Source organism: Glycine soja, chromosome 10 (assembly GCF_004193775.1).
Source record: "Glycine soja cultivar W05 chromosome 10, ASM419377v2, whole genome shotgun sequence".
NCBI lineage: Eukaryota > Viridiplantae > Streptophyta > Magnoliopsida > Fabales > Fabaceae > Glycine > Glycine soja.
In genome coordinates, this window is record NC_041011.1 from 36,874,877 (window position 1) to 37,019,055 (window position 144,179).

The 144,179-nt window shown below is 36.6% G+C and overlaps 5 protein-coding genes and 1 pseudogene across 7 annotated transcripts; 4 read left to right on the plus strand and 2 right to left on the minus strand.

The window, feature by feature from the left end:
- Positions 1–11,351: 11,351 nt before the first annotated feature.
- Positions 11,352–12,098, minus strand: LOC114371716. Its single transcript, XM_028329072.1, has one exon. The coding sequence runs from the start codon at positions 12,096–12,098 to the stop codon at positions 11,352–11,354; it is 747 nt and encodes a 248-aa protein (XP_028184873.1).
- A 5,839-nt stretch (positions 12,099–17,937) lies between these two features.
- Positions 17,938–46,852, plus strand: LOC114371099. Of its 3 annotated transcripts, XM_028328512.1 has the most exons (19): positions 17,942–18,378; positions 20,097–20,155; positions 20,369–20,450; positions 20,633–20,700; positions 21,051–21,120; positions 30,383–30,464; positions 30,725–30,789; positions 31,233–32,282; positions 32,436–32,498; positions 32,578–32,624; positions 33,551–33,596; positions 33,707–33,786; positions 34,588–34,701; positions 37,585–37,666; positions 37,901–38,026; positions 38,796–38,876; positions 44,002–44,127; positions 45,135–45,339; positions 46,490–46,852. In XM_028328512.1, exons 1-18 carry the CDS (start codon positions 18,094–18,096, stop codon positions 45,198–45,200), a joined length of 2,592 nt encoding a protein of 863 aa, XP_028184313.1. In that variant the 5' UTR covers positions 17,942–18,093; the 3' UTR covers positions 45,201–45,339; positions 46,490–46,852. The 3 variants fall into 3 exon arrangements, with proteins under 3 accessions (XP_028184314.1, XP_028184315.1, XP_028184313.1); XM_028328513.1 differs by lacking the exons at positions 44,002–44,127; positions 45,135–45,339; positions 46,490–46,852 and adding an exon at positions 40,200–41,102 and having other exon boundaries at positions 17,938–18,378; XM_028328514.1 differs by lacking the exons at positions 33,551–33,596; positions 33,707–33,786 and having other exon boundaries at positions 17,940–18,378.
- A 4,424-nt stretch (positions 46,853–51,276) lies between these two features.
- Positions 51,277–52,898, plus strand: LOC114370341 (annotated as a pseudogene).
- Positions 52,899–69,303: 16,405 nt separating this feature from the next.
- Positions 69,304–70,916, minus strand: LOC114371717. The gene is made up of 7 exons (XM_028329073.1): positions 70,874–70,916; positions 70,707–70,797; positions 70,531–70,607; positions 70,150–70,237; positions 69,958–70,078; positions 69,688–69,885; positions 69,304–69,468 (listed from the first exon to the last, which is right to left on the minus strand). Exons 1-7 carry the CDS (start codon positions 70,914–70,916, stop codon positions 69,304–69,306), a joined length of 783 nt encoding a protein of 260 aa, XP_028184874.1.
- Positions 70,917–124,507: 53,591 nt separating this feature from the next.
- LOC114371718 (cation/H(+) antiporter 15-like) lies at positions 124,508–128,159 on the plus strand. Its single transcript, XM_028329074.1, has 3 exons — positions 124,508–124,753; positions 125,841–126,845; positions 126,927–128,159. Exons 1-3 carry the CDS (start codon positions 124,508–124,510, stop codon positions 128,157–128,159), a joined length of 2,484 nt encoding a protein of 827 aa, XP_028184875.1.
- A 3,647-nt stretch (positions 128,160–131,806) lies between these two features.
- Positions 131,807–133,323, plus strand: LOC114371720. The gene is made up of 2 exons (XM_028329075.1): positions 131,807–131,857; positions 132,721–133,323. Exons 1-2 carry the CDS (start codon positions 131,807–131,809, stop codon positions 133,321–133,323), a joined length of 654 nt encoding a protein of 217 aa, XP_028184876.1.
- The last annotated feature ends 10,856 nt before the right edge of the window (positions 133,324–144,179 follow it).

Here is a 144,179-nt window from a genome sequence, read left to right on the forward strand (position 1 = left end):
TCCTCTACGCAACAGTCCTTTGTCATTGACTGCCATAGTCTCTTTCATAAATTACTGAAAGGTGAAAGCAACATAAACATCAAAAGTGATACATATGACTGAAGGCAATTGTACATGAGTTGAAGGTTTGTGTTAACAACAATAAATATGAGTTGCTTCCAACCTTTAACACTCATTGAAGGTTTCATTTTTTTAACAACTATGTATATGATCAGTCATATCCCTAAGAAAATCACAAAAAAAAAATCAATTTTTTTTATCACAAATCCGTCAAATTGCTCAAACTGAAACTTTTCCTTCTAATGGAATTGTGAATGTGCAAGGCCTCTATAGTATTTGAAAGAGGAACACGATTGGGTGGAGGAGAGAAATCTCATGAGTAGCCTATAATTGCATATGTTATATAAAGGTTTTAATGATGCCAAAGATTGAAGCAATTCAAAGTTTACCACAAGTTCAAGTCAAGATCAAGAGATCAAGAGAAAAGATTCATGTTAGTCCATTATTTATTAAAAGAATCTCTTAATGGTTGAAAAGGTTTGGCCTTAAATGTGGAAGCAAAGCTTCATGATGAATCAACATTGATTCAAAGGTGTTTTGATGATAACAATGATGACAACAAAAGATGATGACAAAAAGCTCAAGAGAATCAAAGAACATCCATCTCAAGAAAATCTAGAACAAGTCAAAGAGTTCAATAATCAAGAAGAATTCAAGACTCAAGAAGAAAGCCTACAAACAAGAATCAAGATTCAAGATCTCAAGAATCAAGATCAAGATTCAAGATTCAAGACTCAAGATTCAAGAATAAAGAAAAGACTCAATCAAGATAAGTATTAAAAAGTTTTTCAAAACTTTGAATAGCACATGAGTTTTTGACAAAACCTTTACCAAAAAGTTTTTACTCTCTGGTAATCGATTACCATATTGTTGTAATCGATTACCAGTAGCAAAATGAGTTTGAAAATGTTTTCAAACTGAATTTACAACGTTCCAAATATTTTCAAAAGACTGTAATCGATTACAATGTTTTGGTAATCGATTACCAATGCCCTTGAACGTTGAAATTCAAATTTAAATGTGAAGAGTCACATTGTTTCATTCAAAAGCTTTGTGTAATCGATTACACATATTTGGTAATCGATTACCAGTGTTTGTTTCTGAAAAATCTAAAGATGCAACTCTTCAAAAAGGTTTTGACTCTTTCAAATGGGTTTTAAGTTTTTCTAAAAGATATAACTCTTATGAATGGCTTTCTTGATCAGACATGAAGAGTCTATAAAAACAAGGCTTTGTTTAACATTTTGTAATTAATTTATTCCAAGTCTTTCTAACAATCTCTTACATTCCTTTACAAGCCCTGAATCTCTTTGAACTTCTTCTTCTTCTTTGTACCAAAAGTTTTCTGAAGTTTTCTGGTTTTTCCAAACCTTGAAAACTTGTGTTATTCATCCTTTTCATTCTCTTCTCCCTTTGCCAAAAAGAATTCACCAAGGACTAACCGCCTGAATTCTTTTTGTGTCTCTCTTCTCTCTTTTCCAAAAGAAGGAAGGACTAACCGCCTGAATTCTTTTGTGTCTCCCTTCTCCCTTGTCAAAGAATTCAAAACGACACAGTCTGGGAATTCTTTTAATTCTTCCCATTCCCTAATACAAAAGCGTTCAAAGGTTTAACCGCCTGAGAATTCTTTTGTATCCCCATTCACAAAGTATCAAAGGTGTAAAAGCCTGAGATCTTTGTCTTAACACATTGGAGGGTACATCCTTTGTGGCACAAGTAGAGGGTACATCTACTTGGGTTTGACTGAGAACAAGAGAGGGTACATCTCTTGTGGATCAGTTCTAGTGGAGGGTACATCCACTAGGTTCAAAGAGAACAAGGAAGGGTACATCCCTTGTGGATCTTTGCTTTTAAAAGGTTTTTTACAAGGTTGAAAGAAATCTCAAGGACCGCAGGTTGCTTGAGGACTAGAGGTAGGCACAGGTTTGTGCTGAACCAGTATAAAAATCCTTGTGTGTTTGTTTCCTTCTTCCCTACTCTTTTATTTTCCGCTGTGCTTTTAATTTACGCTTTTACTTTTTGTTAAGTTTCTCTTCTACTCCTCTTTCTCTTAACAATTTAGTAAAAGCCTTAAAAGAGTAATTTTTAATTAGTAAAGGTTTAGGAATAATTAATTCAACCCCCTTTCTTAATTATTCTGAGGCCACTCGATCCAACATTAAAAAATAGCTTAAATCTCAAAATCTTTTATAAAAAGTTTTACGTGTTTTACACTTTTTGAAAAATAATATATTTCTCTGGTAATCGATTAGCAGAAGCCAAAATTGATTTTACAAGCTGTTTCAGAAAGTTTGAATTTAAATTTTAAAGTTGTAATCAATTGGTCAAACAAATCTTCAGAAAATCTTCAAAGTTTTTCAGAACCTTATTGTCTTATCCTCTCAAAAACAAATCATTGGTCAAGCACTTGTAAATCAATTAAAGATTCTTCTAAGAATTTCATCTTGTATCTTCTTCTCTAAAAGAGAGAAAAACATTTGTACTTTCTTTAATTGAGATCACGAGATCACGAGACTGTTTGTCTCTTGAATTGTGAGTTTCCTGAACACAAGGGAAAGGGATCCCTCAGGTGTTCAAAAGTTGTAAAAAAGATTTTTATAAAGTTAGTGAAAATCTCAAGTGGATTGCTTGAGGAGTGGACGCAGACATATAAAGTGATCGAACCAGTATAAACTGAGTTTGCAAATTCTCTCTTCCCTTATCTCATTTACATTGGTGCAATTTAATTTTGTCTTCTGCATTTAAAGAGCATCTATTAAATTGTTCATTGCTTCTTCTTCTGCACATTAAGTTTGCATATATCATTTAAAGGGAGAATTAAAATTTGTTAGGGGGAAATTTTGAAACTTAATTCACCCCCTTCTTAAGTTATTGAGGCCACTTGTTTAACAAGTGATATCAGAGCTTAATTCTTATATAAAGTTTAGAAACTTTAAGAATAGTTATGACCTCTTCAAACTTTCTATTTCCCGAAGGGAACTCTATTAATAGGTCTCCTATACTCAATGGTGTGGGTTATCATTACTGAAAAACGCGTATGCAAATCTTCATAGAGGCTATAGATTTAAACATCTGGAAAGCCATTGAAATTGGTCCTTACATCCCTGCCATGGTAGCAGGAAATGCAACTATAGAAAAATCCAAGGAACAATGGGATGAAGAAGAAAGGAAAATGGTACAATATAACTTAAAGGCCAATAATATAATTAAATCTGCATTAGGCATGGATGAATATTTTAGAGTATCAAACTCCAAGAATGCAAAAGAAATGTGGGGCAGATTACAAGTAACCCATGAAGGAACAATTGATGTAAAGAGATCTAGAATAAATATCCTAACCCATGAATATGAATTGTTTAGAATGAATCAAAATAAAACCATACAGTATATGCAAAAGAGATTCACACATATAGTAAATCATCTTGCATCATTAGGAAAGGTATTTCCTAATGAAGATCTTATTAACAAAGTTTTGAGATGTTTAAGTAAGGAATGTCAACCAAAGGTAACTGCAATTACAGAATCAAGAGATTTTGCTAACATGTCTCTTGCAACTCTTTTTGGAAAGCTTCAGGAACACGAAATAGAACTCATGAGACTAAATCAACATGAAGAAAATGACAAGAAAAGAAAGGAAAAATCTGAGAGGAAAACCTTCAATGATAAGAAAGCAAAGAAAGCTTACATCACTTGGGAAGATAACGATATGGATTCATTTGGAGACTCAAAAAATGAAGTCGTGAATCTAAGTCTCATGGCCAGAAATTATGAAAGCGAAGAAGAGGTAACATCTTCTAACAATAACTTATCTATTTCCTTTGATAAACTTCAAGATGCTTCATTGATTTACATAAAAGAATCAGTCAAACTTGCAAAACTAGTTTCATTTTCTAAGATAACTATTTCAAACTTAGAAAAGGAAGTTTTGAAATGAAATGAAGAATTAGAAAATCTTAAAACCAATTGACACAAATCAATATTCTACCATAAAAGTAATACAAGATAGTAAGGAAGCATCTAACTCATGTAAATGTTGTAGCAAGTTTATAGAAGAAATCAAGGATTTGAAAAATTCTCTTGCCAAATTTACTATTGGCAAAAATAATTTAGATATTATACTAGGAAAGCAAAGATGTGTGTTTAATAAGGTTGGATCAGGATATAGACCTGACAAACAAGAAAAATTATATAAAAATTTCTTTGCATCAACTCAAAAGAATAGTTCTCCTTTCTTAACATGTTTTTACTGTGGAAAGAAAGGACATAGTGCATCTACATGCTATTTTAGGAAAAATAGTAATAATATTAAAATGATATGGTTTCCAAAAGGATCTTTTATCAAAACTAACATTCAAGGACCCAAGAAAGTTTGAGTACCTAAGTCATAAACATGATTATATAAGATTCTTTGAAGAAAAGTTGGTACATTGATAGCGGATGCTCTAAACACATGACGAGAGATGCATCAAAGTTTACTCATATTTCTTCCAAGAATAGTGGACATGTGACTTATGGCGACAATAATAAAGGTAAAATTCTTGGAATTGAAAAAATAGATACGAATCCATCTACCTCCATTGAAAATATTATACTTGTTGATGGTCTTAAGCATAGTCTACTAAGTGTTAGTCAATTATGTGATAAAGGTTATCTAGTATCATTTGACTCTCATAATTGTGTTATTAAAAATAAACATGATGGAAATATAAAACATATAGACTATAGAACAAATAATGTATACATGATAAATTTAGATAAAACATCAAATCATGATCAATGTTTTCTTAGTAAAGATGATAATTCTTGGTTATGGCATAGAAGAATTGCCCATATAAACATGGAACATTTAAATAAACTAATTTCTAAGGATTTAGTAATTGGTTTACCAAAACTTAAATTTGAAAAAGATAGACTATTTGATGCTTGTCAAAAAGGAAAACAAGTAAAAGTTTCCTTCAAATCAAAGAATATTGTTTCTACAACTCAACCCTTACAACTTTGACATATGAATCTTTTTGGCCCCTCTAGAACTATGAGTTTTGGAGGAAACTACTATGCTCTTGTTATAGTTGATGATTACTCAAGATTCACATGGACATTACTTCTCACTCCTAAAAGAGATGCATTCATGCTTTCAAGAAACTTGCTAAAATATTCAAAATAAGAAAAATCTCAAAATAGCATCTATTAGGAGTGATCGCGGAGGAGAATTTGAAAATAAGGATTTTGAATCATTTTGTGATGAAAATGGCATTGAACACAATTTTTCTGCACCTAGAATCCTTCAACAAAATGGAGTAAGTGACAACACTTTGCTAAATGATACAATCCTTCTTAAATATTTATGGGTTGAAGCCATAAATACTGCACGCTATATAATGAATAGAGCTTTAATTAGACCAATCTTGAAGAAAACTCCATATGAATTGTATAACAAAAGAAAACCGTACATTTCTCATCTTCACGTGTTTAGATGTAAGTGTTTTATGCTAAATAATGACAAAGACAACTTAGGTAAGTTTGATGCAAAATCTGATGAAGGTATATTCCTTGAATAGTAAAACATTTAGAATTTACAACAAAATAATTATGATCATTGAAGAATCTATCCATGTTGCCTTTGATGAAACTAATCCTATAAGGCCAAGAAAGGAAACTTTTGATGATATTCCATATTCTTTAGAAGGTATGCATATTCATGGTGATGGTCACAAAGGCAAAGGAAAAGGAAATGATGAAGGCTTTCAAATTGACGAAACAAAAACAAGTACAGATCTCCCAAGAGAGTGAAGAACTTCAAGATGCCATCATCTTGATAACATCATCGGTGACATATCTAAAGGGGTAACAACTAGACACTCTCTAAAATATGCTTGCAATAATATGACTTTTGTTTCTTTAATTGAACCTATACATTTAAAAGAAGTCATAATTGATGAACACTGGATTATTGCTATGCAAGAAGAGTTAAATCAATTTGAAAGAAATAAAGTTTGGGAATTAGTTGACAAACCCAATAATCATCCAGTTATAGGAACTAAATGGGTATTCAAAAACAAATTGGATGAACATGGAATAGTAATTAGAAATAAGGCTAGACTAGTGGCCAAAGGATATAATCAAGAAGAAGGAATAGATTATGAGGAAACCTATGCTCCAGTAGCCAAATTAGAAGCCATTAGAATGTTATTAGCTTTTGCATCCATTATGGACTTTAAACTCTATCAAATGGATGTTAAAAGTGCCTTTTTAAATGGTTTCATCCAAGAAGAAATATATATGGATCAACCTCATGGCTTTGAAAACTCCAAAAAGCCCAATCATGTCTTTAAATTTAAAAGGCTCAATATGGTTTAAAACAAGCCCCTAGGGCTTGATATGAACGTCTGAGCAATTTTTTTTTAGAAAATGACTTTTCAAGAGGAAAGGTTGATATCACCCTTTTTATTAAAATAAAATTGAATGATATTCTCTTAGTACAAATATATGTTGATGATATCATTTTTTATTCAACTAATGATTCTTTTTGCAAAGAATTCTCTCAAGATATGAAAAATGAATTTGAAATGTCAATGATGGGTGAGTTACATTTTTTCCTTGGACTACAAATAAAGCAAACAAAGAATGGAATATTTATCAGTCAGTCAAAATAATGCAAAGACCTAATTAACATGTTTAGGATGGAAAATGTTAAACACATGGCCACTCCTATGAGTACTGCTTGCTATCTGGATAAAGATGAAACCGTTCAGTTAATAGACATAAAGAAATATAGAGGTATGATCGGATCTCTTCTTTATTTATCTGCAAGTAAACCTAATATAATGTTTAGTGTTTGTATGTGTGCAAGATTTCAAGCAAATCCCAAAGAATCTCACCTTAGTACAGTTAAAAGAATCATGAGATACTTATTAGGCACTACAAATCTAGGATTATGGTATCTAAGAATTCCTCTTATAATCTAATAGGATACTCTGATTCTGATTTTGCCGAGTGCAAAACTGATAGAAAGAGCACTAGTGAAACTTGTCATTTTATTGGCTCTACTCTAGTATCATGGAATAGTAAAAAATAGAATAGTGTTGTGTTATCCACTGCTGAGGCAGAATATATTTCTGCTGGAAGTTGTTGTGCATAAATACTTTAGATGAAACAATGACTTTCTGACTATGGATTAATACTTGATCATATTCCCATTCGATGTGATAACACGAGTGCAATAAATCTATCTAAAAATCCTATTATGCACTCGAGAACCAAATATATTGAAATTAAACATCATTTCTTGAGAGATCATATTCAAAAAGGGGATTGTGTACTAGAATTTATTGACACAAAGAATTAGTTAGCTGATATCTTTACAAAACCTCTTCCCAAAGAAACTTTCTTTGCTATTAGAAGAGAAATAAGACTCTTATACATAAATAACTTAGATACATAGCCATTTTGTTTGTCTATTTTTGATTGTTTATAATTGTCTTTTGATTGTTTTTTATGATTGTGTTTGATAGTTATGATGATTGTTAACTTTTGATTATTTTTAATGATTGTTTACGATTATGTTTTGATTATTTTTTATCATTGTTTTTTATTGAGTTTGATTGTCTTTGATGATTCTGTTTGATAGTTATGATGATTGTTGATTATTTTTTATGATTTTTTTGATTTTTTATAATGATTGTATATTTTGATTATTTATATTGAATGTGTATTTTTGTGGGTGAAAAATAATTAATTTTAATGATTATTTCACTTGAAAATCCATGTTTTAGGGTCTGGTAATCGATTACCACTCTCTGCAATCGATTGGTAATCAATTACCATAGAACAAAGCCCCTGTAATCGATTACAATAGGCTATAATCGATTACCTGAGGGTTTCTAACAGTTACAGGATAAGCATGTAATTGATTACCATGAGCTCTAATTGATTACAACTCGTCTCTGTCTATAAAAGTTTCACTTTTCTCTCTCCTTGCGTAGAACCCTTCTTCATCCTTCTCCTTGATAACATCCTCCATACCCACATCTTTAAATCTCCATATCTTTTTCATTTCTTGTCCAAATCACTTCAAAAAAAGTGCAAATTTCATCTTTTTCAATTCTCTAAAAACCCCACTGAACAGAATCTATAGAAACAATCTCAAATGGCAAAACCATCAAAGAAGAGAAAGGGCTCAACTTCCACAACCACCATTGCAGGACAACGCCGCCATGACACATCCAGTGACCCACCAGCACCACCTAATCCTTCTCTTTCTTCTCCACGATCCTTAACTCTACTTTCTTCTAATGAACAACGTCAAAGGTACTATTCCATATTCTCAAATCCTGTTATTCTTGATTCTAAATATCTAGACATAGAATTCTTTGAAGGGGAAAACTTTGATTGTTATCAGGTTTTTCAAAATTTTGAGTTACTTGCTTTTATGTCTCTTAAATATCTTGAATTAGTTCGAGTCTTTTATAATAATCTACAAATTAGGGTAGTGTCATTTTCTCTGAGGTGCATAAAATACCAATTGTAGTTGATCAATCTCTATTTTATTCATTGACAAAACTGAGTAGTCAGGGTGTTCCTTTTGAGGGAACTTTGGTTGATGATTGGAAGCATATCTATTCAACTCATGATGCCCGTAAAATGATCTATAATGAACATGCTGATATGACCGATAGATTGCTCGCTGGATCATTCACCTTTGAATGTCGTATCATGCATTATATTTTGTGTTGTGTTTTGCTTTCTCGTTCCACAAATCTTGCTCACGCCTCTGAGGAAGATTTAATTATGCTCTAGGCTCTTCAAATCGATCGCCAAATTGACTGGGCCTATCTTGTCAGGTATCGTATGCATAAGGCATTACGGGCCAATGCACCTCTTCCTTATCCTTGTCTTGTCACTCTTTTTCTTTAGCATTTTAATGTTCATTTAGAGGATGAACCATTTGTTAAAGTCAAATGCTCTTTTGCTATTGGTGCTGGTGATGTTGCCTCCTTTGGATAGCGAAAGGATTTGGATGGCCAATGGGTGCGTAAACAAGACCTTCCACCTCCGATTCCTAATGAATGCACACCTTCCCCACCACCACAACGAGATTCCTCATCTTCCTTACTAAATGATGTTCTCACTGAACTTAGGGATCTTCGTGATTTCGTCAGTGATCGTTTCGATGCTATGGACTCATGTATCACACACCTTGAAGACGACATGAGTTTCATTCGTCGCTGCTTTGATCCTCTTGCGGATCCGTAGCAGATTCTTTTTCATCCTACTTTTATCTAGTATTATAAGTCGTTAATTTTTTGGACATTTCACTATTTCTATTTTGTGATTGCTTTGGATATTTAGCACTTGGTTACTTTGTGTTTGCTTTGGATATTTTAGCACTTGGTTATTTTGTGTTTGCTTTGGATGTTTAGCACTTGGTTATTTTGTGATTGCTTTGGATATTATGGCTTAGTCGTTTTGTGCATGCTTTAGTTTGGTATTATCGAATTTTTGATGTTGCCAAAGGGGGAGAGATGTAAGCAATAACGGGTAGTATATCTTTTCTGACAAACATATTAGGCAATAAATTGCAAACTTAAGGGGGGGTAAGAGGGAGTGCTCGTCTCATAAATAGAATATTTTTTTAACCATGCTTTCAGATAGTTGTTATCATCAAAAATGGGGAGAATGTAATTGCATATGATGTATAAAAGTTTTGATGATACCAACGAGTGAAGCAATTCAAAGTTTACTACAAGTTCAAGTCAAGATCAAGAGATCAAGAGAAAAGATTCATGTTAGTCCATTATTTGTTAAAAGAATCTCTTAATGGTTGAAAAGGTTTGGCCTTAAAAAATAGCTTAATTCTCAAAATCTTTTATAAAAGGTTTTAAGTGTTTTACACTTTTTGAAAAATAATATATTTCTCTGGTAATCGATTACCAGAGGCTGTAATTGATTACCAAAAGCCAAAATTGATTTTACAAGTTTGAATTTAAATTTTAAAGTTGTAATCAATTACTACCTTGGTGAAATCGATTACCAGTAATGAAATTTTTGAAATTCAAACTAAAAAGTCATGGCTCCTCATTAAATAACTCTGTAATCGATTACCAGTGATCTGTAATCGATTACCAGTGAGTAAATTTCAAAAATAATTCTGAAAAGTCACATCCCTTCACGAGTTTTTGAAAAGCCACTAAAGGCCTATATATATGTGACTTGTGTTCGAAAATCTTCAGAGTTTTTCAGAACCTTATTGTCTTATCCTCTAAAAAACAAATCATTGGTCAAACACTTGTAAATTAATTAAGGATTCTTCTAAGAATTTCATCTTGTATCTTCTTCTCTAAAAGAGAGAAAAACATTTGTACTTTCTTTAAAGACTTATTGAGATCAAGAGGCTGTTTGTCTCTTGAATTGTGAGTTTCCTGAACATAAGGGAAAGGGATCCCTCTGGTGTTCAAAATTTGTAAGAAAGATTTTTACAAAGTTAGTGAAAATCTCAAGTGGATTGCTTAAGGACTGGATGCAGACATATGAAGTGGTTGAACCAGTATAAACTGAGTTTGCAAATTCTCTCTTCCCTTATCTCATTTACATTATTGCAAATTAATTTTGTCTTGCGCATTTAAAGAGCATCGATTAAATTTTTCGTTGCTTCTTCTTTTGCATATTAAGTCTGCATATATCATTTAAAGGGATAATTAAAATTTGTTAGGGGAAAATTTTGAAATTTAATTCACCCCCCTCTTAAGTTATTGAGGCCACTTGTTTAACACAGACAACAATGGAAAAAGTTTAAAATTATGCCATGTTTGAGTGAGAATTTAAATTGCTTGCGACATCACTATCATCATCGTTGTGTAAGTGTGCAACTCCGACAATATCCAAAAGCCACTAGTAGGGATACGACTGTCGTCAAAGTTGAAGACACACATTATTCTCATTCTACACTCCAAAGGTTTTGATCTCGGTGGGGTCCTTTAAGGTTTTGATCTTGGCAAGGAAGTCAATGGTGGAAGATGCATTTGCCATAAATGATCCCATAGGTTAAGGTGGTGGTGGTTGCAAAACCAAGGCTATTGATGATGAGAATCACGAAGAGGAAGAGAGGAGAGTAAATTTTTTTTTTGCTCAGCAAAAATATATATGATATATTAATATGGAGTACCAGTGGTACTAAAATTACAATATATTTGGGGCCAGCTGGTTCCTATGTTTACTGATAGGACCCAAGCCAACACCACAACACCCAGCTATGTAACACCCTACTACAAAAATCCATCCCCCTTACTCCTAGGCTAGGTACAGAAACCTAATGTTAGATTAGTAGCCCATTGGTTAAAATGTACTGTAAAGTCTTTGTCGTTGGACTTGAGCCAGGACCAAAGTAGTAGTAAGGCATCATCCATGACTTTGCTACTATTGAAACATTGGTTTTGGAAGACTGTTTTATTCCTTTGTTGCCAAATTGTCCATGTTACTGCAACCCACCAACACTTCCACCTTGTAGACTTTGTGTTACCAACAAGCTGATGCCCATGCTGCAAAAAGTGAGCCCTTGGATTTTGTGGAAGTGCAGTCACTACTCCGATCCAAGATAATGACTCCCACCATAGAGGTAGGGTCTTACTGCAGTTAAAGAACAAGTGGGCAGCATCCTCCTCATGATTGCAACAGAAAGGGCACATGGTGTCGCTCAGCACCACTTGTCTCTTGCTGAGATTCAGCTTCGTTGGTAAACAATCCTTGATTAGCCGCCATGCGAACACAGCTGCTTTTGGTGGAATTTTTAGCTTCCATAGATCCTTAAAAGCAGCCTCCTGATTTGTCCCCGTTAATTCTCCCCATAGCATTATGTAGGCGCTTTTTGATGAGAATTTTCCTCCTGGGTCAGGTTTCCACCACCAGGAATCAGTTCTGTGTGGAAGGATTTCCTTCTGAGCTATCTTCCCAATAAAGTCATCCGCCATTGCGATCTCACTATCGAACAAAGGTCTCCTCCAATTAAGCTGCCAATCCCAAACTGCACCTGAATTGCTTCCCATCTGCATAATAGTCTACTTCTGCTGAGATGAGATCTGGTATAACCTTGGGTACTTTAACATTAATGGTAGGTCATTGTCAACCCAACGATCCTCCCAGAACCGGCACTTGTCACCACATCCCAGCCTCCATTCAGTTTCCCTCTTGAGTGCACTATTTTCTTACAGGTTGTGAATTTTGATTATGTCCTTCCACCATAAAGAGTCATGTCCACCTGTTTTCCCTTCTTCCAAAGATCTCCAGCCACCATATTTGGATTCTAATAACTTGGCCCATGGTTCATCAGGCTGCTGGAACAGATCCCACCTCCATTTTCCTAACAAAGCTGTATTGAAGGTCTTGATATCTTTAATGCCAAGCCCTCCTTTGTCCTTAGGTAAGCACACCGTTTTCCATTTAACCCAAGCTATCTTTCGTTGCTCTAGTCTGCCGCCCCATAGGAACCTCCGTTGAATGGTGACTAATTTCTCAGCCACTTTGGAGGGTAACCTGAAAAAAGAGAGAAAATATATAGGAATAGAAGTCAGGATTGCATTAATGAGTGTCACTCTCCCCCCCAAAGGATATGTGTTTTTGCTTCCATCTAGCTAATTTTCTCTCACATTTCCTAACTATGGGATCCCAGACCTCACTACGCCTCGGGTTTGCCCCAATGGGGATACCCAAATACATGAAAGGCATGAATAACAATTTGCAATTAAGGTAAGCAGCCGCCTCCTGCTACCAAAGCTCCGATTTCCCAATAGCTCCAAAACAGCTTTTGGCAAAATTACTTTAGACCTGAAACAAGCTCGAAACTTCTCAACAAGGCCTTAATTGTCTTCACATTCAGCATTGTGGCTTCACCAAAGAGTATGGTGTCATCAGCGTATTGCAAGATGTTGATTGGCTCAATCTTTTTTCCCACCATAAAGCTCGAAAACAATCTCTTGTCCACTTCTTCCCTCATCAAACCCGTAAGGCCTTCCGCGACTATATTGAAAAGTAACGGGGCTAAGGGGTCCCCTTGTCTAAGGCCCCTCTGAGGGGTGAATTCATTAGTTGGACTGCCATTGACCAATATAGACACCGAGGCTGTCCGAAGGCAGCCCTCAATCCATCCGATCCACTTGGCACAAAAGCCCAATCTTCGCATCATATATGATAGGAAATCCCAGGACACCGAATCATATGCTCTTTCAAAATCAGCTTTGAACACCAGACAAGGCTTATGACACCTCTTGGCTTCCTCCACTGATTCATTAGCTATTAGTACACTGTGCAACAATTGTCTTCCTCCAATGAAAGCGGACTGTCTAACATCTATGATTTCTGACATCACCTTCTTCAGCCTGTTTGCTAGGACCTTAGCCAAGATCTTATAAATACAGCCAATTAGTGAAATGGGTCTGTATTCATTAAGACTTTGTGGATCTTTCACCTTAGGGATTAGAGCAATGAAGGATGCGTTGCTGCCCTTAGGGAAGATCCCATTTGCATGGAACTCGTCAAGGAAGCGGCTGATATCGGGCTTAAGGAGTTTCCAAAACTGTTTGATAAATTTGAAATTTAATCCATCCGGTCCTGGACTTTTCTCGCTTCCCCATTCCCATACAGCTGCCCTTATCTCGTCCTCCTCAAAAACACTGACCAACATCTGATTGTACTGTTGTCCGATAGTCTGAAATCTGACGCCATTAAGGTTTGGTCTGATCTGCTCAGGTTCAATGAACCTATGCATGAAAAAGCTGCAAACTTCTTCTTTCACTCTTGTCGGATCATCTACCCACGAGCCCTCAATGAGTACTCCGTTGACTGCATTGCTTGTGCGATTAGACTTCATCAGCAGATGGAAATAGCGCGAATTGCAGTCCCCTTCTCTAATCCATCTCACTCTCGCCTTTTGTCTCAATAGTGACTCGTGAGACTGGGCTGCTGCCCATAATGCTTCCTGTAGCTTTCTGCGGGTCAACAACTCTTGGGAGGATAGCTGTCTAGTGGTACTTGCATCTTCCATCCTGTTTAACTCAGCCTCGATCCTTTGTACCTTCTTATATGTATCACCGAATTGCTCTTGGTTCCAACGTTTCAGCCTCTCCTTGAGTTTTTTTATTTTTTCTTTAAGGGCATAGCCACCCCATCCTCTTGGTTGCGTATTCGTCTAACAATCAATGACTACCTTCTCAAAAGACTTATCTTTCATCCAGCAATCGAGGACCCTAAAAGGTTTTGGCCCCCAATATCTTGGACCTAAGTAAGATAGGACAATGGTCAGAGAAATTTCTATCTAAGATGAATTGGGTACAGCCGGACCATCTATCGAGCCATTCATGGGAAACAAGGAACCTGTCTAATTTACTCTTGGCAATCCCGTTTGGTTTGAACCATGTGAATTTTCTCCCCACGCTTGGAATCTCTACTACTTCTAGATCAACTATCCAATCATTGAATTCATTGATGGAGTTGTCCTCCCCTCCCCTGTGGGAGACACCCACTCTTTCAGATGGATGTCTTATGTTGTTAAAATCACCAAGAAAACACCATAAGCCAGCAGGGCCTAGACTCTTCAACTGCCTGATTGACTCCCAAAGCACACGCTTACTCTGAATGTCACATGGAGCGTATATATTAACAATTAGAACCCTCTGATTTTCCTAAATCCATACTCCTTCTAACAAGATGAAACCTCTTTCATTTATCCTCTGTTCCACCTTGAAAAATTGTTCGTTCCACATGCATAGCAGTCCTCCGGCAGTGTTTATTGCAGGCTGTGATTCCCAACTGACTTCTATATCACCCCACAAAGCTTGGCACATTGTCTTATCAATCTGTTCCTTCTTTGTTTCCTGTAAGCATAGTAGATCCACTTGATTTTTCTTGACCAACCTCCTAACTGCAGCCCATTTCACCCCCCTTCCCAAACCTCTTACATTATAGGAGACTATATTCATGGATGAATATTTAAAGTTCCCATTGCTTCTGCCTCCTTGCGGTCTCTGTCCTCCATTTCCTCTATTTTCTTGATGATTTTATCCGGATCTGCTACTGCTGTGACCCCTAGAGCCTTTGCCATTTCCCATTGAGATGTTGCCTCCTCAACATGCACTGTGGTGGTGTCGTTTTTGGAGCATGTAGGATCTGTTATCACTTCCCCTATTGAGTTCTGATGATTAGCTAGCATATTGGCCGCACCCATATTGTCTTCCTTACCTTCTTCCTGGGCTACCTGCTTTCTACACCCTCTTTTTCTCGAATACACCCTCCATACACTTCCGCTGGCAGCAGTGTGAGTAAATGGGCTTTCGCAAAATATTTTTGGTGAGGTTGGGGGGGTGTGGGTAGAAATACCTTCAGCAATGCTAGGCCCGGTTGTACCAACAACAATATCATGTGCCTCTAAATTACTAAGCCCACATATACCAGCAGAAATATCACGTGCAACTGTGATTGGCACAAAAGACCCATTAGCATTATTTAAATCTACTTCCATTTGACCGTTTGCAGCATCCTCAGAGATCTCTCCCTCTTCTCTGTCCAGCCGCCCTGCTGTTGTGGGTGACATACCTCTGCACCCCTGTTCTTTCCAATTTGGTGCTGCATGCAGGCGATGATCACCAAAATGGGCTTCCAACAGTGTCGTAGACTCCACCCCTGCGCTGTGCATATTTCCTTTTCTATCTTCTAGCCTCGTGCATGCTTCCTCTATGGGGAAATGTGCCCCTTGACCGCGGGTAATACCCGATGGGTTTAGGTGGTGTCGAGAACCATTGGACAAAGTCGCGGCGGGCTGGGAGGCGACGTCGCCGGTGCGACGGGGTTTGGGGCCGTTTAGCGTAGTCTCCCCGTGCTGGGTGTCAACGTCGGCGGAGTGGTAGTCTTTTGCGGGACTGAGCTTGGAGCGGGGTTCGTGCTGGTCGTCCTCACCGTCACCGGTGTGGCGGACAGCGAAGCGGGTAGGCGGGGGGTGGGTGTCGCTAGTTGCGTGCGACATTTCAGCAACATCACTATCATCCGAGTCAATCTCCTTAGACGACCCGATGACATTCCTCCTTTGGTGGAAGCGCTGTCCAGCATCATTCTGGCTTTCTTCAACTATAGTTACGTTGTGCGTTTCTTGTTGGACATGCACTGTGAAGGTGTGGTGGATTAGAGGTATCCATGGAGTCCTGATGAGGACTCTGGCTCTGTCAAGTCTTCGAAGCTCTTCGACGTCGTCGTCCACTTCAATCAGGTCCCCTACTGCCGCCACAATTTTTCGAATATGCCTGATATCCCAAGCCTCTAAAGGGATGCCCCAACATTGCACCCATATCAGTCTGTTTCGCGGCCTCAATGTCGGGCTCCACCTCTCTACCGAGTAAAACAGGGACGTACCATGTCTGTTTTCTTCAAGAATGAGCTCTTCCGCTTTAGCGTCCGAGAGACCCAGTAGTAATATCATATCATCCCCTATGTATTTTGGCACCACATTCGATCCAATCTCCCAAGGCAGCTCTTCCTCAATTCTTTTAAAGAACCGTGGTTCCTTTAAGCGTCCCACCCATGCGTCTGTGTACCAGTGCCTCACCCCCTCCGGTATCTCAAGTTAGACTAATGAGTATGATCTGTCAGCTCTGAGATTTGTGTTCTGCATATTCCTCCATTGACCTGCTGCCTTAATGGTGGATGTCACCGCTTTTGCATATGTCATGGGGTTTGCCCTGTACTGCTGTGACACTTGTCCAGGTGCGTTGCTTCCATTAATATCCTCACCCGCTAGGGTTCTTTGTATAATGTTGTGCCCAACGTGCCTCTCCTTTCCTCTCCCATATTTTGGGGCGTTGACATACATTTTGAGGCCACCAAGAATGATGTTGTCAAGGTTTCTCTCTAATCGGCGTTCATCTTGCACTCCCTTGAATCTAACAAAGCCGTAGCGCCTACCAGCTTTATTCTTGTTTTTGGAGATGAAGACCTCCCTTACCTCCCCCCATTGTTTGAAATGAATCCATAACTCCTTCTCTGTTGTTTGTTCGGGGAACCTTGTGAAGTAGAAGGTGGTGATGTCGTTCCTGTCCCTCCAGTTTGCATTTTGGTGTTTGTGTAGCTGTCCACGCCTAGTATCATCGTAACGTTGTCTGGGATCCACTCTCATTCGCACATCTTCTCTCTGTCGGCTTTCACTCTGGTTACGGTGGTCCACTCCCCCTCCCCCTGGCTCTCTCTCTCTCTCTCACCAACTTTCATATCTCATGGAAGAGATTATTATAAGAGAGGAGAGTAAATGGACAATGTTACTTGGTGGAGGGTGGAAAGAGAAAGAGTTAGGGAGAAAAACAATCCATTGAGCAATTGAATGGATCAAATGAATCCAACCATCAATAAAATTTGTCTACCGTAAATCATTTAAGAGATTATCCACCATAACCTTAGTCCTACTTTAATTATAAGAGTTGAAATTTTCATATGAGCAATCAATTGTTTTTTGAAAAACCATTTTGAACTCAGAACAAATATTTATTCCAAACATATTTTTTATAGTATATTTTTTTAATCAATTATAATACACTTTTTAAAAACATAATAAATAATTTAGTTAAAAATTTTAAATTAAAAATTATTATTTTTATTATTGTAAAATATAATCCATTCATTTGTTTTCATTAATCTAAATAAATAGATTAATAAAAATGTACTTACTTTTAATATTCTAATTTGTAAGTAACATATTTTTCTATGCTATTTTTTAAAATTCTTTTCTTTATTACCCATCTTGATTCAAACGTGTCACCGTCCATTGACAGAAACGTTGACTATTGACATGTTTTCCAGAACCAACCAGCGACAGCGTTGCCCGAACTGAACAATAACACACTTCTCTCCTCGTGGCCGTACATGAAAAACCCACTATTTATCCTCACATTCATTTACCCCTTCTCTTCTTCAAAATTACACAACTTGCCACTACCTTTCCTTTACTTCTTCTCCTTCTTCCTATTTTTCTATATCTTTCGTCTCGTTCGTGTAATGTAACCTTCAATGGCTTCTCTTCAATTCCGTTACGTTCTCTCTCTTCTTTCGCCCTCGCTGATTCCGCTTCCACCAAGATTTTCTCGCACTTTCCCGCCCCGTTTTCCGGGAAAATTGCGCGCTTTCTCTCTTGCGCGGAGGAGGCGAGTTCTCTCAATCCGCTGCTGCTCCTCCAAAACCGGTTCGCAGCTTCAGCGAGTTCCTGTTCCCGAAGACGATGACCGGCATCCGTTTGATATCAACCTCGCGGTGATTCTCGCGGGTTTCGCGTTCGAAGCGTACACTACTCCCCCTGTATGTGTTCCTTTTTTGCTGTTTTCGTTCGAGAAAATGGAAGAAAATAAAAAACTTTCGGCGAACAGGGAAGCTGTTTGGACTGAAAAGTTTATAATTGAAGTGCTAGAAGAGTTTCTTTTATCCTTTTTTTTGCTGATTCTTTGGTCGCTGAAAATGAAATTACAAGAAGAGTTTCTTTTATCCTTTTTCTTCTGATTCTTTTGTTGCTGAAATTGCTTGATGAGTTTCTTTTATCCTTTTTTTTCCTTCTGATTCTTTAGTAGCGGAAATTGATAGAAGAGTTTCTTTTATCCTTCTTTTCTTCGGATTCTTTAGTCGCTCAAATTGCTAGAAGAGTTTCTTTTATCCCTTTTTGCTGATTCGTTAGTCGCTGAAATTGTATGGATAGATCATTTTATGATGATTGATCGTTTTTATAGTGATTTTTTTTTTTTTGCTGAAGATCGTTTTATAATGATTGATTGTTTTACTATCATTATAATTATTATAAAGTTTTAAGATTTAAGGACTAATTTAATAGTACTGCCGTTTCTATTTATATGACCCACATTAGAAGGAGTTTTTTTTTTTTTTATCAGCAAAAGTTATATATATATATATATATATATATATATATATATATATATATATATGGGGAAAGTACCAGAGGTACTAAAAGTAATAGACAGATATGATTATAACTCTAATTAAATAAGGGAGAGTTTGTATTGACAAATATTTAGAAAGAAGAGTATTGATGACAATGATATTTTTGAAAATAATTATAAATTTATGATAAATTTATTTTTATAAACTAAATTAATAATTTTTTTAATCCTGATAAAATTGAGTCTTATAAATAAGGACGTGGTATTGATTTTTATTTTTTGCTGATAATTTCTTTATCATTGTAAAGTTATATATCAATGGAATTATATGTTTTTCTTAGATCTCTTGCTGCTTCTTTTAGTATCAAACTAGTCCGTAGACCCTAAAATTATAATGATTAATCATTTTATTCCGTGGATTTTAGAGAAAGAAATTTTAGTCCTTGAAATTGACAATTATTCCTAGGTTTGTTAATTTGATTACAGTACTACAGTAATTTTAATAACTGACAATCATTTGAGACCCTAACTTCGGTGTGCGTTTTGGTTCATGGTTTTGTTGCTTCTCAATTAATTTGATCTCTAATTGTCAGACATGAGGAAAATCTGGACATGTTAAAATCTCACATGGAATGAAGATAGTATCGAGATAAACTATATAAGTGGGGAGTAATCCTCACCTTATAAGCCGATTTTGTAGGGTTAAGCTAAGCTTATGAAAAATCCACTTTCTGACATGGCATCAGAGCTTATCCTAAATGGATCCCTATAGTTGTCAGGCTCTATATAGGTAGCCTTGTGGTGGAAAATAAGCTAATCTATAAATTATTAGTAAGTTAAAAAAATATGGTTTAATTTGAGAGGTTGAAATGAAAAATGAAAAAGAAAAATAAGTATGCTGCTATTTTTTCCATAACTTGTCTGTGTTTGCTTAGAAACATGCAATGAAACAGGGGTATGTGACGGGAACTTATATTTTTGTTGCTTTTCTTCATGATATTGTGAGTAGAATGGAAAAAATTTGATCATAATGTTACAAACTTACACTGGACATAATTTTTTTTTTTTATGATGAATTCAAACTCATTTTAATCCTCTTCTTTTCCTTCCCTTTATAACATTTTGCAGGAAAACATGGGCAGGCATGAAGTTGATGCTGGTGGTTGCAAGACAGTTTACCTTTCTGAGTAAGTGTCAATTGCTTTTCATGATTGCACTTAGAGCTGTTCTTTCTGCCGTCAGTTTAAAATATTCACTTGCACTTTTTATAGAATCCAATGGTTTCATTTGATCTATGTAGTTGCCCTTATCTAATCAAATAAGGCCTGTTGTTGTATTTAATTTCAAATGCCTTCCTTAAATAATGTCATGTTTAACAAGATTTTTTTGGGTATATGCAGGGAATTTGTTCGTGAAATTTATGATGGTCAACTCTTCATAAAGTTGAAAAAAGGGTTCAATTTTCCTGCCATGGATCCATGGGTTGGTTATCTTATTTAAATTACTGCCCTGAATGTGATGAGATGAAATGTGCACTACTTTTTACTTTGCCTTGTATCTGTCAGTTATCCATGCTTCCCCCAATTTTTAGCTAATTCATACAAGTACTTATTTCTCTATGATTTCTGTTATTGCTTTATATTCATTCTTTTCGTGTGATCCAGGGAACAAGTGACCCATATGTGGTCATACAAATGGATTCTCAGACTGCTAAAAGCAGTATCAAATGGGGGTGAGCTTGAATCTCATTTTTGTTTTGGCCATTTCACTTGTTAAATAGCCAGTATCTGATGGTTAAAAGGAATTTTAATGGTCTTAAATGGTTCAGATTTCAGAGCCAATGCCAAAGCTAAAATTTGGATTTTTATTTTCTTTCAAATTTGTGTATTAGCAAGTTGAAACAAGAATAATTTGTGGGGACCATTTTTTATTTCATAAAATCCCACTGAACACATCTCATCGACTTCCTCTGATAAAATTAATAGTCTTAACTTCAGTGGTACAATTATATACTGCTGTTTAAATTACTGTTGTAACCAGTCATTGCTTTGGGTTCATTTATGCAAAATTAATTGATGGCAGGACAAAGGAGCCAACATGGAATGAGGAGTTCATTTTTAATATTAAGCAGCCTCCAAGCCAAACTTTACAGGTTAACAAGCATGATCTCTCTCGCTCTCTTACATCTATGTGCGCATACATATTTCAGTGGAATGCACACTCGCAAGGATCCCTTTTTTCATAAAAGATAATCTACATAGAGAATTATTTACAAGTTGAAAGTGAATTGAAACTTGCACGGAATTGATTGGCATGTCTTCTTGATACATGAAAGAATACAGTTACTAATCATTGCTTAGTCCTTCTTTCACAATCGTCTATTTCTTGTAGACTTGGACTACTTATTAGAAGCTGATACAATTGAGTTTAATGTGCTTGAGAAAACGTTCATAGTTGACTTGAAGTTAGGTTCTCTTCTTAACTTGATTGTTATGTGCTTTAGACTTATATCACACTCTACATATGTGTCCAGACAATTTTATCAATGGATGATACTCTCATGTTCCTTGTGAGTGTGAAATTTACCTGCTGCAGCTGCACTGTTAGGCACCCAGATTGTAAAATTTCATTTTATTAAACTAATTTAAAAAAATTGTTATTTATAAATAAATAAAGTTTTAGAAAAATGATGAGATTTTTGTAATTAAATAAATAAGAAAAAATAAATGTATTAAAATAATGGTTTGAGAAGAAATAAAAAGGATATTTTATTTATTTAGTTGATAGAAAAGAAAATAAATTTTTGTTATAAAATAATAAAAATAAATAAATAGAGTAAATAATAGGTTTTGAGTATCCTAGCTATAAATAGCGTTAGGTCAGTTTTTACACTGACCATGCCTCCTCTTTCTCTCAATTTTGTTTTCCTCTCTTCTCCTCCCAAAATCCTTTCTTTTTCCGCAGACCACCAAACCTGTCTCACAAAAATGATGATTTCAGACTCATTCACCGTTTGATCATCGTGAAATTTAGATACCAGGTTTGCAACTCAATTCTGAGCATTCTAACCGTTGGAAATTACAAAAACATGTCGGAGCTAAGAGGGAAACCTTTTTTATTGGAACTTTTTATTTTCCCGCAGAAATCCAAAATTGTCTCAGTAAAACTATGATCCCGGATTTGTTAACCGTTGGATTGTCGTAAAATCTTGATATGTGGTTCACGATTCATCTTCGCACGTCTTCACTGTTGGGATTTGCAAAATAATGTCTGTGAAGGGAGAAAGATGCATCACACGTAAGACCATGGAATGGAGGTTTCAATCCCTTCTCCTTCTCTCTAACGTTTAGGAACCCTAATAGAGCAACCGGAGGAGGAGTCTTATAGAGCACCAGAAACGTCACAATTGATAACGAAGAACGCTTGAGCGACTATATCGAAGTAAGGGATGGGTTATTCACAATTGGGGATTAGTAAAAACATGTGTAGGGATCCTTAGAGTATCAATTGGAATGAGTTTTGGGGTGTTTTCACAATTTTTGATTCTATCCTTATAATTATAAGTGTGAATTATATTAATATTTTATGTAAATAATATTGTAGTGTTGTTATAATGTGATTCCAAAAATTATTCAAGTGTTGGAGTTTGAGAATATTATGGTTAGATTTGAGGTACATGTGTTTTGAGATGTGTGTAATGAGTTGTGAGTTGTTAATTATACAATAACCCGACATATTGAGAAAAGTGTTGATGTGCAGTGTTAAAGAGAAAGTGTAGGTTTCGTATTTAGGAATTAGTGTTAAATTGTAGCACAATGTGTTAAACGTGTTTGAAACACGAGTGTGAGGTCGTGGGTATTATATAATTCATGAGCAGTGTTTATAAATGGAATATGTGATGAATTGTGGAATAACATGTTGCTTTGAGATTATAATATTGTTATTGAGATTGAGTATAAGTGCAAAGTTGAACATGTGTTAATTTGTGAGATATGTGTAAACATGTGATGGTGAATTGTGACACTATGAGATGTGAAATTGTGAATGAGTTTTGACTGTGAATAAGTGTGTGGTTAACACTTGATGTGACATTACTTGTGTTGTAAGTTGTGAATTATACAATAATTCGATCAGTGTTGATATTGAGAAAAGTGTTGATGCTCAGTGTTAAAGAGAAAGTGTAGGTTTTCTATTTAGGAACCAGTGTTAAGTTGTAGCGCAATTGTGTTAAATGTGTTTAAAACACGAGTGTGAGATTGTAGATATTGTATAATTCATGAGCAGTGTCTGCATTCAAAAAAATATTTTAGGGGTTGGACCTGAATCAGGAGGAAGAGACCCCGACGGACTCTTCGGAGTGTAGGCCTTGGGGGTCACCCGATTTGAGTGCTCCTTTAAGCCTGTGCCGATCCCACATGGTTGGAGCATTCTTGCAAAAACGTGACCCTGACTGGTCTCCCTGTGATTTTACTTAGTGAGAGTGACTTGACATACCCATTGTGTGGTGTGTCTATTTATGTACTCCTAAGCGCCCAGGGTGATTTTTCACTGACATGATACCACATTGCATATAAGCTTGAATCTTGGCATAATTGTTGCATACCTTTGCTAATTGTTTATTATGAAATTGATGAGTATTATTATGTATTGATCGGAGTGTGTGATTCATGTGTAATGTGATTGATGATTGAAAAGTCAAGACAAAGTTGTGGAATTACATGAATTATGTTTAAGTAAGTGATATCTCATTTAGATGATATGTATTTATAGTTATTTTGTTTTTTTATTAGTTATGAATGTGATAACTCACTCTCTGTGTGCTATTTGTGTTTGGATCCTGTGATGATCTTGAACTTTGTGTTCGGGGGAGAAAATGACTTGGTGAAGTGCTTTAAGGTACCTTTGTTGAAGGACGTCGGGACACAATGCTCTGATAGGATGTGACATTGGGGCATAAGTTTTTATATTAATTACATGATGTTAGTCTATTTTATTTTACCTCACTGATTTAACAAAATATTTTTGTAAATTTTGACGGCCTTATTTTGAGCCGAATATGTTTTTAGTAAGATTTAATTGATAATAGTGAAGTGAATATGAACCTTTTATTCACGTGAATTTGTTTATCGATATTTTTATATATTTTATTTATTTATATATATGTCGTGGTAGAGGGTGTCACACAATTTTTTTTTTTTTGCTCAGCCAAAATATATTATAACATTAATGAGTACCAGAGGTATTGAAAAAAATACAGGTTTTAGAGATAATACACATCTAGATTAGCTAGATGCATAATTATACAAGCTGAAAGATCCCACTATAATCTAATAGAACAGGGACTGTACTAGTTTCCTATATTCCTGTCCTAATAAAGTCAAATTTGAGATTTGAGGACCACTGATTGAAGTGAAGAGAGAAATTCTTTTCCAGGCCTCTTAGCCATGTCCGTAGAAGAAACACTGTATCATCCATTAGTTTGTGAGCATTGAAAGTAGCATTTGAGAAAATGATGTTGTTCCTATGTTTTCAAATAGTATAAGTCAAAGCTAGCCACCACCACCACTGCCATCTATTCGTCTGCAATCCTTCAAACCCTCCATGAATATGCTGAGTAAAGTGTTGACTCGGATGATATGGGAAAACTGAAATTCTGATACTGAGGACAGATGTCGTACAGGATGTCACGACATCCCGCTTCAGAACATGCAGATTATATATGACAGTATGAACAGATTAAACAAGTAAATAACACACGAGAATTGTTAACCCAGTTCGGTGCAACGTCACCTACATCTGGGGGCTACCAAGCCAGGGAGGAAATCCACTAGAATAGTATTAGTTCGAAGATCTAACAGCCACTGTATACAACCTTCTCACCTAATCACTACCCATGCAACTTCTACCTAAGAGCCACTCTTAGATATGAGAACCCCTCTCACTCCCTCTCAATCACTCACCCGTGTTTACAAACAAATCAAAGACACACCAGAGATTGCTCTCTGAACAATAGAGATCAACTCTACACACTCAGGTCCAACACTTGATGTTAGGGTAACATCAAGGTGGCTCACAAAACACTCAAGTCCCAAAACTCACAAAATAACTCTTCAATCTCGGACTTGGTGGAAAACTCGTGCAGCCTTCATGTTTATATAGCAGTGTGCGTATCTGGGCTGCAACAACTTGCGCTGGATAAGATCTATCATTCTCCTGAAAAATCTGCACTTAAAGATCTAAAAGATAAAGTTTGATCTTTTAGTTTTTATCTTTAATCTTTAATCCCTGAACGAACTATTCAAGTTTGTAATTCGAACTTTAATTATCTTTTAATTCGTTCCTAAAGATAGATCGCCTAATCTGTTGCTGACTGCACATTAATCTGTTAAAGGTATAACAGATTTATGTGTCCAGTATTTTCGGGCAGGATGTCCTGGACATTGTATCCGACATCGTGGATCCTGCAGCTTCAATTCTTCATTTGACATTTTATCTTGCCTTGTGCATGGTGCAGCCCGATCTGATTCCTTGACATAATGTTAGACATCATGTGCAGCAACTCCAGCTTTCCTTCATTGTCTAAGTGCTTATGTTTTAACAAAATTTTAGCCAATCTTTTAAAACTCAGTAAAGCTAAGCACTAACAAAAACCCCCACCAAATTGACCCAAGACAGCGATTCCCACCATAAAGGACTAATCTTACTACAATGAAAGAATAAATGACTCGCACTCTCGTCTACCAATCTGCAAAAAGCACATAAATACTCTTGTAGCTCAACCTGTTTCTTTTTCAAATTGTCTCTGGTTGGCAATTTATCTTGGATTAGCCTCCACACGAACATAGTCACTTTCGACGGTACCCTAAGTTTCCATAGCTCCTTGAACTGACCGACCTGTCCATCTCCTGAAATGTCTTCTCTAATAACCTTATAAGCACTCTTAGCCGAATAACTACCACATGGCTCTGTCGCCCACTTCCACCGATCATGTTCATCTGGCCTGATTCTGAACCCCTCAACATCTTGAAGGAAAGCGACTACCATATCTATCTCACTATCAAACAAAGGTCTCCTCCACTGAAATTTTCACTCCCAACCTCCTTCACTGAAAGCTCCTACTTGCTGAATGAGATGTTGTTGCTGAGCCGAAATGGTGTACAATCTAGGGAATTTCACTGCCAAGTTGTTCTCTCTACCTGTCCACTTATCCTCCCAAAATTTAAACTTGTCCCTACATCCTACCTTTCACAAAATTGATTTATTCAGCTGCTGACCCAATTGAGGGTGATGATATATCGTCTTTAAATCCCTCCACCATAAGGATTTAGAGCTAACCCTCGAAGGTCCATCAAGACTCCTCCAACCTCCATACTTTGCTTCAAGAACTCTTGTCCATGTCTCCCCCTGATTCTGCAACAGATCCCATTTCCACTTCCCTAACAGTGATATATTAAACGATGTGATATCCTTGACTCCCAGTCCTCCTTGTTCCTTTGGCAAACACACCGTTTCCCACCGGATCCATGGAATCTTGATTTGATCCGACGAGCCGCCCCATAGAAAGTTCCTCTGTAATCTGACTATCTTGTTGACCACTTGTTTAGGGACCTTGAAAAATGATAAAAAATAAATTGGAATGGATGTTAGCACTGAATTTATGAGAGTTAGTCTCCCCCCGAAAGACAAATGTCTTTGTTTCCATCTCACCAATTTTCTCTCGCATTTAGTGATTAGAGGATCCCAAGTCTGACATCTTCTGGGATTAGCACCAATAGGGATGCCAAGATATGTGAAAGGAACGAACATCAATCTACAATTGAGATAATTGGATGCATCATAAGTCCACTGATCTGACGCACCAAAGGCCCCACAACTACTTTTAGCAAAATTTATCTTTAGCCCCGATGCGAGCTCGAAAGCACACAGTATTGCCTTGATTGCTCTTACATTCTCCATCGTTGCCTCTCCCAAGAATATCGTATCGTCTGCGTACTGGAGCAGACTAACCTCAACCTTATTTGTGCCCACTAAGTATCCCCTGTATAGACCTCTGTTGATAGCCTTTGACATTAGGCCACTCAACCCTTCAACCACGATATTGAATAGAAGAGGTGATAACGGATCTCCCTGTTTGAGTCCTCTTTGCGGATAGAATTCCTTTGTAGGGCTTCTGTTTACTAACATCGAAATAGAAGCTGATTTTAGACATCTAAGCATCCATTGGGTCCACTTGGGACCAAAACCCAATCTCCTCATCATATAAATCATGAATTCCTAAGACACCGAATCATACGCCTTCTCATAGTCCACTTTGAAAACCATGCACGGTTTTTGGCATCTTTTAGCCTCATCAACCACCTCATTTGCAATCAACACACTATGGAGCATATGTCTGCCTTCTATGAAAGCTAATTGTCTTTCATTAATAATACAGTGCATAATCTTCTTCAGTCTATTAGCCAACACCTTAGCAAGAATCTTATAAGTACATCCTATGAGGGAAATAGGCCTATATTCATTCAACTCTTGAGATCCGCTACCTTAGGGATTAAGGCTATAAACGAAGCATTCAAACCCCTCGGGAAGACTTCATTGACATGGAACTCATCAAAGAATCTAAGGAAATCTGGTTTGATGACTTCCCAAAATTGCTTGATGAATTTAAAATTGAGCCCATTCGGGCCCGGGCTTTTGTCACTACCACAACTCCAAACGGCCCTTCTGATCTCTTCCTCTTGAAATCGCTCCACTAACATGACATTCTGCTGAATGTCTTTGGTATTGAAGGGAATCCTGTCCAAAGTTGGTCTATCAAAATCCCCTTCCTGGAACCTCTTTGAAAAAAATCTCCTTACTTCCTCTTTGACTTCTGTCGGCTCATCCTTCCACACTCCGTCAACCTTCACATCATTCAAACAATTGGATCGACGCCTGGAATTTATCAGCAGGTGAAAATATCTCGAATTGCAATCCCCTTCCTTAATCCATTTGGATCTTGCCTTCTGTCTCAACAATGACTCATGTGTTTGAGTTGCCTCCCATAATTCCTGCTGAAGTTACTTTCTGAGCACCCGCTCGTTATCTTCCAACTGTCTATCTGCTGACACCTCATCCAATTTATTTAGCTCTTCCTCTATCTGCTGACACCCCAAAATGATCTTTTGTTCCACACCTTTATCTTTGTCACACAGATTATGAGAAAAGAGAGAGAAATTGCTGAATAAGAGAGTTCTGTATTGCACTCTGGAGACAAGTGTCCTCAAAGGGCCTTCCCTTTTCATTAAGCGAATAACGTTGCTGACAAATTGATTATTCACCCCTTCCTATTACAGGAATAACAAATTGTTTAGATACAAGCTTGACTATTCTAACCAACTTTGTTCCTACGGGTATAGACCCTAAATGTACTACCCTTATTGGGCTGGGTCCTAACATGCATTGCACATTTATTTTAAAATTAAGGTAAAATATATAAAAAATAAATTAAGATAGAAAAAGTATGAGAGATTTGGTTTTTGAAACGAGATATGCATAATTAATTTAAGTAGAATTTTAAAATAATAGATTAAAGAGGGGTGGGGGGGGGGGGGGGATATGCATAAAATTATGAAGATATGCATAATTAATGCAAAAGAATTTAAATTTATAATTTAGAAACAAAGAAGTTAAGGTGACACTTGGTTTGAGTATTTTTTGTTTTCATTTTCAAAGAAAACAAAAAATAAGATTGAAAATACGTTTGGTTAAAATTTAGAAAACATTCTCTGAAAATATTTTATAAAACGGGCCCAAAACTGAAAACAACAAATCAATGTTTTCAGCCTTTTTTGAAGAAGTGAAAATGCGGTGACACCTTACAGTACTTTCTTCTCGATGTATGTTTTCTAAATCTTTAAAATTTAAAAATAAAAATTATTTTCAGAAAATGAAAATAGAAAATAAACACTCAAACCAAGTGCCACCTTAAGGACCCGTCTACTTTAGTCATTTTGTGTTTTCATTTTCATAGAAAATAGAAAATGGTAGTGGAAATATATTTGATTGAATGGTAGAAAACATTTTCTTCAAAAATATTTTAAAAAATCAGCCCAAAATTGAAAACAAAAAATACAGTTTTCTACTCTTTTTAGAGGCACTCTTTCCAAATGTGACACAACCTCTTCTGCAACCATGCCATCTGGTCCCTGTGTCTGAGTGCATTCTGATGCTGGAACTGTTCCTAGTGAACTTCAGTTCTAATCCAGTTACTTAGCTGGTGGTGATCGGCTCTTGAATTAATTCGAAACACGTGCTGTTTCATGCAACCTCTTTGTCGAAGTGCAAGAGAATCTCTATTTGTTGAAGTTCAAGTGATACATGTGAATTGCAGGGGTCCATGAACCACCACAACTTATTGTAAATGTGAAATGAGGACCTTCTTTTTTTCGTTGCCAGGTAACCTCTTTAGAAGATTCCGTGATCCTTTTGGTGGAAGATCACATGAGCAACGAAAGCAGGACTGTATTTTGAAAATAGAAAATAGGAAGTCAAACAAACATATTTTGTAAATCTTCAAAATTTGAAAATGAAAACAAGAAACCGGTTTATTCAGATTTACAAAATTTGAATTTATTAAATTTATTTGAAATGAAAATATTTTTTTTTCTCAAACCAAATGAGCCCTAAGAATGACCTTTGTCATTTTTTAAGGAAGAGTAGTAGAGTACACAGTACACTAACAGATGTAACCACTCTCAAGAAAATGAATTCAAATTTAATATATAGGGTTGGATTAAAATCTTGGTGAAGTTAGATAGGTATCACTTACACACTTATGTTTGCATCTGCACAAGTGGCAACATCGAAGTGTAGGTGTGACCAATTGTGACCTGACATTGTCAGTTGTGCCAGTGTGAGCACATGCATACAATCTAAGATATTTGATGTTCATTGCATTAGCATAACGTTGAGGATTACTGTATCAGTCTGGCTATAACATCAGATGAATTAATCATCTTTTACCATATATAGTTTAGCTGGTGATGCAAAGTTCTCTTGTATTCTCTTTCATGAGGGCAGAAGTCCATTTGCTTTTCTTTTCTGTTTTTTATGCTCTCTGGCTTCTGATTGCTAGTAATAGAAGTTGTATGCCATACAATTATTTTGTATTGTGATAATATAAGTTTGTCCTATTGGAGAGTATACTAGTATACTTACTCTCCTATATGTCCCATGTTTAAATTTCCTCCCTCCTGTACTGTTTCTCTTAAAGTCATTATGTCATAGTGTGGATTGTATTGTCTTATAAATTAATCAAATAACTGCTCTGAGGTATATCATCTGGATTCAAAAATGAAAAATCATGAAAATGTACGTTCATGTCAATAAAATTATCCTGAAAAGTTCATCTTCTAACGACTAGCTGTATATCTTAGATTGCAGCTTGGGATGCAAACCTTGTAACTCCTCACAAACGCATGGGGAATGCAGGTGTTGATCTGAAGTGGCTTTGTGATGGTGAGGACCAGAAAATCTTGTGACATATAATTGGTGCAGTGTTGAAAGATTCTTATGGTGCTTAAAATTTTAAAATGGGTTGAATTTCTGTTCCATTTTCGTTCATACATGCTCAACTATCATGATTGTGTGGAACTTTAACTGTCAATAAAAGGAGTGTAAAAATTTACTTATGAATTTATTTAGTAGAAGTTCATAAAGTTGAGATTTATGGTTACACTTATTGCTGCAAAAATTTAGCAAAAATGTGTTTGTTATAGGAGATGTGCATGAAATACTGATCGAGTTGGAAGGAATGGGTGGTGGCGGAAAGGTTCAGCTGGAGGTATGTTTCTTTTATTGGAAAAGAAGAAACCCAAGAATACAAATTTATAAGATGGGGAAAAGTTGTTGACCATTTGAATTTTAGTTGACAGCATGATGTCTATCCATTATATTTCTTGTTTAATATAGTGGAAAAATTATTTCTCTGTCATGCATTGTTACAACTTCGTATGCCAATATATCTGTTTACATATTTTATCACTTGTATTGAACTGGTTCCTCTTAAATAATCTTGTATTTTTAATAAATCTATAGGTTTTAATGTAAGATTTGACTTTTTCTTGAACTTCATTCAAGACTTTTGAGTTAAGCTGTATGCTTTTTGTTTGAAATATTTAACTACTTGTATACTTAATTTGGTGTAAATGCACTTGTGTAAATAATGAGAGGTTACATTTTAATGAGTCATGATTGTTGATTTTTGTGATAAATTTTGGATTTTAGGTAAAATATAAAAGCTATGATGAAATTGATGAAGAGAAAAGGTGGTGGAAGATACCTTTTGTTTTAGACTTTCTAAAGATAAAGGGTTTTGATTCTGCATTCAGAAATGTTATTGGTTCTGATACAGTACAGGCTGGCCAATTTGTGGAATATGCGTTTGGGCAGTTAAAGTCTTTTAACAATTCATATCTTCTGAAGGGCCAGCAGTCTGATATTAATAATGATAAGTATGACCCTGAAGGTACACGGGAGCTGAACGAATCTGTTTCTATATTCAATATGCCTTCTGAGGAAGCTGGTAGTTCAGAAGCCTCCAGTGAAGATTTCATTGAACAGAGGAACTCAAATGAATTTCACAAACAGGACAATGATACTGAAAATGGACATGCTTCTGAATCATTGTCAAAAGTTAGTGAGGAAGGGCTGTCAAATCAAATTTTTTGGAGGAATTTTGCTAATGTTATTAATTCTAGTATTGCTCAAAAGCTAGGTCTCTCTGTTCCTGAAAAGTTCAAGTGGGATGGATTGGAGTTTTTAAACAAAATTGGTTCACAATCGCAAAATATTGCAGAAAGCATTTATGTTCAATCTGGTCTTGCAATTCCTGGAGGCACAGATGATACAAATGATAAAATAAGCGGCCAACCTGCCATTGCTGCATTTCAGTCTTCAGTTCCAGAGGTCAAAAAAGCAACACAGAAATTGATGAGGCAGACTGAGTCAATTTTAGGAGGTTTAATGCTTTTGACTGCAACAGTTTCCAAAATAAAAGACGAAGGGCGTTCTTCAGAAGAGAGGATAATCAAAGAAAATTCTACCAAAGCAGGAAGCAATGATATACAATATTCTACAAGTCCAAAGTTTCCTAGCTCACAGAATGGATTAGTGTTGGATGATAAAAAAACTGAAGAGATGAAAGAGCTTTTTTCTACTGCTGAAAGTGCCATGGAGGCTTGGGCAATGCTGGCCACTTCACTGGGCCAACCTAGTTTCATTAAGTCTGAATTTGAAAAAATATGTTTCTTAGATAATGCATCCACAGACACACAGGTGTTTTGTTATATCCTCTTCAATAAGTTCACTTCTCTATTTTTTATGATTTTTTCAATTGTTTATGTAACATTCAAAAATCTATTTGTGATATATTGCCAATATCTTATTCCATGGACTGGTTTCTATTTTCTAAGCCATTAGAACTTTCAGGTTGCAATTTGGCGTGATTCCGCGAGAAGAAGGTTAGTGGTTGCTTTTAGGGGAACAGAACAGGTAGTTTATATTCTTTTTCTTTTAGGTTGAGTACAGCTTCTGGTTTCAGTTAAAGAAGCTTATACTTTTGATTTTTCAGACTCAATGGAAGGACTTAAGAACTGATCTAATGCTTGTGCCAGCCGGGTAACATTCATTTCCAACCTAGTTGTGACTTGTTTATTGGTTTAATTGGTTTAACTTTTAGCCATAAAAGGTGTTGTTTTCAGGTCATTGTATTTGTATCTAACTAGTATCTCACTGCTTTGATATATAGTTTTAATCTTGTGAAAAATTGTGCCTGTATTATATTAGATAAGTGTAATTATATTAAAATGCTGCTTGATTTTTTATTGATATATTTGATAACTTAAAATAATTGGTAAAATATTGAAAGAGATAAAATTAAAAATAATTAGGAAAGTTATAGAAAGTATTGGGAAAAACCCAATCCCACATCAGTTAGAGATAAGACCAAGATAGAATATATAAGTGGAAAGCAATCCTCACCCTGTAAGCTAGCTTTTGGGGTTAAGCCCAAAAATCACATTCTATGATGGTATCAGAGCCTATCCTAAATCCATCAAATGGACCACCCACCATGTCATCCACGCACCAAGCTCGATAGTGCTGGGCATGAGGGGGTGTATTGGGAAAAGCTCAAGTTCTTCATTGGCTAAAGATAACACCAAGACTTAATATATAAGTGGGAGACAACCCTTAGTCTATGAGCTAACTTTTGGGTTGAGTTAGGCCAAAACACACATTCCAAGAGAAAGCAATAGATGCATATTTGGGGGACAGTAGCCAGTAAGATATTTTATTTAGTTCATTATTGAAAAAGTACATCATTGTTTATGTTGTTGTTATTGACTATTATTACATCAAAAGTATTAAAAATATCACTTCTTCGTATCCTGTCAGTTTTTTAGATTATGCCATCTTAGGGCCCCCCCTCAAAATATCCATTGGTGCTGTGTCAAATAATAATTAATTTAGGGATTGAATTAAAATGCTTTTTGATTTCACCAGATGATTTCATCTTACAACTAACTTTCCTATGACTTTCATAGGCTAAATCCTGAAAGGATAGGCGGAGATTTCAAGCAAGAGATTCAAGTATGTTAACTGTTGGAAGGTTTATATATGTCAGACATGTTTAGTAGATGTCTAGAAGGCTTTAAGAACATAAGATTCATTTGTTGTTGACAATGGTACGATTATTGCAGGTTCACAGTGGTTTTCTAAGTGCGTATGATTCAGTAAGGACTAGGATCATTTCTCTAATTCGACTTGCAATTGGTTATGTGTAAGTTGTACCTGTAAAGAAATTTTATTACACCGAGCACACTGCCTTAAAACCAACCATGCTGTATTTCTTAACATATTTTGAAAATCCCTTTGCTTTCCAACTTGAAGCTTTTAAAGTGAGTCATTAAGTGTTTTTATGAATTATGTGACATAAATGAATTACATATTGTCATGAACTAGCTATACCCCCAAAAGCTTAAGTTTTGGGTGTTGTTACATCAGTACATTAATGGTTTAGTTACATCTCTAAACACCTCACACAAGAGCCCGTTGAACTTAAAGTGTTGTTAGCCCATTTACATCTCTAAACACCTCACACAAGTGATGGTTACACATTGCCTGTCGGATTGAATTGTCATTTTCTTAATTTTCTGCTTATGCTATTTTGTATGATTTGGCATAAAATTTCCTCATATGGCCAAAGTATTGACACAATGCTGATTAAGTTCATTTATTTTTTTACATGCTACTTTGTGATAGGTTCTAAGGTTATAATTCTGTATTAGGCAGTTATGACTTGGGACGTCACACTTATAGTATTATATACATGGTTTGATTGACAGGCTTGTAGGAGAGGATTAAGGTGTCAGTTTGTTGCTTATGGTGTTTGAAGGAGGAAACTCCTTGTAAGGGGGAACCCTTGTATGTTGAATGCTTGTACTGCAAACCTAGTCATTAAAGCGATTGTTTCTGTAATACAATTACTGTTTTGTGTCTCTAATTCTTGAGTCCAACACTATGCCAACAGTACATCTCAAATTTGATTTCGCATTGACAAACAAGGTATTTTTTGTGCCAGAGATGATCATTCTGAGTCGCTCCACAAATGGCATGTTTATGTGACTGGTCATAGTTTGGGTGGTGCACTGGCAACCTTGCTTGCTCTTGAACTTTCATCTAATCAATTAGCTAAGTATGTTTATTATTTCTCACATACTTGCATTTCTTCCATTTATATTTTATAATTTGTTTTAAGTTCTTATTTTTATGCAAATGAGCAAAATGTTATATTTACATTAATTAATTCAACTGTTGCCTGTTGGTTATACTCAGTATGTTAAATATATTTTATCTGGTTTTAATACCTACCGTTTAAGTTTATCTCTACCATAGTGTGTTGTCAGTAGTCATGGTTCTTTATATTTGTAGTAGAAAAGAGGGGGATAAAGAGAAAGGAAGTCATATTTCTAATTACAGAGGACTAACATGGCAATGTCACACACTGCATTTAGTGGTTACAAATCTTTACTAATAAAGTTTGGCAGCCTGTAAGTGATTTAGTCACAATTTACATAATTTATTGAGTTTCAAAATAATATATTAATGCAATGTAACAATAAAATTTATAAAACAAAAGGTGTAGCTTCATTTAAAATGTTGCTTCTTGTTCTTTTAAAAGGGCTTAATCGCACTTTTTACCCCAACTTTTTAATTTTTGGTGAATTTTACCTCCGACATATTAATTTGGCGCATTTTACCCCCAACTTTTAAGAAACTTGTGGATTTTACCCTCTATCATTTTACTCCTAACATAGTAGCATTTTTTACTTTGGACTTTTTATTTTTTTGGCAAATTTCACCCCCCAATTTTTGTGATTATTAATGGAAAAATGGCTGGGGCAAAATTCGTAAGTTTATTAAAAGTTGGGGGTAAAGTGTGCCAAATTAAAAAGTTGAGGGTAAAAAATGCAAATAAGCCTTTTAAAAGTTCCTATATTAATATATTAGTTTTTGAGAAAAAACTTAAATAATATTTATTTAAATAATAAGCTATTAAAGAATGATGAGGTATTAATAGAAACTGCATAAGTACAACCACATTTAAAAGAAAGTGAAGGAGCAAATAGAGAAATTAAAATGGTTGATTAAAAAAATACAGAATTTTAATTTAGAAGAGAAAACAATAAGACTTAGGGCCCACTTGAGGTGGTTGTGAGTTTTTGGTTTTGATTTTCAAATGCAACTTTTAAAACAAAAAGCGTTTGGCGAAGAAGGATTTGTGAATTTGATTTTTAACTCATTTTCAAAATACTTACATTCATTTTTCAAAACCAAGAAAAAAAGGATTTGTGAATTTAGTTTAGTTTTCAAACAAATGCACTCTTCCTACATTTGACAATGCCATTCCCGTTGTCACCACCGCCACCACCACTAATACTGTCGCTGCCATCACCGGCATTGCTACCAACACCAAAAATATTGGCACCACTGCCACTACCACCACCACCATACACAAGCACCTTAATTTTATTAGGATAGGAAATTTTCAAAATTAGTTTACTTTGAAACTAAAAATTAGAGATAAAACTGAAACTAAATTTTAAAAACTAAAAACTGCTTGTTGTTTTTGAAAAATTGAAACTCAACTAAAAACCACCCTAAATGGGGCCTTAAATAGTGAATTTAAGACAATCAATTATCGTAGATGGAAAAAGTAAAGCAAAAAATAGTAAACACTATCACCTCTTTTCTCATAAAAGTTGGTCCCTGTGAAAGAAGTGATGAGAGGGATTTTTTAACTCTTGTGTGTGGCTATTGCTTGTTGGGGGAGAAGGCTGAAGCTGAGAGCCTGAGATAATTTTTTACTTAAAACCCTGTTGAGATTCCACATCGAATACAGATATTGCTTAAGTAAAGCTTATAAATGCTTGGGTGAAGTTAGGCCGAGTCCAAATTCAAGATGATATCAAGTATCAACCTGGCCCCACAGAGTTTCCAGTGTTATCAAGCTTGGCCTGTGAATTTCCCAGGGCAATCTACCTGGCCCTGCATGTTTCCCAGTGTAATCTACCTGCTCCATGGCTTTTCAGTGCAATATTAAAAAAATGTGACATGCACAGTCTTGGGTGTGACTTGTGTGTGTTGAGATACCAGTACCCCATACCGACTACAAAAATGGCCAAAGTAGAGCTTGTCAAGTATAAACAATAAATAATATTTATACAAAAGTAGATAGAAATTTTATTTTGCCCCCCAGCTGCTGCAAAGGACTGCCACTGGTCCTGAGATTGACTATTGACCATGACTTAGTTTTTCATTGGCATAACATTTTTTAACAAGAATAGTTTTTAGTTTCTTTGTTGATTTATGTTGAATTTTTGGAGTTGAAGGAGATATTTGAGGTGATATTTTTTTTGCTTTTCTTTTCTCTGTTTCTTTTGCTTTCTGGATGAGTTTTGATTCTTTTTCTGTACTTTTATCTTTCAATAAATTCTTCCTTTATCAAAATAAATAAGGAAAATTAAAATTTTCAAATTCTTGTTAACATTTTCTAATTTAGAAACAACTACCCATTCAACCTGTTAATGATGTCCAGAGAGCGGTTATTGACTGCTTGAATTGAGTGATTATTGTGGCTAAACTGAATATTTTGTGTATGAATTGCCTGTTTTGAGTTTTCTCAAATAATTTTTTTCATTTGTGAAATTGTCCTTTCCATCAATGATATTATTATATGCAGATAGCTACCATTGAAGTTTGCTAATAGTATTTACCTTTATATTTGCTATATTTTCTGTGATACTTTAAAAAAAAAACAAATACTTCGGGGGATTTTTTATAAATGGGTCTGTATATTTTCAATAACTTTCAATTGGGTATCTATACAGACCTAACAATAGACTGGATCAAGGTACCCCATTGAAGACGTTTCTGAAACTATCAGGACCCATTTAAAAAATCTCAGAAAGTATAGGAACTGCAAATTAATTTACTGTAATATTTAAATTCACTCTTTCTGCCCTATTTTATATTCATGGCAGTTACTGTATGCAATAATCATTTTATTGTTTACCAGGCGGGGAGCAATTTCTATTACTATGTATAACTTCGGTTCTCCTAGGGTTGGTAACAAAAGATTTGCAGAAGTTTACAATGAGGTTAGAAAAGAGTATAACTATTTTGTTAATGTTTTCATTGCCTTGTTGCATACTATATTGAATTTATTGTCCATTATGTCCTTCAAATTCTTAAATTCTGAATCCTCCTGTATATTATTTTCTTTAACCTAGAGGCTTTTTGTCTTCTAAATTATCATGTTAGATAAAGTAGACATGTTTGTTTCCTTGTTTACATTTGTAAAACTGTTAACTGTTTTGCTCCTCTATCTGCAGAGAGTTAAAGATAGCTGGCGAGTTGTGAATCACAGAGATATTATACCCACAGTTCCCCGATTAATGGGTTATTGTCATGTTGAGCGACCTGTATTTCTTGCTGCAGGGGTTTTAAGACATGCCCTAGTGAGTGGTTATTATAATGCTTTGCACTCACACAAACCTTTGTTTAAAATTAAAATATAAGAATTTTCTCTTTTCCTGTCATCTACTGTCTTGTCAAAATTTAATAGCCTAATTGATTTGGCTATTATTGGCAATATTTAGGGAAAATGACTGAAATGAAGTTCTCAGTAAATAAAATAGAAACAATTAAACGCTTAAGTGGTTTATTGGGTCCATAAGTGGTTATTCATTTAGCACTGGTGAGCATTGTCAACAAATCAAGTAGTTAGTTGTTCTGAAACTGTTAACAATTTTGCCAAATTTTCTTACCATGTAATTCCCCCTTTCATTATTAATTAAACTTGAGATTTGTTTCCTTTTTTGCTTATTATTTGAATAATTGCCAGACTTGTTGACAATACTTAAATATATATGCTTTTGGAATTGTTTCTTAAACAATCTAGACATAATGAATGAAACCAATTAGGTAGTTAAGAAACTGGAAAGATAGATTGCAACTGGGTTTAATTCATTTGATATCATTAAATTATTTGATGTTTTAAGGATAAATTTGTCACCATATATGAGGAATTCTTTGTTCTCTCTGTAATATTTTGGGTGACACTGGCATCAATAGTTATACTATGTAATTTACACTCTTGTCAAGAGCATGTCAGTACATATGAAAGTTAATTGTTTGAGACTGACAGGAATAATTTCTTAAATTTTTAATGGATTGGACATCTTCTGATCTTTACTTTTACTAATATATCAAGTGCATGTCATCCAGGAAAACAAAGATATTTTGGGAGATGGTTATGAAGGTGATGTTCTTGGGGAATCAACACCAGATGTTATAGTCAGTGAATTTGTATGTTTCTTCTTTTCTAACTTTCAAGTAAATGCTTATTCTGTTTTTTCCACAAATTCACTTTTAGTCATGCATTTTGATTCCCCATGCATATTACATGTTATTCCAAATAGATATTAAGGGGTCGTTTGTTTGTGCTATATTTAATGAAAAAATTAATTTAAAAGAGATGTTTAATTATTTTTTTTATGATAATTAGATTTTTTTTTAAATAGTAACAATCCCAGGAATTATAACCTCATGCATGTCACTCACCTCATCATTGAGGTCAAATGAAAATTGGTAATTCCTAACAGATTATTTCTCATTCAAATGTCAGTTTCTATGTGATCGTAGACACCATGCATTTATTGAGAGGTGAAGGTTTTAAAGGGGTTAAAAATTAATCCCTTATTCCACACACTAGTTTTTTTTTTGGCTTGTCTTGAGGTACTTTGACTATGTTTGTAGCTGTACTTTTAGAATATTAATTATGCATCTCTCCGTTAAAATACTTGGTTGTTGTTATTGTATCTCTTTTAATATCAAGAAATTCTATGTAATATCTATTTTTCACTATATGCACTTGGCTTTTGCAGATGAGATAATTATGATCCACATTTTATATTTACTTTTGGTTCCATTTATTTTTCATTTCCGTAGAAAATATTTTTTTGCCGAAGTAGTGTTTATATATAGTTCAACGTTTGATTGAATACATGTTTCACATCACGTTCGTAAAATTTTGCATAACCCAACATCATTTTCTACTCTATTGTTTTGTCTTAAAATATTTAAAGTTCTGACATACTTCAACGAAAACAGCAAGATATCAACCATTTGATCATAATACTTATTTTTGTTCCTACAATTTGACATGCAAGATTAATAGTTTCAACTTTGTCAATCGATATCATTTTCTAAAAGAAGTTATTGATTAGAGTGAGTGTATGGAGTGTTATACTACTTAGTTTGTTCCCCAAACAATTATATTGTTAGGTAAATCCCCACCCAACTAGTTAGTTTGATATAGTTAGAAAGGTGGGATATATGTAATAAGTGAAAGTACAAGTAAGTTTTGAGTTTACGAAGTGTTATACTACTTAGTCTCATGCCTTGCATTCTTTTTGTCGTCAAAGTCACAAAGAAGCGTGAAAGTTTGCACCGCTTTCTTAGTTGCATGCATTGGGTACCATGATTATAACTGCAAACAAACCATGATGCCCAATGCATCATGGATAAGAAAAGATGGTCTTTCGGGCGTCTTGTGTTGGTTGGTAGATCCGTTTGTCATGCATAGCATAACCATGCCCTAATGCATTCATCATATCTCCTCTATGATAGGGTGTTGAAGTATTGGTCATCAGAATTTTCATTCTCGCAAACATGGGGTCGGACCAAGTGCCACCTTTTAAAAAAGGTTCTATCATGTCAAAGTCAAGAATCTAGAGCTAGCCAGCTTGCGGAAACTAGGGCAGCAAATGGATCAAGTTCAGCGTCAAGCCTTCAGCAAGGTATATGAGAAGATCTGAGATCTGGCAATGATAGAAGTGTCTGTTGAAGCCATTGCATCTCTCACTCAATATTACGACCAATCACTCAAATGCTTCACTTTTGGGGACTTTCAGTTAGCACCAACCATAGAGGAGTTCGAAGGGATCTTAGGATGCCCGCTATGGGAAAGGAAGCCATACCTTTTTTCCGGATTCTATCATTCTATGGCAAGAATAGCAAAGGTGGTCAAGATCTTGGAACAAGAACTAGGCTGAGTGAAGCAAAATAGGAATGGAGTGGCAGGGATACCAAGGAAGCGCTTGGAGGAGAAGGTGGAAGCTCTGGCCAGCATTCATCAACGTATTAGCTCTACTAGTGTTTGGGACAACACTATTCCCGAATGTAGATGAGTTGGTGGATCTTAAGGCGATCGACGCCTTTCTTGCTTATCACCACAGCATGGAAAGTCCGATCATCGCTGTTTTGGTAGATATATATGATACATTCAACTTGAGATGCGAGAAGAGCAGTGCAAGAATTGTTTGTTGTACGTCTGCTCTTTATGTATGGTTGGTATCTCACGTTTTTTATCATGAAGGTAGATCAGTCTGTCCCTTACAAGGTTATCGCATGTGCTCCGAAAAGGGTAAAACAAATTGGGAAGAACTCTTGCACACTTGATTTGAGGCCGCTGTCCCTTATGATGGGTGTGTGAGGTGCTAATACCTTCCCCATGTATGAACAACTCCCGAACCCTTATTTTTAAAATTTGCAGACCTCTTTTTGGTTTTTCTAACGTTTTCCTAGAATAAACGTTGGTGGTGACTTCCGCGCGTTCTCCTTTTTGGAAGACGCACCTTTGGCATTTCGCCTCGCCCTCCCGCTGAAGGGTAGGTTGTGACAGCTCTCATAGCAGGGCTAGGTTGATAAGGTGCTAGACAGTTCAATATAAGCAATGTTATGCCTTTCAGTATTCCATTGGCAAAACACTTTAAGCTTTTTGTAGATGAATGTTTGAAGGCAGATGTTGAGGTGGAGTACACGTCAAAAGTTTCCTATGCTAGTGCAGTTGGTTGCTTGATGTATGTTATGGTATGCACTAGATTGGATTTGGCACATGTTGTAAGCCAACTGTGTTTATGTGAGGAGCCTTGATGATGACTCTTTTATTTTTCTGCTACTATATGATTATGGTATGCTGATTGCTTGTAACAATTTGCGTGATGTAAATGAGTTGAAATCACTGTTGAGCAAGGAGTTTGACATAAAGGACTTGGGTCTTGCCAAGAAGATTCTTGGAATGAAGATTCACATGGACAGGAAATCCTGACGTTTATGGCTCTCACAACAGGGCTTGGTTGATAAGGTGCTAGACAATTCAATATGAGCAATGTGAAGCCTTTCAGTATTCCATTGGCAAAATACTTTAAGCTTTTTGTAGATGAATGTTTGAAGGTAGATGTCGAGGTGTAGTACACGTCAAAGGTTTTCTATGCCACTGCAGTTGGTTGCTTGATGTATGTTATGGTATGCACTAGATCGGATTTGGCACATGTTGTAAGCCAAGTCTGCAAGTTTATGTCTAACCCAAGCAAGCAACATTGAGAAGTAGTGAAGTGGATCTTGAGGTACCTAAAGGGTACAACAAGTCATGGTATTATGTTTGCCAGTTAGCAAGGTAATCCTTCAATTGTGGGATATATGGATTCTGACAATGTTGGTGATCTGGATGAGGTCTACAACAAGGTATGTCTTTACTCTTGTAGTTGGGCCTGTTTGTTGGAAGTCCATTATTCAGTCACTTGTGACAATATCAACAATTCAAGCAAAGTACATGACTGTAGCAAAGGCTAGCAAGGAACCTGTGTGGTTAGCAAGGGTAGTGAAAGAGCTAGGCATTGAGCAAGGTGGAGTTCAATTGTATTGTGATAGTCAAAGTGCTATTGATTTGACAAAGAATCAGGTATGCAATGCTAAAACAAAACATACTGATGTGAGGTTCCACAAGATCATGGAGTTCATGACATCTGGTCAGATTTTGCTCAGGAGGGTTCTCACTTTAGAGAATGCAGCTAATATGTTAACCAAGGCAGTCACAACTGACAAGTTCAAGCATTATTTGGACTTGTTGAATGTTGCTTAGTGTTAGACATGAGTGTAAGGACCACCTGTTGTTGGGTTGCGAAGCTAGTTGGGGGTTTAGGTAAAGCCCGTGGTACGCGTGATATTATATATTGTGATGTAATCTTATTGTTCACGAATTAGATATAGAAATAGTCGCCTACTCTCAAGGATGTAGGCACACTTGTTGAATCTCGCTAAATCTCTTGTTTTTCTTGTGAGTGTGATTTCTTTCATTCCCTTTAGAATTCTGATTGCAATTGTTAACAAGACCTAACTCAATCCAAAAAGCTAGTTAATGGGGGAGGATTATCTGAGCCTTATAATAATTTTAGTCATATTCTTAACTGATGTGAGACATCTTAACACACTTCTTATGCCTAGGGTTGAACATCTAGAGTGTGAAGTGTAGGATTAGACATATGCAAATGGCCTAACATTGGGACTGGATAGCCTCTTACTACCATATTAAAAGTAGATTAGCTCTAATCAACCTCAAAAGCTCAAGAAGGGAGGATTGGCCAAAACTTATAAGGAGTATTCTGGTCATACTCCTAAACAATGTGAGTCCCAATGTTTTCTTACTCCTAGCCTTATAAGGCTTAACATTGACCCTAGATATTTCATTGATGCAGAGTTTCAGAAGCTATTCTTAAATCTTAAGAAAATTTCCATCTATTCTAACTTCTTTCCTGATCTGTGGTTGAAAGTAACATTAGTCTATGCTCGTCTTCAGTTATTTTTCTAATAAAGATGTAACATGTTTCTGGTTTTTCTTTTTTTGGTGTTGCAATGGAGGCTAAGATCCTTGTCAACATGAATTTAATTAGAAAAGTTGGAAATACATGTCAGATGTGATGACCTATTCCTCCTTAAAATTTCAAGTTAATTTTTATGATGGCTAATTATTGGCAGCCAGGGGTTAAAGGAAGCCGCTCCCAAACTTTAAAGCACACCTTTACAATTTTGGAATGTTTCCAATTTTTTTCATAAAAAGAAAGTAGTTTAATATTTTGGCCTCAAACAGGTATAGTTTTGGTACCTGGAAACTATAACTCCTGGTTCTAACCCTGATATATCATATTTATCCTTAGGGCCTACCATGATACATCCTATGGACTCATATAAGCCAAAATAATTACTTTCACACCATTTAAGAAAGTCAGTTGAAATCATTTAATTTTACTAATTTTAAGTAAAAATAAGATTATTTCTAAAATATCCTTTATTGAAATTTGATATCATGAATAAAATATAGTCCTTGAAAATAGAGTTGTAATTAAATGAAGGGTGTTTTGGGAGTGCTATATTTAAATAGGGGTTAAATAAGTTAGATTTGCTTATATTTGAATCCTAGATACAAATAACATTTTTGCTTATATATGAATCTAGAGGGAGTAAATGTTCACCATATTAGAATATGACATTCTTCTCAATCTATCCAAATGTGCTATTTTTATTAGTTACGTTTTTAAGAATTTAAAGTTGATCTTTCTCTTACGTTTACCATTCCCAACTTTGATATATCCAGTTGAAGGGTGAGAAGGAGCTTATTGAGAAGTTGTTACAAACTGAAATAAATATATTCCGCTCAATCAGAGATGGAAGTGCTCTGATGCAGCATATGGAGGATTTCTATTACATCACGTTACTAGAGGTACAGTGCAATCTCGTAAAACTATTCTAAGTATCACTTGCCTAATTCTTCCATTGTTATTATCATTCTGGTCTGATTTTACTGGTATTATATCTAACTTGGGAAAAACTACTACGTCTTTGGGGAAAATACTAATTAAGTAGTTCGGATGGATTTTTTTAAAGTAGGCAAGGAATATTAAAAAAAATGAAATATACTAATTGAATTTTTTTTGTCTTTTACTGTATTATTTCTTTGAAGATAAAAATAAATTTCATAAGAACAAAGAAATGCATATTTTGATATTCTTTCTGGCCTTTTCAGAATTCATCATTCAGTTTAGGTATATAATAAACTCCTTTCATAATTATATTAATTTTATGTATCACAAATACCAAACTATTATGTTGTGCTTATCCATTAATAGTAATATCTGTTTTAATTCATACAGTACAGCGGGTTATTTCATTGTTGGTTATATTTGCCCCCTTGGGATATGGAAATGTATAAAGAAATTGTATTTGTAGGAAGGAGGTTGGGCAGGTCTCCTCAGCCCGTTTTCTTCTTCATCCCTCCTTTAAGAGAATTAATGATCATATAAAATTTGAAATGGATGTTATGTTAGTGCTCCAAAGATACAAGTGACATCAATTAGGACCTCGAGAAAGTTGACTTTAATGTAGTCCTTCAATTATGGAAGGGACATCAAAATTTCCCTTTCGTTTTGGACCATGAGGAAGTTAATGGAACATTTGATTGAGGGGCTAAATTGATACCAATTTTCTTTAGAGAACCAAATTGATGTCGTTTTTTATGATGAAGTATCAAATTGATGTTCAACTATGTTTAGAGGACCAAATTAACGTCACTTGTATCTTGTATAATCAGTTCATGATAAAGTATTAAATAGGTATTGACTCCTTTTTTAATGATGTCATTATGCAATTTCCTGTTCTTGTATAATTAGTTCATTCTTTCATTTTTTTTTCCGTTATTAATGTTTGGCACTGCATTACTGTTTAATTCAGAATGTAAGGTCAAATTACCACCAAGCTGTGTCAAGGTCAGAACAAGATCAAAACTATAGACTATAATGATCCAACAAGGGTTTGTTCTTACGAGGCTGGCCAGCAAGTCTTCCTTGGCCAACCAGAAGTATACTTGTATATAAGGTGTTGAGGGAGAATACATATATTTGAGATCACATGCAGGCTTGCAGCCAATTCTTTACTGGTATGGTGGGCTGTACTCAAGTCTTAACTGTTAAACATACATTTTGTTCATGGTTATCAAACTCTCGATTTAACTCGTTAACTCTTACGAGTTTACGAGTCCACTTGTTCTTTGCGAGTTGACTCTTGAGTAAACTCTTTTTTTTAGTAGACTCTGAGCAAACTTTATAAACTCTAAGTAAACTCGGTAGACTCTCGAGTTTACCACCGAGTCAACGAGTTAGCAAGTTAAAAAAATTAGACCAAAATGTAAGTTATTTTTTATTGTTTCTTGTATGTTTAGCATTCAGCATACCTTCATTTAGTCTGTTATTCTCAAATATAAAATCACCTTTAATAATATCAAACCCTTGTTCTCTAATAACATCAAACCTTCGATGAGAATGATTTACCACTACTATAACGTCTGCAAGTTATTATCTAGTAGTGATATATTATTACTAGACTTGATTATTTAAATATTTTGAACTTTATAATTCATTGTTTTGTTTTATTATATTGTTGAAATGCTTAATTAGTATGTTATTTATAGATATTTTATTATTATTTTTATAAGTAGACTCTTACGAGTCTACGAGTTGAGTCCACGAGTCAAGTTTATGAAACTCTCACGAATCTGTATAAACTCTCGAGTTTGATAACCTTGATTTTGTTTACCTTTCAAAAAGCTTTAACATAGTTTTTTCGTTTGGTTGCATTAGTTGCAAGAAAAGTAAAAATTGGTTTTCTGCTTGCATCTACTGATGACTGACTGGACCTTGTTGGTTATTGGTACATAATTACTCCACTATATTTCAACTTGTATGATAAGCTGCAGCTTTAATTGGTTTCAACTTGTATGATAAGCTGCAGCTTTAATTGGTTCACATTGTGAGTTTATGACAGATGAATTATATGTAAGCATGAGCTCAGTATATCCTGAGTTTCTTTTCTGAAACTACTGTAATCTGTTCTTGTGGTTTTCTTTATTTTTTTCATTTCGTTTAGTGAAGTTTCAAAACGTTTCAAGTCATTTTCCAGAACTGAGTAAAACTTGCTATTTATCATTTTCCTCATTAAGGAAACAACTTGAAATGTGGCTATATTTGGCATGGTTAACATTCTCTGGAATAACATTCTGTTTTATTAATAAAACTTGCATGAATTGGCAGCGACGAAAATGGCAGCAATGCAGTATGTCCAGTATAGTGTTTGCAAATGGAACCGAAAAGCCACGAGTTACTAGAGGAGGACTGCAAGGAGCAAAACTTACTAACAAATTTTATAGTTTAAATATTATAGTTATTTGCCTTATGATGATAGAAATTGATGTTATAGCATGCATGTCAAATATTCAAAGATAGAATATATGATTCTTGTTCTGATCTCAAGCATTTATAGTCTCATGGATAATGTAATTTATGTTGTAAATTATATATTGTTTTTTTTCTTTTTCTTGTGGGTTACATGTTACTGTTGGATTGTCTTGTATTATTATATAATATTGGTGAAAGATTTAGTTGTTGAAAGATTCAGCAATTTTAAGATGATGATCTATTTATTGCTGGTATTTATTTGGATTAAAAGCCACATTACCATTTCCTAAAGAATTAAACTGAACTGAACTGGTGATAGTAACATTAGTTTATAGTCCAGACAGCGCTCCGGTAGTGTGTCTAGGAGGGATAGGGATCTAATGTGAAATGACTCATGGTAGTAAGATTAATCTAACAATTTAAAATTTTGATCCGCCATAAACTACTGCATGTGAAGGTAGTCCACCTTAGTCTTCACCGAACAATTAAGGTTAATATAATATATAAAAGGCGGTGTCTAGGGTGGATTATGAAGACAAGTGATCTTTGGATCACAGTTAGTGATTGTTGGGTTAATCTTATTCTTATATTAATACCATACACCCTTCACACAAAATTCTTTCTCCCTTTCATCTTCTCCCTTTGCATCTTCGCATAATGATACCTCCTCTCTTCCCACCATTGCCAACCTCAACCCCTTCGTCATCATTTTCTTTGCCGAGCCCTGCTCTGTTCACACCCCTTACTCCCCTTCCTTCCCCGAACGACTTCCTCCAGTGGGCCAGGATGCCAATATCAACATCTGCTCGTCGACGTGGGACCCACTTTCATGAAGGGTGAAGAGTCTAACTGTCATCTCTTAGTCAATGGCCACCATAGAAGGAGGAAGTGCTCACCGACCTCTACGCTCTCTAGTGGACCTGAAAATTTCTGGCGAGTTTTTGGTGAAGGCCACCACTCAGATTGCTTTTGGGCTATCGTAGCCCTTTTTTCATTTCCATCTTCCTTTTCTTTGATTTATTTTTCCTCCTTTTTCTTCCAAATTTTTCTATATCTCCTGGAGGAAGTCGTTCTGATCTTCCATCTTCCATCTTCCATCTTCCTTTTCTTTGATTTATTTTTCCTCCCCGAACTGCTGAATGTTTGAGCTGAGGCATTGTTTTAGATGCAGTTGTGCTTTTGTAATGGAAACGATGGTTGCAACCCTAAGCCATTAGTGTTGATTGCTGATAAAGAGAGCCTGTAATCGAGGGGAAGAATGAAGGAATCAGGAAGGAAGGTAGTTGAAAACGTAAGAGAGAGAAAAAAAGAGAAAAAAATAGATACCAAAAGGGTATCGTATTATCGTATGATTGAGATGAATCTTGCCATGTATAAAAGTGATGGGTGTTGCTAGGTGTACCCAACATTATTGCTGGTGTATCCAACATTTTTTTAAAATATCAAAATTGTCTCTGTACTTTTTTTGCATTTATGATGGTGTGTGTGAGGATGATCCATAAATCGTACGAATCAAGTTGATCCGTAAGGTTGATACGGATCAAGTTAATCCGTAAGACTTCTACGGATCAAGTTGATCCGTATTGTTCCGTAAAAGACTTACAGATCAAGTTGATTCATAAAAGACTTACGGATCAACTTGATTCGTAAGTCTTTTACGGATCAACTTAAATGACTTACGAATCAAGGATATTTTCGTTATTTCACCTTAAATGCTAGATGCACCAGCAATAATACTAGGTGCACCTAGCAACACCCAAAAGTGATCCACATAAATAATCAATATTATCTACTTTACTTTACAGGACTAGTCCAACTCCAAGTAAACGTTATCTTACCGAAAAACGGTTAGAAGCATCCTTCACATCCCCAAATCTAAAACAATGCAGGTGCGTTTGGTATCGTAGGTTGAGCTGAGAAATAAAGTTGACTAGTGTGGGTCCAATGGTGAAATTAATTTTGCTCTCTCCATTGGTGGAATAATTTATTTATTTATTTTCACTCTTTTCATTGTAGGCAAAAAAGTCACTTTTATCATTATTTTAACCTTTTCTTTTCGGTTATCCGCACTAAGCATTTCACAAGGGAGATAACAAGTTTTAAACTGTAATTTACTTAATGGAGCAAGTTGTTTTTACTAACCAAACCACTTTTTTTATTATACTAAACAAACAATTTTAATTCAAATATTTTTACTCTATTTTCTTCTATTTCTCTTCAATCCAAGCAACTTCTCTTGCTGGCCTATTTCTTACTTATGGTGTGTTTAATAAAGATGAGAGAAATAAAACAGATAAAAATAGAGATATGATTTTTAAAAAAAGGAGAAATAGAATAAAAATAAAGTTGATTGTTAGGTTATTTTCTTTAAAAGAAAAAAATGTTTAATACAAATGAAATAAAGAGGAGAAAATTTAATATAATTTTAAACTTTCATTAATGCCCTTCATGTTCACCAAATTTCACTCTCACCTAACACATTTCACGTTTCTCGAAAGACCTACAATGAAAAGAGGGTTCCATGCTCACTTGATCTGTGTGTGCAACACATCACACCCTACCAACAACACCTTGTACAGGGTGCTTTCTTGGCAAAATGAACAATGATTTTTTCTATTTAAATCAACTTATCTCAGTGACAAATCTGCACCAGTGGGACCCACACTTTATTTTAAAAAAATTGTTGCCATTTCATGTGCCCTAAACCGCAGAAATTTGTGGTAGATCATGTGGCCTTCTCTGCATTTCACTTCTCTTTCACACGTTATTTCACTGATACCAAATACACAGTTAGAGATGACAAAATGACCCTATCAATGGGTAAAATAAATAAATAATTTGCTTATTAAGAGGAAGAAACAAGAATTAAAGTTAGAGATATCAAAAGCGATTTACCTAACCAGATCTAGCATGTCAAGGTGTGAAAAACAAGTTAGATTGGTCTGATTTTCATATAGGCCACATGATCTATACCCCATACTATTGACTTACATTAATTTTTTTTATCTTAAAAAATTACCATTATTTTTAAAATTCATTTGATATTAATTAAATTTTTACAATACAATGACTTATAGTTATTATTTTTATATTGATACGATAATTTTTTTTCAAACTCTCCATTATGCTCCAATGCCCAAAATTCATGCACGAATTGTATTAAATTTGAAATTTACTCTCTTATTGCTATACAATTATGGAGATGTGCTTGGATTCTACATATGTATTTGGACTTACTTTGGATATTGATTTTTTTGTACTACTGTATGAATATTGATATGATCTACTAGTTCCTTTGAATATTGACATGCATAATGTACTATGTGTTACCGTAGTAATCACTGCCAAGCCATTACCGTTCTTTAACCTAGTTACTATCAAATTGCTTACATTTGTCAATTTTGTTTCAACCATCAGCATGGTCTTGCTCTCCCATTAGTGAAAATATGTTTTGTCATCCTTATATGGTTTTATATTTTTTTTTTTTTGCTTTTAACTTTCCATGTATTTTGTTATTGGAAGCCTACAACCCTATTTCGACAAATTGTTACCGTCTTACTTGGAATGGAAACAATCCTTTGCAAAAAAGAAGACATGGTTGATGTAAACTTAAAGTCTACATCTGATGGTGCACAGTCTCAACCTCAGTCAAGTGGATATGTTTGTTAAATATACTTTAGTTGATACAAGTTCTATCTAGAAAACTTAAACAAGAATATACAAGTGGTCTAGCAACCCTTGACACAAGTAGTAATGACTAGTGTTCCTTAATTAACTCTTGGGAATGGAATAAGTCATATAAAAAGGAAATAGTCATCTTATATGCACTCAAGATCGTCGGTCAAGTAAAAATCTGTCATAATGTACTAAAGTAGTAAAGTTGCCCTACCAAAATTGAAGTATGTTCATTGTACCCTATAAAACGTGTGATAAGTTTAAAATCTATCTTGTTCATTTGGATTGACATATGTGTGTGTTTAACCTATTCATTTGAATCAATTTGTTCATTGTGCCACAATTTTCATTCTTGCCACTAATTTCTATCGATAAGTATTAATTAGTAAAACTTAAATAACATGGTTATTAACTTAAAAAAATGCACTTTTTCTTTTATCTATTAGGCATATGTGACTGTTAGGTTTTTTAAATAATGGAAATATATGATGCCGTGTATTTTTTACAACATTTATAACAAGTGTTTTTTTTTCTTTTCTAAATAAACATGCTATTTTATAACTGTCTATAAGGTATTTTATGTAATTTTGTAATAAAAAACATTTATACAATTGTTATTCCAAAACAAGTTAAAAATCATTTTTAATTAAATATATATTTTTTATAATTATAACTGAACACAAAACATTTTTCACTTTTATAAGAATCACTTATAAATAGATGACTTTTATTAAAAACACTTATTTTAAGCCAAAACAAACTCAGCGTACATACATAGACCCGAGAGTAGTTAGAGAGCACCAACTCCTTTCTCTTTGAAGCAAATGTAGAGTGGCAAGCATTATCATCACTTCACTTTGCTAAATAAAAAAGAAAAGCAATGTGTTCCCATTCCAAGAAGACTCTCTATCTCTCGACTCCTCACGAGATTCACCTCGTTCCCTCCAACATCTCCAACTCACTGACACCATAACCCAAAGCCTCCTCAAAAACTCCTATATTGCAATCTCCACCATTCCATGATCCCCTGCATCTCACACCATGTCACTTACCGTGTCCTCTTGGCCCCCACCCTCTTCCTCGCTCCTGCCAAACCTTCTTCCACTTGCTCACATCACAAAAAAATACCCACAAACTCGACCTCAACGCCCACCTCATCCTCTTCTATCGCCTCTTCACTGCTAAAAAATTTGCCTCAATGAGAACCCTTTTGAAGTCCCTTGTCACCACTGAACACCCCATTTGGGGGCATAGTTTCTTTGGTTGATGAATGTGAATTTGAACCCCATTTTGTTGAGACTCCATATGACATGTTGTTCAGGGTGTGTGTTGATAATAGGATGTTTAGAGATGCCCTTAAGGTGTTTGATTATGTGATGACAAAAGGGTTGGTGGTACAGGCTAGGTCTTGCTTCATGCTTTTTCTTGCTTTGAAGAGGTGTAATGAGGTTGAGTTCTGTGTGAGGTTCTTTCGAAGGATGGTTGAGTCTAGCCATGTTGATATCGGGGTTCAATCGTTGACGGTTATGGTTGATGTGTTGTGTAAGAGAGGGAAGGTTGGGAGGGCTAAGGAGTTGATGAAGGAGATGACTGTGAGAGGTGTCGTCAAGTGTTAATTATAATGTGCGAGAGGAACGTGGAGATGGATGTTTTCGTTTACAAGTCGATGATAAGTTGGACTTGTAAGGCGGGGAATGTTAGAATGGTGTCAGCTTTGTTTGATGAGATGATTTTGAGAGGCATTGTTCCGAATACTCATACTTTTGGGGAATTGATTAGTCGTGTGTGCAAGGTTGGGCAAATGGAGGTTTTGAAGATCTTGTTGGAAGAGATGCAGAGTAAGGGGGTTGATTTGATAGTGGTAATATTTAACATGATGATGGATGGTTATTATATAAGAGGAATGGTGGATAAAGCTTTCAGGCTGCAAGACACCATGGAAAGGAAAAGGCTTGAAGTGGATGTGTTTATATACAACATTCTTGCTAGTTGGCTGTGTAAATTGCATGAGGAAGCCAATAGGGTCTTAACTGTAATGGTAAAGAAAGGAGTGGCTCCAAATGTTATGACTTGCACTACGTTTATTGAGATATATTGCAAAGAAGGAAACCTTGCAGAAGTTGAGAGGTTCTTAAAAAGTATGGAGAAAAGGGGAATGGTGCCTAATATTGTTAAGTATAGTACTCTAATAGACACTATAGCAGGAATGAAAAAGTTAAGCGAGCTTATGTGTTACAAGCTGAAATTATAGAGAAGGGGCTATTGCCAGACGTATTTACTTACACTTCACTGATACTGGGGGAATATATTGTTGACAAGGTAGATGAGGCTCTGAAGCTTTTCAATGAAATGCAGTAAATGACATAAGAGGAAACATGAAGACATATACGACAATTATTTCTGGTTTATCCAAAGAGGGTAGAGCTGATGAAGCTTTTAAGTTGTTTGATGAGATGATGAGAATGGGTCTAATACCTGATGATAGAGTTTATGCAGCACTTGTTGGTAGCTATCAGAATCCTATTGCATATTTTATTTCCTTTTATAGATAGGATTTAAATCCCATAATTAGGAGATTTGATTAGCTGCATATTTTGTATTTATGATCAGGAATCATTGACCCTTAATTATAGGAGTTTCCTTTTTTAGATTACCTTGTATTCTATTTAAGAGCACATGCTCTTTTATCAGTAAAATTAGAAAATTATCCTTTGACATGGTATCAGCCCTCCAAAATCTGTGGAAGCCTGTGTAAACTTATGGCCTACACTGCCACACGTTTTTTCTTTCGCTGCGCGGCCTGCATTGTCATTTTCCTCCCTCCCTTTGACGATCTATATTGCCATTTTTTTGCCCTAAAACACCCTCCACACCTTTGAATCTCACCCAACAAAACTGAGAATGTCTACAGTAGCCAATAACCTCGTCCAAGCCAAAAATACCGGCACTGTTGAGCTGGAAAATATTCAACCCAACCTTCGTCTCAATGGCAAAAACTACCTCAAATGGTCTCACTTTGTCCAAACCTTTCTAAAAGGGAAGGGCAAATTGAATCGTCTTATTGAAAAAGATGTCCTAAAATCCATAGATGTTACCTTTGGTGCATGGGATGAAGCAGATGCAATAGTGATGTCATGGCTGTGGAATTCCATGGTGCCAGAGTTGAGCGATGCTTGCATGTTCATGAAGACCGCCAAGGATGTGTGGGAGAGTTGTAAAAAAAATTATTCCAAGGTTGGTGATGCTGCTTAAATTTATGAAATTAAAATGAAGATTGCGACTACCAAACAAGGAGATTGATTCGTTAGTGAGTATGCCCAGACTTTGCAGAATCTTTGGATGAAGTTAGACCATTATGAACAATTTGAAGCAAAATGCATAGAAGATGCTGATTTACTCAAACGTTACAAGGAGAAGGACATAATCTATAAGTTCTTGACAAGGCTAAATAGTGAGTTTGATCCTATAAGAATTCAAGTGCTAGGAAAGGAGTATCCTCACTCAATGAAACCATGGTTGCCTTCCGAGAAGAAGAAGCACGTAAGGGGTGATGATGGAGCCTCAATCCACCAAAAGTTTTGCCTTAATTTCACAAAAGGGAAAAAAGATTGATAAATGGCAGACCAATCAACCTGAAGGTGAAGCCCCCAAGATGAAGATCGACAAAAGGAAGAACAAGGATTCTCTATGGTGCTCAACGAGGAAAACCACCACAACCCCATCTAGCTCAGTCAGGTGCTGTAGCGAGCAGTCCTTCCAGACCCCTTAAAGATTACAATACAGAAGAAGTTTAAAAATTGAGGGAATTCCTAGAGATAGTCAAACCCACAAACACAGGTAGTTCTTCCTTGGCATTCTCAGGTACTTCTCAAGCCTATGCTCTCAACGTTCTACAATCTATTGCACAAGGGACATGGGTTGTTGATTCTGGAGCTACGGATCACATGACCCATTCCTCTACTGAATTTATCTCATATAGACCTTGTCTCAGCAATAAAAAAATTGCAACTGCAGATGACACATTTATTACAATTGTTGGAAAGGGAGTTAGGATTTAATTTTGAGAGATGCTTTACATGCACCAAAATTATCTTCCAAACTGCTTTCTATTCATAAACTTACAATGGATTTACAATGTTTGGTGACATTCTCTCCTACACTTTGCAAATTTAAGGATCAGGGAACGAGGAAGATGGTTAGAGTTGCTAGGGAGGAAAATAGGCTCTACCTTTTTGAGGAAGCTTGTGGGACATGTAGCACTATGAGTCAACTTCCATTGTCTTTGTTGTCAAAGTCACTACCTTCCCACAATAAAGACATCTGGTTGTGTCACTATCGTTTAGGTCACCCTTCATATTTAGTACTCTAAAAATTATGTTTCCTAGCTTATTTCAAGGATTAGACATAGGAGTGTTTCATTGTGATGATTGGGAATTTTCAAAACACAAACATGTTAGCATTCCTATCAGTAATAAAAGAATGTCAGTTCCTTTTTCCTTGGTATAGTGATGCTTTAGGTACATCCATCATTCCAAATATATATGGGGCCCGCTGGTTTGTCATTTTTATTAATGATTGCACTCGGGTATCTTGGGTGTAACTCTTGAAACAGAAAAGCGGTTAGATATTCCAATTTTTTTTAGATGATAAGAAATCTGTTTGGGACAACCATCAAAGGATTTTGTTCTAATAGTGCCAAAGATTATTTTAACCAAGCATTGTCTTCCTTCTTCAATGAACATGGAATTATTCATGAATTATCATGTGTCCACACCCATAACAAAATGAGGTGGTAGAACGGAAAATTGAGCATTTTCTAGTTGTTACTCGAGCATCTTTATTCCACACAAATGTTCCAAAACAATATTCGAGGGAGGCTGTCCTTACTGCTACCTACTTGGTTAATCGTTTACCCTCTCAGACTTTTCAAAACAGCAGTTCCATTCAACTATTCTCCAAGTTTTACCCACACTTTAAAACTTCAAATAACCTTGTTTCTAGAATCTTTGGGTGTGTGTCCTTTGTCAACATCCATTCTCCTCGTTGAGGAAAACTTGACCCTTGAGCTATCAAATTCATATATGTTGGTTACTCCTCTACCCAAAAGGGATACAAGTGTTATCATCATGCCAGAAAAAAAGGTCTTTGTGTCTATTGATGTCACTTTTTGTTGAAACTGGATGTTTCTTTTCCCAACCTCATATTTAGAGGGAGAACTCATGCATGGAAGATAACAGTGATTTGTTCAAGAATATTTCATTCATCTCCCCAAGCGAATCCAAATACTTGAGTCAAGTCCTATACACATTTCTTCCAGTTCTATACACACTCCCCCTGCCCTTGCTTTGAGTCCAAAGACAACCGGAACAAAAAAATCAAGTGCTGTCATCCCTACAAGTTTACACACAAAGGGAAAAACCTATTATCCAACCTGTGCAAGTTTCAGATTCTAAACTAATACCAAGTAAATCACTGGTTTTTGCTTGGAGGCTAATTAGGGACAGACTTCCAACTAGGATGAATCTTAGAAGGCGGCAGGTTTTGATAAATGAGGTTCAGTGCCCATTTTGTGGAGATGTAGAGGAGGAGGCTGCACATTTATTTTTTAGCTGTAAAAAGATCCTACCCTTATGGTGGGAGTCTTTATCTTGGGTTGGATTAGCAACAACATTACCTCAAAATCCTAGGCACCACTACCTGCAGCACATGGCTGATTTTACAGGGGGAAAGCAACTCACAAGATGGAGATCCTGGTGGATTGCTATGACTTGGACAACTTGGAAGCACAGAAACAAAATTATTTTCCAAAACGACACGTTTGATGGAAGTAAATTGCTTGATGAGGCACTTCTAGTACTCTGGACATGGATTAGAAATATGGAGAGAGACTTTGGAACACATTTTAATCAATGGTCCTCCAACCTAAAGGAAGTGTTTAGTAAATAGGCTGGAGAGGATTCAGAATCTATGTATCATTAGCTTGTTGTAAGCGGTTCTGTTATAAAACAGCAACCAAATGCACAAATTTATCTACAATGTAACCTTAGTACCTTTGGTACTTCTCAATATATATAATATCTATTTTTGCTGAGCAAAAAAAAAAAAAAGATTCTAAACTAATACCTGAAACTGAAACTAATGAGACTATCTTGAAAGAGCATAATATGCTCCTTGAAATTGAAACTGATGGGATTGTTTTTGGAGGAGCAGAATATGCCCACTAATTCTGAGGATTTTCCAATTGCAATAAGGAAGGGAGTTAAAACATGTATACAAAGGCCAAGGCATCCATTGTCTCACTTCATGTCCTATGATAAGCTGTCCAGCAATCATAGAAGTTTTCTTACTCATTTAAACACACTCACTATCCCAAAAACTGCTAATGAAGCATTGAATAGCAAAAAGTTGAGAAAAGCTATGAAAGTTGAAATCCACAAGAGAAAACTTGTTGGTTGTAAGTGGGTATTCACTATTAAATATATGGTTGATGGGACACTAGAAAAGGTATAAAGCAAGATTAGTAGCTAAGGGGTATACTCAAACATATGGGATTGACTACCTTGAAACTTGTTCTCCTATTGCAAAAATGAACACTATAAAAATATTGTTATCTCTAGCAGCTAACTACGGATGGAGTTTGCAGCAATTTGATGTCAAAAATGCTTTCCTACATGGCAACCTTGAAGAAGAAATTTACATAGAGGTCCCACCTAGGTTTAACTTTGAGAAAGGAAAGGTTTGTAAGCTAAGGAAGGCTTTCTATGGATTGAAACAGTCCTCTAGGGCCTGGTTTGGCAGGTTTGCTACGGTGGTGAAGGCAATGAGGAAACAAAGTCAAGGAGATCACACTTTGTTCATTAAGTATTCAACTTCAGGGCGAGTTACTCTACTAATTGTCTATGTGGATGATATAGTTGTAACAGGGAATGACCAAACAGAAATAGACATCCTAAAATGGTGTTTGAATAGAGAGTTTGAGATTAAAGAGATAGGCAAATTAAAATACTTTCTTAGCCTTGAAGTGGCACATTCTCGTCAAGGTATTTTCATCTCCCAACAGAAATATGTGTTGGATTTATTATCTGAAACTAATAAATTGGGATGCAAACCAGTAGAAACTCCTATTATGCAGAATCACAAATTGAGTGAATATGTTGAAGATGCAATAGTGGACAGAGAATCCTATCAAAAATTGGTTGGAAAATTAATCTATTGTCTCATATCAGGCCAGACATAGCTTATGCAATGGGAGTGGTTAGTCAATTCATGCATAATCCCAAAGAAAATCATCTTAGAGTTGTTTACTTCATTCTGTAGTACTTGAAAGGTTCTCCTGGAAAGGGCATTTTATTTAAAGAAAAAAAGGAGAAATGACTTTGGAGGCCTATACAAATGCTGACTATGCTAGATCTATAGATGACAAAAGATCCACCTCCGAATATTGTACTTTTCTTAGAGGAAACTTAGTAACTTGGAGGAGCAAAAAACAAAATGTTGTTGCAAGGTCAAGTGCAAAAGAAAAATTCCGGGCTATGGCCTTAGGAATTTGTGAACTCCTATGGCTGAAAATAATTCTAGATGACCCAAAGATTGAGTGGAATGGACATATGAAGCGATATTGTGATAACAAGTCAGCAATAATGATTGCACATAATCCAATGCAACATGATAGGACCAAGCATGTTGAAGTAGACAAACACTTCATAAAGGAAAAGTTGGATAATGGGACAATTTGTACACCATTTGTATCTATGGGAAATCAACTAGCAGATATTCTAACAAAAGGATTAAGTGGCTCTACATTTCAATCTATTGTTAGCAACTTGGGAATGGATAACATCCACTCACCAACTTGAGGGGAGTGTCAGAATCCCATATTTTATTTCCTTTTATAGATAGGATTTAAATCCCATAATTAGGAGATTTGGTTAGTTGCATATTTTGTATTTATGATCGGGAATCATTGACCCTTAATTATAGGGATTGACAATGGGTACAATGATGAACATTAGTTTAGGAGTTTTCTTTTTTAGATTACCTTGTATTCTATTTAAGAGCACAAGCTCTTTTATCAATAAAATTAGAAAATTATCCTTTGAAAGTAGCCTTCATAAACCCAGTTCTGATGCTACTGTGAAACAAAATTAGTATGGGGAATTGAAGATAAACACTTCTGAAACCTCGAGCTTGCCAAACACTGGTTTGTCAATTTCACATAGGAAGGTGGCACATACATGATGATCTTGTCCTTGAAGCCCAAGCAAAAACCTGTATGGAAAAAATCCATCTTTCACAATACCAAATTAAAGCTTGGAAGCTGGTATAATGTACGAATATTTTGGTGTTGCGAACTATACAAACCTTATCTTTCTCTTATTTGTTGATATATTTTACTTACCCAAGTTTGGTGATTAGAGACATTGCTGGAGTATTTCATAGAAGTAATCAATTGGCTGAGAGATTTCCTCGCAGGCCATACATTCTAATTAGAAATCAGATCCCTAATAAAAGACACATGCCTAAAGTGTAATCATAGGAGGTAATGATATTATCCATGATAATTAGGAGTATGAATTTTGATCTGTTAGTGGATTACTGGTACCCTCACAAAAAGGAAAGATACTAGACAAGCCTCGAGTTTCGTATGTTAAAACTTGACTGGGAATCTCCTTATTGTGAATCATGAATTACTTGTTGTATATACTATAATTTACCAACAAAATGTTTGTCCTCTATATTCTAGGCATATTTGTTCTAGTAAAGTCATTAGGCTTGTGTGTTTATTTTATGTCTGGTAAAGTCATTACCTGTTTGCTATATACTGTAACAAACTAACAATTGTACCTTACCTATATACAACAACAACAACGCCTTATCCCACTAGGTGGGGTCGGCTACATGGATCAACTTTCGCCATAATGTTCTATCAAGTACCATACTTCTATCCAAATCATTAAGTTCGAGATCCTTCTTGATAACCTCTCTTATAGTCTTTTTGGGTCTTCCTCTGCCTCGAATTGTTTGCCTTCTCTCCATCTGGTCTACTCTCCTCACTACAGAGTCTACCGGTCTTCTCTCTACATGCCCAAACCACCTAAGTCTATTTTCCACCATCTTCTCTACAATAGGCGCTACTCCAACCCTCTCTCTAATAGCTCCGTTTCTAATTTTATCCTGTCGAGTCTTACCACACATCCACCGCAACATCCTCATCTCCGCTACACCTACTTTAGTCTCATGTTGGCTCTTGACCGCCCAACATTCTGTTCCGTACAAAATCGCCGGTCTTACCGCAGTCCGATAAAACTTTCCCTTTAGCTTGATCGGTACCTTTGCATCACATAACACCCCCGATGCTTTTCTCCATTTCATCCATCCTGCTTGAATGCGATGATTCACATCCCCTTCAATTTCTCCATCATCCTGTATTACAGACCCAAGATATTTAAATCGTGTGACTTGAGGGATAATATGGTCTCCTATTTTCACCTCTGAGTTAGATACCCTCCTACTTTTGTTGAACTTACATTCCATATACTTCGATTTGCTTCTGCTTAGGCGAAAGCCATGTGTTTCTAGAGCTCGTCTCCAAGTTTCCAACCTCTCATTCAACTCCTCCCTCGACTCTCCAAGGAGGACTATGTCATCTGCAAAAAGCATGCATCTCGGCGCTATCTCTTGGATTTGTTCCGTGAGGACATCCAGAATTAAGGTAAAAAGGTAGGGGCTAAGGGTTGACCCTTGATGCAAACCAATTGTGATGGGAAAATCGTCTGACTCTCCACCCTGTGTCCTAACACTAGTCGAAACCCTATCATACATATCTTGGATAGCTCGAATATATGCAACCCTAACCCATTTCTTCTCTAGAGCTTTCCACAAAATCTCTCTAGGCACTCTATCATACGCTTTCTCCAAGTCAATAAAAATCAAGTGCAAGTCTTGTTGGTCCATGCGATATTGCTCCATCACTCGCCGTAATAAATAAATCGCTTCCATGGTCGACCTTCCCGGCATGAAACCAAATTGATTCTCAGTAACTTGAGTCTCCTTTCTTAATCTCCGTTCGATCACTCTTTCCCATAATTTCATGGTATGACTCATGAGCTTGATTCCCCTATAATTTGCACAATTTTGTATATCCCCCTTGTTCTTATAGATTGGCACTAACGTGCTTCTCCTCCATTCCTCCGGCATGCGTTTTGACCTCATAATTTCATTAAAGAGTTTGGTGAGCCACTCAAGACCTCTATCTCCAAGAGTTTTCCACACTTCAATAGGTATGTTGTCTGGCCCCACCGCCTTACCGTTACTCATTCTTTTCAACGCTTCCTTTACTTCCTGTTTCTGAATCCGACGATAATACTTATAGTTCCGGTCCTCTTCTCTTGTGTCTAGACTGCTAGAGTCATATCCATATCCATCATTAAATAAGTTATGGAAATACACCTTCCACCTTTCCTTGATATCTTTTTCATGCACTAAGACTTTGCCTTCTTCATCCTTAACACACTTTACGTGATCCAAATCTCTAGTCTTCCTCTCTCTACCTTTAGCAAGCCTATATATAGATCTTTCTCCGTCCCTGGTTCCTAGAGCTTGGTATAGTCCGTCAAAAGCTTGGGCTCTTGCCTCACTCACCGCCTTTTTGGTTTCATTTCTAGCTATCTTATACTTATCCCAAGTTTCAGAATTTCTACACCTAGACCACTCCTTGAAACACTCCTTTTTTACTCTAACTTTGCTCTGAACACTTTCATTCCACCACCACGATTCTTTACCCCTAGGTCCAAAACCTCTAGATTCACCCAACGTCTCTTTAGCCACTTTAATAATCTCTTGGGACGTCTTGTTCCACATATCATTTGCACTTCCTTGTGATTGTCCACACCATCCCTCCCATATCTTTTGTTGGAAGATTCCTTGTTTCTCACCCTTCAAGTGCCACCATTTGATCCTTGGTGCTACCATAGGACTTCTTCTCTTTGCCCTATCTCTAATTCTTACATCCATAACCAAAACTCTATGTTGGGTAGTCAAGCTCTCTCCCGGGATAACTTTACAGTTCAAGCAATACTTCCTATCAGACTTCCTGATAAGGAAGAAATCTATCTGAGAACATGTCCCTCCACTTTTGTAAGTGATAAGATGTTCCTCTCTTTTCTTAAACCATGTATTGGCTATAGAAAGATCCAAAGCCTCCGAAAACTCCAAGATGGATTTACCCTCCCCATTCATCTCCCCTAGGCCAAAACCCCCATGCACCCCCTCAAAACCTCTATCCACGCTACCTACATGTCCATTGAGATCCCCTCCTAGGAAAACTTTCTCTCCTTGGGGTATATCTTGAAGTACCCCTTCTAGATCCTCCCAAAATTTTACCTTAAAGTGTTATGCTAACCCAACCTGAGGTGCGTACCCACTAATAACATTAAAGGTGTCCTGTCCCACTACCAATTTTAAGGTTATGATACGATCTCCTACTCTTCTTACATCTACGACATCCTTCTTCCACTCCTTGTCCACAATAATCCCTACCCCATTTCTTGATCTGATTTTTCCCGTATACCACAGCTTAAATCCCGAGTTGTCTAATTCTTTCGCTTTTTCACATGTCCACTTAGTTTCTTGTAGGCACATAAAATTGATCTTCCTCCTCACCATAACATCCACTATTTCCATAGATTTTCCAGTAAGTGTGCCTATATTCCATGTACCAAAGCGAATCCTCCTGTCATGAACTAGCTTCTTTACCCACACCCGTTCACGAAAATGTGGGAACCCTTGCTTACTTTTCACTACATCCGGGCGGCGATGCAGCGGCCCTTGCTCTTTTGACACTGTACTCGAGCCATACAGCGCGTTGCTTCCGGGCAACGACCTAGCATTCACATTATTACGTAATTGATCCATGTCATAGAGATTCGAAAAAGTTTTACGTTGGCTGTCGAAAGCCTAACACAACCCTCTCCTTTTATCCGGGCTTGGGACCGGCTAAGAATAGCAAAGCTAACCTAGGCAGGATTACCTTACCTATATCTACCCTAAAAAATTCTTCAGGGATGCATTGCAAGTGAACATTTTTGCTGTAACTTAAATTGATTTGTTTGGATTAACTTCTCCATCAACACTTATGAGAGAAGAAAATAAGAAGAAAAAATGAAATAAACTTCTCCATAAGTTAAAATTAGTCAATCCATAATTTTTTAAAATAAAAAACAAGCAAGCAAGGCTCCAAAGTGACAATGATCCTAACTAGGTCAGCACCACTGCCACTAGGAAACCTGAACTGAAAGCTGGAAATATATAAAAGATCAATGAAGAGCCCAATACAAAACACATGGGGGACATGAACCAAACCCATGGAGTAGAGCTTAAGAGACTCTACAGAGCTTAAGAGACTCTACAGTTAGGAAGACAAATTTTGTTTCTATTGAACTTTTTCTATTGAATTCCCTGCTCCAATGAAACTAGGAGGGGAGTCCCACCAAAACAACCTTGAATATTTATGATAAGAGAACACTGCCTCGAATAAAATGAAAATAAAATTGTCCCTAAATGTGATTATCGGTAGAACCAAAAGTTATCAAAAGCAGCGTCACCCTAACTGTGACCTATCAGTCGAAACCAACACTATCAGTTCTTAACCCAAGAACAAATAAAAGGCTCTCACAGTATAAAAACTCTCAAATTTCATTAATCTTTAAATTAAGTGTTTAAAGAGTCTATATGTGCAAGACCCAATAACTAATCTAATAATTAAAAAACTTTAAAATAACAATAAAAGGTCGTGGCAGCCCAAGTCTGAAAATAGATCCAAAATACAATTAAAAATGAAATAAATCCTATTCTTCAAGTTGACTTTAAAGCATCTTCATCAATTTGTAGGAGAATGACCCAATTAGGTGCAGCCCTTAATTCCCATTGGTTTTCTTTTTCTTTGATCTTTAGAATTAGGCCTTGCAATGTTTGTTCCATCCTTTTAGTCTTGGACCTTGTCATAAGACCTCCAATTTCCTGTAAAAGATCATTAGACAGACTTGGTTGCACCTCCATCAATTTACCCCTTGAGAGGCTAACAAATCTGCACAGGTATTTCCCTCACGGTAAATATGATCTACCAAAAAATTCATAGTTTTAGTCAAAGTTATACAATGTCTCTACCTGGTTTTAAGCCTCCACGGGACAATAGATTCACTCTCAAAAAGCATAGACAATAAGAATCTAATGACACTCCAGCCAATTTGAGTTTTCCTTTACCTTCAATCTTAGAAGCGTTTGGACTGTGGGGTGTTGGAACCTCCAACCTGGCCTCCTTAGGCTCTTGCAGTGGAGCCTTGACTTCAATCCAGACAACATGAAACAGCCAATGCACAAATTAATTTGTAGAAGATTTCTCATATTAACGTATCCAAAAACTGATTTTTTTAGCTTGTGCATTAGCTAATGAAGAAGCTTATTACTTTTTTCCTTCTTAATTTCTCTTCCTGTAAGTGTTAGTGGAGAAGTTTATCCAAACAAGTCTCATACGCTGCTATGGATGAACTTCATAGTGAAGCTAATATAATATATTTCTACGATTTCTTATGGTTGGGTGTTTCTTAAAAGGTGGGAACGACAACTTAAAGGAGCTGGGAAAACTACATACAGTTGGTTTGCTGATGGCCTTGCACTGTTCGGGAAGAAATGCATTACCAGATAATACCATCAACTCATCCTTTGCCTTGTGACAACTGGGAAACTGGTCACTCGAGACATAATATGATTGTGCTACTTGAACTTTCACTATTTTTTTTTTTGTATATCTTTATAGTATTGAAATGTTTTTAGCTTGTTACGGTTTATTTAAAATTATAGCCTTTGTATAGTTAGGTGATAACCAAGTTCATTTGTACAAACATTAAGGCTCAAAGAATGAATGGGAAAATGAATCCCTTTTCTCCTTCCTAATATACATGTTATGAAGAAAATTTACCTTCTCAGCATTTTTCGTACAAGTCTTGGAATTTTAAAGATTGTGACAGAAGGCATTTTAGAAAACTGCCAATTGCGTAAAAAGTGGTGGTTATAATCACCATTATTTATACGCCTTTTTGTACATACAAGGTTCCAAAAAAGAAGTGAAGGAACATAATGATACAAATACTTTGCTCATTTCTCTCAAACAATAAATATTGTAGCCTGACCCAAAGATAACTTTAATAATAATAATTGGTTAGTCTCGATCATACAGATACAAAGTTAATTCGGTCTTCAATTTTATTAAAGAAAATTATTATTGTATACATAAAAAATTAGTTTCGCTACTATTAATAAAGAGTTAACAATGACTTTGATTTTTTTCAAGGTTAATAACGTTTTTTATTCAGTTCAAATTAAGTTAGTCATAAGTTAGTTAGTTCAACATCAAATACAAGTAAATGATTAATTATGTATTGTTATATGGTTATCTCTTAATGTCTTTTAAGTTAAACTAGTCGGTAAGCCGTGCGCATGCACGGGTCTTTTGTCTAAATGATTTTCGATGGAAGAATAATAAATAAGACATTATAAAAAGATAAAAGAAGCAACATTCATATTAAATTTAAAAATATTGTTTGTTGCACCAGCAAGATAGCAAAATAAAAAAATTGTTTGTTGCACCAGCAACATATTAACAGCAAAATGATAAAGACAGCCTAGTCACTGTCATCATCTTCCCAATCTTCCTGCCTCCTGATTATGATATCCCAAATTTTTTCATAATACCTATAATAAATAGAGATTTCATCTCCATCATCAAAATCCATTTCTTCAAGAAAATCATACCATGGTTGGACAACACCTTTTCCACCAATAGCAGGATTCAGCGTTTCAACTTTCCATTGCAGTGGGGGGCCATGCCGCCTTAAGACTGTCATGTGGTTGCCGCAAGCTCTAAAAGGAACTTTTGTACAATGGGGGAGTTTCTGTAATTTGGAAAAAGTTAAATTGTTAAAATGGTAAAAATGTGTTTAAAGAGATTAAGATATGAAAGTCAGCTTACCAGGGGTTCAAGATGATCCAGCATTTCCTGAGTAAGTTGAAGAGTCCATATGTGCTTCCTGGATGAATGCCTCTGCCTGCCGCAAGTTTGCCGCTCCAGTGGTGGTATGAAATGTATGTCAAAAACAGAGTGATGGTCACATGCAAAAAAGTTGATGCTGGTTGACTCATAGATTTTCAAATCTTTCCGGAAGTTTTGGAGTCCATCTGCTAAATACACTTTGTCTTTGCGTTGTCTGACTTGTATTTCATAAATGGCTCCATTGTATCTGAGATGAACAAACTCAGGATAGTTTGGTGCCCATTGAGTATGATAGAAGGCTGGAAGTTGTATGGTATTCTGAAAAAAAAGTGGGAAATATAAATGCATGTATATGTAACAATAATAGTAATGGAAGAATTGAGAAAAAAGATGACCTTGTCATTGTTGAAGGCAGCGATAAATTGCATGATCAGTGGTCGTCGCATGATGCCATTTTTCATCTGTAATCACAAGGATATAAAACCAAATGTCAAAAGAAACTTGTCAACCAAAGGAAAATTATAAAATGACAGGGATGCACAATATAAAGGTTTGTAAACAAAACACCAAAAAAGAAAAACAGCGGAAAGGACTAATGTACATACAAATCGAAACCAAATCAAAGGCAAAGACATTAAACGGAAAAACAGAACAACAACAGCAATAGAACAAAACGAAAGTGGAAAAAAAAATGAAAATGATAGCCATGCACATAAAAGTTAGAAAAGAAACGACCAAGCGATGCACATAAAAGTTAGAAAAGAAACGACCAAGCGATGCACATAAAAGTTAGAAAAGAAACGACCAAGGAGGGACGGACACCTTCAAGTCCAGTTTTGTTTTCAAACTTGAAAAGGAAAGAAAGGAAAATGACACGAAAAAAAAAACAACGGCATTGCACAAAACCCCCAAACCACGTGTATCAGACACATAAAAGAAAAACCGCAAACCAAAAACCCATGAAAATGAGAATAAACGCAACAAAAAGGTAGGTTCCGTGAAGAGAAGAGTAGAAATGATTTACCTCAGTTGATGCGGTTGAAGATGTGGTGCTCATTTTGTGTATGGCGTGAAAGTAAAGTTTGGACAGAGGAATGAAAAAGGATTTGCAGAAGAAAGTAGATGATAGGCCTTTAGTGTGGTATTTAATATTTGCTTCTTTCCAATGCCACACGGTTGTGAATAAATGTGATATCAATAACTGTGAATTGAAGAGGTACGAAGTAGATGAAGAGTTTTTGTTCGAATTTGAAGCCTAAGACCGTTGGTATTGTAGGGCCGTAACTATCTAAATTTATCTTGGGCCAAGATATGAGCATTGGGCCAACTTCTAGAATTTCTTGTTAACATTTCTTTTTTTATGTATTGCAGAGGGGGTATGAACGAATTATTTAAAGGTGATTATGTCATCTTGCATAACTACATTTTTTAAATGTAGTTTTTTTTTGTGTAAAATAAGAATGATGTTGGTTTGAAGGAATGCAGTATATGCAGCATGATATGCTACATTTGGACGATTGACATGAATGATTTTTTAAAAATATTGTTTAAAGCATAATTATCATATAAGCAGTAACATATGAACGCTATATATTTCATCATTGAACTTCAGCAATTAAAATTTCTATATTTCGTAGAGAAATAAAGAAAATTTGTACATGTAAATGTCAAAGCAAATGTTAAGCTGTGATAAACTGCTAAATAATATAATGTTAAGTAAATGAAATTATAAATGGAAGTTATTAATGTGGTGATTAAGATTGCATACCTGACAATGTTAAATTTAACATTGTAATATATGATATCATCTTTGGATGTATGTTAGAATGTATATAAGTAAGATAACAGTTTGGAATTATTGCGGCTGCCTCTTGGAATGACTGGCAAGATCTGCCGGAAATCTCCACCAAAGACCATGACTTTACCTCCAAAGATTGTATTGTCCTTTGAGTTGTGTTTGATGATATCTCTAAGACTGTGATCAAGTGCCTCAAAGCAGAATTTGTGAGCCATGGGTGCTTCATCCCAAATGATTAGACTTGTCTGATTTAATAGCACAGCTAATTGAGTTCCTTGATGCATATTGCAAGTTGAGTCTTCAAAAACTGGAACTGGAATTTTAAATTTAGAATGTACAGTTCTACCTCTAGGCAATAGCATAGAAACTATGCCGCTAGAGGCCACCATTATTACAATTTTATTGTCAGCTCTCAGTGAACTTGCAAGTGTTTTCCAAATGTATGTTTTTCCTGTACCTCCATATCCATAGAGAAAAAACATACCACCTTCATCTTTATTAACAGCTTCAACAATCTGGTTGCAAATTGAAGCTTGTTCATTTGAAATCATCGATATGTGGTGTTAGATTTAAAGATAAATGAATGAAGTTAAAATACTAATTTATAGATGAGAAAAGCTAAGAAGGAAATGCACATAATAATTTTCAGAGGGGTAAATTGCTTTGTACTTAATGTACCTGTCATGTGAGAAAATAGATGTTCAAACTCTGATTTAAGTTCTTCATTGTTGTAGTTCAGTTCAGCTAATATAAGGCTATTGTCTAGATAAGCTGGACAATTCGCATCCTCTGGATATGGCATTGAAGGATAGTCTCTTAGCGATCTTTGATTTGCTTACATCAGTTGTTCAATTTCAAGCAAGACCAAATTTTGAAGAGTTCTATCATCAAGCTGCAATGCTAATACACAAAAGAGAAAAAAGTCAAATTATGTGCCGTATCAATATTGATTTGTCTGATGGGAAATTAGCACAAACCCGGACTTGTTGATGATTTTTTATAATTATAGACAATGTCATCAACCATCCAATGCCAAGTTTGGTCCCAAACTTGTTCAGGTTTTCTCATTGTTGCAGTTAAAAGTAACAACACAAATAGCTTTCTTATATAATGTGCTGAACCCCAGTCTTTTGCTTGTTTGATTGCCTCAATAAATTCTTTATCATCTTGTAAAAATCCCATAGCAAAACATGCTTCTTTATATGAAGAATACTGATAAAAATGATTAGACATGTATGTATAGCCATGATTATAGTCATGGTTTTGACGACCACATTAAAACTTGAAAAGTAAGTAATCAAAAGTAAGCATAAGGAAAAACACTAAAATTATGAATGCTGACAGCTAATTAAATGCACTAAATTGATTAGACTTGCATTTATAACCATTATTATATCTATGCTTTGGCGCCATCGATAAGAAATATGATATCGAAAATGTTATGCATGGCAGAATTAGGATGTCAAGCTAAAGAGAAATTGTTTTTTTACTTGTTTTATTAATTGTACATAATATTGAGACATATGATGAAAGATGAAGTAAATTTATCTAATATCCGATTCTGCATTTGCGAAAGCAAAATCAAGCAAAAAATGCTATCTAAATTAACAAATCATGCTAAACGATGATTGATAATAAAGAAACACTTAATTACATATCATTGATGATCCAAGATCATGTTTCTCAAGACTCCAAAGCTGATACTTTTGTCTTGGAGTGTATATTCTGCTGTTAGAAAATTAATCAGATATGAATGCTGATTTAGTTGTGCTAGTGATCAATATTTCCTGATCATCATTTCTAACATTTTAATGTATTTTTCTGGATATAAACATGATCTCCGATATTTGTCCCAGAAATTATGTCAGTTGCAATAACATGTTTTGCTAGTCTTATGATACATCCACATAAAAACTGGGAAAATCAATTGTTTTCAATGCCATATTTAATATAAGAAAACTTGCAATACTACAGCAGGAACACAATATGGACAGATCTCAATTTAGAACGTCTAAAAGCATGAATCCAAAAAAACCAATTTTCAAATGTGCAAATGCAGTGATAACAAAAACTACACAATTGTCTGTTCAATATGCCAATATTTTAATAGCAGTGTGAAAACACAACAATAAGAATCTGTAATTAGCTAAGTTAGCTCTTATGAGAATGTCTTGTTAATTTGTTAGACGATAGTTGGGCTGGCGAAATTTGAGAGCTCCCTAACTCATCATCGGCTTCATCAGATGACATCCGCTTTTTGGGTGTTAAAGGCAATCCTGCAACCGGATCATGGTCAGCTGTGACAGACAGAGATTGCTGCATAAAGCATAAATTGGTAAATAAAAAAATATAAGATATCAATGTTCATGACAACAACATTAACTCACACATTCAGCTTGTGTAGCATCATTGCAATCAATATTGGAAGGATCTATTTTGGAACATGCTTTCACCATATATAAGTTGATGATAGTCAAACTCATGAATCATATCATCATGACAACAACGACTAAAATAGATATTAGAAAAGAACACCTCACTATCAGGCAGCATCTCGAGAACAACATTGATCAAATCCAGGTCTTTTGAGTATCTAAGTACAACTGCATTTTTGAATTTTGATTGAATCCTGACCTTAAAAGCAAGCACATGACCCAACAATTTGTCAAGTGCTTGAGGGGAAGCATTCAAATCAAGATCACCATCTTGCCAAAAACAACACAAATTCACCAGCTGCCAGTTACAACTCGAAGAACGAAATATAATACAAAATGAGAAGCAGCATATGATAAAGCATGAACATACTTCAATCTTGACCCTATTCACATCATCAGCTGTTTCACCAATCAATTCAGCACATTCACGGTCCCAGAGCAAAAATTTACTACTCTCATTGTTTTGGGTAACCATGACTTCAACTCTATACCTACCAATTTAGATGCCAGTCAAAAACAAAATACTGAATAAAACATGTTAATGGACTAAAACTCCAATTACCTCAGAACAGGATGATCATTATCCTTGCCACATCCACATGTGAATGGTCCTGTTTGGATGTCAGTTTTCTTATGACATTGAGCACAGGCTGGATAACACCATGAATGGTTATCCATGACTATTTTGCTAATAGTCCCCACCGTAACACAAACAATGTCCTTTTAAAAAACCATAACAATCAAATTGCCAACAATAAAATGCCATTGTTAGACACATTAGCTATAATATATGAATGCGAACAAATCTAGCCAAATTCGACTTCCAACTGCAATGAATATAAAATAAACACAGATAACAGATCCACCTCAGAAATGACATTGATTTCTAAAATAGTTTTGGCTTCAGCCTTTGAAAGAAACGAATCCTTTGGTGATAGCTAACTTCCCCCTGAAACTTGTGAGCTTGCTTGATCGCCAGGTAGCAAAACTCGACTCACCTCAACACCTAAATCTAAAAGCCTAAGCCAATCGAATAAATAGAATAAAGCAACAGAAAACAGTCAAGACGATTGTCACACGAATTTAACAACCACAGAGAAAAGATGATAAACAAAATACTTCTCTTTAAATTCCTGAATTTCCAATATACGATCATTAATTAATAGTTTTGACGCCTTGAAGGAATTGCTCACTGAAGCTGGATAACTTCCTGTAAATGCCAACAACAGCAACAACAAAACTCAGCTATTGAATATCTAAATCGGCAAATAAAATATCATACTTACCCTGTGCATCTTTTATCCTGGCATGTGTCAATATAATAACCATCGGCCCATCATCCCCGCGTTCATTCAAATAGGATAGGAACTGAGTACAGTAATTCTCCCAAAGTGTGCAAGACAAAATTTCACCACTACAGCAAAGAAACAACATTACATCCATCACCTCATAAGGATAAGATAGACATAAGTACCATGCAAAATGAAAAATAAAATTCTCGACAATATAAACTCTAAATAACCAAATATACACAGGAGATAGCAAAAACTGTGATTAACCATAACCTCAAATCCTTCATTTTAAAAACAACCTTGGTATTTTTCGATGAAACATGCCGAAAGACCACCTGATCAACGACTCCAATAATATCTTAAACCACCAGAAATGAAAATAGGCCATCGAAAAAACCCCAAAGAAGTTATGATCAAAATGAAAGCACAAATTGTGACTGCACTCACCAACCAACAGCCCAGACACAAAATTGCCAGCAACAACATTTGCAAATTCAACAAATCTAAATTCCTTAAAAGGCAGTTCATGCAAATCAGCTTCTCTAACAACCGTCACTCCAATAAAAAATAACTTGTACTCATGTTCGCACACTCTAAATTGACCATCATTCTTAACAACTTTGAAATTATGCATAACATAAGTGCAATTCTCTTTCAAATCAGCTTTCCAAGACTTGAGGTGGTCCGATTTACAAATATCATGAATTTGATCACCCTGAAATATGTGTCGCAACCTACCCTTCGGCGGGAGGGCGACGCGAGACTCGCGGGATGCGTGTTCCACGAAAGGAATACGCGCGGAGTCGCCACCAACGTTTATTTGAGGAAAACGTCGGAAAAACCGGAAAAGACGCAATCTACGAACTTTTAAGTGAAAGGTTCGGGAGTTGTATTTACGCACGGGGAAGGTATTAGCACCCCACACGTCCGTCCCAAGGGACGGCAGCCTTTAATCGAATGTGCAAACATGACCTTGATTTTTTATGTTCCCTTTTAAGTCCTTATATCCTTTATACCCTTTTTATATTTTTCTCTTTTTGTGGTCGACAAGGGTGTTTCCCTTTGCTCCTACGTATTCCTCAATTGCGATGAGGAAATCAGACCTACGTAGTTCTTTCTTATCAAGTGATTCTTTTTTACTTAAGAGGTGATCATTTTAAGGCGTTGGACCTTGAAAATGATCCATTTTACTTAATGAGAATTTGAAATGACAAACTTCAAAAACCTATTTTTGTGGACGAGCTTGACTAGGCGAGTTGATTTTAGCCTTAGTTTCCCTTTAGTTATTAGTCAATTCGATTAAGAATGAGAAATCCCAAAGAGAAAACGTCCGATTGATTTTCCGCTTTATTTTGCTAAAAGATGTTTTTTTGATTATTATATTATTTTTTTTACCTCTTTTTTTGATTTCCAACGTGGTTACGGCACGACCGAACGGTCGGAATTCATTTTAACCGAAGTTAACGGTTAATACAATTCAAACGTTCGGTGGAAATTTATTTTATTTTTAAGTTAAGCGAGAAATGACTTAAGTAAAATGGCTTAAGCACGTCAAGAGGGGGTATAAAAAAGGCAAATGAAACAAGAATAGAAATACACAAAACACAATGTGGACCACCATGGGTGCATAGAATGAATCGAAAAGCTTGGTTCGAGGTACTTACCCGTTGAAGATCGAAGAACGATGAAGAACGAATGAAGAACGTCGAAGAACGGTTGAAACCTTTGCGAATTTCTTCACGGAAAACGTTACGGAAACGTTTCGGAAGCGCCTCGGCTTAGATCTTCTTCACGGAAATAATTTTTCCAAGGAAATTTGAAAGAGAGAGAAATGCCTAAGGGGCTGAACCCTTTTCTTCTTCACTTCCTCCCCTATTTATAGCAAAATAGGGGAGGTGGTTGCGGCCCAGCTCGCCCAGGCGAGCTCAGCTCGCCCAGGCGAGCCAGGTTGCTTTCTCCAGAAGCAACAGCCTTCTGGAGGAATATTCTGGAGGGCCCAAGTGGGCCTGGGTGCTATTTGCACCCCCATTTTTACTAAGTACACCCCCTCTGCTTTTTTTGGTGATTCTTTTTTCGTAAAGTTACGGAAACTTACGAATTTCGTAACGATACTTATTTTCTTTCCGTAATGTTACAGAACCTTGCGGATTACATAATCATCCCCTTTTTGACTTACGGAATGTTACGGAACCTCACTTAATTATGCAACGATGCTTCCATTTGATTTCCGGTGTGTCACGGAAACTTACGGATTGTGCATCAATATTTTTTTGGTTTTCCGGCATGTCCTGGAATTTCACAAATTGCCTAATGATGGGTGCCAAGCACCTCACAAGGACCAAAGAAAGGTCGCATGTCATCAAGCAAAGGTCCCCGGACGAAAATTAGGGTATGACACTAATTTCGCTCCTCTCGGTTGACGAGAGTCGCGGGTGACCATAAAATTCCCGCATGTAAATGACTTGTTGTTCCCGGAGGAACAAAAGGTGCAGAAGACTATGTCGGTCTCTGCATGCTATCAAGCGTTCTGTCTTACAGATAGCAAAAGAATGTTTATACGGATAACCACTCGGGTATTTCCGCGTATCATCGGGCCCGCCGCCTCTGGATGACACAAGGGTGCGGATAACCGTAAGGTATCTCCGCGTATCATCGGGCCCGCCGCCTCTGGATGACACAAGGGTGCAGAATGACCAAATTTTGTCTCTGTGTGTCATCGGGCCCGCCGCCTCTGGATGACAAAAGGGTGTGGATAACCGTAAGGTATCTCCGCGTGTCATCGGGCCCGCCGCCTCTGGATGACACAAGGGTGCAGAATGACCAAATTTTGTCTCTGTGTGTCATCGGGCCCGCCGCCTCTGGATGACAAAAGGGTGTGGATAACCGTAAGGTATCTCCGCGTGTCATCGGGCCCGCCGCCTCTGGATGACACAAGGGTGCAGAATGACCAAATTTTGTCTCTGCGTGTCATCGGGCCCGCCGCCTCTGGATGACAAAAGGGTGTGGATAACCGTAAGGTATCTCCGCGTGTCATCGGGCCCGCCGCCTCTGGATGACACAAGGGTGCAGAATGACCAAATTTTGTCTCTGTGTGTCATCGGGCCCGCCGCCTCTGGATGACAAAAGGGTGCGGATAACCGTAAGGTATCTCCGCGTGTCATCGGGCCCGCCGCCTCTGGATGACACAAGGGTGCAGAATGACCAAATTTTGTCTCTGTGTGTCATCGGGCCCGCCGCCTCTGGATGACAAAAGGGTGTGGATAACCGTAAGGTATCTCCGCGTGTCATCGGGCCCGCCGCCTCTGGATGACACAAGGGTGCAGAATGACCAAATTTTGTCTCTGCGTGTCATCGGGCCCGCCGCCTCTGGATGACAAAAGGGTGCGGATAACCGTAAGGTATCTCCGCGTGACATTGGGCCCGCCGCCTCTGGATGACACAAGGGTGCAGAATGACCAAATTTTGTCTCTGCGTGTCATCGGGCCCGCCGCCTCTGGATGACCAAAGGGTGCGGATAACCGTAAGGTATCTCCGCGGGCTACCAGCTCTTGGGTCATGGCAACAAAAGGCGGTGTGGTCGACAAAAGCGAGGCTCTTGCTCCTACGTATCCTCTAATGAGGAACTCAGACCTACGTAGTTCTGGATAACTTGTGAGACTTGAAAAAGTCTCGGTGTTTTCTCCACTAAAAATGCAAACATGCTTTAGCAAAGAGACAAATATTCCAACCGATTAGAGCAGCATATGCCTTTTTCGAGTGACAAACAATGCGTCTACAGGGAAGGAGAGTCTGCTGATGAAATCCCCCATAGCCATAAATGAGATTTTGGATGTTAGTATTTCGTTTCTAAATGACCATTTAGAGGAAACACTGGGTTCGACAAAAATAGAAGAAATCCACTCTAAGTGTATCAATCTCGCACAGGTAAGTGTTTCATCCTAATTCCGAACCATAGATATGTCATGACTTGACTTTGCAAATTATTTCCTATCAAATCAAAAATTACATGCGTGATCATGGATCAATAAGACTTCCCTTGGGAATGGGTTCTCTTGATGGGTTTTTCGGCTTTTGTGTGTTTTTGGCTTTTGATTTTTTGTTGGCTTTTTTCTTTTTCTGTTTTTGTTTGACGCGAGGCGAACAAGTCACCGACGCACAGGATTTTGGTTGGTAATCAAAGGGAGAAGACCACTTTTAGGTTATGGTTTCCTTTTCTTTCTTTTGTTCATTTGGTGACAATTCTGTATTTGTTCAGATATTGTCTGGTCCAGAGACCTCTCTGCACATTTCTTCTGTTTTCTTTCGATCCTTGATCAGGAGCTTTCTTTCCTTCTTCTCCTTCTCTTTTTTCTTTCTCCCATTCTTTGATTGGGAATTTTCTTTCTTTTCTTTTTGCTTTCTCCCACTCTTTGATTGGGAATTCCCTTTCCTCTCTTTTTTTCCTTTGATTGGAAATTTTCCTTCTCTCCTTTTTTGCTTCCTCTTTGATTGGAAATTTTCCCTCTCCCCCTTTTTTGCTTCCGAGGGTAAGAATTGACATTCTCACCCTGGGTCAAGGTTTATGGCGAGTCAGGATTTTAGCTCAAAGCTTGTAGAATGGCTAGACATGATACATGTCAGGGTTTGGTTTGGCTCAAGGATAAAAGGGATGCCCCACATTATTTCCATGACACAAATGCAAAAATGATGATTTGGAAATTTTATGCAAAACTGGTCATGCATGCACCTATGCGGACACTCAAGTGTCAAATTTTTATGGTCATGTGATGCTAGGGCTCAGGATTCATTTCCTCTATTTTAGTCAACCCAATGTTTCCAAAATATGTTCTTTTATCAATTTGTGCATTCATTTGAGTCCATTTCGGGCGTCCGGGAAAATTTTCACAGCATTCACCCCTCAGGTGTATACACATTTTTTTCAAAAACTAGTTATGATCAGTGAATTTTTTTTCAAAGAAAAGTTGGAAGTCATCTCTTTTCAAAAGCATGTTGGTTTTTCAGCTAGACAACTTATTTTTCTTTTTTTCTTCCTTTTTTTTGTTTTTTCATTTGTTCATTTCTTTTTCTCGTTTGTTTTTGTTTTTTCCCCCTTTTTTTTCATGAGGTATTTTGCTATATACATGCATATCCAAGGTATCTTGCTACCTAAACATGTGTATATTTTTGTGAGGTATTTTTGCTATATACATGCATATCCAAGGTATCTTGCTACCTAAACATACATATATATATATTGTGAAGTATTTTTTGTTTACATACATGCATATCTAAGGTATCTTTCTACCTAAACATACATATATATATTTTGTGAAGTGTTTTTTGTTTACATACATGCATATCTAAGGTATTTTTCTACCTAAAGATACATATATATATATTGTGAAGTGTTTTTTTGTTTACATACATGCATATCTAAGGTATTTTCACTACCTAAACATACATATATATGTTTTGTAAGGTATGACTACCTTCCGAGCTTGCGCTTGTTTTATTTAAATTCCCAGGATCATGAGCAACTAGGTGCGTCCTACTATAAAAAGTGATCAAATAGCAGGCAGAAATTTAAAAGGTACTAGGTTGCCTCCTAGTAGCGCTTCTTTAACGTCTTGAGCTGGACGCCTTATGACTTGTCGGTCATTGACCTAGTACTTTGCTTACCTTTGGCTTTGGACTTGGTCGCCTGCTGGTCGGCCATGTGTCATAGGCAACGCTCTAACCTTTTTGCGGATGAGCTGAGGTGAACTCTAGAGGTGGTGGCGGTGTGTCTATTGCCCGCTACCGGCCATCCCAATGCTGCTGTGGTGTTTCGCCCTGCGCCTGCTTGGGGGCGCAGTACTTCTTGATGAAAGCTCGATTAGTAGGGGGCCTGATGCCCTTGCTGGAAGTGACAGGTACTCCGTAGAACTGACAGAGACCCGTAATTAGAGCTTGACAACTCCAAGACCCTGTTGGACTTCTTCGGGTCCACTGGGTATCTTGCAGGCGCGATCCCTGCAAACAATAGATGAAATCAGAAATCAGTTGAGCGATGTGCATACTTACCTATGATGACGTGACCTTGCCGGAGGGGTACGGGCACCCTGTAGGACTGATAGAGGCCCGTAGCCAGAGCTGGAAACCCCAGGGCCCTGTTTGACTTTTTCGGGTCCACTGGGTGTCTTTGTGGGTGCGATCCCTGCAAACAATAGATGGTATCAGAAATCAGTTGAGCGATGTGCATACTTACCCACGTCGGGACGACACAGACCAACTGATACTTTTGCAGGGGGAGATTGGCAATGCGGTCGCTGGGCAGAATGTTGCTAAGTAGCAATGTCATCTATATCTGTGTAAGAATGGTCATGTTGGTACGCATGATCCGCACTCGTCTCTTTGCAGCGGCACGGGTGAAATCTTGCCCCGGTATGCATAGTAGCTGTGTGATAGCCTCCCTCTCTGGTTGTGCTCGCACAGTTGGCCGTCCTCCAATATCAGGGGGTGACCCAGGAACCGTTAAAAGGAAACTACTGGTCCCTTAACCGGGAGTGCAAGTCTTGGTTAAGCATTTAAGGATAGAGGACCTTTAATTCTCTTAAGGTGCGGATGTGGAGCACACTGAAAATGAGGACACGTAGCCCTCTAAAGGTGAGGGCGTGCAACCCTCTCAAGGCGAGGATGTATAGTCCTCTGGAGGTGAGGGCGTGTAGTCCTCTCAAGGTGAGGGCGTGCAGCCCTCTGTTGGCGAGGACGTGTAGTCCTCTCAAAGCAAGGACGTGTAGTCCTCTCAACGGTGAGGGTAACTAGTACCCAAGGTGAGGGCGTGTAGCCCTCTCAAGGCGAGGACATGTAGTCCTCTGGAGGTGGGGGCGTGCAGCCCTCTCAAGGCGAGGACATGAGGTCCTCTGATGGCGAGGACATGTAGTCCTCTCAAGGTGAGGACGTGTAGTCCTCTCAACGGTGAGGGTAACGAGTACCCAAGATGAGGACGTGTAGCCCTCTCAAGGCGAGGACGTGTAGTCCTCTGATGGTGAGGGTGTGCAGCCCTCTGATAGTGAGGACGTGTAGTCCTCTCAAGGCGAGGACGTGTAGTCCTCTCAACGGTGAGGGTAACTAGTACCCAAGGTGAGGGCGTGTAGCCCTCTCAAGGCAAGGACATGTAGTCCTCTAGAGGTGAGGGCGTGCAGCCCTCTCAAGGCGAGGACATGAGGTCCTCTGATGGCGAGGACATGTAGTCCTCTCAAGGCGAGGACGTGTAGTCCTCTCAACGGTGAGGGTAACTAGTACCCAAGATGAGGGCGTGTAGCCCTCTCAAGGCGAGGACGTGTAGTCCTCTGATGGCGAGGGCGTGTAGCCCTCTGAAGTTGAGGACATGCAGTCCTCTGATGGCGAGGACATGTAGTCCTCTCAAGGTGATAGGTACAAGTACCCAAGGGTCCACCCTTATGAGAAAGCAAGAGATCGACTCATCGAGAGGGCCGGTCATCCCAAATCCACAAGATTTGGACATTAGATGTAGGAAATCTATGCAGTTAACATGATTTTTAGGGATGCAGATGCATGCAACCTTTGTCGTGAAATTTGGTAAATGCGGACTTCATATGAAACAATGCAATGTAATGGAAAGTTGTACAATGTTCATGACATTCTTTCCCTATTTTGTGATTTTGATTTTGATTTAATTTTTTTGGAAAACACAGATTGACTGTCCTTTTGAAAGATGTGATAATTCATGCAACCTCATCCTATCTTTTTTTTGCAAATCTCTCCGGGAACTCCCTCAGAGTGTGTGTTCTGTTTGATTTAGTCACTTGACCATTTTGGAGTGACGACAATGGAGTCGTTTGATGTTTGATCAATCCATTGAAATCCTAGGGTTTGTCCCCCTTTTTTGTTAAAAACATCGATGGGTGAGAACTTTTGATCGGCCCCTATGTTCACTTGAGGCTCATGCACGGTGCCCCTCATTGCCCCAGTGTAAGGCTTTGAGGTATCAATCGTTGCCTTTCGTCATGACCTTGTAGGAGGGAACCTATTGGGTGAGAACTTCTAATCTGCCCCTAGGTTCGCTTGAAGTTTTTGCATGGTGCCTTTCGTTGCCCCAGTGTAGGGCTTAGAGGTACCAATTGTTGTCTTGTTTTCATGACCTCATAGTGAGGAAGAATGAAAGAAGCAGTTGATTCTTGCAAAAAAGAATTTTCCAAGGACGAGAAATAGTTGAAGGATTTTTTTCAGTTGATGGATTAAGTCAAATGACTCCTATGTAGAAGCAAGATGTTTTGATGATGCCAAAGGATCAAGTGCTTCCAAGTTTATTCAAGACAAGAATCCAAGAAATCAAGATATATGATCAAGTTGATCTCTAGAATCTTAGGAAGAAGTTTCCAAATTGAAGAAGCAAAAGGTTTGACCAAGGAATTCTATCCTTTCAAATTGAGATTTGCTCTCTGGTAATCGATTACCAGCAGTTTGAAAATGTTTTAATTCAAAATTTTTTTTTAAAACCTGTAATCGATTACATAAGTCTTGTAATTGATTACCAGAGGGGATTTTCAGAAAATAATTTCCAAGAGACATATCTATTCAAATGTTTTATGAATGGCCATTCAAATGTTTTAAAGAGAGTTTTCATTGCCCAAACAGTTTTATCCTCTCGAAAGATCAAGAGTTTTTCTGAACTGAAATGTCTTATCCTCTCAAAAAGATTCCTTGGTCAACCACTTGCTTATTCAATAAGGAATTTTTGATTGATCTTCATTTTACAATCTACCTCTTTTACGAGAGACCTCTTCTTCTCTTATTCTTATTTCTGAAAAGGGATTAAGAGACCGTGGGTCTCTTGTTGTAGAGGATTCCTGAACACAAGGGAAGGGTTATCCCTGTGTGCATTGTTAATCCGAAAAGAGAGAGTGATAGTTCAATTGGGGAATAGTCTTTGCATCTTAATTCAACCCCCCTTTTTCTTAAGGTAACTGAGGCCATTTGTCCAACATCCTATTCTTGATAACTCACTTCTCTCTAAAAAGACAAAAGGAGGTCACATGAACGTCTATATTTTTACTTGAAAACACAGTCAATCAAATGCCTTTTTATTTTTTATTTTGAAACTTATTTTTTATTTTGAAACTTATTTGTTTTGAACTTTGCTCGTTGTTTTACGGTACCCCCACCAACGTGCAAGATGAGTAATCTCTGATTGAACGGTCTTGGAAGTCAACACTCAGGAGCGCAGGTTGCTTGAGCAAACAGACCAATGGCTTACACTCACATTCCGGTGGAAGTTGAATAAGCAAAGATGTGTTCGTGAGAGGATGTCCATTTTATCCATATCATTTAACATTGTAACTGTGGTTTATGGCATAAACTTGAAAATCCTGATGAGTCATAACAACAGCTTCCAGAATTGCCCCATGTATGGTGTTGCTTGTCAATGTTAGGATTCAACAAGCAATTCTCCTCAAATTTCAGCCAGCATCAATTAGACCTCGCACCTTACGCTTCAGAGCCCTACAATGCTCAAAGGGACGCCCCGAGGCTTCTCCGTGACAAGCACACGTTGCGTTCGAGTCGTATTCTCGGAGAAATGAAGGTTGATGAACCTTGGTTGGGGTTATGGGAGCAAGTCAGCATAGGACACTGGAACTGGGGTGAATTCTACAGGTTTTCTCGTTGCAAAATTCATTTCTTGGTTGGTGCTCTTGGTTTGTGCTAAAGGTGATGTTCGTCATTGGAAGTGCGGTAGATAGGCTTTGTGGTTGATTTAGGGATGGCCTTTGTGGATAACTGGGTGGTGGGTAAGGAGGAGGTTTGTTATTGGCTGAGTAATGACATTGTTGGGTTGGTGGGAAACTTGGCTGTATAGGAATGGCAGTTACAGCACGGGTTTCTCCTTCATCGTCACCCTCTTTATTTGCCCCAGTTTTCTCATTCGTCCAAGCAGGATGATTAAATTTGCCTCTTTTCAGATCCACTTCGATCCTTTCACTGGCGAAGACCAAATCCGCAAAGCTTTGAGGGTGCGTAGCCCACCATCTTTTCATAGTAGAGTATCGATAATGTGTCTACCATCACGATCATCGTCTCCCTTTCCATCATTGGGGGTACCACCTGGGCCGCCAGATCCCTCCACCTTTTGGGCGTGTTCTTTGAAAGATCTGTCCCCCTTTTTGCAAATGTTCTGTAGTTGCATCCTACCATATCAAAATTGTACTGATACTGCCTAACAAAGGCAACCATTAGGTCCTTCCAAGAATGGACTCAGGAAGGTTCCAAGTTTAGTGTACCAGGTAACAGCTACCCCAGTAAGACTTTGTTGGAAAGAATGTATCAGCAATTCCTCATCTTTTGCGTATTCCCCCATCTTCTGACAATACATCTTTAGATGGTTCTTGGGACAAGTAGTCCCCTTGTACTTGTCAAAGTCTAGCACTTTGAACTTGGGAGGGGTGATGATATTGGGTTCTAGGAACAACTCTTTTAGGTTAGCAAAGGCATAATCTTCACCTCCTTCAATGGCCTTGAGCCTTTCCTCTAGATGATCCAACTTTCCCTTTTCAGCCATAGTTATGAGGGTTTTTAACCGCTGTGGAACGTGAGGGTTGTGGTTGCAGATGATACTGAGGGCCCTCCAAAGTGTTTTGCAGGGGTATACCACCAACTGCTTGTCCTTCAGCGGCATATCCGAGGCAAGGCTCGAAGTCAGCTAGATTGTGGTGGGGAATTTCATGTGTCTCCCCCATGGTTTGAGAGATATGTGTCTGATCAGATTGAGGTTATTGGTTCTCAATGAGTATCAGAGTGGAGTTATTGAGATTTTCATTGAGAGTGTATGCCACATTGGGTGGTGTATAGTTGGGAGGCAAGCCATATGGCTGGAAGGCGTGCTTGTTTTGAATTTGCACATCATGGGGTCATCCGTACTTCCCAAATCTTTGCCTACCATATTTGAGGTTGAATGATTCATTTGGTTGAGGCCAGATGGGGGCATCGGGTTCACCTTAGCAACAGCATTGGTAGCGGCAACTGCAACCATATCGACTTCCTTGATCTTTTTCATGCTTATTATGGCCTCCATCATTGTGGCCATTTGCTCTTTCATGGCCTCCATGTCGGCCTTCATCTTCTCTTGTATCTCCTCTACTTCACCCATTACTCTAGCTCTAGCACAAGTTCGGTGAGGACGCCGTAAAGCATGTTTTTTTTTTTTGATAACAATGATTAAGTTCATTTTATTTTATTTTATTTTATTTTTCAAGGAAAGAATGCAATGAGCAATGCAACCAATGAAAAGCATGGATGTATGCGAATGATGTACAGTTGAAGATTGCAAATTTTTACGCAGGATATGGGGTTGAATCAATTTAGATTTTCAACATGGTCCATGACATCTTTGTCAAGGTGAAACTGGAAGTAACAAGGACATCAACAATCCTAAATATGTTTGGCAGTAGACGAAGCAGTGATGTGACTCGATTCATCTTTTGCCCCAATTTTGCAAGACGGTTACTTCCATATTTCAACTTGACTTTGATGAACCTTTTTGTAAAAGCATGAGCTTGGTTCAACCCTATAATCCAAGGAATGGCAATTCTGATCGCCAATACTTCAACAACATCTCATAGGGATGAATGACTCGGGCATACTTTAAGCTATGCATGGAAAATGTAATTATGAAATTGAGATGCCCGAAGAAACACCATTTCCTAGTTAACCATGCATTAGGTACCATGTTCAATTATTTTGTTTTGTTGTTGTGTGTGTTTTTTTTTTTTTTTTAGAAATGGGTTTATGATCCCAACATGGTTGGCTCATGGTGCCTAACACATGCAACTATGAATGTAGTGTGAAGTTTTCACACTTCCCCTTTTTTGTTTTTGTTTTGTAGAGGAAAACGCAAGGATGAGCAAACATGAAAACAAATGGTATGCAATTTTGCAGATCAAAAAGTTTGTTGAACGCATATGCATGATGATGCCATGACTCATGCAAAATGTGAGGCTGGAATATGATAACGGATAAATCCAGGAACGATATGTTCATTATGATGTTATGAAGAGATGCTTATGTGGTGCATGATATGAATGCATTTTACGGACACGAGAGCCCGGAAAATTATCTCTTCTTACTTGCGCATTTGGGGGCACAGTGCCCCATGTGTACAATTAAGAAGGTGATATGGACCTTCCGGCTTCCCGTGACAAAGGACGAGACCAACATACAATGCATGCTAGAGATAAAATGCGGGAGTGACTTGATTCGCACTGATTTTTGGAGTAAAAACGTGGGATAAACTCATTTGTTCAAAAAGTTATAACTAGTCAAGATCTGAGCGACAATACAAACTTCCTAGCGGTTTCTAATCATACGGTCCATTAAGTCTATCATATGCTGACAATAGCTGAGAAGTCCGTGGATCTCCTTGGGGGCGGAGTAGGTGTCCGCCATTGCTTTGGCCTTGGCTAGCAATCGGGGAAGTTCTTGACTCCTGTTCAAAGTAAGAGCAAATCGGCCCATCCTCATTGTTGCCTCTTGGTGCAATGAATCAATTACCCTTTCCCTTGCTTCCCTTTCTACTGATATCTTGGCGTACTCATCCTCTAGCCTTTGCTCGTGAGTCGCCGCTAGATTTAGCTTCTCTTTGCACTTATCGATGATGGCCCACATATTCCCTTCAGTCTCGCTTTAACTGTTGGGACAAATTTCTTTTCGACCTAAGGCAAGCCTTTAGCTCGTCCTGTGATGATTCTTTTCACCTCTTCGGAGCTTGAGCTCACTATTGCTGCCCTATAAAGCCCCTCAAAACTTGTTTTGGTCATGTTCTTCCTTTCGGGCCTTCTTGGTTTCTTGTTCCAAGGCTTCAGCTGTGGCCATATTGACGTCCCTTAGTTCATCATACTCTTTTCAGACTTTGATGGCTATGGACTTGAACTTCTCTTCGACTACCCGGGCTCTTTCAAGCTCTGCCTTTAGGGCTTGTACCTCATCACTTTCTTCCGAAGCTTTAACCTCATCATCTCTCACAGTCTTTAGATTTGGGAGCCAATCCAATCCTTGTGTCCGGACTCTCAGCCACTTATGATAGCCGCCGATGATCCCATTACTGCTTCCCCTAAGCTCTCTGTCCTTTCTTCACGCCGCATCCCATGCCTTGCGAACTCCTTGGAGTACCCTCGCGTTGTGGTCACTGAAACCTCGTGCGATGAAAGGCGTGATGCTTTCGTCTGATGGCACTTCTCTCATGGGGTAGCCAAGCTGTCTTATGGCGAGGACGGGATTATAATTAATACAACCCCTTGTTCCATCAAGGGAACATTTGGACATCCTTCGTATGAAGATAGAATCCTAATTCTTCCTTCCTTCTTGGAGAAAAAGGTGTGAAACCAGCCACACATAGAGAGCCAGTGCACAACAAACAATTCTTGCGCTGCTCTTTTCACATCCCCGGTCGAACGTGTCATACATGGCCAAAATGGCGACGACCGGGCTTTCCTTGCCATGATGAAAGGCGAGGAAAGCGTCAACCGCTGCTAGGTCCACTAACCCTTCCATATTCGGAAAGAAGACAACTCCATAGATTAAAAGCGCCAAGATGTCAATAAAAGAAAGCCCATTTGCCTTGATTTGCCAAGGCCTTTGCCCTTTCCTCCAAACACTTCCTTGGTACTCCGACTACCCCATTCCTATTTTGCTTTACCTGGTTCAACTCTTGTGCTGAGATTTTCACTACCTTGGCAACTCTTGTCGTGGAGGGATAGAACCAGAGAAAAGATATGGCTTCCTTCCTCCCAGTGGGCATCCCAGGATTTCTTCAAACTCTTTCACAGTCGGCACTAGCTGGAAGTCCTCGAATGTGAAGCACCTTAGGGGCTGGTCATAATACTGGGAAAGGGATGCAATCGGTTCCATGGAGACTTCTACCCTAGCTAGGTCCCAAATCTTACCATAGGCTTTGCGGAAGGCTTGCCGTTGAAGTTGACCCATTAATTGCCCCAACTCTCCTAAACTATTGACCTCTAAGCTCTTGATTTTGACTTGATAGAACCTCTTTTTAAGCGAAGGCTTTTGACTTGATCCCATGTTTTACTAAAGTGAAATAAAATCTAGTGCGAATCAAAACTCTGACATCTATCATGGGTGGAATGGATGAATGCATGAAGAAATGCATATGACACAGATGCAATTTACGAATACGGGAGCCCGAGAAACTGTCTCCTTCTTAGATACAACGTCTAGGGGTAGCAAAGTGCCTCAACGTATGTATTTAAAACGGTGACACGGACCCTTCGTTGGTTTGTTTATAGAGGGGATCAAGACAGAACCCATGTGCGATGCATATGCGAAAGGCGCAACATGGGAATGTACATAGTATGACAATACTCACTGAATATAAGCAAAAGGGTATATGACACTTATGCATGGCAGTGTGAAAAATGGCACGTAACGTGTTTGCTCCGTGCCCCTATTTAAGGGACCTATAAGGGAGAGAGCTAACTAGGCTTTTAGTAATAACCCCCAAGGTAGTCATATCTATTTTGATAGTTTCTAGAGGTATCATTCTCTTCGAAAAACATATTGCAGCAGTAGGGACTACTAGCAACAATAAGTTTTCAAAGAAAAAAGCTCTAGATGAGGGTTCACTGTAATCAAGCAAGTCGGAGACCTAGCATGACCACAGATTCACCTCCGCTCCTTATGTTCCCATGAACCCGGGTATAGGGCCCTTTTTCACTCACAGTGTGTGCAAATAACGTTGGTGTTTGTGTGCATCAAATGAATAAATATTTACCCCATGCATACATTTTAAAACGCACTAAAAGCAACAAAGAGTTTATATACATAAGAACATAATGAAGGAAAACCAACAAAGGGATAAGTCACGGTAAAACATTGCACAAGATTAAATGGCCTAACTCTCTAAAAACAGTCCCCAGTGGAGTCGCCAACTGTCGCAACCTACCCTTCGGCGGGAGGGCGACGCGAGACTCGCGGGATGCGTGTTCCAAGAAAGGAATACGCGCGGAGTCGCCACCAACGTTTATTTGAGGAAAACGTCGGAAAAACCGGAAAAGACGCAATCTACGAACTTTTAAGTGAAAGGTTCGGGAGTTGTATTTACGCACGGGGAAGGTATTAGCACCCCACACGTCCGTCCCAAGGGACGGCAGCCTTTAATCGAATGTGCAAACATGACCTTGATTTTTTATGTTCCCTTTTAAGTCCTTATATCCTTTATACCCTTTTTATATTTTTCTCTTTTTGTGGTCGACAAGGGTGTTTCCCTTTGCTCCTACGTATTCCTCAATTGCGATGAGGAAATCAGACCTACGTAGTTCTTTCTTATCAAGTGATTCTTTTTTACTTAAGAGGTGATCATTTTAAGGCGTTGGACCTTGAAAATGATCCATTTTACTTAATGAGAATTTGAAATGACAAACTTCAAAAACCTATTTTTGTGGACGAGCTTGACTAGGCGAGTTGATTTTAGCCTTAGTTTCCCTTTAGTTATTAGTCAATTCGATTAAGAATGAGAAATCCCAAAGAGAAAACGTCCGATTGATTTTCCGCTTTATTTTGCTAAAAGATGTTTTTTTTATTATTATATTATTTTTTTACCTCTTTTTTTGATTTCCAACGTGGTTACGGCACGACCGAACGGTCGGAATTCATTTTAACCGAAGTTAACGGATAATACAATTCAAACGTTAGGTGGAAATTTATTTTATTTTTAAGTTAAGCGAGAAATGACTTAAGTAAAATGGCTTAAGCACGTCAAGAGGGGGTATAAAAAAGGCAAATGAAACAAGAATAGAAATACACAAAACACAATGTGGACCACCATGGGTGCATAGAATGAATCGAAAAGCTTGGTTCGAGGTACTTACCCGTTGAAGATCGAAGAACGATGAAGAACGAATGAAGAACGTCGAAGAACGGTTGAAACCTTTGCGAATTTCTTCACGGAAAACGTTACGGAAACGTTTCGGAAGTGCCTCGGCTTAGATCTTCTTCACGGAAATAATTTTTCCAAGGAAATTTGAAAGAGAGAGAAATGCCTAAGGGGCTGAACCCTTTTCTTCTTCACTTCCTCCCCTATTTATAGCAAAATAGGGGAGGTGGTTGCCGCCCAGCTCGCCCAGGCGAGCCAGGTTGCTTCCTCCAGAAGCAACAGCCTTCTGGAGGAATATTCTGGAGGGCCCAAGTGGGCCTGGGTGCTATTTGCACCCCCATTTTTACTAAGTACACCCCTCTGCTTTTTTTGGTGATTCTTTTTTCGTAAAGTTACGGAAACTTACGAATTTCGTAACGATACTTATTTTCTTTCCGTAATGTTACGGAACCTTGCGGATTACATAATCATCCCCTTTTTGACTTACGGAATGTTACGGAACCTCACTTAATTATGCAACGATGCTTCCATTTGATTTCCGGTGTGTCACGGAAACTTACGGATTGTGCATCAATATTTTTTTGGTTTTCCGGCATGTCCTGGAATTTCACAAATTGCCTAATGATGGGTGCCAAGCACCTCACAAGGACCAAAGAAAGGTCGCATGTCATCAAGCAAAGGTCCCCGGACGAAATTAGGGTATGACAATATGCAAACTATATAATCAATAAATGACATGAACAACAATGCAACAATCAAATAGAGAGCACAAAATATACCTCAGAATCAACAAAAACCATCTCCGCTTGCTCAGACTTGTTAGGAGTCCCAACGAACCAAAGATCGGTGATCCTAACAGCAAGCTTAAGCATTTCTTTTGATCCATCAATAGACCTAATCTTGTCAGGAATCCTCGCCATAAAATTACATAGACTTGCCAATTCTAAATGAAAAATGTAATAAATCCAAAACCATGCAAATGCTATGTAAAGAATGATTGTCAATTTAGAATAGAAAATAATGCTAACAAAAAATAGAATAGCAACACAGACTCAAATGAGACATGCAATAACATTTCAATGAATGACAAAATACCATAAAAACTATGATACTATTCGTTGAACTACTAAGCCAATACATGCAACAACCTGAACCAAAAAAGAAAAGCCAAATCAGCAAATAGCAGAGAAGCAGAAACAAAAATTATATCTCTGAACAAATAATATTGCAACCATCAACAAACAAATAGAAAGGCCGAAAACAAACACAACAAAGTTCAGCTTTTGGAAAACAGAATACCAACCCATCCTTAAACCACACATGCAATAAAATTTCCATCAATGCCAACATACCACAAAAAGTATTACACTATCAATCAATCCAACGAACAATAACAGACAAATGGAAGCCAACAAAAAGAAAACTAAGAATTTGTAAATAATTAAAAACAGAACAGAACACGTGCCAGAGCAACATAAACATGCAGAAACCAAAATCACCAAACAACAAAAACCTGACAAAATCACACATGCACAACACACAAACAATAATATGGTTAATCAAAAAACACACATGCACAACAGACGAACAATAATATGATTAACCAAAAACCATGTAAATACAATCCAACCATTGAAGCCAGTTATATGAGACAAAAAACAAAAAAGCCAACTTAGCAAAAATGCAAAAAAACAGAACCAAACAATTATAGCTCTAAAGGAATAATACGATCAATCCAAAACCATGTAAATGCAGTCCAAAGAACAATTGACAAATGCAGGACAACGAAAAGAAAAGCAAGAATTTGTGAACAATAAAGAATATAACAGAACACGTGCTAAAAGAACATAAACATGCACTCGAACCTTCAACCACAGAAGAATGAAAATCACGAACTGGAAACCACAGCCTCACGCCAAAATCCTAAACAACAGAACAGCTATATTGAATACGCAAGCCAACTAAAAACAAATGAAAAAGTGAAACAAATGCAATCAGCTGCTTGGAACTTGCTAGTGAAAGAAGTAAAAAATGCTACAAAGAAGCCACGTACACCACCAACCACCAAAACTGCAAACGGCAATCCAATCACTCAACAACACACCAAGCTACGTGCCTTAAAACTATAATCATAGAACCATAAAATAACACATGGCAGCAAGGTGGCAGAAAACCAACCCAACCTAGAAGGGCATAAATAAATGACCAAAAAACAAAAAACTTGGACAGGTGTCAAGTTCTCAGCTATGGGTATTTTGACCAAAAAATCAAAATTTTGGACAGCTGTCAACCTTTCAGCCATGGGTATTTTAGTATTTTCCACATACTTCAATTTTAGTATATAGATATTGATGATGATTGATATATGCAAAATTAAAATTGCAAAAGTCCATGGACATGCAGAAAAGGAATGCTATTCCACTCGAACCAATATATAACTTGACTTGTTGACTAAAATTATCAATGTTGACAGCTGGTTAAATGGATCATACTTTGATAAAAATGATTAGACACGCATGTATAGCCATGATTATAGTCATGGTTTTGACGGCCACATTAAAACTTGAAAAGTAGGTAATCAAAAGTAAGCATAAGGAAAACACTAAAATTATGAATGCTGACAGCTAGTTAAATGCACTAAATTGATTAGACTTGCATTTATAACCATTATTATACCTATGCTTTGGTGCCATCGATAAGAAATATGATATCGAAAATGTTATGCATGTCAGAATTAGGATGCCAAGGTAAAGAGAAATTGTTTTTTTACTTGTTTTATTAATTGTACATCATATTGAGACATATGATGAAAGATGGAGTAAATTTATCAAATATCCGATTCTGCATTTGTGAAAGCAAAATCAAGCAAAAAATGCTATCTAAATTAACAAATCATGCTAAATGATGATTGATAATAAAGAAACACTTAATTACATATCATTGATGATCCAAGATCATGTTTCTCAAGACTCCAAAGCTGATACTTTTGTCTTGGTGTGTATATTCTGCTGTTAGAAAATTAATAAGATATGAATGCTGATTTAGTTGTGCTAGTGATCAATATTTCCTTATCATCATTTCTAACATTTTAATTTGTTTCCCGTGAATACTTTGTGCTCAGACAATTAAGGATGCACAACATAAAATCAGATGAATTAATCAGATATTAATGGTGATTTAGTTGTGCTACTGATCAATATTTCGTGGTCATTATTTCTAATATTTTAATTTGTTTCCCATGAATACTTTCTGCTCAGACAATTAAAGATGTACACCTTAAAATCAGATGGTTTAATGGCCAGTTAAAACTTTAATTGAATTTTAACTTATCATCATTGTGAAGAACATGTTTTCTGAACTTTCTCTCTGGCAATCTCTAATTTTTATTTTCAAATCTTACTTGTTCTATCTCTCACGATATATTTCAATTCATAACATTTGCATAGCTCGATTTCTTTAAAGATGGCTTTATAACCATTAATATAAGCATGGTTTGTCGATAGTTATTTTAACAATTGAACAAATAAGGATTTTGAAATATAGTGCAATAGTTAAGGTGACATCGGATAAGCCATAGAACTAAAATGTCAGGATACTCGCATACAAAATAAGATTAAAATTTAAACAAAAGTTATGATCAGAGTTCAAAAGCAACACCACCACAACAGAAATAAGGTAGAAGCCAATGTACAATATACCAATACCAAGGGGGAAAAAATTGTTCAACACAATTTGGAAACAACCAAATGCACTAAATTCAGGCATGTTTTTTTAATTTGTTGGATGAAAGTTGCGCAGGTGAAATTTGAGAGATCCCTGGTTCATCATCATAATCCTGAAATGCCTGCCGCTTTGTAGGCGTCAAGGGGAGTCCAAGCAGAGGATCATGATCTGCTATCACAGAGAGGGATTGCTAGATAAAACAAATGGCAATCAATAAGTTGAATGCTAGTTGAAAGTCATGAAGTGTCAAAATGCAAGAATTGCAAGAAAGGTCATATTTAAAAATGAGAGCAGTCATCAAAACTCACAGATTCATGTTGAACAGAATGATTCGAATCAGAAACCGGGATATCCATTTTTGAAGATGTCTGAATAAGACATACATTGAAGATAACACAACCCGTGGAAAACAGATAAATATGAATAGAATACATACTTTTCACAATACTTAATGTCAAATAACTTGCATTGAACATTACCTCAGCATCAGCTAGCATATCCATCACAACATTTATCAAGCTCGAGTCAGTTGAACACTTCAAAACAGCAGAATTCCTGAACTTGGGTTGCACCTTTATCTTGAAAGCAAGTTCATGACCCAACAGCTTATCAAGTGCTTGGGGTGAAGCATTCAAATCAACATCACCATCCTTGTTCAAAGAGAATAATTGTATTACACAAACAAAAAATAGCATATCAAACATAAACAGTTACGGTTGAATCCAAAAACACACTTCAATTTTAAGCTTATTAACTGCATCAGCTGATTGGCCAATTAATTGACTGCATTCACGGTCCCAAAGCAGGAATTTTGTGCTTTCATTTCCCTCGTTGATCATCACCTTAAGCCTATACCTGCCACCATATGCACCAATAGTCAAAAAATGATGAAGGCATAAAAAATACACAACATTTTAAAAGATCACAATCACCTAAGCACAACTTCCTTATTGTGTTTGCCGTGTGCACATGTAAAGGGCGCCATCTCTGCATCACTTTTTTTATGGCACTGAATGCAAGCTGTATAACACCATGAATGATTGTCCAGAACAATCCTAGTAATTGTGCCAACAGTGACACAAACAATTTCCTGCATGAAACAACATAGACATCAAATAAAAAACTTCAGATAATGCACGACAAAGAATTAAAATCTATATAAGATCATTACTTCAGAGATGGTGTTAATCTCAGCAATAGTCTTTGCCTCAGCCTTGCCAAAGAATGATTCTTTTGATGATAATTGGATAGAACCTGAAAGCTGTGTACTCCCTTCACCATGGGATTTAAAACCTGACCGGGCCTCAATGCCCAACTCTGCAAGCCTACAAATATACAATGAACAACAAAAATAAGACAAAAAATAATCAACATATATTACATAACATACAAAAAATATCGTTCATTGAATTCTTGAATCTCCATCACGGGCTGGTTAATAATTAACTTTGAAGCCTTGAAAGAATTGCTGATCGATGCGGGATAAGATCCTTAATCATTTAAAAAACAGAACCATAACATGCAATAGCATAAACAGAGAAATCAATAAATTCAAGATGAGGATATACCCTGCGCTTCCTTGATCCTACAATGGCTTAATAGAACTGTAATTGGACCATCACCTTCATAATCATCTAAGAACTTCACAAACTGCAAGCAATAATCATCCCACAAAGTGCAAGATAGCAATTGCTGGCTATAAAAAACAATTAGTTATGAAACAATCAGTTATTAATAATAATATAATCATAGCCACAACTTGACAAAGCATATCACATAAATTGTCACCAAGAATCGAACTTCACCTCAAGTCCTTTAATTTGAAAACTACCCTTCTACCTTTTCCTGAAACTTGCCGAAAGACAACCTCCTCCACAACACCAATAACATCTAAAGCAAGTAGGAAAATCAGGGAATGTTATTTAATTCCAAAAATAACAGAACTTTCAAAATAAACTCAATTGCAAAAATATAACTTAACATACCAACCAATAGTCCACGTTCAAACTGGCCAGCCACAAGATCTGCAAATCTAGCAAACCTGTATTTTCTAAAAGGGATGTCCCCTAGAACACACTCCCTCACAACAGTAACCCCAATAAACACCAATTTAAATTGATGATCACACACTCTGTACTGACCATTGTTTTTTAGCACTTTAAAATTGTGCATGACATAAGTACAATTTTCTTTCAAGTCCATTTTTTTTTACTTCAATTGGTCTTGTTCACAAGCAGCGTGGATCTCATCACCCTGGATTGCATTAAGGTTACAACACAATGAACTGAACAATGAGTAATAAGTAATAAAGCTACAAAAAAAAACAGAATTGAAGCATACATCAGAGTCCACAAATACCATTTCAGCTTGCTCAGATTTGTTAGGCGTGCCAATAAACCATAGATCACTGATCCTCACACTGAGTTTAAGAGTTTCTTTCGAGCCATCGATGCTCTTTATCTTGTCTGGAGAACGTGCCATAACACTGGAAAAAAATACAACAAAGCCACCATCAAAACAGAAACACGATAAGCTAAGCAAAAATCCAAAACCTCGTTCAACACACAAAAATGAGAAGCTAACATGCATGTAAAAAAACACACATGAAAACAACACCAGAACAGAACAGCAGAAGTACCACCAACCCTAAACCAAACATCGTCCAACACAACAAAATTAAAAAATAACATGCATGCAACAAAACAAACATAAAAACACCACAGAAACAAAAGCCAAAAACCCGAAAGGTAATATGCATGTAAGAAAAGAAAAGCCAGAAAACCATAAGCTAACATCGAATGTAACAAAACATACATCAAAACAACATCAAACAGAACCCAAATTAAATTGCTCTGCATCTGCGAAAATGAAAACCAAAAACGCGCAAACTGAAGAATGAAGATTGAAATGCAAGAAACCACGTAAAGAAGCAAAGGCCAGCACATGCACAACATGCAAAATAAAACACGTGTAAATGCCACAATCAACAAAATTAAACTCCTGTAAGCATCAGAAGAGAGATAAATTAAGGGCTAAAAGACCAAAAAACCAACAAAATGGACAGCTGTCACAATCTTAGGTAGGGGTATTTCAGTAATATCCAGAGGGTTCTCTTTTATAGATACTATATAGATTTATGTTTTGACATTCCTATAATGGTAGATTACCACTGATACTATGTGTCCTAGGTCTATAAAAGTGATAAGTAGTGTTTTAATTATGTTGATAAAGACATGTGATTCAATAGTTATGAATGTAGCTTGACCCATACATTTTTTCAACTATAAGCGATTAGTGCTAGATGCATACAAGGTTAATTAAGTTTTTCATTTAGTTAAAGACAATTATTATTATTATTGTATAACATGAAAAATAGACTTCATGACTATTAAAAAGGACTAAAAAATAGCTTCATTTTGTATTCAAGGTTCTTAACATTCACCAGTTAGTGCCAGAGAGATACAAGGATAACCCATTTTTTAATTTTGTTAAAGAGAATTGTTATTGTATTACATGAAAAATTGGTTTCGTTACTATTAAAAAGGAGTTGAAAATGGGTTGATTTTTGGGCAAGGTTGATAACATTTGTTATTTAGTTAAAATTAAGTTAGTAATAAGTTACTTAGTTGAATATCAAATACAAAGTAGATGATTAACTATGCTATTATATGGTTACCTCTTAATGCCTTTTCGTTAAATTTATTTTTTGGCATTATTACTTTAATGACAGACTACCATTATTATTATGTGTCCGAGGCCCGTAAAAGTGATAAGTAGTGTCTCAATTATGTTGTTAAAAACATGTGATTCAATAGTTACCAATGTAGCATAACCCAAACATTTCTTCGATTATAAGTGGTTAGTGCTAGATGCATACAAGGTTAACTGAGTTTTTCATTTAGTTAAAGACAATTATTATTATTGTATAACATGGAAAATAAATTTCAAGGCTATTAAACATGACTAAGAAATGGCTCTTTTTATTCAAGGTTCTTAACACTAATTAGTGCCAGATTGATACAAGATTAACTCAGTTTTCAAATTTGTTAAAGACAATCATTATTGTATTACATGAAAAATTGACTTCATTATTATTAAAAAGGAGTTAAAAATGCTTAGTTATAAATTACTTAGTTCAACATCAAATACAAAGTAGATTATTAACTTTGAAGTGTTATACGATTACCTCTTAATGCCTTTTCGTTAAATTTATTTTTTGACATTATTCTTTTAATGACAGACTACCACTAATATTACGTGTCCTAGATCTATAAAAGCGATAAGTAGTGGATCAATTATATTGTTAAAGACATGTGATTTAATAGTTACCAATGTAGATTGACCTAAACATTTCTTCAACCACAAGTGATCAGTGTTAGATGCATACAAGGTTAACGGAGTTTTCCATTTAGTAAAAGGAAATTATTATTATTGTATTACATGAAAAATAGGCTTTATAGCTATTAAAAATGACTACAAAATGGTTTAATTCTAAGGTTTTTAATATTAACCGGTTAGTCCCAAACAAATATAAGGTTAACTTAGTATTCAATTTAGTTAAAGACAATTATTATTGTATTACAAGAAAAATTGGTTTTATTGCTATTAAAATTGAGTAAAAAAATGGCTTCATTTTCTTCCAAGTTGATAGCAATTGTTATTTAGTTAAAAAATTAAGTTAGCTATAAGTTTCTTAGTTTCACATCACATACAAAATAGATGGTTATCTATGTATTGTTATATGGTTACATTTTATTAACTTCTTTTTGGATTTTTTTTTACATTATTCCTACAATGACAAACCACCATTGTTATTGTGTGTCCTATGTCTGTCCTTATTATGTTAAAAATGACTTTCCTTATTATGATTGAAGGTTCATCATAATTGTTTTTCGATTACAATTATGGTGGTAGTAAATCTTAAGTTTATAAAATATATGGTTAAGTTTGGAATTGTAAATGGTTAACTTAGAACCTATTTCATCAAGTTCCTTTTGTCTAGCATTATTCCCTCAACGATTCAAGCGTATTAACTCAGAATTTCTATTAACAAAAGTGTTAGTGCTTAGCTCTACTGAGTGTTTAAAAGATTGGCTAAGATTTTGTTAAAACATAAGCACTTAGACAATGAAGGAAAGCTGGAGTTGCTGCACATGATGTCCAACGCTATGTCAAGGAATCAGATCGGGCTGCACAATGCATAAGGCAAGATAAAATGTCAAATGAAGAATTGAAGCTGCAGGATCCACGATGTCGGATACAATGTCCTGGACATCCTGCCCGTAAATACTGGAGGTGCTGCACAATGCACAAGGCAAGATAAAATGTCAAATGAAGAATTGAAGCTGCAGGATCCACGATGTCGGATACAATGTCCTGGACATCCTGCCCGTAAATACTGGAGGTGCTGCACAATGCACAAGGCAAGATAAAAGTCAAATGAAGCTGCAGGATTCACGATGTCGGACACGATGTCCTGACATCCGGCCCGAAAATACTGGACACATAAATCTGTTATCTCTTTAACAGATTATTGTGCAGTTAGCAACAGATTAGAAGATCTATCTCTTGGAACGAATTAAAAGATAATTAAAGTTCGAATTACAAACTTGAATAGTTCGTTCAGGGATTAAAGATTAAAGATTAAAGATAAAAACTAAAAGATCAAACTTGATCTTTTAGATCTTTAAGAGCAGATTTTCAGGAAAGTGATAGATCTCATCCAGCACAAGTAGTTGCAGCCCAGAAACGCACACTGCTATATAAACATGAAGGCTGCACGAGTTCTGTACCAAGTCCGGGATTGAAGAGTTATTTTGTGAGTTTTGGGACTTGAGTCTTTTGTGAGCCACCTTGATGTTATCCTAACATCAAGTGTTGGACCTGAGTGTGTAGAGTTGATCTCTATAGTTTGTGTAGAGTTGATCTCTGTAGTTTGTGTAGAGTTGATCTCTATTGTTCAGAGAGCAATCTCTGGTGTGTCTTTGATTTGTTTGTAACACGGGAGTGTGATTGAGAGGGAGTGAGCGGGGTTCTCATATCTAAGAGTGGCTCTTAGGTAGAGGTCGCACGGGTAGTGGTTAGGTGAGAAGGTTGTAAACAGTGGCTGTTAGATCTTCGAACTAACACTATTTTAGTGGATTTCCTCCCTGGCTTGGTAGCCCCCAGAGGTAGGTGAGGTTGCACCGAACTGGGTTAACAATTCTCTTGTGTTATTTACTGGTTTAATCTGTTCATACAGTCAAATACAATCTGCATGTTCTGAAGCGTGATGTCGTGACATCCGATACGACATCTGTCCCCAGTATCAGAATTTCAATTGGTATCAGAGCAGGCACTCGAAATCACTGAGTGAGATCTAGGGAGATAAATTCTGATGAACATGGAGAAAGAAGGAGGACCAGTGAACAGACCACCAATTCTGGATGGAACCAACTATGAATACTGGAAAGCAAGGATGGTGGCCTTCCTCAAATCGCTGGATAGCAGAACCTGGAAAGCTGTCATCAAAGGCTGGGAACATCCCAAGATGCTGGACACAGAAGGAAAGCCCACTGATGAATTGAAGCCAGAAGAAGACTGGACAAAAGAAGAAGACGAATTGGCACTTGGAAACTCCAAAGCTTTGAATGCTCTATTCAATGGAGTTGACAAGAATATCTTCAGACTGATCAACACATGCACAGTGGCCAAGGATGCATGGGAGATCCTGAAAACCACTCATGAAGGAACCTCCAAAGTGAAGATGTCCAGATTGCAACTATTGGCTACAAAATTCGAAAATCTGAAGATGAAGGAGGAAGAGTGTATTCATGACTTCCACATGAACATTCTTGAAATTGCCAATGCTTGCACTGCCTTGGGAGAAAGGATGACAGATGAAAAGCTGGTGAGAAAGATCCTCAGATCATTGCCTAAGAGATTTGACATGAAAGTCACTGCAATAGAGGAGGCCCAAGACATCTGCAACATGAGAGTAGATGAACTCATTGGTTCCCTTCAAACCTTTGAGCTAGGACTCTCGGATAGGACTGAAAAGAAGAGCAAGAATCTGGCTTTCGTGTGCAATGATGAAGAAGAAGAAGATGAGTATGACCTGGATACTGATGAAGGTCTGACTAACGCAGTTGTGCTCCTTGGAAAACAGGTCAACAAAGTGCTGAACAGAATGGACAGGAGGCAGAAACCACATGTCCGAAACATCCCTTTCGACATCAGGAAAGGTAGTGAATACCAGAAAAGGTCAGATGAAAAGCCCAGTCACAGCAAAGGAATTCAATGCCGTGGGTGTGAAGGCTTTGGACACATCAAAGCTGAATGTCCCACTCATCTCAAGAAGCAGAGGAAAGGACTTTCTGTATGTCGGCCAGATGATGCAGAGAGTGAACAAGAAAGTGATTCTGACAGAGATGTGAATGCACTCACTGGGAGATTTGAATCTGCTGAAGATTCAAGCGATACAGATAGTGAAATCACTTTTGATGAGCTTGCTACATCCTATAGAGAACTATGCATCAAAAGTGAGAAGATTCTTCAGCAAGAAGCACAACTGAAGAAGGTCATTGCAAATCTGGAAGCTGAGAAGGAGGCACATGAAGAGGAGATATCTGAGCTTAAAGGAGAAGTTGGTTTTCTGAACTCTAAACTGGAAAACATGACAAAATCAATAAAGATGCTGAATAAAGGCTCAGATATGCTTGATGAGGTGCTACAGCTTGGGAAGAATGTTGGAAACCAGAAAGGACTTGGGTTTAATCATAAATCTGCTGGCAGAATAACCATGACAGAATTTGTTCCTGCCAAAAATAGCACTGGAGCCACGATGTCACAACATCGGTCTCGACATCATGGAACGCAGCAGAAAAAGAGTAAAAGAAGTAAAAGAAAAAAGTGGAGGTGTCACTACTGTGGCAAGTATGGTCACATAAAGCCCTTTTGCTATCATCTACATGGCCATCCACATCATGGAACTCAAAGTAGCAGCAGCAGACAGAAGATGATGTGGGTTCCAAAACACAAGATTGTCAGTCTTGTTGTTCATACTTCACTTAGAGCATCAGCTAAGGAAGATTGGTACCTAGATAGCGGCTGTTCCAGACACATGACAGGAGTCAAAGAATTCCTGGTGAACATAGAACCGTGCTCCACTAGCTATGTGACATTTGGAGATGGTTCTAAAGGAAAGATCACTGGAATGGGAAAGCTAGTCCATGATGGACTTCCTAGTCTGGACAAAGTACTGCTGGTGAAGGGACTGACTGCAAACTTGATCAGCATCAGTCAGTTGTGTGATGAAGGATTCAATGTAAACTTCACAAAGTCAGAATGCTTGGTGACAAATGAGAAGAGTGAAGTTCTAATGAAGGGCAGCAGATCAAAGGACAACTGTTACCTATGGACACCTCAAGAAACCAGTTACTCCTCCACATGTCTATCCTCCAAAGAAGATGAAGTCAAAATATGGCATCAAAGATTTGGACATCTGCACTTAAGAGGCATGAAGAAAATCATTGACAAAGGTGCTGTTAGAGGCATTCCCAATCTGAAAATAGAAGAAGGCAGAATCTGTGGTGAATGTTAGATTGGAAAGCAAGTCAAGATGTCCCACCAGAAGCTTCAACATCAGACCACTTCCAGGGTGCTGGAACTACTTCACATGGACTTGATGGGGCCTATGCAAGTTGAAAGCCTTGGAGGAAAGAGGTATGCCTATGTTGTTGTGGATGATTTCTCCAGATTTACCTGGGTCAACTTTATCAGAGAGAAATCAGACACCTTTGAAGTATTCAAGGAGTTGAGTCTAAGACTTCAAAGAGAAAAAGACTGTGTCATCAAGAGAATCAGGAGTGACCATGGCAGAGAGTTTGAAAACAGCAGGTTCACTGAATTCTGCACATCTGAAGGCATCACTCATGAGTTCTCTGCAGCCATTACACCACAACAAAATGGCATAGTTGAAAGGAAAAACAGGACTTTGCAAGAAGCTGCTAGGGTCATGCTTCATGCCAAAGAACTTCCCTATAATCTCTGGGCTGAAGCCATGAACACAGCATGCTACATCCACAACAGAGTCACACTTAGAAGAGGGACTCCAACCACACTGTATGAAATCTGGAAAGGGAGGAAGCCAACTGTCAAGCACTTCCACATCTTTGGAAGTCCATGTTACATCTTGGCAGATAGAGAGCAAAGGAGAAAGATGGATCCCAAGAGTGATGCAGGGATATTCCTGGGATACTCTACAAACAGCAGAGCATATAGAGTATTCAATTCCAGAACCAGAACTGTGATGGAATCCATCAATGTGGTTGTTGATGATCTAACTCCAGCAAGAAAGAAGGATGTCGAAGAAGATGTCAGAACATCGGGAGACAATGTAGCAGATACAGCTAAAAGTGCAGAAAATGCAGAAAACTCAGATTCTGCTACAGATGAACCAAACATCAACCAACCTGACAAGAAACCCTCCATTAGAATCCAGAAGATGCACCCCAAGGAGCTGATTATAGGAGATCCGAACAGAGGGGTCACTACAAGATCGAGGGAGATTGAGATTGTCTCCAATTCATGCTTTGTCTCCAAAATTGAGCCCAAGAATGTGAAAGAGGCACTGACTGATGAGTTCTGGATCAATGCTATGCAAGAAGAATTGGGGCAATTCAAAAGGAATGAAGTTTGGGAGCTAGTTCCTAGACCCGAGGGAACTAATGTGATTGGCACCAAGTGGATCTTCAAGAACAAGACCAATGAAGAAGGTGTTATAACCAGAAACAAGGCCAGACTTGTTGCTCAAGGCTACACTCAGATTGAAGGTGTAGACTTTGATGAAACTTTCGCTCCTGTTGCTAGACTTGAATCCATCAGATTGTTACTTGGTGTAGCTTGCATCCTCAAATTCAAGCTGTACCAGATGGATGTGAAGAGCGCGTTTCTGAATGGATACCTGAATGAAGAAGCCTATGTGGAGCAGCCAAAGGGATTTGTAGATCCAACTCATCCAGATCATGTATACAGGCTCAAGAAGGCTCTCTATGGATTGAAGCAAGCCCCAAGAGCTTGGTATGAAAGGCTAACAGAGTTCCTTACTCAGCAAGGGTATAGGAAGGGAGGAATTGACAAGACTCTATTTGTCAAACAAGAGGCTGAAAACTTGATGATAGCACAGATATATGTTGATGACATTGTGTTTGGAGGGATGTCGAATGAGATGCTTCGACATTTTGTCCAACAGATGCAATCTGAATTTGAGATGAGTCTTGTTGGAGAGCTGACTTATTTTCTGGGACTTCAAGTGAAGCAGATGGAAGACACCATATTCCTCTCACAAAGCAAGTATGCAAAGAACATTGTCAAGAAGTTTGGGATGGAAAATGCCAGCCATAAAAGAACACCTGCACCTACTCACTTGAAGCTGTCAAAAGATGAAGCTGGCACCAGTGTTGATCAAAGTCTGTACAGAAGCATGATTGGGAGCTTACTATATTTAACAGCTAGCAGACCCGACATCACCTATGCAGTAGGTGTTTGTGCAAGATATCAAGCCAATCCCAAGATAAGTCACTTGAATCAAGTAAAGAGAATTCTGAAATATGTAAATGGCACCAGTGACTATGGGATTATGTACTGTCATTGTTCAGATTCAATGCTGGTTGGGTATTGTGATGCTGATTGGGCTGGAAGTGCAGATGACAGAAAAAGCACTTCTGGTGGATGCTTCTATTTGGGCAACAATCTTATTTCATGGTTCAGCAAGAAGCAGAACTGTGTGTCCCTATCTACTGCAGAAGCAGAGTATATTGCAGCAGGAAGCAGCTGTTCACAACTAGTTTGGATGAAGCAGATGCTCAAGGAGTACAATGTCGAACAAGATGTCATGACATTGTACTGTGACAACATGAGTGCTATTAATATTTCAAAAAATCCTGTTCAACACAGCAGAACCAAGCACATTGACATTAGACATCACTATATTAGAGATCTTGTTGATGATAAAGTGATCACACTGAAGCATGTTGACACTGAGGAACAAATAGCATATATTTTCACAAAGGCATTGGATGCAAATCAGTTTGAAAAACTGAGGGGCAAGCTGGGCATTTGTGTGCTAGAGGATTTATAGCAATTACTGTTATTTGAACGTGCTCAAACGTTAATAGCGCGTTCTCTACTGGACCAAGACAAATTCGACCGTTGCTTCACACGCCCCTCTACATTCCTCATTCAAACTCATATTTTAGTGGCAATCCCGTATTCAGCATTTCCCAACAGCTCTCAAATTTTCACGAAACCATTTCAAAAGCTCTGCGTTTTCATGGCTACCGCACCAAAAGAAACTTCAGCTCCTGGTTCATCCTCTGTACCATCATCTCCGCACCAGGAACAACCTGAATTCAACATCCAACCCATACAAATAATTCCTGGTCAAGCCCCTGTTCCTGAGAAACTGGTCCCTAAACGACAACAGGGAGTGAAGATTTCTGAAAACCCTAGCCCTGCAACAAGTCCTAGGGAAGTAGACCCGGAGATGGATAAGAAGATCCGCAGTATTGTGAGTAATATTCTGAAAAATGCTTCTGTCCCTGATGCTGATGAAGATGTTCCAACATCCTCCACCCCGAATGTTTCTGTGCCTGATGTTGATAAAGATGTTCCAACATCTTCCGCTCCAAATGCTGAAGCCCTCCCTTCACCCAGTGAAGAGGAATCAACAGAAGAAGAAGATCAAGCCACAGAAGAGACCCCTGCACCACGGGCACCAGAATCTGCTCCAGGTGACCTCATTGACCTTGAAGAAGTAGAATCTGATGAGGAACCCATTGCCAACAGGTTGGCACCTGGCATTGCAGAAAGATTACAAAGCCGAAAGGGAAAAACCCCCATTAAGAGGTCTGGACGAATCAAAACTATGGCACAGAAGGAGAGCACTCCAATCACTCCTACCACATCCAGACGGAGCAAAGTTGCAATCCCTTCCAAGAAGAGGAAAGAAATTTCCTCATCTGATTCTGATGATGATGTCGAACTAGATGTCTCGACATCAAAGAGGGCCAAGAAATCAGGGAAAAAGGTGCCTGAAAATGTCCCTGATGCACCATTGGACAACATCTCATTTCACTCCATTGGCAATGTTGAAAGGTGGAAATTTGTATATCAACGCAGACTTGCCTTGGAAAGAGAACTGGGAAGAAATGCCTTGGATTGCAAGGAGATCATGGACCTCATCAAGGCTGCTGGACTGCCGAAAACTGTCACCAAGTTGGGGGAATGCTATGAAAGTCTAGTCAGAGAATTTATTGTCAACATTCCCTCTGACATAACAAACAGAAAGAGTGATGAGTATCAAAAAGTATTTGTCAGAGGAAAATGTGTTAGATTCTCCCCTGCTGTAATCAACAAATACCTGGGCAGACCAACAGATGGAGTGGTGGATATTACTGTCTCTGAGCATCAAATTGCCAAGGAAATCACTGCCAAACGAGTCCATCACTGGCCAAAGAAAGGGAAGCTTTCTGCAGGGAAGCTGAGTGTGAAGTATGCAATTCTGCATAGGATTGGCGCTGCAAACTGGGTACCCACCAATCACACTTCCACTGTTGCCACAGGTTTGGGTAAATTTCTGTATGCTGTTGGAACCAAGTCCAAATTTAATTTTGGAAACTATATTTTTGATCAAACTGTTAAGCATTCAGAATCTTTTGCTGTCAAATTACCCATTGCCTTCCCTACTGTATTGTGTGGCATTATGTTGAGTCAACATCCCAATATTTTAAACAACATTGACTCTGTGATGAAGAGAGAATCTCCTCTTTCCCTGCATTACAAACTGTTTGAGGGGACACATGTCCCAGACATTGTCTCGACATCAGGGAAAGCTGCTGCTTCAGGTGCTGTATCCAAGGATGCCTTGATTGCTGAACTCAAGGACACATGCAAGGTGCTGGAAGCAACCATCAAAGCCACCACAGAGAAGAAATTGGAGCTGGAACGCCTGGTCAAGAGGCTCTCAGACAGGTGCATTGAGGAAGAAGAAGCAGCTGAGGAGGAAGGAGAAGCAGCTGAAGAAGAAGAAGAAGCAGCTGAGGAAGAGGAAGATGCAGCAGAGGATACAGAATCCGATGATGATGATTCTGAAGCCACCCCATGACCATCAGACCTTTATTTTTGCTTTTTAGCTATAGGGGCATGTCCCTTTGAACAATTGATTGCTATTGGTCTGTAGTATTTGCACATTAATTTCATGCATTCTACTTTTGTCAAATTATGTCTAAAAAGGGGGAGTAATAGTATTATGTATGCATGATTTACGATGTATAGTAGTAGGATACGATGTATGCATGATTCATGATTTTGAGGGGGAGTTGTATGATACGCTGTATGCATGATTCATGACTTTGAGGGGGAGACTGCTGCTGCTGATGACGACTGATGTGAGCTACTGTAACTACGAGTAGCTGATAGAAGATACTGCAGCTAGAGCATGGAGACAGGGGGAGCAGAAAGGTGATGTCACGTAAGATGTCTTGACATCCTGGAAAAGACTAGTAGCTAATAGAAGATGCTGCAGTGAACTGCTTCACGGCAGTAAGAGCATGGAGACAGGGGGAGCAGAAAGCTGATGTCACGAGAGATGTCTTGACATCCTGGAAACGACTTGCAACTTGCAGAATTTTGCTGTCGCCATTACCAATTCCGCTGTGCTTGATTACTCTGATAATGAAAGTTGCTGATCCCACTTGCATAACTGCTCGTACCTGCTCAGGAAGTGTCTAAGTATGTTTTAGACAAAATTTGCCAAAGGGGGAGATTGTTAGTGCTTAGCTCTACTGAGTGTTTAAAAGATTGGCTAAGATTTTGTTAAAACATAAGCACTTAGACAATGAAGGAAAGCTGGAGTTGCTGCACATGATGTCCAACGCTATGTCAAGGAATCAGATCGGGCTGCACAATGCATAAGGCAAGATAAAATGTCAAATGAAGAATTGAAGCTGCAGGATCCACGATGTCGGATACAATGTCCTGGACATCCTGCCCGTAAATACTGGAGGTGCTGCACAATGCACAAGGCAAGATAAAATGTCAAATGAAGAATTGAAGCTGCAGGATCCACGATGTCGGATACAATGTCCTGGACATCCTGCCCGTAAATACTGGAGGTGCTGCACAATGCACAAGGCAAGATAAAAGTCAAATGAAGCTACAGGATTCACGATGTCGGACACGATGTCCTGACATCCGGCCCGAAAATACTGGACACATAAATCTGTTATCTCTTTAACAGATTATTGTGTAGTTAGCAACAGATTAGAAGATCTATCTCTTGGAACGAATTAAAAGATAATTAAAGTTCGAATTACAAACTTGAATAGTTCGTTCAGGGATTAAAGATTAAAGATTAAAGATAAAAACTAAAAGATCAAACTTGATCTTTTAGATCTTTAAGAGCAGATTTTCAGGAAAGTGATAGATCTCATCCAGCAAAAGTAGTTGCAGCCCAGAAACGCACACTGCTATATAAACATGAAGGCTGCACGAGTTCTGTACCAAGTCCGGGATTGAAGAGTTATTTTGTGAGTTTTGAGACTTGAGTCTTTTGTGAGCCACCTTGATGTTATCCTAACATCAAGTGTTGGACCTGAGTGTGTAGAGTTGATCTCTATAGTTTGTGTAGAGTTGATCTCTGTAGTTTGTGTAGAGTTGATCTCTATTGTTCAGAGAGCAATCTCTGGTGTGTCTTTGATTTGTTTGTAAACACGGGAGTGTGATTGAGAGGGAGTGAGCGGGGTTCTCATATCTAAGAGTGGCTCTTAGGTAGAGGTCGCACGGGTAGTGGTTAGGTGAGAAGGTTGTAAACAGTGGCTGTTAGATCTTCGAACTAACACTATTTTAGTGGATTTCCTCCCTGGCTTGGTAGCCCCCAGAGGTAGGTGAGGTTGCACCGAACTGGGTTAACAATTCTCTTGTGTTATTTACTGGTTTAATCTGTTCATACAGTCAAATACAATCTGCATGTTCTGAAGCGTGATGTCGTGACATCCGATACGACATCTGTCCCCAGTATCAGAATTTCAAAAAGAAATCTCCATATAAAATTATGTATTAAACTTTGTATTGAAGTTTGTGTTTGATAACTCTGTAACCCAACAAAACTTCTTATAAGTAAAAATGAAGAGTTACAAGACTCATGCTAGGACTTTGTTGCCCTTAATACAAACTACAAAGAAAAATAAAATAAGGAGGAAAAAAAAAGAAAAAACAGAACTGAAGAAATATGTCAACATGGACCTAAACTCACAGTACACTAAAAATCTTCTAGCCTTTCACTGTCTACATGTAAATAAATTAGGCAAAAGTTATAGTGTAATGCTTCTCATTACTTGTACAATTGCACATTGCCTTAAAATCTAAGTATCTGCATGAGGTGAAATAAATTTAGTTAGAAAATATGACTTTAGTGGAGTTTAATGTGTTTATTTTCTTCAAAATTTATGGGAAGATTTATACCTCTCAAATAGCTTAGCTTGTTGTTAGATCTATACTTCACTAATCATATGTTAAATCTACAAGCCCTAGAGATTCACCAGAGAAACAACTATTAGAAGAGCACCCATACATGTAGCGAGTGACCAAGATCCAACTTCAATGTTGCCAACTTCATCTCCAACCATTAAAATAATATTTTAACATGGAATCTGAAAAGTTGAAAGTTGAAAACATAGTTACTAGAATACAAATATGCTTTTATCTTGTTCAATTAGCCATCTACTCTTCCTTTTTTGCATGGAGTTAATTAATTAATGATCGTAGAAATCACAACTGTAATATAATAAGAGTGGAAGAACTGACAATTAAGAACAATGCATCATTTTTCACCAAAAAGATTATGGGCAATCATATTAATGTCTACAACAATTCATATTAAACACACCAATAAGGATATAGTAGCTAAAAAATTTCTCAAATAATGCTAAACCTGTGCTGAAGTTTCAAAACTAACAAAATATGTAGTTGAAGATTTAATGCAAATGCTTATGTCATTGAGAGAAATATAACTATTTCAATTCAAGCCATCAGAAACTCTAACGGTAGTACGCCAAAGATAGCATGAAAAACACTTGTGCAAGTGAATAAAATTAATAAATTTGAAACAAAACAAGCAACCAACAAAAAACAATGCATTTTAGGTATCTTAGAAATAACCTAAAATGATAAAAAGTGCCAACCATAGCTCTTTGCATAGGAGGAGTTTTAGGACAAAACCGTTTCCCACAGTTTTGTATTACTAAAGTCTAGTTGCCCACAAAATTCCATAGCCATTAGACTTGTATAGCTCATTTCAAACCCCTCACTACTACAAAAGCAGAATTCAACGTCGGTTAAAAACGGTATTCTACGTCGGTTAACGACCGTCGTCATCTCTGACGATGTCAAAACTTATGCCGATTTCAACGACGATTATCCAAAACCATCGTAGATATTCTCCAATTCTAAGACGGGTTGCCGGACAATCCCGTCTTAGAACGTATGAAAAGCTACGACGGTCATGGGGACAACACCTTCGTAGACTTAATCGTACTCTACGACGATCCTTTGTAGCTGCCCGTCTTAGAGCATGGTCGAATTCTACGACGGTCTGCTCCCAGAGATCGTCGTAGTCTTTGCTATATTCTACGACGGTTGTCTCTGAAGGACCGTCATAGAATTGGCTTAATACTACTACGGTCTTTTGTAAGTGACTGTCGTAGTTAGTTGTAAATTCTACGACGGTCTTGTCCCATGACCGTCGTAAGAGAGGCTCAATTTTACTACGGTGTCGTTGTGGTGACCATCGTAGAAATGTGCAGGTTTTACGACGGTCGTGTCAAAAGAACCGTCGTGGATTTTTTTTTTTTTAACAACAATTTTTGCAATACTAAGGACTATATTTTCTATCCAAGCCTTGTGGATGCCTGTTCAAGGAATAGTACATGCACAATTGTCCTTCAGTAATGAACATGATCCTAAAAATGGGGAGAAATATACATTTAGTCAAATTTAATCATAAGAGCACATAATTAAGTTGAAAACATCATAAGCAAATAAAAATCCTAAGCAGATGAAAATGGTTCTTAGAAGGATACATGCATGATAATGTCTCATTATTTTAAACTCATTAAATTAAGAGACACAACTTAATTAAGGATACACAGATTATTTGATGCCTTGAAATAGCTCAAAGAACTGAGCATCCCTAGTGACTCAGGCAGTTCTCCATTGAACTGATTACCTTGTAATAAGTGGATAATGGACCTGAAAACTGGCTACCTTGTAATAAGATCTCTTGAAGGTCACAGCTGGGTTGATGTGTCCCCCTGCAGCAACAACAACAAACAAACACAGATCTGGCTTAGTTCAAAACCTTTAAAAAAAAAAAGTGTTTCAGACCAGACATTGAGCAATAATATGGTAAAAAATATGTATACCTGAAATTCCAGTAGTGCAGTAGACAAGGGCAAAGATCATGCCACCAAAGGCCTAAGCAATGCCTTGAATGCCAACAGAGGCACACTTGGAGGGTGACCTGTTGACACCCATGACACTTAAGATGGTAATGTAGAGGAACAAGAAAGTTGCCACAAACTTAGCAATTCTAGCTCTGTAGAAGGACCATGATTTGAGCTCACCAGGTTCAAACAAAGGAGCTGGGGGTGCCTCCTTGTAGTCCTTGTCACCACCACCCTGAGCTGCTATACCAATTGGTTGCCTTTCTGAGAACTTGTTTGCCTTTCTGGGGGTACATCAGTCTTTGGAGGTGCTCCCATTTTCCCAAGGACCTCTTGAGGCAGTGTTTCAGGCTAGGTATTTGTATGAAGTCTTGGGCTGAAGTCTTTTACTAACCTTCATCGTCAGGAGCCACGGTGATTAAAATAAGGAACAATGGCTTTTTAGCTGGTAAACTTTGGATTTTATCATAGTTGACTTCATGAAAATTCAAGATTTTTAGGTAAGCTTTAGTTTTAGATGCTACTCCCCAAGTTCAACAAGACAACATCTTCTATTCATCACTAGCTTTATGCAATTAAATGTCCTAGCCTACTCCTATAAATCTTACAACATCCACATTTATGTTCACACTTCACAGCCTCTAGAAGGCCAAAAAACCAAAAGCTTCCCCATTTCCAGTTTCTTTACAACCCCAAATCACGCAGCTATCCCACCACCTTTTCCTCCCTCTCATGTTCAAGTTTCAACCTTCAACTATCAAACTGCTAAAAGCAAAGTCATTAACCTCAAAATTTGTATGTATATATTCATATACTACACCAATTTAGACAATCAATTTTCCCAAGGGTATGTTTGGATAATGATAAGTGGAATGGAATGGGATAAGATAGAACAAAATGAAGTAGAATGGTGTGGAACAAAGTTAAAATCTTCTATTGTTTGAATATTTTTATGATGCCATAGAAAAAAAGAAAGAAAACAAAAGTGATTCCATATGTACCTCCAAAATTGGATCAAGGAAGAAAAAGAATGAAATGCATCACATATAGTTTGATTTCAAACAATCCAAACAATGAGATCAAATATCATTCCATTCTATTGAACTCCATTCCATTCCTTTCCAATTTCATTAATCTAAACATAACCTCACAGTCATACAGAACTTGTGACTTTTCTCAAATAATATTCAGAAAGGGAGCAAAAAGAAAAAAGACTTATTTTCCATTTAAAAAACAATTTAAATCAATTTACCGAGAAATAAAACCAGTTCCTTTGGGGGACTCAGTTCAACTTCTCTTTGTTTTACCCAAAGAAAAAAAGAGAATTAAAACTAGACCTTCAGTTTATACAACAGATGATACGATACAATTGAAATCTAGTGGAAAAATATACCTTATACTATGTCTTCAAATTTATAATAAACTATCTGTAATTAAACTGTTGAACAAGAAGTATTGTAATGTGTTTTCATTTTCTTCTTTTTCCATGCCTTGGGCATGAAATGTTTTGGTGAAATTCATATGGCTCTTGCTGAACATGTGAGTTGAGCGAGTTTAGTTTTTCATTTTGTGGATTTCATTCCCAAAGTAGTGGGATCCATAAGAATTTCAAGCAATGAAGGAAAACGTATTTTGAAAGAGTGTTAGTGAATGGATTCATATTGTAAGATTGAAATTGGAATATCTGATCCTTATTAAGATTCTAGGAGGTATGAGTCAATGTTTTTAACTCTGTGTTTGGGCGAAAGCATAGCCAGAGTGGATCCTCTATATAAGTGTACTCTATGCTACATTGCAATGTCATGGTGGTTACTTATGATTCAGATGTATTTACCATCTGATGAAGTTATGTAACTTCTAGAAGTATTTTTGTGAATGCAATACTTGTTTGCAGCAGAGATTAAGGCCTTAGTTGAGGCATTTACTTTTGTTGCAGCATTTCTGTTTGCACATTTTATTTTCTAGCCTAAGTTTACTTTGTTTTTCATATATGATTTTGTTTTCTCAAAACTACAATTTTCAGGGATTTGGAGGCCATGGTTTGCACTGCTGAAAACAGGAAAAGCCAGGGCCTTTCTGTTACCAATAGCAATTTCAAAGTGCAACAACCCTTGTGGGAAAACAGTGAGCTCTCCCTTTTTCAGCACCTTCTGATAAACAATGTTACCTGAAGATATGAATCCAGCAAGGATCTGACCTTGAAGCACAATGAGTACTTAATTGGCACCGGGATGAGTGTGGTGTGGGATAACACCACTAGGACCAAGGTCCAACCTTACTGCATATACTTCAAGGCCATTGAGACCTGGATAATGCAACTTTCCTCACTTGGTCTTGGTTGAAGGGGTGGGAAACGGATTTCAATGTTCCTTTTCAGCAATGGTCCTCAGCTATGTCTATAGCTTTTAATTAGAGTTGGTTTGTAGATTTGGGTTTGTGGCTGTTTTTGTTGGGTTGTTGTATTTTTGTTATCATTTTCAGGAGATCTTTACTCCTGTGTGTTTATGTAGTACCCCTGGTACTCTTTATCTTTTAATATAAATTATTTTTGCAGTTCAAAAAAAATAATTAAGACATGGGATCTAGCCACAAAAGTTGGGGTCACAACATCATTCATTATGTTTATGACATTTGCAGCTTCAGCTATAACCTAGTGTACACAAAGTCATCAATGTTCTATTAGCAGGTGGCTTGCAGGGGTAGCCTGCAGGTGTGTCTGCACCTTTCAGGAATCAAACTCCTAATTAATGGAGCACTAGAAGAAGAAGTTTGGCCTAAGAAAAGAAAATGGTGTGTTGGCTTGTAACCATGTGCTGATTTTGGTTCTACAAGCTCTGATCAAAACTAGTTACATTTCATTTTGTTAGGGATGGACAATGATGTTTTATATGGTTACTTCGATCCTGCGGCATTTGCGCACACACAAGCAAAACAAAGCAATTTCAAATAAACAAAATTCAAATCTAAAAACCCTTTTAAAGTTAGAACCATGTGAACGTCAATAGAGAACTCTGTAATCAACATTCAACAGCCACAGATACAAAGGAAAGAAGCTTTATTAAGGTGTGAAAACCAGAAAATTAATTGAAGGAAAACGTACTTCTTGGTTAGTGTTATATCGGGTAACAAAGTCAAATGAATATGGGGTAACAAAGTCAAATCAATGCAAATGCATAAAGACCAATCGCAAAAATAACTTGGACCCATAAATAAGAAACTAATGGAGGGTGTTGGAAGTTTGAACCATGAAGCTTCAATCTTTGGGTGGAGGCTTATCAAAGATCAATTGTGACACCCTCTACCCCAAACATATATGTACTACTAATAAAAGAAATAATTAAAAAAAATTAAACTTAATTCAAGTTTTTAAAACATATTTAAATACAAGCCTTTCAAGAGGGTAGCAGGCTCACATTCACCTTTTTAACATCATCATAAAACTTTTCTAAATAAATAATAAATTCACTTCGGCTCAAACAAGGTCGTCTATAAAACCCTATACCCCAATGCCACATCCTATCAGAGCGTTGTGTCCCGACGTCCTTCAGCACATGGTTCCTTAAAGCAATTCACCTAGTCATCTGCTCCCCCGAACACAAAGCTCAAGATCATCATAGGATCCAAACACAAACAACACACGGGGAGTGAGTTATCACATTCCTAACTAATAGATAAACAAGGCAACTAGATATACATATCATATAAACCAAATAAAACTTAGTTACACGTAATTCATGTAATTCCACCACTTTGTCATTCAAAGTTCACTTTTCAATCATCAATCACGTTACACAAGAATCGCACGCTCTGATCAAGACATAATAACACATCAATTTCATAATAAACAATTAGCAAGCACATGAGACAGTTATGCTAAGACTCAAGCCTATATGCAATGTGGTACCATGTCAGTGAAAAACCACCCTGGGGCGCTTAGGAGTACATAACAAGACACACCACACAATGGGTTTGTCAGGTCACTCTCACTAAGTAAGATCATAGGGAGACCAGTCAGGGTCACGATGTTTTGCGAGAATGCTCCAACCATATGGGATCAGTATAGGCTTAAAGGAGCATTCAAACCCAGTGACCCCCAAGACCTACACTCTGAAGAGTCCGTCAGGGCCTCTCCCTCCTGATTCAGGTCCAACCCCTAAAATCATTTTAGCACACAGACACTGCTCATGAATTATACAATACCCATGACCTCACACTCGTGTGTTAAACACGTACAACATATTGTGCTACAATTTAACATTGATTCCTAAATAGGAAACCTACACTTTCTCTTTAACACTGCGCATTTACACTTTTCTCAAGATAACACTGGTTGGGTTATTGTACAATTCACAGCTTACAGCACAAATAATGTCACATCAAGAGTTAATCACACACTTATTCACAACCAAAACTCATTCACAATTTCACATCTCATAATGTCACAATCCACCATCACATGTTTTCACATATCTCACAATTCAACACATGTTCTACTTTACACTTTTACTCAATCTCAATAAGAATATTATAATCTCAAGGAAACATATTATTCCATAATTCATCACATATTTCATTTATAAACACTGCTCATGAATTATACAATACTACGACCTCACACTCATGTTTCAAACATGTTTAACACAATTGCGCTACAATTTAACACTGGTTCCTAACTAGGAACCTACACTTTCTCTTTAACACTGCGCATAAACACTGGTCGGGTTATTGTATAATTCATAGCTCATAATATAATTAATGTAACATCAAGTGTTAAACACATCCACTTATTCACAACCGAATATCATGTCCACACTTTAACATCTCATAACATCAGATCAACCATCTCATAACATTCCTAATGATATTCATAAGGTACAACACACATATGTTCATCAAATTTAACCATAATATTCTCAAACTCCAACACTTAATAATTTTTGGAATCATACTATAACACTCTACAATATTATTTACATAAATTATTAATATAAATAACTACCTCTATATATATAAGCTAGCATACATCATATTGAATCACAAATATCAAAGTAAGCTTTCAATGCACAAATTCTAAATAATTATATGAACACTTTGGTCAATTTCAATTATGATATTAATTTTTTAAATTATATATAAAAACTTAAAAAAAAGCAAGAAAAAGAGAAAATACAAAATCAATATCTCTCTCTAAATTTTTTCTTACTTTATTTCATCAATTCATATTAATTAGAAAAATGCTCGATTTATAGGGTTCACGCTCAACGTAATAGCATATCAATTTCACAACAATTGGTCTGTCAAACATATATAATTCACTGTAATAATTATAAGGATAAAATGAAAATTGCAAAAACACCCCAAAACTAATTCCAATTGATATCTCTAAGGATCCCTACACATGTTCTCACTAATCCCCAATTGTGAATAACTCATCCCTTACCTCTGAGCGCACTCACGTGTCCTCAGCCAGTGATAGCAACATCTCTAGCGGTTCCCTGAGATTCCTTCAGTTATTCCTCCGACTGCTCCGATAGAATTCCCAAACGTCAGAGAGACGGAGAAGAGATTGAAACCTCCACTTGTACTGTCTTCATGCGATTCCTTTTTCTCCCTCCACGAGTATCATATCCCAGATCCAACGGTTGAAGTGTACGCAATTGAATTTAGAACAACATATCCAAATTTCATGAAAATCCAACGGTTAACGAAACTGGGATCATAGTTTTACCGAGACAGTTTTGGGTTTCAGCGGGAAATTAAAAGGTTACAATGCGAATGGTTTTCCTATAATCTTAGACATGATTTTGAAATTCCCAACGGTGAGGATGCTCGGAATTGGGTTATGAACCTGGTGTTTAAATTTCATGACGATCCAACGGTGAATGAGTTCGAGATTGTCGTTTTTCTGAGACAGGTTTAGTGAGCTGCGGGAAAAAGAAAGGGTTTTGAGAGGAGAAGGGGAAAAACGAAAATGAGAGGCAGAGGAGGCTGAGGAGTCAGTTTGAAAAACCTAGCATGTTGCTATTTATAGCTAGGGGCATTTACGACCTATTATTTACTCTATTTATTTATTTTTATTATTTTTACTAAAAAAAAATTTAAATTTATTTATGAAAAAATGGGATGTTACATCGATTGCCGACTAAGTAAATAAAATCAAATCACAACACTAATAACATTGATTGTGCGATTATTATTATTAATGAATTGAAGGATGACATGTCTAAGGTGTACTCAAGAGGGAAAATATTGAGTCTATGGATATTATGACATTCGTTACGGAGATTGGAACTTAGAACTTCGAACTTACAAGACAATATTAAGAATAAGAAATCAAAAGTAGAGGGAAACTTGAGTGGCCGATGGGAAGGTATCTCAGTCACATGGCCACACAAGTAGACACAAAGATAAAGACTAGTGTAGTACTGTCAATGAATGGAGAGTGGCGTGGGAAGTTGCTTTCCTCGCAACATTTGTCTTTATCCTTGGCACTATTTTTGCTAATACCCCCGCCATGAATGATGCATAAAAAATGAATTGAAAGGAAACAAAAGTTGGTACAATCCCTACTATTACCCACACCATCAATGATATGACATGCATGATGCATGTGTTACATCTGCTCTCATCCTGGCAAACTAAACAAATTAACAAAGCCAATTTTAATTGAAAAACAACAAAATCAGATATAATTAAGGAATTACATTCAAGTCTTTCCATCAGTACTCATAACATTTCATACAAACTACCAAAATCTTTCATCATTAGGCCAATTTTAAAATAAATGAATTTAGTTATGTAATTCAATTAAAACTTTTATAAAGAAGATACTTATATATAATTTATTCTCCAGCTTATTCAATTACAGAGACTATTAATGATAAAGACAATAAATCTGAAGCTCAAATTAAACATCAGGGGATTGATGAAGTTCAGTGTACTAACTTAGACCAAACAATGCTCAATGAAAGTGATAATCTGGCACATGATGACACCACTGATGAAGGATGGCAGGAGGCTGTTCCCAAAGGTCGTTCACTCACTGGCTGCAAGTCAGCTTCATCAAGGAGGCCCACATAAACCTTACTGAAACGCAAAAAAAAAAAACATTTAACAGCTTCAGATTACATAAAAAGATAAACAAAAATAAGAGTTTCTCTCACAAAACACACAATGTATCTTACCTTATGGAACCAGCTTTGTCCATACAATGTGCATACAAACATTAAACACTACAATGTTATAAACCTTACCTTATATAGGACGCAGCTTTAAGACGATGTACACCACCAACAACAACTAACGGCCTGAGACAACAAGGAAGCAGAATCGTCAAATGAATGAAGGAATATAAGACATGCAAATGAAGGGATACACAAACAAGACCTAAATGCAGCCTTACCTTTGTTGGCGGCGGCTGCAAATGGAACAAGATGCAACAGAGACAATGGTCTTTGTCGGAGACGATGGTCTGTGTACCTAGCTAGGGCGCCAATTTGAGAGTAATTGTGTCGTAATTTCGAGCAAAGAAGTGATAGGGCACGCCAAAGTAAGAGAAAGTAACAAGCACGTGCCGACCATGTGATACCATTTCGGATACAACGACGGGTCTTAGCAAAGACCGTCTTTGAATGACAACAACATTGAACATCAGGGGTCCACCACGTGTCACTACAAAACATACAAAGACGACTCTTTGAATAAGACCGTCTTTGTATTTTAATGCCTTAAATCACATGGTCTCCACGTGAAACCACCAACAATACGAAGACGGGTCTTGGGCAAGACCGCCTTTGTATCTAAATGACGAAGATGATGACATGTTTCTACCTTAACAATACAAAGCCGGGTATCTGGATAAGACCATCTTTGTATTTTAACGCCTCAAATCACGTGGCCTCCACGTGAAACCACCAACAATACGAAGACGGGTCTTGGGGCAAGATCGCCTTTGTATCTAAATGACGAAGATGATGACATGTTTCTACCTTAACAATACAAAGACGGGTATCTGGATAAGACCGTCTTGGTATTTTAACGCCTCAAATCACGTGGCCTACACGTGAAACCACCAACAATACAAAGATGGGTGTCTGGATAAGACCGTCTTTGTATTTTAACGCCTCAAATCACGTGGCCTACACGTGAAACCACCAACAATACAAAGACGGGTATCTGGATAAGACCGTCTTTGTATTTTAAATCCTCAAATCACATGGCTGCCACGTGAAAGTACTAACAAAAACAAAGATGGTCTCACCACACCACCATCTTTGTATACTCGTCGGCCCACTCACGTGTTTGGCATGTGTTACCATTAACGATACAAAGATGGTTTTTTCCACAAAACCGTCTTTGTAAGTTAGCCACGTAAATACAAATTGTCACAACGACTGCATGTCTACGATGGGTAGCGACAAATGACGTCGTTCTCATGCCCTTAATTACGAACATGCCACCAGTTCACCTTCTACGATGGTTGTATGAAACCGTCGTCGAATCCCTGATGTCGAAAGTTGTTTTTGTAGTAGTGCCTAAGTTTATTTTGATCCAAAACTAGTTCATTTGGTGACCCAAAAAGCTCAGATTTTGATGAGGGATGAATAATTTCAATGTGAGACTAGTTTCTACAATCCTATTTTTAGGTGTATGAAATATTTTTTGAGTATTTTAAAAAGTATCTTATTTAAATTCACCCTTGAAAACCACCTATATTCTAACCGTTTTTGGCTTGAAACTTGAAATGGATGTCATTTTCAAACTATTTGAGCTTTTCAAGTGAAACCAAAGCCCACAACTTTGTTTTGATACCTTCTAAATATATATGTTTTGAGTTTCCCAAAATGTTTGACCTTTGTACGACAAATTTGGAGGAAAAATCCATTTTCTAGAAACTTATTCACTTAAGACAAAATTTGGGCCATGTTTTGTTGAAAACTTCTTCACTCAAAGAAAACATACATCAAAAGTGTATATTGAATCTCTAAAAGAAGCAATGACACATACAATTTAAGTTGAACTCAATGCAAAATTTGATCAAACAGTTGGTGTGCTAACAAATGAGTAACCATTAAAATTTAGAACCAACAAAGATCCTGAATGCCCAAATGGAAGTTGTTGCTATGTCAGGATCCATGTAACACCCTTCTACCCCAAGATGCATGCACTTGTAAAAAATACGTTCGTAGCAGAATTTAATTAAAAAAAACACTTATTTCGCGGTAAAAGTATTACATGTTGAATATTTTTAAACTTAAAGAAAACACATTTTAAATAAATTTTATTTCGCGGTAAACGTATTACATGTCAAATGATTTTACACTTATTTCGCAATAAATAATGTAACTCCATGTTAAACAAATCTTGGCCCTCCAAAGACCATACAAACCATTTTAAATAAAATATGGTGAAAAACTACTTATTAATTTAATCCTTAGATAAATAAATAAAATTTGTGTTCTAATGTTACATTGTTTCAGAGCATCCATAACCCTAAAATTAATAGTAATAGAAAGTGGAGACCTAAACCTCTCATGTAGTATCATCATAACCTTACAGAGACTTACCTGCAAGGGTGACATTCAGCCCAAACACAAACAAGACAAACAAACGAGGAGTGAGGTACATCTCACAATAAATTTAAAACATTAAGGAAGTCATATAGATATAAAATACATTTATAAACAATTGTGTTTAACAACACAAGAATGCCCCATCCAAATCAAACATTCCATACACAAATTCACACACGAAATGCGGTGAAAATTAATTAGACCCATAGACTCGTATACATGTGGTGCCATTTTGGAAAACACTGTGAGTGTAGCCCGAGAGTCTATGTAGTCAATGAATTGTCACACAATTGACAACCCCACACTATCACTCTCACGAGATGACACTATTGGCAGTGCATTAGGGTGTTTCGGCCTTGCAAAGATACTCCAACACATGTGATCAACAAGATCTTAAAGGAAATTCCAAACCGTTGCACCCCCAAGGTCAGAGTCATACGTCATCTCATTCATGACCTCCCCAATTAGTTTCATAAACTTCCTTTACTTCAAAACGCATATGCACAACATGATGCATGGTTCACAAACAATATTCACATTATTTATTTTCAAATTTCCTTAGACTTCTTATCCCACGGGGATAGGTTCTCTTAACATTTTTTATAACACATACGCATACCATGACATATTACTTTCACATATACTTGTGGACATCATGCATTTAGTCACAATATCAGTCATGGACACATTCACTCATTTACAAAACAATATCATTACATCATTTCATTCGTCGAATCATAAGTATAAACATCATGCATCACAGTATCACTCATTATGATATCAATATTACACACTCATTTTTCCTCCTATGTCATTATGACCTTCATTGAGTATAATAGTCATGGCTAAAGTTGTACTAGACCTATTAAGTTGGTTCTTATCTCTTTAGAAAGACAAGACAATTATCTACAACTTCTATGTTAACCTCAAAATCTCTTTCAATAGTTTAGAAACCTAAAATTATGAAGTATAGAAATTGATAGGATAATTCGGATAGCTTAACCTTTACTCACTTAAATTGCAATATCTGGAGTTATATAAATCCTTTTTGAGTGAAATCAAATCCCTTAACTAGATAACATCCAGGGATACAACTCTTATGAAGAATCCAAAGTCTTATTATATCATTTAAGTCCACATTTTGGTGCTCTAATTTAACATTTTCTATAAGAAAATCAGCATGTGTACCCAACATCAATTATCAAATTCAATTTCAAGAACATAAAAAAAAAAACAACAATCAAATTCACCCAAATCATAACAAAAAAAAGTGATTCAAGGTATTCACAACCCATCCAAGGAAAATGAACTTTCTATAATCATAAACCTAAGATTATACAATTTACTCGTGGCTCATTACCACTCATACAACAAAAGAAAAAGAGAGAACTCACTCCCCCTAACCTCAAGTGAATCAATTTTTCAACAAGGAAAATGACGACAATATCATCAATATTTCCAAGAACACATTGATCCAATGGCTTCATCCACCATGATCTCCATGATAACTCTTACTATGGCAAAAACTTGGTTGTGATCTAAAGTACAATCTCAAGCCGTCTAAATTCTCTGAGTTTGAAAACTCAAAGGAAAATATAAAAATATTGAATGAGGGATTTCACACCTAACACTAAGCCCACTTAATTTTTTAGTACATATAAGGCTTGTTGCTCTCCTTTATATATAGGAAAAGAAAGGGGTTCATGTGGTTATTTTGTCCAATGTGAGACTTAGAACATTTTTCATGATCAAGTGACCTACTTTGGAGCTAATTTTCTCTAAGGTAGAAGCTGATTTTGGTTTCTAAGGTGTATGAATGAATTTTAGCTTTTTCAGCAAGCTTTCCAACGATACAAAAAACACCTCAAACAGATAACTATAACTCAAGATGTGACGTAGTCTATCTTGGATTGTCATTATAAAACTAACAGTAGACTTAGAAAACTTTTAAAACATTTTAATTATAAGAAGTTAGTTTAATACTCTTCTAACACCAATTATAATATAATAGAGATGAAAACAACAATAACAACAACAAAAACAACAATAATGATAAACACAAAATGCATACGTGTATAAGAATACACACTATTACAATACAAGTACATGCTTAAGACAAAACCAATAATAATAACAAATATTAACAAAAAATATAACAAAAGAGTCCTAATAAGAGTTTTCCTTATGGTATATTCCTAGGTCTCAAAACTTGGGGTGTTACAGTCTAGCTTTTGGATCTACTAGTTGTGACGACGTCGTTTTCTAGGTCAATGTGCTTTGCTTGTGGTGAAATAATCCCACTGTAGTCAATCGCTTTTTCAACGACAAACTTAATTGCCACTAGGTTAGAGTAAGCATGAAATAGAAGTTAAAATAAAACCCAAGCTTAACAACACTAACACACACAAAAACAAGAAACGAGGCAAAGAGGAAATGAAGAGAATTAAAAAACAAGTAGATGCAGGAAGTAGAGAAGAGGAAGAGGAAACAAAGACGAGTCGAACAGGAAAGGTGAGCGGAGCTGAGTAGGAGACTAATAGAGAACTCACTCATTTTTTAATTTTGTTTCTTTAAAAAATAATTTTATTTTTATTTATAATTATTAAATAATAAAAATATAATAAAAATCACCTAAGCAATTGTATTATATTTTACTGTTGAGTTGTTCAAGGATTTTTTCCAATATTAAACTTATAACATGTATCCTTATTTGTGTTATCATCTCCAACAAAATGGTCATAACAAGCTTATACTCAACAAGTGAATCCTCCTGGGCATATCCTAGTATTACAAATGTGTTTTCACTTTTCATACAAGCCTTAGCCTGGTGCTTTATGCTCCACAATAATATTGTATTATAGAATAAATCTTCAATTTCATTATTAAAGTATTACTATTTCTCTTAAATAGTCTTTAAAGTTTGGTAAAAAAAATAGTCTTTAAAGTAAAAAAAAAAAGTATTGGTAATTTTTGAAGTATTAGAAATTGTTCTAAGTAGTCTTCCAATTATAGAAAACTCTTCAATTTGGTCTATTGACATTAGTAAAATATACCAATTTAAAGATTAAATTGATGAATATTCTATACTTGGAAAAGATTATTAATATAATTTCATCACTTTAAGAATTTAGGAGAGAGAATAATACTCGAGAGACCAAATTAGTAGCTTATTTTAGCATTATAGTAATGAAAAGGAAAAATAAAAGAAATAAATGAAAAATAAATAATAGTAATAATAAAAAAAATATTTCCTTTTTTTTTGTTTCTTCGATTGAAAATATATTATTTTAAAAATCACAAATAGTAATATTATTTTTCTTCATTGTTAATTCTTTTTTACTAATATGCTATTTTTAATTGAAGTAAAAAAGAATAAAAAATTAGAAGTTCAAAAGGAATAGAAGATTTGATTGCTCGAAGAGTTTGACTTACCATTTATCCAGACTTTAGCAGGTATGCATAACTACTACAAAGATGAAAATTATAACACCATCTATCCCGACATACATATTTATATAATATCATACATGAAAATGCGGAATTAATTAAAAAAAATTTATTCAATGAACATAAAAAGAGTTCACGTGAGTAAAAGGTTCACATTCATGTTAATCATCAAATTAAAAACTTATCAAATAAGGGTATGAAAACATCTCTGGCCCAAAACAAGACTGTCCAATTTATACAAAAGGAAACAAGTTAAGCAGAGGAATAACATAAAGTAACATGTTAGAATATTATGCAAATAATATAGAAACTCATGTCCTAATGTCATATCCTATTAGAGTATTGTGTCTCAGCGTCCTCTAGCACGAGGTTCTTTAAAGCCATCCACCTAACCATCTGCCCCCATGAACACAAGGTTCGAGATCATCACAGGATACAAAACACAAGCAATACATAGGGAGTGAGTTATCCCATTCTTAAATAGGTAGAGATAAACAAAAGCGCGCACACACACACACACACACACACACACACACACACACATATATATATAAGTATAAAAGACTCAACTTAGCACAATTCACTTTATGTAACCACTCATTGCGTAACATCACTTGTCCCAATGGTTTAATCATAAAATCACATTTCACACCTTCACATTAATCATATGTTTAGAACAACACATTTTAAGTACAACACAACATCTCACACTCACACAATTCATTACCTACCATCACGTAACAAGTCATAATGATCATTACACAGATGTTATGCAATAGATACACTAAGACTCAATCTTATATGTAATGTGGTACCATGTTAGCGAAAAATTTCGTCGGGCGCCTAGGAGTACATGACAAGACATATCACACACCGGTAAGGCAAGTCGCTATCACTAGGTAAAATCATAGGAAGACCAATCAGGCTCATGCTGTTTTGCGAGAGTGCTCCAATCATGTGGGATTGACACATGTTTAAAGGAGCACTCAAATCGGGTGTATTTACCCCCAAGGCTTAGACTTCGAAGAGTCTGTCAGGGCCCCTCCCTTCTAATTCAGGTTCAACCCAGAAAACATTTTAGCACATAGACTCTATCTATGAACGGTACAAAACACATGACCCCTCAATTGTTCTCAAAATAATTTTAACTTGTCATGCCTCAAAGTGATTAAACTCGTCGGGTTCCCACAGTGGATCCCATCACAATACTCATCGCCTTTAAAGGGTCTTACAGTCGTGTGATTGTACAGTTCATAGCTCAAAACTCCATGCACACAACATCTCAATACACATGTATCTTACAATTCAACACATACTCAATTTATCACATACACCCCGTCCCAATCACAATGTTATAATCCCAAAGCAACATGTTATCACACCTCATTATTCATATACACATCATACAATATTAATATATACGTGGCACAAACACATACTTTACTTATGAACTATGCAATACAGACAACTACTCAATTTTTTTCAAAATCATTTTAACTCATCGCGCCTCAAAGTGATTCAACTCGTCGGGTTCCTACAGTGGATCCCATCACAATATTCGTCGCGCTTTAACCTGTCACCCTTAAAGAATCTTACAATTGTGTGATTACACAGTTCATAGCTTATAACCCAATACATACAATATCTCACAATTCATCAATTGATCTGTCAAACATAACAATCTCATGATTATAATCATATAGGCAGAATTATAATCATAAGTATCCCAAAATAGATCTCAATTTGATCCTCTAAGGATCCCTACACATGTTCATTCTAACATCAATTACAATAAACTCATCCTTTACCTCTAAGTGAGTTCATGTGTGTAGTTTGGCAGCGATAGAAGTGTCTCTAGTGGTTCCCTAAGATTGTTAGGGTTTCCTAGCGTTAGAGAGAAGGAGAAGGTATTGGAGCCTCAATTTCATTGTCTCCGTACGAGGGATATTTATCTCTCTATAGATATTATTTTGCAAATCCTAATGGTAAGAATGTGAGAAAATGAGTTTCTAAGGGGGTGTCCAAATTATAAGACGATCCAATGGTTAACGAGTTTGATATCGTAGTTTTACTATGACAAGTTTGAATGTATACGAGAAAAAGAGAGGATTTTGAGAAAGGAAGAAGGGAAAATGAGATTTAGAAAAAAAGATGGCGAACATATCGTAAATGGAAAAATTATCTCTATTTATAATTATGATACTCTTTTATTATTTTATAAAAAAGAACTCTATTTTGTTCTTTCATTGAATAAATAAACAATTAAAACATCCATTTATTTTCTAAAACATCATTTTACTCTATTTATTTTCTAATACTATAAAACTATTATTTTAATTAACAAAAACTCTTTTTTCTCATTTATTTAATTTCTAAAAACTGTCTTAATTTTTAAATAAAAACTGTTTTTATTAATTTGACGAAAAACATAATGTTACAAAAACAATTCTGCAATATCTCATAATTTTAACATTTGTTCCTCATGCAGCAAATCACAAGGTTGCATCATTCAAGAAGTCGCAATATTATATTTGAAGAAAACTGAAAGTTTAAATATGTTGTTTTACCCCCTAAAATATTTACTATAATTTGTTTTTAATCTCCATTATTTTTTCTATTTAATCTCTAATTTGATAAAAAAAAATTACATTTTCAATTCTTATTGTTAGCCTTTATTTATTAAATGATTATGTGATATAACGAATGATTCGTTTATTATGTCGTCAACGAAGTAAAACTAATGGGCAAGGACAGAAAACATATATTTTCATATAATTATCGACAAAAAAAAGCTTAAGTGTTAATAAAATTCGATTTTTATTTTTAATTTATAATATTTACAAGAAATGATAGTTTATCTTGTTTTTTCCTTTTAATTTATTTATCAATTTATTTTAACTTGCTACAATAAGAGATTTATTTTTATCTTATTTTTCTTCTTTGTGTCTCATTAGCCATTTTATGGGTCTTTTTTTTTAAAAAAAAAAAACTAATCATATACCAGATAAGATATCCGTTATTTTAATATTATTTTCCTTTCTTTTTCTCTTCTGCTAAACACGCGAAGAAAAGAGTTTATATTTATTTATTTATTTTCTCTCCCATCTCATCCAAAGAAATTGGAATGATGTATTATATTCTTCTAGTTCCGAAGGTTTCGATAGCCTTTTTTTTCCGAGAAAAATAAATATCTTAATTATTTACTTTCTGTTGAACTTATCTTAATTTTTTTCTTAAAGTAACGAATTGCAACCAAATTTGCTATTTTTAGTGTGCATTCAGGGTGGACTAAAGCAACAGCCATTTCCATAAACAAAGGACATAAAATAACCAAAACAAATTACAGCAATGTTTGTAAGATATTCTAGCAAAACGGATAACGCCAGCAATATGAACTGTACCAACTTGAAATGTAATGGCAATAACTTGCATATGGTTCTGGTAGCATCTCTTTGTTTAAATAAGGATGCAAAAAATAAAATCAATCAAAACATAAGAAAGTTAATTAAGACCTCAAAGAAGAAGAACAAGAAGATTGATCGGGATGGCTACTCTGGCAAATTTTCGTCCTCCGTATTCAATACCAAATCCTCCTCCAGATGCAATACCAGAACTTGCATGTTACAATTCAACAATGGATCTTTCCAACAATATCTGGAGGGGTGGTAATGTCATTGGAGAACGTGTTCCTCTTTTGTCTATTCAAATTGCCTACAGTGTCCTGCTTTCCAGTATTTTTCACCGCATCTTCAAGTCATTCCACCTGCCTCTTATGGTTTCCCAGATTCTTGTAAGTGTTCATATGTGTGTACCTTGTATTAATATTATAGTTTATTTTTAATTGAGGGCGAGCATGATGCTACCATAAAATTGTGTATTGGTGACCAATTTATTATATTTTTGAATCCGAAAACAATCTCTTTGCAGGAGTCTTCTAGTGCTACATTTTTGTTTAATTAATTAGAGCATACAAAATTGCGTTAAAAGTATAAATATGTGTTTGGTTGTGCGTCAAAATGTGGATTTTGGGAACCTAAAAGTATTTTTTTATGTGACGTGAATCTAAATCGCCTATAACATTTCTCTTTCTGCAATTTACATAACATTCTGTCTCTAACACATGGTAGCCAGATGTTATTCATGAAATGATAAGTTAAAAAATGAAAGAAAAATATTGCAAAGATTTTTGTAGTATTTTTCTTTTTCTTTTTGTGTCTCTAACTTATGTACCTATCCTTACAAAGTCATTTGTGACATTTTTTTATTTCTCCATAAAACGTCATTAGTATCATATAGGATTGTTTATTTTTACTCACAACAATTTTATTTGCTAGGAATATTTTTTTGTGAAAGGCATTATGAATGAATATATAAGTAGATAAGTGAAGCGAAAAAATTGTCAAGAGAGAAAGAGAGAATTTGTTTGCAGAGAGGTTCCTTTCCTGTGTTTCACGAATTAGTAACACAAATTTGTATCTTTCAGTATTTTCTCTTTGCTTTTATTAATTTGGCAGAAAAGATATGCTGAGGAATTTTATAGAAACTTAATTTTTATCCAACCATCCATGTGTGATTATTATTTCTGATCCGTTCAACCACTAATTTGATGCTTCTTGTGTCAATTTTCTCATAATGCAAATAGCATTCCCGTTAATTTGTTAAAAAAAATCTTTACAATGTCAGGGTATTTAATTAAAAAACACTGACATTGTAAAGATCTTCTTTATTCTATTAACCAATTACAGATTGTCATGTATAGTTGTATATCAAGACTAATGAATTTTAGAAGTAAAAGATGAGATGATTTTATTGATTTATAATGGTTGATACCAATAGTGCATGAAAATTAACCTTAGGTATGAATTTGATAAATGCAGAGTGGTGCTATTTTGAGTTCATCGTTGATGGGAAGAGTCCCTGGAATTTTTAACACGCTTTACCGTCCAGAAGGAATCCTTGCGGTTGAAACCTTTGCGAATCTTGGAGTTATGTACTATGTGTTCTTAAATGGATTGGAGATGAACTGTGACACGATTATAAGATCAAGCAAGAAGGCTATAACCATTGCTCTCGTTTGCATTCTGATTCCAATGTTGGGGGGTGCTGGTTTTCTTGCTCTAGAGCATAGGGTATCAGGAGGTTCAGCAAAGCCTACTGTTTCCACAAAAGGATATTTCTTTTGCTGTGCAATTCTTGCTGTCACAGGTTTTCCAGTCGTTGCTAGGCTCCTATCAGGGCTCAAGATCCTCTACACAAGGCTTGGCAAAGATGCCTTAACTGCAGCCATGTTAATTGATGCATATGGCTGGATTGTCTTCACAATCTTGATTCCTTATTCCCATGATCGCGGCGGAAAACCACTCCTCTCAGCAATATGCACCTTTTTGTTCATTGTGTTCTGCTTCTACGTGGTTCGTCCCATCCTGACTCTTATCATTAACCGCAAAATCAGGTTGGAGACATGGGACTCCTCAGGTTTGCTGGATGTTATGGTTGGACTTTTCATTTGTTCGTCCATCACAGATTTTCTTGGTGCACACCATGTTGTTGGGGCCTTTGTGTATGGACTCATTTTGCCTAGTGGCAAATTTGCTGATTTGATGATGGAAATCTTGGATGATGTTGTTACTGCTCTTATTGTTCCTATCTACTTTGCTAGTTTTGGCTTTAGACTACACCTTGAGGCACTTTGGGCTGTTCACAATTCGGTTTTGTTTCCTGTCCTCATGGTCTTGTTGTTAACCATCCCAAAGGTTTTAGGCTCTATGTTGGCTACTTTCTACTTTGGTATGTCTGCTAGAGATGGCTTGGGCCTTGGATTGCTCCTCAACACTAAGGGCATCATGGCTGTCATTATGCTCAGCGTTGCCTGGGACAAAAATGTACTAATACTATCAATTTCATATCATATCATATTATGTCATGTCATGTTTGTCTTTATAATTGTGTTTTTCTGTTTTCAGCTTTTGGACCCCTATGCATTCACAATTATGATGCTGGCTATACTATTCATGACTGTGTTGGTCTCTCCCCTGATCAATGTGATATACAAGCCAAAACTCCGGTTCATGCAAACACAGCAAAGAACTGTACAGAAGCTAAGGAATGATGCAGAACTTCGAGTGGCTGTTTGTGTCCACAATGCTCACCAAGCCACTGGCATGATCCATGTCCTTGAAGCCACAAATGCCACCAGAATTTCGCCTTTACAAGTCTCAGTCCTTCACCTTGTTGAACTCACTAGACATGGCACTGGCCTTCTTGTTGCCCAGATGGACAATCCAAGTAGTGTTCAAGGAGAAAGCCATTATGGATCACAGGAAGAGTTTGAGAGCATATCCAAGGCGTTTGAAGAGTTTTCAGAGGAATACAATGCAGTGAGATTTGAGACATCAAGTATTGTGTCAACGTATGAGTCAATCCATGAGGACATATACACTGTGACACAAGAAAAACGTGCAAACCTAGTTCTCCTTCCCTTCCACAAACAACTAAGCTCCGAAGGCGTGTTGGACACAACCAACAATGCATTCAGTGGCATAAACCAAAATGTGATGCAACAACCACCTTGTTCTGTTGGGATCTTTGTGAACCGGGGACTCGACTCATTGTTGAAAACAAAAATGAGCATCATTATGATCTTCATTGGAGGGCCTGACGACCGCGAAGCCTTGTCGATCGCATGGAGAATGGCAGGGCATTCATGCACAATGTTGCATGTGGTGAGGCTTCTTCTGTCAGGCACTGAGGTTGCAGAAGAAGAAAAGGCATTCCATTCTGACTCTAATGGGTTGTTATCTACAGTGATGGACAGTGTGATGCAGAAAGAGTTGGATGATGAGCAAATATTGCACTTCAGGCACAAGGGGGTGCACAATAATGACTCCATTTCTTACTCAGAAAAGGAAGTGAAAATAGAAACTGGTGAGGAGATTCCTTTGATCCTCAATGAGATAGACAAGCCTGGGTATGACTTGTACATTTTGGGACAAGGGAGTGGCAAGAACTACACAGCTTTGCAGAAGTTGTTGGAATGGTGTGACAATCCTGAACTTGGGGCCATGGGGGACATTGTAGCTTCAACCAGCTTTGGCACAAGCTCCTCACTGCTTGTTGTGCAACAATACAGCATGGAGAGAAAGCCTAAAGGATATCGCAAAAAATGCTCTAAGAGAAATGATCCTGCCATATTGTGAACAAACAATAACTTCATGTTTTTTTACCCGTAAGAATTAAATACCATATCAAAAAATTTATAGAACTTATCCCCTACTCAACCAATTGAATCAGATTCCTTGTTACAATAATAGCATGTTAATTAACATCTCATAAAAAAAATAAAAATACAAGCACTTGATAAGATACTAGAGTAGAGCAGAGAATGACGTGTATAAAGAATTCAGTATAAAAAAATAGTGCATAAAAAGCAATTCATTTTTGGAACACAGTGTTGTCTTTTATTCTGTCTTCTGAGAGGCATGTATGAAACGAGAATCAGATGATTTTTTTATTATGCTTACATTGTTATTTATTTCAGTACAAATCATGTGTATCCTTTAAAGGAGACAAATCTGGTCAGATTATATAAGACTATTTTAGATGAAAAACTTCATATCAAATATCAAATATTTATTGCAACTGCACATTTAGGAGATGAATACAAGACAACTTATTATGCTTATTATACAAACAGTTATTTTTATAAATAAAAAAATATTATATTTTTAATAAATATGCATATAATTTTTTATAAGTTATTTAAACTTAAGGTGTTGGGAAGGAAACTCGACAGCAGATTGGTTAGCGAAGAAAGGTGTTGGGAAAGCTCATCCTTTTGTTGCCAATGGACTACATGCTATATTGCTAGCTGCTGCTCAAGGCTTCATGTACACTCGTTGTAATTAGCTCTCTTTTACATTTCTGATGAATAAAAAAATATAATTAAAAAATATTAATTTTTATAATAATTATTTTAAAAATTACATTTAATAAGAATTTTAATTAATGATCATTTTAAAAATCTTTAAGCAGATAGCATGAACAATTAAATTCGTAGATTTATTTTGTTACAAAAAAAAAATCCTAAATTTGTTTAATTTTGGTGACATGTCATTTAATTTATTTTCTTTTTGACAACATTTTAGACGAATATAATTATGATTTTAATCCTTCTAGTTTTAATTGTTCTTATACTTTTAAAATTAATGAAATTGAATGTAACACTTCTTAATATGACATGTTGCCAAAAAATATGGTTTGAACCCACTACCCATGTTTCAACACCAAACACAAAATTACTAGCTGAGGGTACTATTTTTTTTTTCATGTGTTAGAGATAATAGGTATTTTTCAACTCATTAGGTTAAAGACTAATATCGTTTGTAGTGTGTAATTATTGTTGGGCTTAGAGAATTTACACATAAAGGGAATCAAATATGGATTCTCTCACTAAATAGATTATTTCGTCACATATGAATGCAAAAAAAACCTTACAGTGTCGCACCAATCCTATGAGTTTACTTAGGACATTAATTAGCTTTGTGCCAACATGTATTATAACTTAAATAATAACAAATATTTTTTAAAAAAACAACAAAAAAATATTAAGAAGCAACAAAAGTTGAACCTAACACCTTCTAAGTGGCATAAAAAAAAAATAGTAATCTAATAAAGCATATTGTATTATACTTACCAATCATCATTTTTTGGGATATCACACCGGTCATGGTCACAAATCCAACACACTTCTCAACTAATCTTTTAAATGTCTTTTGAAACTTGAGTGCGCTTTCAAGCATTATACAGGTGGAGTTTAACCTATTAGGAAGATTCAAGTGCTTCCTTAATGTAGATTCTAAACCTATTCATGCAACAAAGATACGCACAAACATATTATATAACTTCATCAATGTTAATCGAAATAAGTGAACAATTTCATACCTGTTTGTTGTTGTGTTCCCTAAGCGCATCACCTTATTCGTCCACGCGATAACAAATTTTTCCTTGTGTGGGATTATCCATGTATAATTCACATAATCAACAAACATTGGCCAAGGTGAACAAACCATTTCAAACCTTTTCAAGTACTCATCAAACTGCTGCTCCGAAGGACAATCAACAAGAGTTTCCCAGGCATTCATGACATATTCCCAAGCATTTCTTTGACCAATTAACGATTTACATTTGCCCTTCACATTCTTGTTTATGTGAAAGGTACACAACAAATTTGTACACTCAGGAAATATAGTTTTCACTGCATTCATCAATGCTAGGTCTCTCTGTCAGTGACAATAACTCCAGGGAGGACATCACGTCTTAAAAATATACCTCGGAAGCGTTCTAAAGCCCAAACCACATTATTAAGATGTTCACCCTCTAGATATGCAAAACCGGCAGAGAATGTCATCCCAGTTGGTGTCACCCCAACAAAATCGAGCAGTAGGAGTCTGTAACTGTTTGTTTTGTAGGTATTGTCTATCAAAAACACCAAATTACATGTGTTGGCTAACTTCACTGCATCAAGGTGACACCAAAAAATATCACGAACCATGTCTTCATCCTTTAATTTGTGCCAATGAATATACTGATCTCGTTCAAGAAGCTTCATTAGGTATTGCATTTCAGTATCACTTCCTCTTATGGAAGAACGATATGCACTTCTTGCATTGTATATTTGTTTGATGGTTGTACAACTATTGGCATTGCGCTCCTTCAAAGTCAGCAAAATGTTTCTTGGTTTGACCATTGACTTCATCATATCACCAATAAGTATCTTTTCAGCTTTACTTAATCGCCCGGCATATGGATGTCCAACTAATGACTTGGCCAATTCATGATTATGAATCCCACAAATCAACTTCACCGTCCAGCCTTGTCCCCTAACCACTGGCTTGCCACAAAGCTTGAAGGGACACCCACATTTCCTAGTCTCAGTATCTCTTCTAACGAATTCTTTCTTCCTACACCTATACTCGCCACTCCTTTCACACCCAATTAACATAAACGAAGTCCTTTCCTCTACTACCTGTGTTTGTGTCAGACCTTACAATCACCGTCACAAATCCATTTTCATAAGCAACGGATCGAGCCAATCGCAGAACATCCTCTCGGCTGTCAAACACCTACAAACCAATCCATATAATTTCAGCTTCCTATGGCATATTCATTTTATTAAATCACTCACAATCATGAACATTATTACTTGAGAAGTATTGAACGCATCTGAACAATCAACATGTGGTTCATTCACACCACATTCTTCTTCATTTTCATAATCCATATCCACTTCTTCATGCATTATACCTTCATACATCCACTAATCCTCGTTCATCTTAACAATAAATAAAAAATTTAAACACAAACATACAAAATGACAATACAAACAAAGTAATAAATTAAAAACAAAATTAAACTTTACAATTTCTAAAAGCAGAGTCTCTTGCGGATCAAGTTGATCCGTGTGTCTTTTGCGGATCAAGTTGATCCATAAAAGACCCACGGATCAACTTGATTCGCAAAAGACTCGAGGATCAACTTGATCCGCAACCATTAACTTGATTCGCAGCAATGAAATTTAACTGCGGATCAAGTTGATCCGTAAGAAGCCTGATTTGCCATACATCAGAACAGAACGCACCCAACACTGCATACCTCGTATGCCGCTGCCGACCACTGCAATGTCTTCACCTTCACGAAACCTAACCGTTCACCGAACCAAACCGATCGCAACGAAACGAAAGAACTACGACAAAGAAGCACTGTGCACGGAGGAGAGAAAACAACGAAAGAATACATAAATGAAGCATTGTGTCGTTTAAAAGAGGTCTGGTGCAACGCACTATTCATGGCGGCATTGTTCATCGACAAGACGGAATGCAGAGCAGCAGAGGAAGGGGTAGTTTAGGCATTTACAAAATTTGCTTGGTGCACCTAGTAAGTCCCTATATAAATTCATCCTATACTATCTAAACCTTTCTAAATTGCTTGTTTTTAACTTCTAAAAAGTATATTGTCCATTTCTTGTGAATTTTTTTTATGATCTCCATGTCTGATGTTATTCCATCACCAAACAACTACAAAATATAAAAAATACAAATTAGTTACCTACATCTAAAATTATTAAAAAGTCAAATAAACTAATAGTTGAAACTTGTGATAGACAAGGGGGCCATGCCATGACCCTTCCAAAAGTGTTAAATGTTTTTTTTTGGTAGTGGGTTTTAAAAATTATAAAAAAATACTATGGCGAAAGGGTGAAGATTAAACCCACCTTTTCCCTTGAAAATTCATTCACTACTAAAAAAACTACATTCTACGACAACAAAACTACGACGATTCTCAAAAATCGTCTTAAAATGTCTTTGCGGTGATAATTTTGTAATATGGACAACTTCGATGACAACTATTTTGTAGAGATTGTCTTAGAAAGTAACATCAACGACGGTTAATTATATAACCGTCATGGAATACTTTTGAAATTATTTAAAAGCTAGAAGCAAATTGAATCCCTCTATCTATCTCTCTCTCACACAAACTCATCTTCAAAACTCGAAACAACGCCACATTCCTCAACACCATCATTATCATATCTTTCCACAACACCATCACCTTTCAAAATGGCCACTACTTTCTCAAACCACTGATCGAAAACCGCATCCACATCTCTGCCATCAACTTCCCTTTTGAACAGGGGAACGACTTCCGCCGCATTGAGCTCTTCATGTTGGACTTCATGTGTGAGGCTTTGTTGCTTTGGAGCGTGTGGCCGGAGCTAAGGATGGAGGTTTTGATGAGCGTAGTGTTCTTCTTCGGGTGCTGGAAGCCAAGGACGGTGCTGTTGTTGACATCGATGAGGTTGGCGATGAAGGTGGGGTTGTAGGCGAAGAGGATCTTCTTGTTAGGATTCATGGCGGAGACGATGATATCAAAGCGGGAGTTCAGGGTGTTGGAGGACGAGGTGAGGTTCAGGTAAGAGAGTTTCAGGGACGTGACGATGAAGGTGGGGTGGTGGGGGCGATAGGGGTCCCTATTGTGTGGTCCATCAGGTCCCTCAGGGAGACCTCCAAGATCGACAGGAAGGCGGGGAGGAACCTAGCCAAGTTGACCCTCTTCATGCAATTCTACATTATTGTCACTGGGTACTTGTACTTCACCCACATTGTGGTCTTTGCGTTGAAGACCATTGCCACTTACAAATACCAATGGGTTAGTAATCTCACTGAGGAGGTTGCTAGTCTCGCGTTTTATGTTGTCATGTTCTATATGTTTAGGCATGTGGAAAAGAATGGGTACTTTGTGCTTGACGAGAAGGAAGAAGAGGTCGTCGAGATTGCAGTTAGGGATGAAGAATTTGAGCTTTAAAGCAATCTGGCTATAACTAGATATTCGGCTCTTCAATCACCTTGCTAGCTACTGCATCTATTGTTAGAGATGTGTCAATACTAGAATATTGCGTGTATGTTTAGTTTTTGTGTTTTTGTTTTGCAATTCTGATAAATGTATTGTGTGGGATAGAAAAAATTTGATCTTGTTCTCACTCAAAATGCCACTTTCACTAGAGGAGTTGTATTGTACCATACACACTCTGTTGCTACTGGGTTATTAATGTAAGGAAACCTCATTTGTAATCCTCAATTGTGTGGAATACTTTACCTAAATTTTTATATAAATTAATTCCTTTCATTTGTAATCCTGCAAGGAAACCTCATTTGGACCCTTCGAACATTGAAGTTTCTATCAATCAAGTAACATTTGTCCATAGTTATTAATGTAACATCCCATCTTTTCGCATATAAATTAAAATAACTTTTATTTAAAAATAAATAGAGTTTTAGAAAAATATTGAGATTTTTATAAATAAATAAACAAGGAGAAATAAAAATGATATTTTATTTATTCATTTGATAGGAAATAAAATGGAGTATTTGTTTATAAAATAATAAACAAAGAAAAATAGAGTAAATAATAGGTTGTGAGTACCCTAACCATAAATAGAGGTATCTTAGGTCAGTTTTTGATGATACTTCCTACGCCTCCTCTTTCTCTCAATTTCATTTTCTCTTCTCCTCCTCTCAAAACCCTCTCTTTTTCCTGCATATCACCAAACCTGTCTCAGAAAAATGACGATCTCGGACTCATTTACCGTTGGATCATTGTGAAATTTGAGCCTCAGGTTTGTAACTCATTTCCGAACATTCTCACCGTTGGGAATTACGAAAACATTTGGAGCTGAGAGAAATACTCTTTGCATCATAGCTTTTTCTTTTCCCGCAGAAATCCAAAACTGTCTCAGTAAAACTACAATTCCGGATTCGTTAACCATTGGATTGTCATAAAATTTGGTATGTGGTTCGCAATTCATTTCCGCACATCTTCATCGTTGGGATTTTCAAAATAATGTCTATGGAGGGAGAAATACTCATCGCACGTAGACAATAGAATGGAGAGGCTTCAATCCATTCTCCTCTCTCTAATGCTTGAAAACCCTATCAGAACAATCAGAGGAAAAGCGTGAGGAATCTCAGGAAACTGTTAAAGATGCCGCTATCACTGTCAGAATACATACGTGAGCCCGCTTAGAGGTAAGGGATGAGTTTATCGCAATTGGGGTTAGAATGAATATGTGTAGGGGTTCTTAAAGGATCAAATTGAGATTTATTTTGGGATGTTTATTGTATTGAAATTCTTCTTGTATGATTATGTGAAATTTTTTTAGGGATTTTACTCCCTGTGAATTGAGAAATATTTTTGTATAATTTATTTGTGTTTTGAATAAGATTAGCGTAATAAATAGTTATATTTGGATTATGAAATTGTGATTGAAATTGTATATAAGTGATGAATTATGAAATAACATGTTGCTTTGAGATTATAATATTGTTATTGAGATTGAGTATGAGTGCAAAGTTGAACATGTGTTAATTTGTGAGATACATGTAAACATGTGATGGTGGATTGTGACATTATGAGATGTGAAATTGTGAACATCAGTTTTAGTTATGAATAAGTGTGTGGTTAACACTTGATGTGCCATTACTTGTGTTGTGAGTTGTGAATTATACAATAATCTGACCAGTGTTTATCTTGAGAAAAGTGTTGATGCGCAGTGTTAAAGGGAAAGTGTAAGTTTCCTATTTAGGAACCAGTGTTAAATTTTAGTGCAATATGTTGAACGTGTTCAAAACACGAGTGTAAGGTCGTGGGTATTATATAATTCATGAGCAATGTCTGCATGCAAAAAAAAAATTAGGGGTTGGACCTGAATCAGGAGGCAGAGTCCCTAACGGACTCTTCAAAGTGTAGGCCAAGGGGGTAAATACACTCGGTTTGAGTGCTCCTTTAAGCTTGTGTCAATCCCACATGGTTGGAGCATTCTTGCAAAATAGCATGACCCTGACTAGTCTCCCTATGATTTTACTTAGTGAGAGTGACCTGACATACTCATTGTGTGGTGTGTCTTGTAATGTACTCCTAAGCACCTCAGGGTGGTTTTTCACTGACATGGTACCACATTGCATATAGGCTTGAGTTTTATCATAACTGTTGCATAACACTTGCTAATTGTTTATTATGAAATTGATGAGTGTTATTATGTCTTGATCGAAGTGTGTGATTCATGTGTAATGTGATTGATGATTGAAAAGTGAATTTCAAATGACAGTGGTGGAATTACGTGAGTTATGTTTAAGTAAGTTGCATCTCATTTATATCATATGTATATCTAGTTGTCTTGTTTATCTATTAGTTAGGAATGTGATGACTCACTCCCCGTGTGTTGTTTGTGTTTGGATCCTGTGATGATCTGGAACTTTGTGTTCGGGGGAGCAGATGACTAGGTTAATTGCTTTAAGGAACCTTGTGCTGAAGGATGTCGGGACACAATGCTCTGATAGGATGTGACATTGGGCCATAAGTTTCTATATTAATTGCATGAAGTCTTGAACTGCCTTGTTTTAAGCCAAGATGATTTTAGTATTTATTGGACAAGTCATTTTATGATGTTAGAAAAGTAAATGTGAGCCTTTTACCCTTTTGAAAGGCTTTTATTTGAATGTGTTTTAAGAACTTTTAATTAATTATAATTTATTTTTCCTTATATTATTAGTACATGTATGTATGGGGTAGAGGGTGTCACAATTAACATCATATATCTTGTTCCATCAGCTTTTCATGTTGCATAGTAATAACATTGTCGTAACAATTGCAAAGTCTCCCTACATACCAAGCAATCAAATTTATCATTTAACAATTATAGAAAAAAACAAATCAGTAATGCTAGAGGTATACATAAGAAATGAATTGAACTTAGTTCAAAAACTTACTAAACTAAAAACATTCTTCATTTCATTAATTTCATTTAGTTTCAAGGAACTAGTTTCCTTGTTCAATGATTGAAAGTGAAAATCTTACTTTTCTAGAGAAAAAGTTTACTTCTATAATTTTTTCAACCACCTGGGTTTAGCTTTTATCATGCATCCAAATCAATGTATACATCACAGAGTATAGTTATTTTTCTTCTTTTGTTTGTGCATATGATATGTATGTCCTTTCAACAAGCAACCAACGAGTATCTGTTCAATTTTTGGGTAACGATAAAGTTTATGACAAGCTGAGTCAATTCAACGAGTTAACAATGTATCATTGTCATATATGGCCATTAGTTCCCCTGGAATCCTATCTCACATTAATAATATAGTGCCAAGTAAGCTTGATTCTAGAACACTCTCATTTCTTTGCTAATATCAAGATGACTCATTTGCATATTTCTATAGACAAAGTGATTAGGAATAGCTAGCAAAGTTGAAACATTATCATTCTAAGTGTATGGATGAAATTATTAATTTACTTGGTGATGGAGAATCCAGTATTAAATCCATAATCAATGCGATTAATGAAAAAGTCTAGAGTTTTGATCTAAGTACTGCAAGAGAAGGTGTTTATACTGTATTCACATATATTAAAACTCATGTATTTAGTTTCTTTTTCTCATCTCTAATCAAAGTATTTGTGCTTCCAATTTATTGCAATCTAGCTTTTTGATGTTTACCATGCTTTATATTTTAGGTTGCTGCATTATTGCTTTTATCACAGCAGAAGGAAAGACATCTATTGGAGAGAAATGTGAATTCGACCCTTCAAGGAAAAACTGAAGAACTTCAAAGGAACTTGTTGCGGGTACTTGTCTGTCACATCATTGTTTCAGACTCTTGAAACCCTACAGATATTGAGATGATTGTAGCTTGGTGTTGTTGGGTTTAGAAAATAGTATATTAGAAATAACACATGTGCCTCTGAATTGTGGGTCAGAGCAATAATATATTAAAATTTTAGAACCACAAGGTTTTATTAACATCCTTGCAAGAGTGGAAGCAAGGTTTTGGAATCACTAATGCCACTAGTTGTCACTGTATTTAAGCTCTTACATCATAAGGTTAGCATATATTGTGTTTCATGGCATCTTTCTGATTATTTATGCATACCATTAATGTTGTTTGCTAAATATGAAACTGTCATAAGTGTCAGGGTAGTAACAAGAGAACTTTTTGTTTCTCAACTCTAGTACAAATTTTTCTTTTGGCAAAGGACACAATAAATCATTTATAAGCCACACTATTATTTTAGATGCATACTTAAGGAGTCTGTGAGTTTTATATATATATATAGAGAGAGAGAGAGTGAGAGAGAGAAAGAGAGAGAGAGAGATTGGCATTTGTTTTGGTTGATGCTGGTTGTTGGAAATAAATACCGTTAAATTGGTGGCATAATTAATATATTCTGCTCCCTAAGAATCTATCTAGTTTGATCATGTTGTCCATTACTTCGCAAGGAAAATTAGGATTAAGATGCCCTGGCAAGCCTCGAATTAAATCATTTTATCCTTTCTTGGTTTTATTGATCCTAATCCTGACAATTGATTTTCCTGTATATCATATACTTTGTTTATTTTGCTGAACTTCTAGCTAGAATCAAGAAAGAAGTATAAGTTGGATATCTGCCTGCTAATGTTGCTGCAGGAATGGAAGAAGTATACAATAACTATAAAAATGCAATAAGTTTATATTCATATCTTATGTTCATATAGAAGAAAACTGATAAATTGTATAACCTTTTGAAACGTGAACACACAACGTTGATACAAGAGAGACAAGGGATAATTATATAGCATAGTGTACAATGATTTTGCATAAAGTAATTAAATGTGAATTGATTGCAAATTAGGAAATTCTAAATATAGAATAAGTTTCCTAAATATGGTTAGCTGCAATCTGGTTTATTTGCCAGATTGATTTGTGCCAATTAAAGCAGATTAGTCTTCCAACAGCTTTCCATTATCAGTAGCACAATCATAGGGATATGTTTCCAACGGCTCTTTATTTCCTTTTTCTTCATGATTGTCATTATTAGTAGCACAATCATAGGGATCTATTTCCAATGGCTCTTTGTTTCCTTTTTCTGCATGATTGTCATCCAACAATTGATTATTGTTAATATCCTCCCTCAAACGAGGCTGAGGTTGAAGGTAGAGTTTGGCCTGAAAATGCATGAGAGTAGCTTTGGACACGGGCTTAGTGAACAAATCAGCAACTTGATCATTAGTAGGAATGTGGTGAGTGACAAGATTGCCAAGAGCAACTCATTCACGGACATAATGATAATCCAATTCAATGTGCTTGCTGCGAGCATGAAATACTAGATTGATGGTCATGTGAAGAGCACTGAGATTATCACAATATAACAGTAGAAGGGATGCAAGTGAAATGCGAAGGTCTTGCAAGAGAAAGGTGAGCCATGTGAGTTCAGCGATAGTGTTTGCCATGGCTTAATATTCAGCTTCCGTGCTGGAGCGAGAAACTATTGGTTGTTTCTTAGCACACCATGAGATAAGATTTCCTCCAAGATAGATACAATAACTGGTGGTGGAGCATCGAGTGGTAGGACAACCTGCCCAATCTGCATCAGAAAAAGCAAAAAGATCAAGTGTGGTATTTGAAGTAAAGTGGAGACCTACATTAATAGTTCCCTTGACATATCATAATATACGATGATCCATTTGTAAATGCAAAATGCTAGGAGAATGCATAAATTGGGACACAAAATTAACACTGTATGAAATATCAAGGCAAGTAAGGGTGAGGTATTGTAAAGATCCAACAAGCCCACGAAAGTAACTTGGATCATCAAGGGGAGTGTTATTGGATGTCATCTTCATCTTAGCTTCAAGTGGTGTGCTCTTTGGTTTACAATCAACCATGTTAGCTCGTTCAAGGATGGTAAGGGCATAGTGTGACTGGGATAGATGAAGGCCATCAGTTGTCTGGAGTATTTCAATGCCAAGGAAGTGATGGAGAGGGCCCAAGTCCTTCATGGAAAATTCGGATTGTAGAAGTTTAATGAAGTCATAAAGAAAAAGAATTAGTGATCCAATATTTGAGTGCCAAATAAATAAGGATGGATCAGCCTTACTACAAAAGAAACCATATTTAAGAAGAAAAGAATTGAAACGATCAAACCAGGCGCGGGGTGCTTGTTTAAGGCCATAAAGAGCCTTTTGAAGCTTGCAAACATGGTTGGAGAATTGAGGGTCAGCCATGCCAGGAGGTTGCTCCATGTATATGTTCTCAGAAAGAAAACCATGTAGAAACACATTTTTTTACGTCAAGTTGTCGAATGGGCCAATTCTTAACAAAGGCTATAGTGATGATTAACTGGATGGTGCCTGGCTTGATTACATGAGAGAATGTTTCAGTATAATCTACTCCATTAACTTGATGATATCCCTTTGCAACAAAACGAGCTTTGAGCCGATCCATGGACCCATTAGGTTTGAGTTTTGATTTGAAAACCCATTTAGAGCCAATAACATGCAAGTCACGCGTGCGAGGAACGAGTTCCCAAGTTTTATTTTTATGTAAAGCCTCAAGTTCTTCGCACATGGCAGCCTTCCATCCAGGATGAGCTAATGTAGAGCGAAAATTATATGGGTTGCGTGGAATGTCTGGAGATGACATATTGATTAAGGCATACTTAGGATTAGGCTTTGTAATTTCGTGTTGTGAGCGAGTAACCATGGGATGAGTAGGTACAACATGTGGAAGTTGAGTCTGGGTAGAAGAGGCAGATTCAAGTGGTTGTATTGAGGGAGGAGGCCCAAGCTCAAGGTCTAACTCAAGGTTCTCATGTTCAGGCAATAAGGGTTCTTCTGGTTGACCAAAAGATGCAATTGGAAGTTGTAAGGCAAGAGACTGCATTCAAGGATTTGAGCATGGTGGAGTGGAAGCAGAAGTTGTTGTTATTGTTGTTAGGTCTGCACAAGAACTGAAGTTTAGTATGAGGTGGCCAAGAATCAAATATGCTAACTACATGCTGTGTAGGAGAGGAAATCGTATGATGACAATTAGTCTTATATGGAAAGAATGACTCATCAAAAACATGTCGTGAGATAAAAAAATTCTTACTAGAAGGATGAAAGCAAGTATATCCTTTATGTATATCACTATATCCAACAAACACATAAGGAAGGCTTTTAGGGTTGAATTTGTTACGTCGTGTATCCCAAGTGTAAGGAAAACATTTAGAACCAAAGATATGTAGCGATGAATAGTTAGGGTGTGTGCCATGTAAGACAAAGTAAGTAGTTTCAAAATTAAGAGAAGACGACAGAAGTCTATTAATAAGAAAGACAGTTGTAGTGAAAGCTTCAACCCATAGACATAAAGGTGCACCACTATGAAATAGCATAGTCATACCTAATTCGCGTATTACTCTATGTCTCCTTTCAACCATACCTGTTTGTTTCGCTGTATACGGGCAAGAAACTTGATGTATAACACCTTTTAAACGAAAATGAGTTGAAAGTTTGGAGTTGATGAATTCACCTCCTCCATCAGAATGAAAAACTTTGATTTCTTTATTAAATTACTTTTTAACATATTGTTCAAAAGATAGATAAGCATTAACAAAGTCAGATTTATGTTATAAGGGAATGATCCATGTGTATTTAGAAAAATCATTAACCAAGCATGCATAATATTTGAATTTACTAATAGATAAGATAGTAGCAGGTCCCCATAAATCACAATGTATTTTTTCAAAGATAGAAGAACTTGAGTGTTCAAAAGTAGAGAAAGGAAATTTAGTAAGTTTTCCCAATTGACAACTATCACAAAGATGTTCAGATTTCAAGGTTCCAACTACATCAATTAATCCTTTGTTCTTTAGTAATTGTAAAGCCTTTATTTGAGGATGTCCTAGTCGTTGATGCCAAATGTCTGTTGATCCTGATTTGAAACGATTAGAAAAATATGATTCTAGCATAGGGGAAAGAACATATAAGTCACCCTTGTGCCTCCCGATGATAATCGATTTCCCTGTTTCTCATTCCTTAACACAAAAATCAGCATTAGAAAACTCACAATTAATAGGAAATTGTTTTGTTAGTTGGCTTATAGAAAGCAAATTTTTTGTTAAATCAAGGACAAGTAAGACATCATGAAGAGGTAGAGTAATATTTTTTTGTTTAATGAATGTGTCTCCAATACCATGAATTAGGAGAGAAGAACCATCACCAATAAGAACAGAGTCTGTACTTGAATATTGTTGGATATTACTTAATATACTAGCTTTACTTGTCATGTGATTAGAGGCCCTAGTGTCAGAGGTCCATTTTGTTTCAGCAATTGTGTTGTCTAAGGTAAGGGTTGCAAGTGCTTGAGGTATATCATCAGATTGAGTTGGTTTCTTGGACACCCACCAACATATCTTTGCTATATGGCCCATTTTATCATAGTATTGACATTTTTCATTCCAATACTGTTCTCGTTCTGCAAGAGACATATGACGTTGTCCCGGTGGTGGACGATGTCTCTATTGTGTGCTCATAAGGGTTTGGCTTTTAGTTTGGTTCCTGGGTTGTTGAGCTTGAAATCCTCTCCCAATTGACATGAAGGTTTGAGAATTCTTTTGATGTTGAGAGAAAAACTGACGAGATCGTTGTTGTTCGCCATATAAAGCCACTTGGGGAGTGGAAGAGTTGTGTGTATTGGAATGATTGGAGAACCAATTGTGATGTTGATCATGGCTTTGGAGTTATGAGATTAACTCAGAGTATGATGGCCTTGGAGGTTTTAGCATGGTTGTTGCGAATGTTTCATACTTGTGCCCGAGGCTTGTAAGGAGATGGAAAACTTTCTCTTTGTCTGGGACAGGTTTCCCAATTGCAGCAAGGTTGTCACATAAACCTTTGAAAGTGCGGATGTGTTCACCAATACTTTGATCATCTTCCTTGCGGAGGTATATGATCTGTTGACGGAGTGTGTATTCACGTTCTTGCAAGTCTTCCACATATGAATCTTTAAGTGCAGTCTAAATAGAATGGGCAGTGTTTAAGCCAACAACGAGTCCAAGTGCTTCCTCAGAGAGTGTTCCAATTATCCACCCTCGAAGAAGATGATTTGTCCTATGCCAAGTAATGAATTCGTCAGTTAATTTTGAAACAAATTTTTTTGTGTTTGTTGTGTCATTGGAATTTGGTGTGGTGTATTGAGGGGGGGTTGAATCATCATTCGTAAGGTGACCAACCCAAGTCTTGACTTTCTGTTAATGCTAAGGCTTGTTCACGCCATAATGGGTAGTTTGTAGGGGTGAGTCTGAGAGTGATGAAATTGCCAATATTTAGAGAGAAGAAAGTCATGGTGTAGCAAGGTGTTCACAAAGGCTTTGATACCAAGAAGAAAACTGATAAATTGTATAACCTTTTGAAACGTGAACACACAACATCGATACAAGAGAGACAAGAGATAATTATATAGCATAGTGTACAATGATTCTGCATAAAGTAATTAAATGTGAATTGATTGCAGATTAGGAAATTCTAAATATAGAATAAGTTTCCTAAATATGGTTAGCTGCAATCTGGTTTATTTGCCAAATTGATTTGTGCCACTTAAAACAGATTAGTCTTCCAACAACTTTCCATTATCAGTAGCACAATCATAGGGATCTATTTTCGACGGCTCTTCGTTTCCTTTTTCTACATGATTGTCTTTATTAGTAGCACAATCATAGGGATTTGTTTCATATACGCATATTCATTTTGCACTTACCTTGTCGATATCTAAACTTTTGCTAATATCGGTGGTGTGGGAACAAGTTTTATTTCACACATAATTCACTATGTAACCAAACTCCAAAAAATCATGCGCTTTAAGTATGAAAAATTGTGTCTATTGTTGCTGTCATTTATTCTTATTTCTTTACTTCATGTGTTGATTCATGGTTATTATAATATCGGTGTCTGGTACTCTATCTATTATTGTGTTAAAAAATAAGATGAATTCAAAAGTGAGTGTATATTTTTTAAAACTACCCTAATAATAATAATTGTGAAATGTTTTGGTGGTTGTTTTCAAGGCATGTGCCTGAATTTCCAAAGGATATGTACCATTTGAATAAGAAGGAAGTTTCAATTAGGAAGCATCTTGAGAGGAACAAGAAGGACAAGGACTCCAAGTTCAGGTTGATTCTTGTTGACAACAGAATCCACCGACTTGCTCGCTACTACAAGAAGACTAAGAAGCTAAGCAGTAAGTTCCAAGTTCCCACCCATCACCCTACTATGACTTTCTTGCTATTATTTTATCAATGCATTTTTAGTAAATCAAAGTGTGCTTAAGGTAAAAGTTCTAGCCCATGATTATGTTATATTATTATGCTTTAGTTGTGGCCTATGTGAAATGTAGTGTAAGCAAAAGCAAGTGGTTTGGCTCATTTTTTCCTTGCCTATCCAAACACAATATTTAGTGCATCCTAGGATCATTCATTTTAAGTGGAAGTCTTCTCTTCTATTGATGCTCTTACGATACTTCCTCTCATTTTGTTTTTCATTCCTATGATCATTGCTAGCCTTTTGAGGGCAATTTTTGATTGATGGATTGCCACCAAGAGAAAACTTGTTTAATAGGATGGTCATATCAAATTTGCTAGAGACTAGTGTGGACTATGCAGTAACCATATATCAAGAGGTTTTAAACCAACTTTTATTTCACCTGCTTGATATTTTACAAGGATTGATCTTGTTAATTGTTATGCTTAGGTTGGATACTTGGATTATTTGTTGTTTTTCTAGTAGGTAGCTGAGAGCATCATATCCAACACCGAGGTATAGTTTTCTATTTTAACATTATTATTGTTAAATAGTTTATTGTTTTCTTCAATTCTTC

What these genes read in the sequence shown, in the direction of transcription:
- LOC114371716 (XM_028329072.1), bottom strand. Translation starts at nt 12,098, where the DNA reads ATGGGAAGCAATTCAGGTGCAGTTTGGGATTGGCAGCTTAATTGGAGG.
- LOC114371099 (XM_028328512.1), top strand. Translation starts at nt 18,094, where the DNA reads ATGGCTTCTCTTCAATTCCGTTACGTTCTCTCTCTTCTTTCGCCCTCG. An exon ending in TTCCTGCCATGGATCCATGG is followed by an intron (nt 20,451 to 20,632) that starts GTTGGTTATCTT and finishes CGTGTGATCCAG; the next exon opens with GGAACAAGTGACCCATATGT. An exon ending in CGACTTGCAATTGGTTATGT is followed by an intron (nt 33,787 to 34,587) that starts GTAAGTTGTACC and finishes TTTTTGTGCCAG; the next exon opens with AGATGATCATTCTGAGTCGC.
- LOC114371717 (XM_028329073.1), bottom strand. Translation starts at nt 70,916, where the DNA reads ATGGTTATTATATTGACACATGCCAGGATAAAAGATGCACAGG. An exon ending in ATTCAGGAATTTAAAGAGAA is followed by an intron (nt 70,608 to 70,706) that starts GTATTTTGTTTA and finishes CGATTGGCTTAG; the next exon opens with GCTTTTAGATTTAGGTGTTG. An exon ending in AATGATCATCCTGTTCTGAG is followed by an intron (nt 70,079 to 70,149) that starts GTAATTGGAGTT and finishes CTAAATTGGTAG; the next exon opens with GTATAGAGTTGAAGTCATGG.
- LOC114371718 (XM_028329074.1), top strand. Translation starts at nt 124,508, where the DNA reads ATGGCTACTCTGGCAAATTTTCGTCCTCCGTATTCAATACCAAATCCT. An exon ending in TTATGGTTTCCCAGATTCTT is followed by an intron (nt 124,754 to 125,840) that starts GTAAGTGTTCAT and finishes TGATAAATGCAG; the next exon opens with AGTGGTGCTATTTTGAGTTC. An exon ending in GCGTTGCCTGGGACAAAAAT is followed by an intron (nt 126,846 to 126,926) that starts GTACTAATACTA and finishes TTCTGTTTTCAG; the next exon opens with CTTTTGGACCCCTATGCATT.
- LOC114371720 (XM_028329075.1), top strand. Translation starts at nt 131,807, where the DNA reads ATGGCGGCATTGTTCATCGACAAGACGGAATGCAGAGCAGCAGAGGAA. An exon ending in GCAGAGCAGCAGAGGAAGGG is followed by an intron (nt 131,858 to 132,720) that starts GTAGTTTAGGCA and finishes GTTGCTTTGGAG; the next exon opens with CGTGTGGCCGGAGCTAAGGA.